Source organism: Vigna umbellata, chromosome 5 (genome assembly GCF_029865625.1).
Source record: "Vigna umbellata cultivar VRB3 chromosome 5, Vumbellata_1.0, whole genome shotgun sequence".
NCBI classification, from domain to species: Eukaryota; Viridiplantae; Streptophyta; class Magnoliopsida; order Fabales; family Fabaceae; genus Vigna; species Vigna umbellata.
The window spans coordinates 32579332-32717334 of record NC_142169.1 but is presented as its reverse complement, the minus strand read 5'-3'; the positions used below and the strand labels follow the sequence as shown (position 1 = coordinate 32717334).

The 138003-nt window shown below is 30.1% G+C and overlaps 15 protein-coding genes and 2 pseudogenes across 21 annotated transcripts; 10 read left to right on the top strand and 7 right to left on the bottom strand.

Moving 5' to 3' along the window:
• The first annotated feature begins 3869 nt into the window (after positions 1 to 3869).
• On the top strand, positions 3870 to 6714 carry LOC124838956 (importin subunit alpha-4-like). Its single transcript, XM_088115721.1, has 10 exons — positions 3870 to 4058; positions 4142 to 4244; positions 4322 to 4413; positions 4494 to 4625; positions 4816 to 5001; positions 5311 to 5474; positions 5555 to 5636; positions 5788 to 5916; positions 6188 to 6315; positions 6384 to 6714. The coding sequence occupies exons 1-10, from the start codon at positions 3870 to 3872 to the stop codon at positions 6712 to 6714; spliced, it is 1536 nt and encodes a 511-aa protein (XP_087971847.1).
• Positions 6715 to 9721: 3007 nt separating this feature from the next.
• LOC124838948 (importin subunit alpha-like) lies at positions 9722 to 12884 on the top strand (annotated as a pseudogene). The gene is made up of 10 exons (XR_015786758.1): positions 9722 to 9929; positions 10078 to 10180; positions 10259 to 10350; positions 10459 to 10590; positions 10820 to 11005; positions 11354 to 11517; positions 11601 to 11682; positions 11883 to 12011; positions 12270 to 12397; positions 12542 to 12884. The product of XR_015786758.1 is annotated as an importin subunit alpha-like (transcript).
• Positions 12885 to 16136: 3252 nt separating this feature from the next.
• LOC124838975 (uncharacterized) lies at positions 16137 to 16868 on the top strand. The gene has a single exon (XM_047314709.2). The coding sequence runs from the start codon at positions 16231 to 16233 to the stop codon at positions 16714 to 16716; it is 486 nt and encodes a 161-aa protein (XP_047170665.1). The 5' UTR covers positions 16137 to 16230; the 3' UTR covers positions 16717 to 16868.
• A 17528-nt stretch (positions 16869 to 34396) lies between these two features.
• Positions 34397 to 36404, top strand: LOC124827404 (protein RTF1 homolog pseudogene; annotated as a pseudogene).
• A 518-nt stretch (positions 36405 to 36922) lies between these two features.
• On the bottom strand, positions 36923 to 40179 carry LOC124827406 (alkaline/neutral invertase A, mitochondrial-like). Its single transcript, XM_047300455.2, has 6 exons — positions 39409 to 40179; positions 38795 to 38951; positions 38430 to 38641; positions 37686 to 38179; positions 37467 to 37515; positions 36923 to 37360 (listed from the first exon to the last, which is right to left on the bottom strand). The coding sequence occupies exons 1-6, from the start codon at positions 40177 to 40179 to the stop codon at positions 37034 to 37036; spliced, it is 2010 nt and encodes a 669-aa protein (XP_047156411.2). The 3' UTR covers positions 36923 to 37033.
• A 2241-nt stretch (positions 40180 to 42420) lies between these two features.
• On the bottom strand, positions 42421 to 44837 carry LOC124827403 (Golgi apparatus membrane protein-like protein ECHIDNA). Its single transcript, XM_047300451.2, has 6 exons — positions 44704 to 44837; positions 44359 to 44415; positions 44047 to 44250; positions 43820 to 43879; positions 43381 to 43507; positions 42421 to 42844 (listed from the first exon to the last, which is right to left on the bottom strand). Exons 1-6 carry the CDS (start codon positions 44716 to 44718, stop codon positions 42756 to 42758), a joined length of 552 nt encoding a protein of 183 aa, XP_047156407.1. The 5' UTR covers positions 44719 to 44837; the 3' UTR covers positions 42421 to 42755.
• Positions 44838 to 46027: 1190 nt separating this feature from the next.
• On the top strand, positions 46028 to 50062 carry PPD1 (Photosystem II reaction center PsbP family protein). 5 transcript variants are annotated; one of them, XM_047300463.2, is made up of 9 exons: positions 46028 to 46133; positions 46863 to 47026; positions 47385 to 47519; positions 47664 to 47750; positions 47856 to 47943; positions 48087 to 48141; positions 48727 to 48787; positions 48959 to 49384; positions 49645 to 50062. In XM_047300463.2, exons 2-9 carry the CDS (start codon positions 46925 to 46927, stop codon positions 49864 to 49866), a joined length of 1176 nt encoding a protein of 391 aa, XP_047156419.1. In that variant the 5' UTR covers positions 46028 to 46133; positions 46863 to 46924; the 3' UTR covers positions 49867 to 50062. The 5 variants fall into 5 exon arrangements, with proteins under 5 accessions (XP_047156419.1, XP_087971027.1, XP_047156421.1 ...); XM_088114901.1 differs by having other exon boundaries at positions 46041 to 46133; positions 46887 to 47026; XM_088114900.1 differs by lacking the exon at positions 46028 to 46133 and adding an exon at positions 46150 to 46303.
• Positions 50063 to 50715: 653 nt separating this feature from the next.
• On the bottom strand, positions 50716 to 53960 carry LOC124827414 (AP-3 complex subunit mu-like). Of its 2 annotated transcripts, XM_047300462.2 has the most exons (8): positions 53684 to 53960; positions 53461 to 53560; positions 53271 to 53381; positions 53105 to 53194; positions 52774 to 53021; positions 51572 to 51781; positions 51202 to 51409; positions 50716 to 51083 (listed from the first exon to the last, which is right to left on the bottom strand). In XM_047300462.2, exons 1-8 carry the CDS (start codon positions 53716 to 53718, stop codon positions 50838 to 50840), a joined length of 1248 nt encoding a protein of 415 aa, XP_047156418.1. In that variant the 5' UTR covers positions 53719 to 53960; the 3' UTR covers positions 50716 to 50837. The 2 variants fall into 2 exon arrangements, with proteins under 2 accessions (XP_047156418.1, XP_087971025.1); XM_088114899.1 differs by lacking the exon at positions 53684 to 53960 and having other exon boundaries at positions 53271 to 53371.
• A 1215-nt stretch (positions 53961 to 55175) lies between these two features.
• On the top strand, positions 55176 to 58970 carry CRB (chloroplast RNA binding protein). The gene is made up of 10 exons (XM_047300467.2): positions 55176 to 55373; positions 55627 to 55761; positions 55953 to 56039; positions 56126 to 56216; positions 56363 to 56417; positions 56998 to 57058; positions 57427 to 57648; positions 58071 to 58187; positions 58330 to 58419; positions 58674 to 58970. The coding sequence occupies exons 1-10, from the start codon at positions 55272 to 55274 to the stop codon at positions 58848 to 58850; spliced, it is 1137 nt and encodes a 378-aa protein (XP_047156423.1). The 5' UTR covers positions 55176 to 55271; the 3' UTR covers positions 58851 to 58970.
• Positions 58971 to 64240: 5270 nt separating this feature from the next.
• On the top strand, positions 64241 to 66801 carry LOC124827413 (galactinol synthase 2-like). The gene is made up of 4 exons (XM_047300461.2): positions 64241 to 64670; positions 65708 to 66028; positions 66108 to 66242; positions 66324 to 66801. Exons 1-4 carry the CDS (start codon positions 64344 to 64346, stop codon positions 66525 to 66527), a joined length of 987 nt encoding a protein of 328 aa, XP_047156417.1. The 5' UTR covers positions 64241 to 64343; the 3' UTR covers positions 66528 to 66801.
• A 5189-nt stretch (positions 66802 to 71990) lies between these two features.
• UMAMIT25 (nodulin MtN21 /EamA-like transporter family protein) lies at positions 71991 to 74914 on the bottom strand. Its single transcript, XM_047300460.2, has 7 exons — positions 74707 to 74914; positions 73632 to 73694; positions 73331 to 73447; positions 72998 to 73247; positions 72759 to 72917; positions 72510 to 72661; positions 71991 to 72428 (listed from the first exon to the last, which is right to left on the bottom strand). The coding sequence occupies exons 1-7, from the start codon at positions 74880 to 74882 to the stop codon at positions 72263 to 72265; spliced, it is 1083 nt and encodes a 360-aa protein (XP_047156416.1). The 5' UTR covers positions 74883 to 74914; the 3' UTR covers positions 71991 to 72262.
• Positions 74915 to 82584: 7670 nt separating this feature from the next.
• Positions 82585 to 86740, top strand: LOC148198155 (GDSL-like Lipase/Acylhydrolase superfamily protein). The gene is made up of 5 exons (XM_088115285.1): positions 82585 to 82901; positions 84347 to 84535; positions 85003 to 85163; positions 85553 to 85817; positions 86489 to 86740. Exons 1-5 carry the CDS (start codon positions 82664 to 82666, stop codon positions 86716 to 86718), a joined length of 1083 nt encoding a protein of 360 aa, XP_087971411.1. The 5' UTR covers positions 82585 to 82663; the 3' UTR covers positions 86719 to 86740.
• Positions 86741 to 92769: 6029 nt separating this feature from the next.
• On the bottom strand, positions 92770 to 93744 carry LOC124827402 (uncharacterized). The gene has a single exon (XM_047300450.2). The coding sequence runs from the start codon at positions 93350 to 93352 to the stop codon at positions 92960 to 92962; it is 393 nt and encodes a 130-aa protein (XP_047156406.1). The 5' UTR covers positions 93353 to 93744; the 3' UTR covers positions 92770 to 92959.
• Positions 93745 to 100798: 7054 nt separating this feature from the next.
• Positions 100799 to 106544, bottom strand: LOC148198154 (inactive glucose-6-phosphate 1-dehydrogenase 4, chloroplastic-like). The gene is made up of 12 exons (XM_088091522.1): positions 106316 to 106544; positions 105989 to 106235; positions 105699 to 105877; positions 105189 to 105283; positions 104696 to 104810; positions 104361 to 104566; positions 104153 to 104261; positions 103994 to 104031; positions 103734 to 103854; positions 102074 to 102276; positions 101394 to 101594; positions 100799 to 101291 (listed from the first exon to the last, which is right to left on the bottom strand). Exons 1-12 carry the CDS (start codon positions 106406 to 106408, stop codon positions 101054 to 101056), a joined length of 1845 nt encoding a protein of 614 aa, XP_087947648.1. The 5' UTR covers positions 106409 to 106544; the 3' UTR covers positions 100799 to 101053.
• Positions 106545 to 113232: 6688 nt separating this feature from the next.
• Positions 113233 to 118954, top strand: LOC124827408 (inactive glucose-6-phosphate 1-dehydrogenase 4, chloroplastic-like). The gene is given in 17 exon segments (XM_047300458.2): positions 113233 to 113449; positions 113528 to 113576; positions 113579 to 113773; positions 113885 to 113950; positions 113953 to 113985; positions 113988 to 114035; positions 114038 to 114060; positions 114474 to 114568; positions 114944 to 114966; positions 114969 to 115057; positions 115187 to 115392; positions 115492 to 115600; positions 115722 to 115759; positions 115899 to 116019; positions 117477 to 117679; positions 118159 to 118359; positions 118462 to 118954. Coding segments are annotated over 17 exon segments (1830 nt in total). The 5' UTR covers positions 113233 to 113356; the 3' UTR covers positions 118700 to 118954.
• Positions 118955 to 126007: 7053 nt separating this feature from the next.
• LOC148198153 (uncharacterized) lies at positions 126008 to 126981 on the top strand. Its single transcript, XM_088091798.1, has one exon. It carries the CDS (start codon positions 126399 to 126401, stop codon positions 126789 to 126791), a length of 393 nt encoding a protein of 130 aa, XP_087947924.1. The 5' UTR covers positions 126008 to 126398; the 3' UTR covers positions 126792 to 126981.
• A 5815-nt stretch (positions 126982 to 132796) lies between these two features.
• Positions 132797 to 137171, bottom strand: LOC124827409 (GDSL esterase/lipase At1g09390). Its single transcript, XM_047300459.2, has 5 exons — positions 136857 to 137171; positions 135222 to 135410; positions 134594 to 134754; positions 133940 to 134204; positions 132797 to 133266 (listed from the first exon to the last, which is right to left on the bottom strand). The coding sequence occupies exons 1-5, from the start codon at positions 137092 to 137094 to the stop codon at positions 133037 to 133039; spliced, it is 1083 nt and encodes a 360-aa protein (XP_047156415.1). The 5' UTR covers positions 137095 to 137171; the 3' UTR covers positions 132797 to 133036.
• Positions 137172 to 138003: the final 832 nt, after the last annotated feature.

The window sequence follows — 138003 nt, the reverse complement described above, 5'->3', positions numbered from 1 at the left end:
AATATAATTGAAATTGAAATATAATAAAATTAATTTATAAGTTAATTGATTGAATTAGACAAATTTCATAAAATGTAACTAATTTTTATCCCTGATTACTACCACACAAAGTAAAAATATTCTTTTTTTTTTGACAAACTTTCATCTCATTTTGTAGAAATAGTCTTTTAATTTGATTGTTGTGACAAAAGTAGTGTTCCTTTAGATTACAAACAAGCTCATGTTTGGAATTAGATTCTTTTTGTTGAAGACATATATAAAAAGGACAATTATACTTTGATAATATTTTTTTGACAACATTTTAACATCATTTACGTGTCATTCTGTGATTGGTCCAAAATTACTCGACAATCAATAATAATAATCATAAACACCAATATAGACCAATCACAGAATGACACGTAAATGATGTTAAAAAGTTGTCAAAAAAATGTTGTCAAAATATCATTATCTATATAAAAATTATGAGTTTTCAACTCATAATTTTCATTGGAACAAATTATTATAACAATACGAATATCTTGATAAACTACATTTTCTTTTGGTCGTTGGTAGACTCTCATTATAAAATTCATAAACACTTTTTTCATGCATTATTTTGAATGATGAAAATCAAGTTAGAACACAAAAACCATAAATAAATAATTAATATAAATTTTACATTTTTCTTCACTCTCATTTACTCAAATTAATAAAAATAACACCTTTTATTTTTGTTCCTAAATGTGACTAAATACATAAATAAAAATTAGGAGGAAAAATATAATTATTTTCTTTATGATTAAAGTGAGCTTGTTTGTTAAAAAAATACTTTTAATATATAGATAAATCAATTTTGGAACTACTTATATCCAGTGACGGATTTTAATGGTAAGCCTTCTCCATCCAAATTTTGTTTTATATTTAAGTAGTTTCTTATTTTTGAAACTAATATAGCTAATAAATCTTTCATTTTTAATAATTAATTTAATTTTTTCCCTCAATTCTTTACTGTTGAAAATCAATTGTTTTCTAGAATTTTATACCTAAATTAGATTTTATAACATTAAAAAGTTAAATATGATTTGAAGTATATTAGATAAAATTAGTAAGATAAACATTATATAACAGAAAATATATCTAAAAAACATTGTAGTTACATTTTAAGTGGAATATCTTTATATGTATATATTATTTTAATATAGCACATATTATTTAATATAGCCATATCGATATTAGGATAGTGCATAAAATGTTTTAAGTAGTTATGAAGATTATTTATTCTTTATAAGAAGTTTTTGTTGTACTATAGTAATTCAATTTTAATTTATAAGATCAGATTAACATATTATATAATGTCTAAAAAATCTTATTTTCTTGATTCTATTTTTCAATTGTTGGACAATTTGGATAATTAAATTAAAATGTTTTTTTACATCAAGTACCCTACTACTCATAATCCACTTTTAAGAATAATTAAGTTATTAAAAAATGAAATTTTGTAAATATAAAGAGAAAACTATATTAAAAAACTAAAATAATAAATATAAAATGAGTGTAAGACCTCCTACCACTCTCACTACATGACTCATCTCTTTAATTAAGCATGAATGATCATTAGAGTGTCAGGATAACCCCCAAAATTAAGCTTCTTACATTCATACCTATAACACTTGATATAATACTTAGAATTTCACCTCAGAAACTCTTAATTCATCAAACTTTGGAACATGCATCAACTTCATTCAAACCACTGATAACGTTCCACAAAACATATCAAATCATGTCATAAGATACATATCAATGTTCAGAAGAAACCACAAAGCCAAAGGAATAAAAAACCATACAAGAAAACCATGCAGACTAGAGTTGAGCGACATCTCCTCGCTGTTAAATGTCATTCTTCTCGCATTTCTAGTGCTTGAGTGACACCTTACAGCTGGACATTAGACTCTCGCATTTCTGGTGCTTAGACCTTGCTGAGCGCCACAACATAACTTAAAACACCTATAATTTGACTTTGGTTACCCTTTACCCATACTTAACTGATTGCTATGACCTCCTAGGCACTGTGAATGATCCAAAAACTCGTTTCTAACTCAAAGTAGCCATCTCAAACCAACTTGACAACTCTAGACTATCTAATCTCACTTATACTCTTTCTAATATATAAATTAACAACCTAGGGATCCAAGCCAATCAAAAATTATCCAACTATAGACCCTTAAACCTCTACTTCAACCCAAACTTACTACATTGAAACTTCACTAGTTAAAACCTCTTTAATTGAACCAAACTATACAAATACCCAATTTAATTGCAACAACTCAATTCTACTTCAGATTTCTCCTATTTCAAAGTACAAGTAAGTTATATGTGACCCTAGAATAGACCAAAAAAAACCATTTCAACCCATACAACCTTTACTTCATAATCCCACCCATCAACACCCTTATTTAGACCAAAGCAATCCATAAGTCAACTTACTTCTTATTTCTCCCCACCATACCAAATGTATACCATAAACATTCATAACAGCAAAACAAATGACACATGCAAGAAAACTCTTATGCATGGCCTTAAACTAAGAATTAAAGAAAAATGAAGCTGAAATTTACTTATTTTAGAGTAGAAACTGATGGGTAAGAAATGAAGGATTCATCGTCGTGCTCGTTTAGGCACTTCTTGATCATCAAATAGATGATTTAGAAATTAGAAATTGTAAAGAAAAGGAAAAAAGAACTCAAAGAAAGAGTTCTACAGATATAACAAATGTTTTTTTTATAATGAGACGAGTTTATGAAAATATATTTTTATTATTAATTTTTTTTAACTTTAAAATATTGTGTGTGATTATTTTAAAACACTTACCAACTCTAATACTTTATTTTCTAAGTTTTTACATATGGTTTATCAATCCTTAAGAAAATAAAATAAATTTACATATAATATAATACAAAGAGAAATATTGCTTAAAGTTTAAGAAAATTATAAAATGTGATGAAAACTTAGTGTACGATGAAAGCCCTTAATTGATAGAGGGAATATTTATGCAGGGTTGAGAAAACTAGAGGATGGGATGACATTGCATATGCTCTCAAACCCAGTCCTCCTGCCTTCACGAGACTTGCAATATTTTAGGTCAAATAGAAAACAAGTGCGGTGCGAAAATAAGGAGGGAAACAAAACAAAAATTTCTTTAATAATATTATTTTTAATTTGTCTGCGGCTTCCTTCAAAACCGCTGAAACTTTATAGGGTTTTCAGAACTGCTAAAAAAAAACCCCTATTATAATGTTATTTTTTTGTAGTGTTAGAATAAAATTTAATATAAAATAAAGAAATAATTAGTTATATATATATATATATATGAATAAAATTATTAATATATTATTATAGTTGTAATACAAGTGAAAAATTAAATAAAGAAGATGTGTAAATGGTACTTTACTTCAAATACAATAGAAATCTTTATTTTTAAATGAGAATTTGAAGTTGAAAATTTAAAAGTTCCTTATAAAATTTCATAATTTCCATTTTATAATTGGATTTCTAATAAATGAAAAAAAAAAGAGAAATGAAAGATGTTTGGAGGGGTGGAAAGAAACAAGAGAGAAGGTAAATAAACAAATAAATAAAAAGTGTGGTATCTCACTTCTTTGATCATAATTCGTTTTTTATAATATCATCTAAATTAAGATCTAATAAAAAATAGAGTAATATTTATTTTAAAAAATCATAATTTAATCGAAAGACAGGTAGGTAGTGGCGCGCCTTAGTGTTGGTTTGAATAAACAGGTAGGTATTCTGTTTACAGTTTACAGTTTACAGTTGGGTTGAACTCACACAGACACACAAAGAAAGTCACAAAGAAAAGGCAAGACTGAAGAATGTCTCTGCGGCCCAGTTCGAGTTCTGGTTCTCCTTCGAAGACAAGGAGAAAAATGTATAAGGGTGGAATTGACGCAGAAGACAGTCGGAGAAGGAGGGAAAAAGACCTTGTCGCCATTAGAAAAATCAAACGTCAAACCACTCTTCTCAAGAAACGACAAGAACCAGAAGAACACAAATTTGATAAGGTATCTTTACGATCTCTTTTATTTAATTAGTTCTTCTAATAATTTTTTTAATTTTTTTTTTCTGACTTTGAATTAATCCTTAGCTGCTGGATGCTGTTCCTGAGATAGTGAAACGTATATGTGATGAGTATCCTCACAAACAATTGGAAGCAACTGCTCACTTAAGAACTATTTTAACACTTGGTGGTATATATCAATTCATTTTTCATTATCATATCATGCTAATTTTATAGCATTTATTCATTGGGGATATCTGTGTTCAGACCCGGCCCCTCCAGTTGATGAGCTAGTTAAGCATGCTATCCTCCCTCGCTTTCTGGAGTTATTATCAAGGGACGATGCACCCTATTTGCAGGTATACTTGTGCAGCATTGCATTTCCATTTTCTTGTTGAGATTTTCAATGTTTCATTCCATGTTTCAATGTGCTGTGCAGGTAGAAGTTCTGTGGGTTATATCCGATTTTGTTTTCGCATCATCCCAACACAAAAGTGCTGTGGTTGAAGTTGGTGTTGTTCCTCTCTTGGTCAATCTTTTCTCTAGTAGCCATGATGATATAAGAGAAGAGGTCAGATCTTCTGTTTGCTTTTTAAAGTCTTCAATTTTTTGTGTTTATAACTCAGTTTTATTATCTCTTTAAAATAACCGTTTTCTTAGAGTATTTATAAATACTTTTATTTGCTTTGTCTTGATTATTTGTACCCAAAAGGAAAATAATAATAATAATAATAGAGTTTGGTTTCCCATGTCTTGTACAGGCAATATGGATTTTAGGAAACATTGTTGGTGACTCCCCAGACTTTAGGGATCTTGTTCTTAGCCATGGTGCTCTCATGCCATTATTATGTCAGTTGCAACCACATTCATCATTGCATATAGTAAGGGCTGTTACGTGGTCTTTATCTGTTTTGCTCCGTGGAATGCCTCCAGTAGATTTTGAACAGGTAAAATCTCACTCGAGATTTATTTGAATTTCATGCATTGACACATTCAATAATTTGAAAATGTCATGTAATATGGAAATAGGATGATTGGTGTACTCTTCATGGTTACAAATATAGTGATCATATGAGTGTAAGCATGCAAACTTTACCACTGAATCCAGTTCCGTTGTTAGTCTGAGAATTGTGTAATATCTTGTATAAATAGTTAAAATATAACAACTATTAATGTTTACATTCATCTTTATGGTAACATGCATACTGTTGTATATTAGTAAGTATGTTAGTGAGAAATGGCTTGATCCTTGTCAGGTAAAGATTGCCTTACCTGCTCTTCAGCGACTCATCCATGCGACCGATGAAGATGTTTTAGCAGATACATGCTGGACTTTGGCTTACATTTCGGAAGGTCGTATGGACATTGTTCAAGCTATTATTGAATTAGGAGTTTGCCCAAAACTTGTGCAACTTCTTCAGTACGTTCTTTTATATATCCTCTCTTCCCTTTTGTGTCTCTATTCATTTCCTAGAAAAAAAACATTTAAATTTCATTTATCAGGTATCCATTAGATGGAGTTATTCTACCTGCACTTGAGGCTTTAGGAAATATTGCTGCTGGTGGTGAGGCTCATACACAGGTAGAAAGAATATGTTTCACATTTAAATACTGAGACAAAATCATTTTATGGTCCCTTCATCTTTTCATCTTCTGTGTTCTGAATAAATAATCGTTGTAGATACTACCGTCTTCTAATTCCATTGCTACTAAAAAAACTCATCTATTTTCAGTTTCTGATCGATAACCAATTGCTCCCGTGTCTTCGCCAACTCCTTGAGCGTGAATACACAAAAACCATATTTAAAGAAGCTAGTTGGACAATCGCAGTTATCACATCTGTGACTTCAGCTCAAGTACAGGTAAGAAAGGCTAATGGATCACTGAGTCCATATTTTTTTTTTTTTCTAGAAAGAATCAATGTCCAGTGATAGACATTAGGTATCCGTTTAGGAATACGCCTACCTGAGAGAGGTGGAGAGAAAGTGATTCTGTTTATCTGAGAGAGGTGGAGAGAAAGTGATTCTGTTTTATGTATTGATAGATAACAAGTCATCATGAGGATCATGGAAATGTGTTTACATAAAAAATAGTGAAACCTTTGAAAAAATGGTTATTATATTATCTGTGCAGGCTGTGGTCGATGCCGACATTATTCCTGCTCTTGTTAAAGTTGTCCATAATGCGGAGTTTGAGGTGAAGAAGGAGGCTGCCTGCGCGATCTTCAATGTCACTTGTATAGGATCTGATGACAATATCAGGTATAAAGACATTTTTCATAAAGGCATTTTTATAATTTTTACTGCTGTGATGAACATTATTATGGTAGGGTCCTTGCGGCTGAGGGTTGCATTGAGGCACTATGTGAACTCTTGACCTGTCCAGACCCAAAGCTGGTGAAAGTTTGTCTGGAGGGGCTGGTGAACATGTTGGCAGTTGGAGAAGCTGACAAGGATGAGAAAGGCAATGTTTTTGCTCGAAGGGTTGAGGAATGTGGAGGATTGGACAAGATTGAAACATTGCAACTTCATGAGAACATTGACATTCATACGAGAGCTCTGTGGATTTCCGATTGCTTTCGAGCAGAGAATGAGTTGGAAGATACGAATATGAGCTTCAGCCTGCTTGATTTTTCACTCATACAACACTTACAAGAGTAAAATCTCATAAAAAAAGTCATTTTTTCTACTTTTAAAACAAAAGGATGAATAGAAAAGTAAAAAAATTACTGTCAAATTGAATTAAAAAATTTCTGTATGACAAAATATCATTTCTTTAGTAGAATATGTCTTGCATTATGTTCTATCACTTTCTTGTTTCAGCTAAAAACAATATAGTTTAAATCTAACATATCTATCTAGTTAAATAGATATAGTATTAGATTAGATTAAGAAACTCAAATAAAATATAGCTGTTATAATATCTAGTCTGCATAATATTTTGCTATAAACGAGAAATAAAAATAAACCAGAATCTCTTCTATTGCGGTTCAAATTTTCTATTAGCCTTTTTCATCGTTCAAAATGAAATGAAGAATATAAGCCGAAGAAATAATACATAGCATTATTTAATACCTTTTTTACTTTTAGATTCACTAACATGGATAAGGGAAATTTAAATAATATCTACAAAATTATAAGTTTTGATATGATCGACTTGTGTGAACAAAAACTATTTTTTCTCTAATATAAATGGGGGCAAAATCAAACGTCTATTTTTATTTTTATTTTATTATATTTTATATTATTCCATTTTATTCTATCTTATGTTGCTTTGATTCTTACATATTCAACCACTCAAACTCAGGTCGTTGATAAAATCGATATGATAAAATGTTAAATATTATATATATGACTTTTTAATAGGAAACATAAGGTTTGGCTACATTTTATTGGTGAAGAAATTTATGATATATAAATATATATATATATATATATATATATATATATATTAGTTTTTAAATTAAATCAACGTATTCGATCTATTATGTTTTTAGTGTCTAACATCATGCTACACTAAAGCAAGTGATAGAAATGGTCAGTATTTAAAATGTTGTCTATGACACCAACATAATTAATAGGAAGGATAATATTGACTAAATCTTAAATTAGAGGAAAGATTGAATGTTTTATAAATAGAATTACCCAATTAAATAGTTTTTACAAAATATTTTTTAATAACTAACCCCTAATTTTGTTTAAGTAAATATAAATGTAAAAAGCAAAAAGAATAATGTGAGGTGTGTATGTGAACACATTTTGGCACATTTCTATCAAAGCGCTATTATTCTATTTGTATGTGGCAACATATAAGGTGATGGTTGAATTTCATTTATGTCATCTAGTGTTGATAATGTGTTGTGCCAATATATTTTTGTTGCCATTTGTTTAGAAAGTTTAAACTTGTCTTGTTGAGATTTAGAAGATTTTGGGTATTTTAGTTGGATGTGGATTCAAATTATCATGAACGTGGATTTGAGATATTTTTCTCTTCAAGAATTCCATATATCTCTTTAAGAAATTGTAATATGAAAAAAAAATGTTTATATTATATTTTTGTTAAATCTTATCCCATAACAAATACATAAAGAATTCCATATATCTATTTAAGAAATTGCAATATGAAAACAAATGTTTATATTATATTTTTGTTAAATCTTATTTCATAATAATATTGATAGTACCTAGTATTGTCATAATATCGACCAATTTATTTTTTTTAACTAATTGAAGAAGAATTTGTAAATTTATAAAACAAAGGGGATGGATTTTTCATCTCTAAGAAAAACCATTTTGATCCCCTATTAGAAAAATCCCTAATTTTTCTTTGAAACTTCAATTCTTACATAAAATTCTTGTTTTGACAATTCTAAATTCGAAAATGATTTTTTACTAATAAATCGATACTCAAACTCTTTTCATTTTGACTCTTATTTTCTATCAAAGCAACAAAATTCCAAATTTTCATACGATAGGAAGTGCTTCCAAAACTTGTTAAATAATTTTTATGGATTCTATCATTTCACTAATTCGAACTAAACAAGGAGCTCATAAATCTCCTTCTATTATCATTGAACTCCCTAATGAAATTCTTCTTAACATTTATAATTATCCATTTTACATAGATTTCATTTTATTCTAGAAACCCCAAACATCAGTCTTAATAAACCCAAATTAATAATTATTTTTACATCAACTACACGGACATTCTCAACCCGTTCTAAAATAATAGGATTTATTATTTTACATAATAATTTTTTCTAATAGTCAAGAATTACGAATCTAGATGAATATAGATACTCACATATTTTATTTATATTTGAGAAAATTTCACTTATTCTTATACCTTTTATTATATATATATATATATATATATATATATATTTAAGTAACATTTAAATATTTGTAATTTTAAATAGATAATAATTTATTTTATATATTTAATTAAGTATACTTTCCTTATTTTATTTAATAATTAACATATTAATTAGACTAAAACTTAAACAAAATGAATTGTAAAGAAGATTAACAATTAAGTTAGAAGAAAAAAAATTGTAATATATTAAAATTTTAAAAATATATTGTGAGTCAACTATATTTATTCACATAAAAACATACAAGTGATATCCTTAGAATAAAACTTAATATAAGACAAAGAAATAAATAGTTATATACGAATAAAATTATTAATATATTATTATAATTGTAATACTAGTGAAAAATTACCTAAAGAAGATATCTAAACGGTACTTTACTTCAAATACAATAGAAACCTTTATTTTAAAATGAGAATTTGAAGTTGAAAGTTTAAAAGTTCCTTATAAAATTTCATAATTTCTATTTTATAATTGAATTTCTAATAATGCATAAATTATGAGGAATGAAAGATGTTTGGAGGGTGGAAAGAAACAGGAGAGCAGGTAAATAAATAAATAATGTGGGTGCCTCATTTCTTTCATCATAATTCATTTTTTATAACATCATTTAAATTAAGATCTAATAAAAAAAATACTTATTTAAAAAAATCATAATTTAATGAAAAGACAGGTAGGTATTGGCGCGCTTAGTGTTGGTTTGAATAAAGAAGAACAAGGCTATTCTGTTTCCAGTTTACGGTTTTCAGTTGGGTTGAACTCACACAGACACACCGCTCCCTCAGATAGTTTCTTGGAGGAAAGAAAAGGCAAGACTGAAGAATGTCTCTGCGACCCAGTTCGAGTTCTGGTTCTCCTTCGAATACAAGAAGAAAGATTTATAAGACTGGAATTGACGCAGAAGACAGTCGGAGAAGGAGGGAAAAGGACCTCGTCGCCATCAGAAAAATCAAACGTCAAACCGCTCTTGTCAAGAAACGAGAACAACGCATCTTCCGTAAGGTACAAAATCTTTTATCTTCTACAACAATTTTTACTGCTTTTTTTGTTTAATTAGTTCTTCTGCAACAATTTTTTGAGGTATTTTATTTAAGTAGTTCTTCCACATTAATTTTTTTAACTTTCTTTCTGACTTTGAACCAATGATTAGCTGCTGGATGCTATTCCTGAGATGGTGAAACGTGTATCTGATGAATACCCTGACAAACAATTGGAGACATATGCTCACTTCAGAACTTTTGTAACACCTGGTGGTATATATCAATTCATATTTCATTATCATGTAATGCTTAATTTTATAGCATTTATTATTTGGGGATATTTGTGTTCAGAACCAGCCGTTCCAGTTGATAACCTCGTTAAGAAAGGTATTCTCCCTCTCTTTCTGGAGTTATTATCAAGGGACGATGCACCCTATTTGCAGGTATACTTATGCAAGCATTGCATTTCTCTTCTCTTGTTAAGATTTTCAGTTTTGACCTCACTCACGCCATAGTTATTGTTCCATTGCATGGTTCCATGTGCTGTACAGACAGAAATTCTGTGGGTTATATCCGATTTTGTTTCCACATCATTCCAACACAAAAGTGCTGTTGTTGAAATTGGCTTTGTTCCTCACTTGATCAATCTTTTCTCTAGTACCCACGATGATACAAAAGAAGAGGTCAAATCTTCTGTTTGCTTTTTAAAGTCTTCAATTTCTTGTGTTTATAACTCAGTTTTATTATGCCTTAAAACATACTGTAGTTTCTAATTTCCTCATGCAAGAAGATTTTTTGTTTCAAAATAACCGTTTTCTTAGAGTATTTATAAATACTTTTATTTGTTATGTCTTGATTATTTGTACGCAAAAGGAAAAAAAAAATCGAGTTTGGTTCCCATGTCTTGTACAGGCAATATGGATTTTAGGAGGCATTGCTAATGGCTGCCCAGACTTTAGGGATCTTATTCTTAGCCATGGTGCTCTCATTATATTATTAAGTCAGTTGGAACCACAGTCATCAATGTCTATAGTAAGAGCTGCTACGTGGTCTTTATCTGTTTTGCTCCGTGGAATGCCTCCAGTAGATTTTGAACTGGTAAAATCTCACTTCAGAGATTTATTTGAATTTCATGCATTGACACATTCAATAACTTGAAAATGTCATGTAATATGGAAATAGGATGATTCTTGGTTTATTTAAGTAAACCGGCACACATTTAAAATTTGTTTGGTGTACTATTCATGGTTACAAATATAGTGATCATATGAGTGTAAGCATGCAAACTTTACCACTGAATCCAGTTTCGTTTTTTGTCTACGAATTGTGTAATATCTTGTATAAATAGTTAAATATAACTATTATTAATGTTTACATTCATTTTGATGGTAAATGCGTTTTGTATATTAGTAGTATGTTAGTGAGAAATGGCTTGATCCTTGTCAGGTAAAGATTGCCTTACCTGCTCTTCAGCGACTCATCCATGCAACCGATGAAGATGTTTTAACAGATACATGCTGGACTTTGGCTTACCTTTCGGAAGGTCATATGGACAATATTCAAGCTATTATTGAATTAGGAGTTTGCCCAAAACTTGTGCAACTTCTTCAGTACGTGCTTTTATATATCCTCTCTTCCCTTTTGTGTTTCTATTCATTTCCTAGAAAAAAAAAAACATTTAAATTTTATTTACCAGGTATCCATCAGATGGAGTTATTCTACCTGCACTTTTGGCTTTAGGAAATATTGCTGTTTGTGGTGGGGCTCATACACAGGTAGAAAGAATGTTTCACATAATTGTTATATTGTGGGGGCGAGGTATATCAGTGTGCAGAGCCTAATTACATATAATCATTTAAATACAGAGACAATATCATTTTTATGGTCCCTTCATCTTTTCATCTTCTGTGTTCTGAATAAATAACCGTTGTAGATACTACCGTCTTCTAATTCCATTGCTACTAAAAAAACTCAGTTGCTGATCGATAACCAATTGCTCCCGTGTCTTCGCCAACTCCTTGAGCGTGAATACACAAGATTCATATTTAAAGAAGCTAGTTGGATAATCGCATTTATCACATCTGGGACTCCAGCTCACGTACAGGTAAGAAAGGCTAATGGATCACCGAGTCCATATGTTTTTTCTAGAAAGAATCAATGTCCAGTGAAGAAGGTTGATAGAAGAGTTTAAGGAGGATGAATGTGATAGACATTAGATATCCGTTTACCTGAGAGAGGTGGAGAGAAAGTGATTCTGTTTTATGTATTGATAGATAACAAGTCATCATGAGGATTATGGAAATGTGTTTACATAAAAAATAGTGGAACCTTTGAAAAAATGGCTATTTTATTATCTGTGCAGGCTGTGATCGATGCCAACATTATTCCTGCTCTTGTTAAAGTTGTCCATAATGCTGAGTTTGAGGTGAAGAAGGAGGCTGCCTGCGCGATCTTCAATGTCACTTGTATAGGATCTGATGACAATATCAGGTATAAAGACAATACCTGACGTCATTCTGCTGTTTTTGGTGCTGCAAAATCTATGCTCTTGTGCATATTATTATAAGGATCAATTCATATTTCATAGAGCCATTTTTATAATTTTTACTGCTGTGATGAACATTATTATGGTAGGTTCCTTGCGGCTGAGGGTTGCATTGAGGCACTGTGTGAACTCTTGACCTGTCCAGAACCAAAGCTTTTGGCAATTTGTCTGGGGGGGCTGCTGATCATTTTGAATGTTGGAGAAGCTGACAAGGATGAGAAAGGCAATGTTTTTGCTCAAAGGCTTGAGGAATGTGGAGGATTGGAAAAGATTGACACATTGCAACTTCATGAGAACATTGACATTCATACGAGAGCTCTGTGGATTTCGGATATCTTTCGACCAGAGGATGAGTTGGAAGATACGAATGTGAGCGTTAGCTAGATTGATTTTTCATCATCATCATCATCATCATCGCATAACATGCGCTGAGAAAACACAACTGTAGAATATGTTTTGCATTGTGGTTTATCACTTTCTTGATTCAGCTAAAAACATTATAATTGAAATCTAACTGATCTATCTGGTTCACTAGATAGTATTAGATTAGATTAAGAAACTCAAATAAAATAGATGTTATAATATCTAGTCTGTATAATATGTTACTATATCTCTTTTGTTTTCTGTAGTTCAAAAATTCTATCAGCCTTTTTCATCGTTGAAAATGAAATGAAATAGAATATAAGCCGAAGAAATAATACATGGCATTATTTTTTAATAACTAACCCCTGATTTTGTTTAAGTAAGTATAAAATGTAAAAAGCAAAAACATAACGTGAAGTGTATGTGAAAACAATAGATTTATTAACTATGTTGGCACATTTCTATCAAAGCGCTGTTATTCTATTTGTATGTGGCAACATACGGTGATGGTTGAATTTCATTTATGTCGTCTAGTGTTGATAATGTGTTGTGCCAATATATTTTTGTGGCCATTTGTTTAGAAAGTTCAAACTTGACTTGTTCAGATTTAGAAGATTTTGGGTATTAATTAATTGGATGTAGGTTCACATTATCATTAACGTGGATTTGGGATATTTTTCTGCACCTATCTTCGTGCTCTCAATCTTGTCATTTTAATTGTCAACACGTTTATGCTGCAAACATATATTTCAATTTAGTTATATTTTAAAATACTTAATTTGAAATTCTAATTTGTTTTTCCTCCGTTTCATTTCATTAACCCCATTAGCATGAATTTTTCAGTTAAAAGAAAAAAAATTGAATATATTAAATTTGATAATAAAATTAAAAAAAAAAAGGAGTTTTAGAAAAATTTTACTATTGAAGTGGGTCTGGTGTAAATAAGTGGGTCCGAAATGAGTGAGAATTAGATGAAGCCCAAAACAGGCAGAAGAAGAGAGAAGGTGATAAGCAAATATTTTCGGTTAATAATCTAAACAGTCCTTTATTACGGTTAATTAGTCTATTTTGTACACCAAGAACAAGTTATAATAGTTGTTTTAGAATTTAATAGAAGCAATAATTAATTTATTTACTTGAAGCGTGTGTTGGTTGTTTCTTAGTTGGAAAGAAAAAAAAAGAGAATAAGGAAAGTTGTTGAAGACGTCGGTGAAAGCGATTAAGTAGAGGTTGCGTGGGTGCGGCAGCCTCTCATCAAACTTAAACCGGTGACCTTCCCAACTACATTTATTCCAAAACCATTCACAGCCTTATCTCTCTCAACCTCAGTGCTACCCTCTTTATTATGCCATAAATTTTCAACCGTACCAATCACCAACAACATCCAACAATTACAAAAGAAAATCTTAATTAATTCTCTTCCCTACCTCTACCTAGCAAGCTTAACAATCCAACACTTTTTCATTAATAATAACATATTTTATTTAGTAATTAGGACCGACCACCATGGCAACTACTCTTATATTTAAAAAAAAAAAACTTATGTATCCATGTAAAAAGAAGCATAGAATATTGGATAAAGAGAGAAAAAAAAAGGAAAGAAGATGGAAGAAAAGTAGAAAACGGTTTCGCCATCCAATTTATAAGCTCAATTTTTCGTGCATGCATGTTGCACCTTATTCAAACTATATATATTGGTGTCTGTTAAATGTGCACTAAACTAAAATATAACGAGGGTGAAGTAAGTTTTTAATGTAAACTCTTTCGAAAAATAGCCCTGGTCAGTTTTGATTGATTATATACAAAATTAAATGATTTAATAAGTTATGTATTTATGCGTTTCTTTGAATACGTTACTCTTTAAAACTCTCAAAATATCATTGAAACCCTCCATTATTGTTTGCTAATATTGTGCTTATTGAATTCTCTACTTTATTTTTCATTTAGACACTCAACAATGACTATGAAGCTATTGTGAGTAATCAAGTGTTACCTCGTCTTATATTATTATTAACCCTTTATCACGGATTCATATTGCTATTAAACAATAAAATATCCTCCGAATAGGTCAAAGTATACATAATCAGAAACATCCTAAGAGGAGTCTATTACAAATGCAGGAAAAAGATTTAGAAATACTCCAATGAACTCCATTAACGATGTTCGTGCTTTTCTGATTTAGAAAAATTCTTAGGCTTTAAAACAAAACATGGTCATTCATTGGCAACAATCTCTAGGTTTCCTGATCTTATAATCTTCCCATGTTGCTGATAAAAAAAATGTCTGACGGCCTTCTACTACAAGGAAACAATAATGTTAGTTAGTTTACATAACATTTATTTTTTAACAACAAATATTTAATCTTTGAAACAGATGTCGCAAGGAAACTTTGCGGTGGCCTGTGGTGGCCTGCGGTGGCACTGCGGCGACTGACACCACCACCTACTCATTGCCCTTTTCTCCTATATCGTCTCTCCCCATCTCCTTCTTCACCAAGTTGTTGCAAAACATTTGTTTCCACCCAACAAATACAGTGCTTAGATTGATGAACTAAGAAGTTTAACACAGCATACCGCTTATTCATCCAAAACGGTTAATTATTAGATTAATATTTTTAAGGGTGGTGATTTTTTTTGTCCACTATAAACCACCCAAGTCACTTCCTCACTCCAGTACTACATTTTTATTTAGGATGTGATTATTTGTTGTTTTTTTTCAATGAACTGAAATTAATCTCTATCCAAAAATATATAAAAGTAGTTTTTCTTTTTTATGTAACGGTAAGATATCAATGGAGAAAGACAGCATATTTCTGTTATGTTTTTCATTATTCTCTAAATTTTAAATACAGTGAAAGTTATTTGATATTTTTTAGACTGAAAGGGAAAGAGTTTTTACTGATCGATATATTTTCTAAAGAGGAAACCAATCAAATCTTAAAAACACAAGTTATGATTAAAATTTGGAAAAAGGTAAAAAATTACGTTAAAATAGAAAAAACAGATTTTTATATTCTCTATATATGTTGGAGTGTCTAGTTTTAATATTTTATAACAGAATTACATTTGTTGATATTCTTAAATTGCAATGACACATAAGTTATTTTTAATTTGTTGCTAAATTAATTAATTTTTATCTTTTTAATAAAATTAATGTTATTTTAAGAAAATTAGTTAGTGTTCCAAATAATAGTGATTCAGAAGAGGTTTATAGAAAGAATTATTAAATGAGGCATTAAAGTGAGAGAGGGGCAGAATTGAAATTTTGAGGAGATGAAAGGTTAAACTGAGAGGTGGAGAGCTATATATGAGAGAAGTGACCCTCTCTCCTTCCTCAGCAGGTGAAGAACACTACCTCTTTCCGTGCGTTCGATAACCCAAAAGAGCTTAAAGCAATCATCATCACCGTCGTGACCATGGCACTGGTAGCAGAGGATGTCAAGAGCAGATCGGAGGTGTACCACGGGGACGAAATCTGCCAAGTGAAGTCGAAAGAGCTACTCAAGGAAATCGCTCTCCCCAATGGTCTCTTGCCCCTCAAAGACATAGAAGAGTGCGGGTACGACCGAGAAACCGGCTTCGTCTGGCTCAAACAGAAGAAGAGTTACACTCACAAGTTCGAAAAAATCGGTAAACTTGTGTCCTACGCGCCCGAGGTCACTGCTCGTGTAGAAAAGGGAAAGATCTCCAAGCTCACCGGTGTGAAGACGAAGGAGCTCTTGCTCTGGATCACGCTCAGTGACATCTACGTCGATGACCCTCCCACCGGCAAAATCACCTTCAAAACCCCCGCTGGGCTATTTCGGTCTTTTCCCGTCTCCGCCTTCGAGATTGAGGAGGAGGCTCAGGCGAGTAAGCGCGTGGAGGAGCCAGCTGCGGCTGTGCAAGTCAAAGAGGTCTGATTCATTATCGACAAGCTTCTGTCTTGGTGGTTACGGTGAATGAATCCAAAATTATATTTACTGTCAAATTAAGTTTTATTTATGTCAATCTTTTTATTATTAATGTTATTATTATTATGATGAAATGAATATGATACTGGTTTCTTAGGCAATTAACGCTCCTCTTTGCTATTTGACATTTGGAATTTTGTTTTGACAGCGAATAGTTTTAGCTTATATTTGACGCGGTAGGATATTGACAGGCATTAATTTACTTCTGCCTAACCTACTGAAATTAGGACACGAAAAGGAAATCTTAGGTCACTCTGTTTTCATGATGGGGTTTTGAAGTAAGAATGGGTTAAGGAGAATTTTAATTGAAAAAAAAAGTGATAATTTCAGGAAAAAAAAGAAGAAAAACTTTATAGTAATATTTAGATTTATGACATGGTGTAAAATGTGAACCACCCAAACTCATAGATAGTTTTGTTAGGTGATGAAAGGCATGTGGGATAAGATAAAGTGTGGTTTTTTACTCTCAGGAAGAAAGAGTCATAGAAAGAACGTGAGCACCATACCGGAAAAATGAAAAAGTGTAACATGGGGGCCTAGTAAGCGTACATTGCGGGTTAAGATATAGTATACGCCACTGTAACACTAACACTAACACCCATCCTTCATTATTTACTTTTTTTAACTAATTAATTTTTTTTATGGTAGTATTATTTTGTTAACATGGGTGTTTTCAACCACTTACATTTAATTGGTGACTAATCTTTCAAGTATTCAAATAGCCAATTTCTCATTACATATGTCTTGACATGTATTAAATTCGTTTTATTTATATAAAAATTAATATTGTTTATCAAAATACATATTGATGATATTTATTTAAAGTTGACTATTCCTCACTTATAAATTAGAAGGGAGGACCAACTAAAAGGAAAGGAAATATCAAATAACTATACTACACAATATTTAAGGAAAGGAAATATCTGATAACTTTACTGTATTAAAGCAATTTCGAAACGTATTTGAAAACTAAGATTTCGGGGCTCTTGCAAACCTTATGGGTTTGAACTTCCAAAAGTTATACCATCCGGTTACTTTAGTTTTGTTATAATAACTAGGAATTATAACGGGCTTATTTTAATAAATTCATTTCATGTTAATTATTTTGTTTGATATTGTATTTTATTAGTTGTAACATCCTATCCTAGATTATATAGAAGTATATAATATAGTAAGTTTATATTTTAAAAAAAGAGAACAGTTAAGAGTAGACTCTAAATAAAGTAGTTAAGAGAATCTTTAATAACTAAATAGTAATTCAAAATACAAGAAATACTAAGAGAATCCTAAGGAGACTAAGCAGCAGCATCGTCTACACACACATGACTTGTTGCACTTAAACTTGACTCGTCCGGACTTAGAATGATTGTCGAGCTATGGCGGGTTATGCACTCGTGGTGGCCTCTATTGCTTTGCAAAGCCATTGCCAATGGGTTTCACCCTACCATACTCACGAGGTTAGTCCGTTATCACTCACCTTAAGCCATACTGGAAGCACCCAAGACTAGGACCTCCTACTACTCCTCACCACATGGATCAATCCTCTCTACTTGAGAATGAAAGACCATTGGAGCGTCAGGAAAACCCCCAAGACTGAGCTACCATGCAAATCATTCTAAACACTAAGGGCATCACCATGAATCTTCTCCTTGAAGATCATGGAATTACGTCCAACACTATAGGGCACCACCATGTAACCTCCCTTTGAGATCCATGGGATTACGTCCATCAACCATACTGTCACTTTGAAACTTAACTCAAGATATGAACAACCAAATACCATAATATTATCACATTGAATCCAAACATATAACCTCATTGATCATACAATATCATAGATACTTTTACACCATTCTAATAATCAAAACATAGTTTAAGGTTATCATAAAACAGGAATAAAAAGAATAAAAACAGGTTCTGGGCAAGTCGCTCAGCTCACCAAACTCGTTGTGCGAATAACAAAAATAGTGGGTTTTACTCACTCACATTCGCTCAGCGCACCAAGCCTGTGCGCTATGTTAAACTCCATTCGCATAGCGCACCAAGTTTGTGCGCTATGCTAAACTGAAAATTCTGCTACACATTATTATACCCTAAACCCTCGCATAACGCCTCAAATTCGCTATTCGAATTAAACTAGCATTTTCCCAGGCAACCACCAGTCGCACTGCGCCTAGATTCGCTATGTGAATCACCAAACAAAGAGCAACACCCTCTAGTCATTCGCATAGCGCACCAGCTCGCACAACGAATGACTCAAACAGAGAGCACCCTCTATAGGGACTCGCTATGCGAGACAATTGCATAGCGACTCTGCATCATTTGCAGAACGCAAATTCTGCATAATTATGCACTCAACCACCCCCTTACCATTTCTAGGCCTTTTGTTCAATTTCTAACACCCCTAATTCATGTTTTATACCTAATTAAACTTGTCTAGATGTTCCTAAACTCTCGTAATACAATTTTAAGGTGATTACAACTCAACTTTTACTCCTCAACATCAATTATCACCTCTTGAGGATCCCAAACCCAATTTGAACACTTTGTACCTATTTGGACCACTTTAGTGACTCAAACAAGTCACAATACATCTGCTGAAATTGCCCCAATAGCCCAAATACACTCTGGACATCCAAAGCTCAAAATCACTATCTCACTTTCTTTCAACAGTTTCAAAACACTAGTATTTCATTATGCTTATGCCAAAACCAGGTTACAACAACCTTCTACTCGAAATACTTCTAACATGAACCATTCTAACAATCAAACACATCCAATACAGTTTATTAACATCACCTCACAGATTCAACACTTCAACACATGCAATACATATCATTCCATCTACTCAAAACTTAACATGCAAACCAAGCAGTAGAAATAATACATAACACAGCATGTACACATACATGCAACTAATTATAAAGAAGTATTTTTAGCTCCCCTTACCTGGAAAACTTAACAGCACAGCTTACAGTACCGTTCTCTACAGCACCTCACACAGCAAGGGAACAACCCACTCTACAAATCACCCAAGTGAAGATAGAAACAACTCTTAGAGCTAGAACGAACAGAGGAAAAATGTAAAGGGTACACTAGGCACATGCAACTTGCCCTAAGTCCCAAACAGGGAAGAACAGTGAAGAGCTACTTACCCGCTGAAGAATGAAAATCTATTTGAATGGTTGCGAAGGTCTCAACACCACGGTCACCTGAGCACCACCTAATCAACAATGCAACGGTTGAAATTGGTGAAGGAGTAGAGAGAAGGCAGAGAAAAATTTGAAACTGATTTGTAGAGAGAGAAGGGAAAGTTGGCTAATTGAACTCAGATTTTGAAAGGTCCCTTCTAAAGTCATGATGTACTTAGTTTTTACAGGTCTGACTGCCTCAACCTAAGGCCCAATAACCCTACATTTTGAGACCCCTACATTAGTCAATGTGAAAAAGGAGTTTATTATATTATTAATAAATAATTATCATTTATTAATTTATTAATAAATTATTTATTAACTGTTTCGATATGTGAATCGTCTTTTTTAACATTTATTCCTATTTTCAAAATCGATGGGAGGGGTATCTTTCACTATTATCTTATTTTGGATTTTTATTTATATTTTTTATGATAGACTTTTAGTTAGTATGATAGAGTTTTTATTAGTATCGATCTAATTATAATTTAAAAATACTAATTGCAATTAAATGATTAGGCAAAATGATTTTCTGAGTCAATGTAACTACTAGTTGATTGAACAAGATATACTTGATTGAACAAGATATACTGTACATCAATAAAAAAAATTTATAAATTAATTATGTATCATATTAATTTTAAATGATTTAAATTAATTGAATATTTTATTTATATTAGGTAATAAGTCATTAAATAAAAAGAAGAATAAATTGAATTTTGAAATGTATTTTAAAAGAATAAAATTGTAGGTGGGGAATTAAATATATTCGAATAAAGTAATTTGAATTAAAAGAATTTTATTTATTTATTTGTTTTGGTAATATTGAAGCGACTTTATGAGAAAAAAAAAAGGTTTTTGAAACGAAAGAATTTTGAGAAAATATTAATAGTACCGTTGGGAAATAGAGAAGCTTAATGAATTGTTTTATAATTATTTATCAGTTTGATTTGAAATTCTAATTTAGCTTATTTCAATTTAGATTGAATTTGTTTCTAACTTTTCGAAAGTGTTGACATCGGTTAAACATTAAATATACCATTCCTTGCATAACTACGTAGATTAAATTTTAAATAAAAATTATAATAATCCTACAATTACCAAAAAAGAAATGAGTGTGGATAATAAATTTGTAATTTCTGTTAAATAATCTCGAATACATAATATAGCCAGATCAGTTCAATTCGAATTACATCCTTTTTCAATATCGAAACCAAAATTTATGTTAAATGCAAAACTGTATCAGTGACCGATTTCATTTACAATCACATCCTCTTTTTCTTAATTAAGATAATTTCACCTTATTTCTTTTTTTCTTCTCAAATCCACTTTCATAAATTCTCCTTTAAATCCAAACACATCCTAAATTTAGCCTGTAACCCAACTCATCGTTTAGATTTACACCTTTTGTAAGAAAAGTATATCTAACATTCCATATCCATCATCTAAAAATTTGTTAGAGCAATAAGGTAAACACGTAATTTCAATCAAATTATCATTAGGCAAAAATAGTATGGTTCAATTGATCAATATTTTGATAGATATGAAACATTCTCATTCATTTAGTGGAAATAATTCTGCTTCAAATGAATTTAATTCTAATAGAGCAACGAAATATTAAATGAATATATGATACCGTGTTATTCTGTTAATATTTGTAAGATCCATAGTCCTTTTTATAAGAAACAATATTCTATAATAATGTATCATAGAAAGAATTTTACTCTAAATTGAGATACCATAAGCTACTCTAAGTTTGATTTATACCATAAGCTATATATAATTGTTGGTTTTGTTAATATTATAATTTCATTGATGTTTGGTATGAATTTTCCACCGCCACCCCTCGTGTCCAGGAAACGCAATTTAATGTGTGAAGGCACGTGGCATAAATATGTTCATTTTAAAGGTTGACAACTTAAGGTTAACACGTGTATCTCAACATTTAATTTCAATACCAATAGTGTAGTCGTTGAGTTTAAAATAACTAACATGGAAAATATACGACAAAAAAAAAACATATAATTAAAAAAAATTACAGTAGTTCTTAGGAGAAAAAGGGGAAGGATCCTTATACTATAGTTTAGTTGCATGTTACCGGAACTTTATCCACTCGTGGACCACTATTGCATTACTGTCATAATATAAAATATCATTAGTACAAAAACAATATATAATATCACACACGTTCAATGTTCAACTACTGAATAATCAATATTAGTGATATTTTTATAAATAAATGTAATTATTAAATGTCGTTTAGAATTATAATTTGAAGTAAAAAAATATAAAACGTCGAATGACTTTTAAATTCGACGTCAAAATGTCAGTGAATTCAATAAAAATTTGAATGTAAAATTGAAAATTCATTCACTTTATCTTAGCGCGCGATACCTTATTCTCTTCTTAAACTTTTTTCGAATGAAGTTTGACGAGCATAACATGTAATCTTTTATTTTTCATTTGATACAAATGCATGTTAATTAATTACTTTATCCAATATTTTTCATGCTCTTGTTGTAAGACCCATAAAAAAAAATCTATATATATATATATATATATATATATATATATATTTATAGTAGTAAATTTTAGTATTTTATTAGTAATAATAATTTTAATGGATATAAAATTGTAAATTTTGGATATAAAATTATAGTAATTTTAGAAGGAGAGGTTCAAATTTTTGGTAACTTATTTAGTAAAATTTTTTTAAATGGAATAGTAAAAAGTAAATAGTAAATAGTAAAAAGTAAATAGTAAAAATAAATTTTCAGCATTAAGATTCCTTAGCATGGAAGAAAGTAGTAGGTAGAAATTAGGATCAGATTTGGTGAGAAAATGATTGAAATATTATTTTTAAATAATATTAAGATAATAAATAATATTAAAATATTAATGAATAGTAAATTTTTTTTTACTATAAATAGCCATGGGAGGGAAGGGTATTTTGCACCAAGAAAAGAGGAATCAAGTGAGAGCTTGAGAAATAGAGAAGAAAGAGTTAGGGAGAAATTTTTAGTTGCAAGAAGAGTAGAGGTTCTGAAGGGTTTCGGAGAAACAAATTCGGAGCAGGAGATTAAGTCTGGAATAGAGGTAGGGGAGCTAATCCTTCTTGTATATGATTTTTTTTATCCATGTTATGATAATGAATATGAGTTATGAGTATGTTAAAATTTTGGTAATGGTAGTTATCTATTCACTTATATAAATTTAGTTTTCATTATTATAATTTCTTATTTTCGAGTTACTGTTGTGAAAATTTTCTATTAATTGTTTTCACCGTTGGATTTAGCTAAAATTTTAGTATGTGAATCCTAAGACCTATTACTAAACTTTGACCGTTCGGATTTGAAAATAGAAGTCTGTACTTGGAGAAATAAATACTGCAAGTTTGAGTAAATTAGTCACCCTGTAGTTCTGTTACTAAGTTGTCTCGGTAAAAATATAGATTTTGACCTATTTAACCGTTAGATCAACCTCAAAATTTGATATATGATTCTTAGGACATATTAATACAATTTGACCGATCGGATTTGTAATTGAAGGTCTATGTTTAGAGAAAGAAATTTCGAAAGTGTGAAACAATCGGATGAACACTGTATTGTTGTTCTTAAGCTATCATGGTACAAATTTCATATATATTTCATCTACCGTTAGATTGAGCCCAAAATTTAGTATGTAATTCATAAGACATATTAAGTCATTTTGACCGTTCAGATTTGTAATTAAATGTCTGTGATTAGGGAAATTAGTTCCGCATTTTGAGTATAACCGAAAACCACTTAAAATTCTGCACCTGAGTTACCTCGGTAAAAACCTCAATATCTATCTAGTTAACCGTTGGATCAACCTGAAATTTTAATATGTAGTTTATAACAAATAGTGAATTTTTGTGACCATTCAGATTTGAAATCGGAGTTACCGATTTAGAGATATTAATTTCGTATCTTCTCAGGGATCTCAATATTGCTAAATTTCTATTTTTTTGATATCTATAATAAATTTCGGTGTTAATATTATATGCTGTTGTTTAAAATCTGTAAATAAGAAATTTGTTAAAAACTAGTTGAGGAACACTTTGGCTAAGGAAAGACTTGGTACTTAAGTTGTCCATTGTGACGCACCTCTCTTTCCTGGAAGTCTACTCGACAAGTTTTTGACTTAAATCCTATTGAACAGATTTTGTACTGTTAAATTTTTATGCAATATATGTTGTTGGAATGGAAATGTATGATTAATTCATGTTATTATGGTAGATATGAAATTATGAATTATAATTGTGATTATTGCATTTTATTATATTGCAATTGAGTTTATGCGTCTGAACATGATATGAGTATTATGGGGAGATTTTGTAAGGATATAATGTGAGTTGAGGAATATGAGTATGGTATGAGTCTTGTGGAGAGATTCAATAATGTTATGGTATTTGTGTATATGTTGATGTTGAGAGTCCCGTAGTTGGGGGTTATCCTGATACTCTAATAATTATCTAGTCTCAAGTAGAGAGGGATGAATTATGTGGTGAGAGGAGCAGGAGGTCCTGGTCTATGTGCCTGTTTTGGACATAGTGAGGGGACTATCCTTGTGGGTGGTATGGAGGGCAGGATGTCCTGGTCTATGTGCCGGTTTTGGACATAGTGAGGGGACTAACATTGTGGATGGTATGAAGGGCAGGATGTCCTGGTCTATGTGCCGGTTTTGGACATAGTGAGGGGACTAAGAATGGCATCACAAGTGGGGAAGCTTTCGTTGAATTACTCAACAACATATCGTCGGGGATAAGTGTATATTGGGTATTGTGAAATGAGTGTCTATTGGGTACTGTGGTGTCTATTGGGTATTGTGAGACGAGTGTCTAATAGGAACTGTGGTATGAGGGTGTCGAACATAATTATTATATGATGTTTATATCAAGGTAATTATACATGTTTTATAAATGATTTGTTGCATGTTAGCTCACCCTACTTGTTTGTTTTGTTTGGGTATGTGCGATGATCGTATAATTCGTTATACGGGAGCAGATGAAGGAATGTCGTCTGAAACAATACCAAGGAAGAAAGAGATCGAAGAATAAGTTAGAAGAATTCAAGTTATATTTAGGAGTTTATAGTTGAAATCTGAGTTTAAGATATATCAACTGTGAATTTTTAAGTGTGAGATTACGGGATGTTACCGTAAATGTAATGTTACAATATATAAATTATGAATTATCCAATGTGGGATATTGGGATGTTACATTAATGGTATCAGAGCAGTTCGTCCTTAGGATGACCTCTGTGTTGTGGGTCTTCCGTGTCTTCTCTGTGAAGAATTGAGTCTAAATGGTATAATTTACCATTTCCTCCAAATCTAGATAGTAGAGTATTATGTCTAACTACTCATGACTTTTACCATAGATGATTTTCCTTTCTTAATTCTGAGGGTTTAAGGAAAGATATTAGAATTAGTTAAAGCCTTGATAGGAGATATAATATTAGAGTTTAAGTTTCAAAGGATGAGTGAAGATGTTGGTGTTTAGAAGTAAAATTTTTAGAAGTTTCTAGAACAAATTAATAGATGAGATATCTTAAGTTTCACAAAAAGGAGTTGAGTTCAAAGGCTAGATTAAGAGAAGCTTTGGATAAGCATGAATGTAGCAAGGTTTGAGAAATCAGTTTGGTTTAGTATATCAGTAACGTTAGAAGTCAGAAGAGAAGGAAGTATTGATGAGAAACAGAGTGGCATTGTGTGAGATTGGTAACATGGATTGATGTATCAGCGATGATTGGAATCTGAAGAAAGAAAATGGTGGAAGATTTGAAGATAAAGTTTAAAATAAAAAGGGATAGGAATACTGAAGTAGATTAAGAATAAATCAAATATTAGACAAAGAAGAGTAGATGAGAAGTTGTATAAGGCATAAAGAGGATTGAGAGAAAGTTTAATAGGAGGAGAAATTTATAAGTTAAGAGAACACGAGGTCTTTAGAGAAGAATGAAGTATTGGAAGGATTCTAAGCTAAATGGATGATTAAAAGGAGATGGTTAGATTTTTTTCAGTAAATGTATTAGAGATAAGATTTGAGAATATGTGATTTTTGTATGAGGAGTAGTGGAGAAAATCCAGGTACGAAAATTTTGGCTTTCGACTTATGCAAATATTTGGTATTTTTGATAGGATTAAAATGTCATGATTTACGGTTGTAAATTTTATTGATTTTGGGATGTTAAAGTTAGTAGAGGTAGTGTAGGTTGAATTGATATTATTATGAACATGGCAAGATAAGGAAGAAGAAGAGTTTGGAAATAGATAAAAAGGAGGGTTGCAATACTAATGTGATTAGGGAATTAGGAATAATTAAGAAGTTGTAGGTTGTGATTGGAGCAATTTCATCAGGCATAGTTATATGGTAGTATTCAAACCTCAATGGTGATGTAAAGGATAGGTAAAGATTTATATGTCGCACCTTGATCTCTATCAAGTGATGTGTGTGAGTGAACTTGTTGATACTTACTTTTAGTTCGCATAAGATAAAAATTTTAGATTTAGTTAACACTAAATATCCTGGGGTATGGTTTTGATCTCGGGAAGCACGTTATAATTGAGGTGGGTTGTGGTTGATTGCCCTGATAATCTCTCTAGATCGTTTAACTTATGTGGCATAAGTGGTTTATTTAAATGAGTAGGTGCAGTATTGATAAGGAATCTAGTTAGTTTTAAATTCGGCCTTATTGAGATTAAAATAAGTGGTTTCAGAATTTATAACATTGTTGATTGAGTGATCTGTTGAGTCTTATCAGAGATATGCAATTGTTAGGTACTGGATTAGAGACAACATTAAGTTTGTGAATTCATATTAGCTTAGGATGTGGGAAGGTATTTTGAGGACAAGGTTTATATTCCTAAAATTTGGAGTTTATAAGTTAATTCTTGAAGAATGTTTTAACTTAGACTAGAAATGTTTGCTAGGAAAATAATTACATGAAGGTTGAAGTAATTTGGAGTATAATCTTGAAATAAGCTTGATTATTCTAGTTTTGTTAAATATTTCAGAAGTGTTTATCAGGGAAAGAAAATAGTGGTTCAACATTTAGTGTGGGTTAAATAAAAGATGAGGATCAATATTTTAGGGATATCTGACCAATGCAAGTGAAGGATAGACATTATAGTCTAGGGTATGATCGAAAGGATGGTTTGGTTCAAATATGTTTTTAGAAGTTTATGGTCTTCAAGAATTGTGAGTTGACTGTTGTAGTTAAGGGTGAAGGCAGTATTACCGAGAATCAGATAAGTTCATCAAGGACGAGTGAAGGAAATGATGCATGATCTTAAGTGTGGAAGGGTTTATATGGATGTTATAAAGCATACTCAATATAGGTATTACTTTTGGACAAGTTCTTGATAAATGAGTATAGAAAAGAAAACATAAGGATGAATTATTTAGTAATAGTGTTTTGGACTCCGTGTAATCATTAGAGTAATTAGAAATTTTACGAAAAATAGAAGTATAGGGTAAGGTGGAGCAATCTAGTATAAAATTTTGGTAAACATAAGTGGCTTTTGGAGGCGTACGATTTCTAGGAGTGGAAACTGTGTTGAGAAAATATAATGGAAAGTTGTTACGGAAAAAGAATGATTCTTAGAGTTTTAGAGCGTCATGGAAGTCTTAAATAAGGATCTCTAAGGAGAATCACTTTCTGATTATAGTAGGAATGAAAAGTTTTCTCTAATCTTGTGATTTATAGTTTATGAGTGATGAGTTCTTTTAAAACATTAATAGATTATTTTGAGACTAGTGAGGAAGGTTTAATGATGGTTGTGATAGGGCTAAAGTAAGAGTGTTTGGAAGGTTTATGATTTTAATTTTTGTGAGTACATTTCAATTTGAGATGCTAGAAATTTTATGCACAAAATAAGTAGAGAAATGATTCAGGTTATGAGTGTGAGACTTTTCTAGTTGAATGCGTTCAGATGAGTATTAAATTAAAAATTTTTATTTTCGAATTTTCGAGGACGAAAATTTTTGTTGTTGGGGAGAATGTAAGACCCATAAAAAAAAAAAATATATATATATATATATATATATATATTTATAGTAGTAAATTTTAGTATTTTATTAGTAATAATAATTTTAATGGATATAAAATTGTAAATTTTGGATATAAAATTATAGTAATTTTAGAAGGAGAGGTTCAAATTTTTGGTAACTTATTTAGTAAAATTTTTTTAAATGGAATAGTAAAAAGTAAATAGTAAATAGTAAAAAGTAAATAGTAAAAATAAATTTTCAGCATTAAGATTCCTTAGCATGGAAGAAAGTAGTAGGTAGAAATTAGGATCAGATTTGGTGAGAAAATGATTGAAATATTATTTTTAAATAATATTAAGATAATAAATAATATTAAAATATTAATGAATAGTAAATTTTTTTTTTACTATAAATAGCCATGGGAGGGAAGGGTATTTTGCACCAAGAAAAGAGGAATCAAGTGAGAGCTTGAGAAATAGAGAAGAAAGAGTTAGGGAGAAATTTTTAGTTGCAAGAAGAGTAGAGGTTCTGAAGGGTTTCGGGGAAACAAATTCGGAGCAGGAGATTAAGTCTGGAATAGAGGTAGGGGAGCTAATCCTTCTTGTATATGATTTTTTTTATCCATGTTATGATAATGAATATGAGTTATGAGTATGTTAAAATTTTGGTAATGGTAGTTATCTATTCACTTATATAAATTTAGTTTTCATTATTATAATTTCTTATTTTCGAGTTACTGTTGTGAAAATTTTCTATTAATTGTTTTCACCGTTGGATTTAGCTAAAATTTTAGTATGTGAATCCTAAGACCTATTACTAAACTTTGACCGTTCGGATTTGAAAATAGAAGTCTGTACTTGGAGAAATAAATACTGCAAGTTTGAGTAAATTAGTCACCCTGTAGTTCTGTTACTAAGTTGTCTCGGTAAAAATATAGATTTTGACCTATTTAACCGTTAGATCAACCTCAAAATTTGATATATGATTCTTAGGACATATTAATACAATTTGACCGATCGGATTTGTAATTGAAGGTCTATGTTTAGAGAAAGAAATTTCGAAAGTGTGAAACAATCGGATGAACACTGTATTGTTGTTCTTAAGCTATCATGGTACAAATTTCATATATATTTCATCTACCGTTAGATTGAGCCCAAAATTTAGTATGTAATTCATAAGACATATTAAGTCATTTTGACCGTTCAGATTTGTAATTAAATGTCTGTGATTAGGGAAATTAGTTCCGCATTTTGAGTATAACCGAAAACCACTTAAAATTCTGCACCTGAGTTACCTCGGTAAAAACCTCAATATCTATCTAGTTAACCGTTGGATCAACCTGAAATTTTAATATGTAGTTTATAACAAATAGTGAATTTTTGTGACCATTCAGATTTGAAATCGGAGTTACCGATTTAGAGATATTAATTTCGTATCTTCTCAGGGATCTCAATATTGCTAAATTTCTATTTTTTTGATATCTATAATAAATTTCGGTGTTAATATTATATGCTGTTGTTTAAAATCTGTAAATAAGAAATTTGTTAAAAACTAGTTGAGGAACACTTTGGCTAAGGAAAGACTTGGTACTTAAGTTGTCCATTGTGACGCACCTCTCTTTCCTGGAAGTCTACTCGACAAGTTTTTGACTTAAATCCTATTGAACAGATTTTGTACTGTTAAATTTTTATGCAATATATGTTGTTGGAATGGAAATGTATGATTAATTCATGTTATTATGGTAGATATGAAATTATGAATTATAATTGTGATTATTGCATTTTATTATATTGCAATTGAGTTTATGCGTCTGAACATGATATGAGTATTATGGGGAGATTTTGTAAGGATATAATGTGAGTTGAGGAATATGAGTATGGTATGAGTCTTGTGGAGAGATTCAATAATGTTATGGTATTTGTGTATATGTTGATGTTGAGAGTCCCGTAGTTGGGGGTTATCCTGATACTCTAATAATTATCTAGTCTCAAGTAGAGAGGGATGAATTATGTGGTGAGAGGAGCAGGAGGTCCTGGTCTATGTGCCTGTTTTGGACATAGTGAGGGGACTATCCTTGTGGGTGGTATGGAGGGCAGGATGTCCTGGTCTATGTGCCGGTTTTGGACATAGTGAGGGGACTAACATTGTGGATGGTATGAAGGGCAGGATGTCCTGGTCTATGTGCCGGTTTTGGACATAGTGAGGGGACTAAGAATGGCATCACAAGTGGGGAAGCTTTCGTTGAATTACTCAACAACATATCGTCGGGGATAAGTGTATATTGGGTATTGTGAAATGAGTGTCTATTGGGTACTGTGGTGTCTATTGGGTATTGTGAGACGAGTGTCTAATAGGAACTGTGGTATGAGGGTGTCGAACATAATTATTATATGATGTTTATATCAAGGTAATTATACATGTTTTATAAATGATTTGTTGCATGTTAGCTCACCCTACTTGTTTGTTTTGTTTGGGTATGTGCGATGATCGTATAATTCGTTATACGGGAGCAGATGAAGGAATGTCGTCTGAAACAATACCAAGGAAGAAAGAGATCGAAGAATAAGTTAGAAGAATTCAAGTTATATTTAGGAGTTTATAGTTGAAATCTGAGTTTAAGATATATCAACTGTGAATTTTTAAGTGTGAGATTACGGGATGTTACCGTAAATGTAATGTTACAATATATAAATTATGAATTATCCAATGTGGGATATTGGGATGTTACACTTGTCCTTCATGCGCATTCTGTTTTCTCTCTCACGAAATAAATTGATTTTATGAATATTGTTCGAACATGTTTTTATTTTGCAAAATATCTTCGATTGAGTGTGAATATTGGTATGAGTATTTTTTTTTAGTTAAATACATAAAAATAGTATGTACATATGACTTTTTTTTTATCTCTAAAACTCATTTCATCTCATTTAAATTATTAAAATAACCATGTATTTAAAGTATGTATTTTTATGAATAGAAATTTTTTTTCTCAACTAAATTTGATACACTTATATATATATATATATATATTATCTTAATCTTTATTTTTATATATTTTTTTCACTATACAATTTTTTCTTTCTTATAATTACTTAACATATTTTATATCCACGAAATCTACACACATCACAAAAGTACTTTTCCTCTTTATCTTAATTTTGATGTGGTTATGTTATATTATCAATAATAAATCAAATAGTTTTATATTTTATATTTGAATATTTTTATTTTTATTTAATATTTTTATTTATTATTTATCTTTTCGCATAAAAGTAGGGTTAAATATGTTTTTAGTCCCTAAACTATTGGCCATTTCTGGTTTTCGTCCCTCTTCCAAAGTAAGGTACACTTTAGTCCTCATACTTTTCGAAACTTTGGTTTTAGTCCTCCAAAACTAACACCGTGAAAAATATGCTGACGTGGCTAACGGACTGACACAGTTCTTTTTTTTTTTCAGAGTTTATCAGCTTTTCTTCCTTTCTCTCTCCCTGCTTTTCTCTCGCATCTCCCATCACCGGTCACCTTCCATGAACAATAATGCCCTTTTTTGTGAAATGAAGCATCCCGTGTTATATCCTTTTCACGTTCTTACAATTCAATGTTTGTTGAAAGTACATGTTTCATTAGCTAGGAACTATTATTTATTAGCATATAAGTAACAGTGTATAAAAATGAAATGTGTGGTACCTGAAGTATTCCTGCATGATCACCTTTAGAGTGTTCACTAGAAGGATTTGCCCAAGTACCAGGCCAGTGGGTGCCATCAGCCATCCATGTGGCTTTTAACACTTTGACAGTGTCAGTAGGGTCAGCCCCACTCTCCTTCATATGTTTCATCATCTTCATCTCCTCTCTCGCATTAAAGGCATCAGATCTTCTCCTGATGGAATCTGGAAGGCCATTTATGCGTACCTTGAACTCGTCATACTCCCTCTTTACTCTTCTTCTGTCTTTCACAAAATCTGTTCTACTTTTGTTTTTGGTGGGGTCAACTTTCAAGTTGAAGTAACTATCTGGATTTCTCGGCTCAATTTTGTGTTTTCGACAAAAGGGAACCCATAAATTGGCAAAACTAGCAGCCTCAGCCATGGCTTCAAAAGTCAACAGAGCACCTCCATCATCAGAAATGTAACATGCAAGCTTCTCGACAGGATAATCAACCGCTAAAATGGTTCATGGAAGGTGACCGGTGATGGGAGATGCGAGAGAAAAGCTTGACCGGAAGATTTTATTGTTTTGAAATTGAAGGAAGAGAGGAGGGAGAGAGAAAGGAAGAAAAGCTGATAAACTCTGAAAAAAAAAAAAGAACTGTGTCAGTCCGTTAGCCACGTCAGCATATTTTTCACGGTGTTAGTTTTGGAGGACTAAAACCAAAGTTTCGAAAAGTATGAGGACTAAAGTGTACCTTACTTTGGAAGAGGGACGAAAACCAGAAATGGCCAATAGTTTAGGGACTAAAAACATATTTAACCCCATAAAAGTATTTAATTTTCAATTTCAATTGTTCAATCACATAAACTCTTCCTCTAATAAGTAACATAACCAAACTTATCTTCTTTATTCTTTTTTATCCTTAATTTTTTTTTCATTTGAAGAATTTTTGTTTTTCTAAAATAATTTTTATTATCTCTCATTAGTTTGACTAGTTTGATGTGTGAAAAGTTTTTTTTAGATCTAATACTTTTCATCATGTCCTTTATTATATATTTGTTCTTTTTTATGTGATTTCTAGTTGAATGATGTATCAAATTATTTTTAAGACACACATATGATCATTTTAATTTCTCTTTAATAATTTCATTTATTGTTCATTTTTATATGTAGATTATTGTTTCGATAATTCTTTTATATAATTATTTTTGTTTCTCAACTCTTTATCATAAGTGTAATTTTATCATTGTAATTGTATAAAGACGTTTTATTTATTATAATATAATAATTTGATGTCATTATCATGAATCTTGTTTAAGTTCAAAAAGATGAAATATTTATACTAAATTTCAATTATTTTTTAGTTTAATTTTTTTGTATAATTTCGTTCAAATGTATAATAATTTTAATTAGTGTATAAAAGAGAAATTTCATTAGACTTTAGTATAAAAACATTTAAAAATATTTTTAAATTTGGATACTTGTTTTTTTTAATAAGTTTTTAAAATTATATTTTAATTTTGTTAATTTTGTTTCGTTTGTAAACTTAATAAATTTTTTGGTTTTAACGAAATTTTATTTGGTCCTAATTTAAAAAATATATAATTATAATATTTTTCTAAATATTTAGTATTCAACAAATTATGTGTCATTTTAATACTGATTATTTGATAATATTACTTTTCTTTTGTCATGATTTTTCTTATAAAAATTAATTAATTGATAGTGGTAATAGGAACGAGTATACTCACATTTGTATTTTTTGTAGTGAAATAAAAATATTACACCTATTGAGTATGAATATAGACGTGGATGATTTTTTTTTTTTCAAAGATAATCTCAGTTGTATTTCTCTACATTGATACAGTAAAAGCATGTATACAGTAACCCTTTCTTATATTATTGTTGTTATTTTTATCACAATAGTCTAAGTCGATTATCCAGGCAAACTAACTATACTAGATGAAATTTTAGTAGTTTTTAAAATACAAGAGATATGTTATATAGATAAATTTGTTATTTATTTTATTTTTGTATTTTATACATAAACTAAAATGTGAAAAAATATTAAATATTTACAATATATATAAAAGATATTTCTAAGATTAAAAAATTTCGAAAAAATTAATTTGAATAAAAAATATACTGAGTAAATATTTTTAATAAATACCAATGACAACAATAATACCTGTTCGATAATAGAAAAAAAGTACCAGTTTGATAATAGTCATATAACGAAAATTGTTTATATTGAATCAGTCAAGCATCATATACGCAAGTCATACATATATAGGAGTTAGTTTCTATAAATTGGGAGTCGTAAAATTTAGAATAATTTTTGTTAATATAATTTGTGAGTAGAGGACTAAAACACAGCAAAAGGCACACAGTGATCCCCGGAGGACCTCTCAAACTCTCGCTGAATTACGTAATTTCTACAAACAGAACCACTTCGTACTGGAATCATTCCTCGTTTTGTTGTTCCCTCGCACGATTGCCTCTGATCAGGTGTTTATTTGTTGCTTATCTTTTCTGACTTATTATTATTATTATTTTAATTTTGTAACTTTGAACTGCATTACATATTGTGAACTAAGATGAGTCAGTTCAGTACTATCACCCAGAAAGTCGAAGTTCATCACATTCGTCTGTATTTTTCATTCTGCTTATTTATATGCATTTTTGATAATTATGTTAACTACTGCATATGATCTTATCGTAAAATTTCCATTTACGTGGGTTGTAGTGGTTGTTGGGGTCTGACTCATATAGCTCAAGACTGCATACATATAAACACAGAAGAGACGATGGCAGACTTGGAAAATATGCTTCTTGAGGCAGCTGGAAGGACGAGTTCTCCGGTGAGAAAGCGGCACAAGTCTCGGAACTCGAAATCAAAACGTGAGGGTGGTGCGGCATTCTCCGATGGTGGAAGTCATTCTAGAGAAGAAGACTCTGATGAGGGTGCAAACAAGAAACCACAGAGGTATTCATCCCATGTTCCACTGAAGAAGAGATTAGACGTCAGCAGAAGAAGTAGTAATAATAGTAATCGTAATGAGCATGGTGGGGCTGACTTGGAGGATGGAGTTCCCGTTAGAGATGGTGGCAGCAGTGAAGAATCTGATGTTGGAAGTGATCTCTACAAGAACGAAGACGACAAACAGAAGCTCGCAAATATGACAGAACTTGAAAGGGAGATGATTTTGTCTGATAGAGCAACCAAAAAATGTGAAAAGGAATTCAAAGAGAAAATGAGATCGAAGAGGGAAAACAAAAATGCAAGTGCAAAGACTGGTTCTGCAGCAAATTCATCTTATCATCCATCATCTGCCAAGGTTCGTTCATCGGCTAGAAATGCTGAGAGGACGGCCTCCAAGGGAGATGTTCTAAGTGAATTGCGCGCGAAAAGGATGAAGCAACAAATCTTGGACCCTCATGATAAATTGGGAAAGGCTTCAGGATCAGGCTCAAATAGCAAGCAGAAACCTGGGGTCACGGCAAGTCCAAGTAGCTCTAGTCAGAGTGAGAGTGTTATTCGGTCTGACAGTGAAAGAGACTCGTCTGATGATGGTGGATTGGGTGACAGTGATGATGACAAGAACATTCATGAATCAAGGATGCCAACTTTTGAGAACATAAGGGAAATCACCATTAGGAGGTCAAAGCTCGTGAAGTGGTTGAATGAACCATTTTTTGAGGAGTTAATTGTTGGATGTTTTGTGAGAATTGGCATAGGAAAGTCAGAAAGGGGACCTGTTTACAGGCTCTGCACAGTGCAGAGAGTTGATGGAGGTGACCCAAATAAGCATTACAAGGTAGAGAATAGAGTCACTCACAAGTATCTAGTCTGTGTGTGGGGAAGTGAGAACTCTGCTAAAAAGTTTCAGGTGGCTGTAGTTTCAGATTCTGCACCCTTGGAGAGAGAGTTCAGACAGTGGGTTAGAGAAGTTGAAAGAACTTGCAGCCAAATGCCGAGTAAGATGAGTGTGTTGGAGAAGAAGGAGGCCATAAGAAGAACAAGCGCTTATGTTTATTCAGCCGCTACTGTGAAGCAGATGCTAGAGGAGAAAAAATCAGCCCCATCTAGGCCACTGAACATTGCAGTGGAGAAGGATCGTTTGAAGAATCTGTTGGAGGTTGCAAAGTGTAAGAATGATGAAGCAGAGATGGATAGGATCTTGAGAAAGCTCGCGGATTTGGAAGCATCTCGTAAATCCCGGGAGAATGATGCCAAGGCTTTGAGGCTGGCTGAGATGAACAGGAAGAACAAGGTTGAGAACTTCAAGAACTTGTCTGAGCATAAACAGTTGAATGCCAATTTGAAAGCTGGTGAGGAAGGCTATGATCCCTTTTCGAGAAGGTGGACAAGGTCGAGGAATTACTACGGTAAAGATACTGAAAAGAGTGAAGATAAAGGAGAAAAGGATGGTGAAGTTAGTAAGGGGGAAGAGAAAGAAGAAACAGCTGTTACAACAAAGATTGGTGTTGAAGTCACAGAATTGGCATTGCAAGCAGCTGCTAATGAAGGGAAGTTGATTGATACCAATGCTCCTGTGGATGGTGGAACAGAATCATACATGCTCCATGATTTCGACTTGCCTATCTCTTTGGCTGAACTCAAGAATTTTGGTGGACCACAGGGACTCAAAAATGGATTTCTGGCAAGGAAACAAAAAATAGAAGAAACAGTTGGGTGCCGGGTTTCTGAGAATGATGGGAGTAGGCATGCACTTACATTAACTATCAGTGACTACAAGAGAAGAAGAGGACTTCTGTGAAGTTCCGAGGTTTAGTTTTACAGTGTCTACTATCGAGATCATTTTCTAAAGGTTATACTTTTAACATGTAGATAGCAAATAAGAGGTGACCAAATTTATTTATTAATTTAACATAAATGATGCCTTTTCGTTGGCTACTCGGCAGGTTTCTAATGTTTTCATGCTTTTGTTTCCATCATTTGCTTACATGTGTTGTGTGGTTGGGATGTACATTATGTATTGAAAATGTATTAGCTGCTAAAGGTTGAAGTCCACTTGTTTGATATCATTCTGGGAGAGTTTACTACCGCTAGTAATCGCATTTAGATTCCAAATCGATTAAACGTAATCAGTTGTACCACTTATTGCGAATTAGTCATAACCGTTGAAAGGAAACTGGGGAACACCCTTTTACACTGTAAAGATCAGTTGACATAACTGGCAAAGTTTCGTATCTTTGAAATCAGAAACACATGTTAATAAAAGAAAATTCAGTATGTACATGTTTGCATATATATAGATGAGTGAGAATCTCCATCTCTCATAAAAGGAAAGCCATATTTATCATATTCACAACCACCATAATTTTTACTATTTCCTATAAAACTCATACCATACCCTAGACCTTTTATTGTATAGAAGGCCTCTCATCACACGAGAATCTGAGATTTGTCAGGGACACGAGAGGATTTGACTCTGCCACTCTTGTGAAGCAAACAAATACAATTCTCAAGGATCTCAAAATCCTCATCCCACCATAACAAGGAAGCCAAATTAGGATTCTTCAAAAGCATCTTAGATGCAAGGAACCCAGCTAAAGTCCAAGTTTGATAAAGCCGGGCTTGTTTGCCAATAAATTTTGCATTGGGTGTGTCATAATATTCTGGCCAAGAATCACGGGGCAGTCTTTTCTCAGCCAAAGCAACTGCTTTCTCTGCCAGTTCAGTTCTATTCATTTTCATGCATGCAAGTGTGAACTGAAGACATGTATTGAAGCAAAGTTTAGTTGTGAAGATGAACAACGACATTTTCTCAACTTTCCTTAATTAAAACAAACATGTTTTCAAATGCAAAGAAATTTACCTGCCACAGAAGGGTTGGCCAGGACCCACCATTATGATATGACCAAGGGCTGCACAAGTTAAGCATGGTGTTTTTAGTTAAGACTTGAGATGTACACCATAGAGACAATAATACAAACACTATACATTCTTTAATGTACTTTCTTTTATCCGAAAAGAGAAAAGAAAGAACTCGGGTCTGCTAAACAACTGAAAGAAATATGAAGGGAAAAGTTTATACGTATTCTTGGGGTCAGAGCCTGTAATTATTCGCCACTCATGATGCTCCAAGGCAGGATAACATATCTTAAGAGGCATTTCCCCCACGAGATCATCCCAATTTGCTTCTATCAGATTCAAAATAGAATTATTTTGTTCTGGGGTGCCCAAAGAGGAAACGATTGACCAAAGATTTCCAAGCATGAAAAACCTGAAATCCATATGAGCTGGCTGCAGATTCCCTAACAGATATCCTCCGTTGGTTGGAACCCAATCAATTAGCCACAAAGGGATTTGATCTGGATAGATGTTGAACTTGTTTGTGGCATCCAATGAGTACTCTTCTGTTTTGTACCTGTATATCTCATTCATCTTTTTCACATCCAACCAATAGTATTCTCTAATGTGAAATGATAGTGCACTGAGTCTGTTGTTAATTTCTCCAACCAGATTCTTGGAATTTTCATCTGAAGCAACCATCTCACGGGCCGAGCGAAGAGCTGAGTAAAACAAGGCCTGCAAATCAAAAACTTACCACAAGTTCAACCAAAATGAGAGATTCTAAGAGTAGAGACAGAAATCTGAATCCAGAGTTTCTCATCTCAAGTTCAACCCCGATACATTAATGTTGAGTGTATAACAAAAGTAGGAGTAGCTATAACCGACTAGGACTATTGCAGCTGAAACAAAAATTCGAGAATTCCAAATCCTTACAACACCTAATATAGAACACAAGAATGCAAAAACGTTGCTTATTTTCACTCACCTGAATCTCAAGGGGGTGGCCATGAATACCCATCCTCCTGTCTATCATGCAAGATCCATCAGTTACTAACAGAGAAGGAAACATATCAAAGCCATCCGTTAAGCACAGATTAAGGATCATTTTTAGGCCTGTTTGAACATCCAACCTTTCTTGCAAGCTGCAGTCCCCAGTAATCTTACCATAAGCCTGCAGCAGGATGATCCACCACAATCCTATCAGAAAACCAAACAAAGAAACAAGTCATTTTGTGATGTTACTCAAATAATATTCTGAGAAATGCTGTTTTTTAAAATGCTCGTACAAGCAATCTCCCAAAGAATTACCCTTTTGCAGCAGGCACATCCTAAAGAACAGAAAAATCTAACCTGAATCTACAGGAGCAACACGACCTATAGCTGATTCCCCAAAATCAGGATCTAAAACTTCTTCACTTTTTCCTTCAACTTTCATAGTTTTAACTTTGAAACTAGCAGGCATCAGGCCCTGCCCTGGGCTATGGCAGTCCACTGTTTTCTCCCAACTCTTGCAATTGAATAGGGAGAAGGATGCAGCGTATTAAACATCAATACACAGAAATCAATCATGACATGATGACAAACAACAGTATCACATTTATTTACGGCTTAATTAAGAACAAACCACCAATTTTATACATATTCTCTCTTAAGTGCTCTCTTAATTAAAAAAAATATCACTAATTCCTCATGTTTTACTAAATAGTTTTCTTCAAGTAAAAAGACGTACAAGTTTGCTTTAAAGCATGAATTATCCATTTGACTAATTTCCTCAAAATTTACCTATATCGATAGTTTTGGCTAAAAATGTGTTTCCCCTTCATCCAGGTCTGTTTATTTATTTTTTCTCACTGTAACTTTTGGCACCAAAAGTAACAAACAACTTTATACTGTGTTATCCATTACTTCTAACGAAAACCCTTGATAATAACGACAAACTGTATGTATGCATGTATATATATTACCTGGAGTTGCAAGGTGTAAAGGAGAAAGTTCCTGACAATCTCCTTTTCTCCCTTGAGCAAGAAAGCAAGAGCCGAAGGGATAAAATCCCTTATAAAAACCTGATCATAATTCAAAGGTTGTTGATCTTCCGAATCATTCGCTGCCACGGTCCCCACAGGGTTATCACAGTATGTCACGAGTGCCTCTTGCAATAAACTCCATGCCTCTTTCTCCACTTCTGTCTCCTCCTCCTCTACCTTCCCACCCTCTTGTTCATTCTCACTCTTGTTATTTTTCTCATCAGCTTCTAAACCAGACACTTCCTCTCCTCCAACACTATCCTCGTCATTGTCAACCCTTTCCTCCGCTATTGGCTTCACATTCATGCCATCCTTTAGGTAAACCATTTTACCATTAATGTTCTCACATGTCTCCACGGAGCTTGAGAAGTCACGAGACTTGAATTTGAAGTCTATCCCGGCAATGGCAGACACACCCCGTTTTGTGGTTCTCGTTGCGCTTAAACCGATGGAACTTGATTGGCCAAAACTCGAAGAGAGCAGCCCGAAAACTTGTTGACTTCCATGCATTATGCGTCCAAATTCCCGCACGTGAAAAGGGCACTGCATGGTGTTGAGATGGAGATTGAGGCCACAGGCGGTGGAGTTATTGGACATAGACATGATCAGAGTATGGTGGCATCTTGCAAGAAACGATGAATTCTTGTGACCAATTAGGATCTTAGGGGATGGTTTCATGGTGCAGTTGCAAACAAGGTTGATCGTGATCATAACAAAAGAATACAAACGAAGCACGTGGAAGTAGTTGATATAGATGATTTTGAATGTTTTATCAATTAATATAACGTTAATGGAAATGATAAATTGGTAATGAGAAGGATGTTTTAAACTTGTGAAAAGAAACAAGCATGGAGAAAACCATGTATGAACGTGAATGTGACCTTTTTCTTATGTATAGGAAGTGAAATGCTACCTTGGGAAACGAAGATTGAGATTCTGATTTCTCACCACAGAATCCCATGGTTACCTATTTCTTTTGTTTCCCCTTTTAGCAAACTATTTATTTTAGATTTTTATGGTTGAATATCTACGAGTAGATCCATTAGCTGCTTACAAAATTTAGGTTACTCTCTATTTCTAACTTGAACGTGGGGTTTGAAGTTTGAAGTAGTAAGTCTCAACCGTGATATTTGTATTCTGTGATCAGAGTATAGTGATGCATTTTTTGCTAAGTTTGGGGGGAGTTGCGTTATCTTCGGCCAAGCATATAGCAAGGGATAGGGTTTTCTTCTTTCGTGGAAAATTCTTTCCACCAAAATGATTGTTGAACAATTTCTTAAAAGTTCTTTCGAATTAGCCTATTATAGTTTACTACAATCAAAAGTTTATTTTAAGATTCTTTCTATTTATTCTGAACAAAAGTTAAGCATATTAGAGTATTATCTAACAAGAAAATTCAAGAAAATACATTAAATATTTATTACTCCACCAAAATAAGCTTTTTCTAAAATAAAAAAAAATCGTGTGCATAGTACTTCTTTTTGCATAAACTTTAATTTTTTCTAAAAAAATAATAATATGTGACATGCTTGTAATTAGAAGTGCAAACATAAAACATTTTCATGTACTATATACAATTAGGCTAAAGGTTTTGCGGTTCCAAGAAGGAAAGCAGTGCCCTTGATCTTACCAACCAACATACATTCTCTCAGAGATCGGTGTAGCACTACTGGCTCAGCAGTCTCTTGTGTTCTGCAAATACATATATGCGTTTGATGGTTATTCATTGCAGTACCTAGGGTGCTGGGGTTGGCATATTCTTCAGGAACCCTTATGTTCTTGACCAAAATCTCTCTAAATTTCTTCACCTTCGTCCTCCCAATACAAGAAGCTGGAAAGAAAGTGCTCAAACAGTATCTGACTGAGTTTATGTCTACTAGACTCGGTGTTAGACGTGAATCAAATATTCTTTCAACTGCTTTAAGAGTAGCCGATGATGGAAAGTTATACTATCAAGTTGAGGTTGGTTAACAATTAAATTCAAATAATCAGTTGCATGAGTTTTTCTTTAGTCACAATACACCTCACAATAATCAGCATAACATGTATTGTCAGATAAAACTAGTCGATACAATTATAAATGAAGCGCATAAGAAATTGGTAATAAAATCACTCTCTTAAAAAGATATATGAATTAATTTATGTATTTGTTTCTATCAAAATGTTTGTTCGTGGAAAGGAACATCTTGAACTCCAAAGATCACAGGAAATAATCTTACAAACTTTTTTTTCTGTAAATTCAATTGGGAAGCAATTAGACGAACCAATCATGTGTAGAAAATGAAATTAATAGTTTCTCCGAAGCGCTCTCCAAATATTGGTTACGCACATAAAGGAAAACTATGTGCTTTGAAGCTTTGCACTTCCTTGATTCCCCATATTCCTTTTCTTGATTCCGAGTTAAAGAATTTTAGATAATGAACACGGGTGCATGTTTTAATGAATTTTGTACATACAAGATTCTCTAGGCTCGAATGTCAATAACTGTTGTGAGTGTTTACGCACTTTTGGGAGATATGATTGCTGAAGATTTTGAGACTCCGCTTAATCTTGCAATTGAATCGAGTACCATTAATAACTACAAGTTACGTCCAAATTGGCAAAAAAGAGAATTTGTTACAAAATGAAGTATTTGAGTTTATTCTCTGTATATGAGGTGGTTCATAAAAATGTTTGTTTGGTGTATTTTTTTGGCTGGGTTTCATTAAATATGTCTTTTTAGAAACAGGGTTGATTTACCTATTTTTATGTTCGTTTTGTATTTCTTTGTTCACATGAGTATTGGCTTAACTGAGATATCGTAGCACCATAAAATCGTAATAGTACTTAATGATCATAGCTTTTATAACATAAATGGTAGAATGGATACAGAAATAGAGTAATAAAAAACGTTATTCTTAAAACTTGAATGCAAAAAAGTAACCAAGAAAAAACATGATTTGCAGTTGAAAAAGTAATTATTTTGGCTTGTCATTTGACAATAATAGTCATAGCCACTACAGTGGAAGCTACAAAATTTTGCATGTGCTGGCACACAGTCAATGCAATTTACCTAATACTGTAGCCATTGAGTCATCTAGCGGGTTGCAGGACTGGGCGAGGGCTACCTCTCCTCTTTCAGACTCTTTATTACTCTAAGTATTCTATACTTTTCCTTGGAGAACAGGGAGTTCACTAAATCCATACATTCTATATAAAGTCATCCTCGAGTCATCATATGTGATTTTGAGATAAGAATTTCCTCTGCAGAGTTTTCTTCTGCAACTGACGTAGGGGTAAAAGATTCCTCAAACAACACTGAATGCTGATTGTAATGTAGATGTGACCCGTGAAGCAATTGTTTGGGTGGCAAATTGTTGAATCCGTTTCTTAGCATCTGAAAATAACCAATCAGCGGTATCCATTGCAAATTGTTTCTCCATTTGATAAATATAAAGGATTGCCAAACAAAAAGGAACATTTATGTAGAAAGAAATCCTTCCAGTTAGGAAGAACACAAGTCTCATTTTTGTGTCCTCTTTTTCTTCCCTTAATAGAAAAATGATCTCAGAGATAATAAAGAAAGAAAATGTATTCTTTCATTTAACCAAGTGTCATTGTTTATTGGGATGACAAGGTGGACAACTTTGTGCACTGTTGATTTAAATTCAGGGCAGAAATTACCATTTGACATGTAAACAATGAACTCTTAACATGTTTTCATAGAACCCCACAAGAGAAACAGATGCAATCAAATAATATGTCTCAATTTCAACTCTTGAAGATGGCTTTATTTATATGTTAGTAGTATAATGAATTAATTTATGTTGGAAGTATGGAGGTAAATTAGAGTGAGCAAGTGACCCCACCTTAAACCAATAAATATTACTGGAAATATAAGATACAATTTGAATAACACACAAATCAGCATACCTTTTTGGCATTTGGTAAAACCAATAATATTTGCAACACTAAGGGTTAAACAAACTCCAACAACTAGGAGGTAATCAGCTTGCAGCTTTATTAGTGAGAATATTGCCATCAGGGTCCACGCAACTGCCTGTAGAGGAATACACAAGAAAATGATGTAATGGATAACAATGTTTTGGATGAGGGTGATAAGAAAAAATGTAAGCAGTGGAAAAACCCAAATGTCAGTTATACTTTCCATTCAGATCCAACATTTAAGAGAATCGGTCACTCTGTTTACCTTATTCAGTACTTATATCAAAACAACACATGAATGAACCATCTAAATAAGCTTATCTGTGCACAACCCCTTCAATTTTTCTGACAAATTACCATAAATAGCAAAAGGATATAAGAAAAACTAGAATGTCATCACAATCTCTTATCAATTGATGTTTCTTACTGTAAGGTAAAGTGTCCACCAGAAAAGCCATGAATCTTTCTTGTTGATCCGGGCCAGTGACTGGAGAAAAAACAAACAAAATACGTAATGTATCTCCATAGCATTTGGATGGCAATCATATGCAACTCAGCAGAGACATTATAGATAGACAGAGTCACAGAGAGATATCATTTTAAAAAAAGGATAACAACATGCAAGTTGCAACTGAGTAAACAAGCAATTCGCACCTCTTGATCAAGACACTCAAATCTCCAAACACTCTCACCCAGATCATTTATTTCATTCCACCACCGTAAACCAACTAAAATTCTCCCACTCACATTCTTGACTACCCAAAAATCAAGAGCGGCTAGAAGGACAGTAATCACGAAAATGATGACAAAGTTATCAATAAAGAGGGTAGAGAGAATGTAAAATGCCAAAGCCGCAGCCTGCCAGACACAAAAAACGAAAAACGTTATACTTTTTAGAACTAACAACAGCCATTGGCGAATAGAGAAAAATGTTGAAATAATGCAAATACATTAAATAAAGTGAACCTTGAAGAGAACATGAAATAAGCAAGTGTTTGGATTAGCGTAGTTTTCCTCTACAGGCTGCACGCATAGTACAATGTGATGAATTGAACAATAATATAATCATTCCAACCAAATCAATGGACAGACAACGAACTTGAGTTGAATTTATAAGAAATTTAAAACATGCTAATTAGGTGTACATAATTTCGTTATTTTTCTTCAACGTAGAAGAGAAAAATTAAAAATGTCTCTAAGAAAGAAGAGGGAAATGGAAATGAAATTGAAAGAAAGAAAGCAGATCGTATTCAATTATCCTAATAGAACGAAATGCAGAAAACATACATTATTGATTGAAATTTTACATACCTGTCCAAGATCCATAGTTGTGACTGAGATCAAGCTTGGGAAAGATTTATTGACAATAACAACGCATTAGTAACTTCTGAAAGGGCGCGCTATAACTAATATATCTTATTCATATACAACTCTCTCTCTCTCTCTCTCTCTCTCTCTCTCTCTCTCTCTCTCTCTATATATATATATATATATATATATATATATATATATATATATATATATTGTTGCATCACATGCCTTTTAAGGTTAGTCTCTTTTGAAGGACCATATTTTCTTTCCAATGGCCCTTATAGATTTTGAGTTCCTAAATTTTCATGATCATAGCCAATAGTACACATTCATCCCGATTCATAATATTATTCATTTTTTAATACATTAATGGGGATTATTTGGATAAACTTTTAAACCTAAGAATTTATTCTTTGTAGTAAGTACAGAATGCTTAGATTCTTTTTATACAAATTTTTACCTTCAATCCACCAAAATATAATAGTTTTAGAAACAATTTTTATATTACTTTTTAATTCTAAGTTTTAGTATTATTTAAATTAGACAGTTTTATTTTACTCCAAAATGGACCATATTAATTAAGTTTATTATAATTTATATATGTGTTAAAATAATTTTAAAAGATTTATATATCAAAAGTTCAACCTAAATATTAAAATTAATTTTATTATTTTAATTTAAGTAAAAAAAATACATATTTTAAGCTTATACTTATTTTAAAATTCTAATTAAGACTATCAAATTAAGTGTTGATTAGAAGAACCAACTCATTCAAGAAAAACAAAAAAAAAATATGAATATAAAGTTTTTATTGTAAATTTTAGATTTTTAACTTAATTTGTCTACTTAAATAAATTTTTTATAATAAATAATATTTAATACAAATTTTCATAAAATATAATTTTTGGCTTTTATTTTTATTAGTAAATAAATTAAATTAAATTTTAAGTAAGTTAGTATCCATAAATAAATTGGAAAAATCTTATATTTTTAAGGAAAACGTTGTAAACAAGGAAAAAATAAATATAAAAACTCAGCTAAATACTACGTTACACTAATCTGGCAAGTTAAAAAAACTTAAAAGTAAATAAAAATTAAAATAAATAAAAAAGCGAAAATATTACAATATGACACGTGATATTTATAAATACGTTAATTAAAAAAAAACTAACTTGAATCGATTTAAACGTGACTTAATTAAATAAAAAAATCAGAATCAAAATTAATCAGAAAACAACAAAAATTATGAACAAAATATTAATTAATCCGCGGAATAAATTGTTTAACTCTGTATTTTTGTTTCTTTTAATTTAGGGGATAAGAAGGGAAGATGAGACGAGGAAATAAATTTCAGATAACCCATTGCTTTTACATTTTCGTTTTCATTTATTCCTTCGCAGACTTCCATACCTTCACTCTCCTCTATTCAGGTTCTCTCTTCTTCCTCTCTTTACCATTATACATTGTTGATGAAGTTTACCACCTTTGATTTAGACTACGGGATTCGCAAGGTACCTCGTGTTTAGAGAAGCACAAACTATGGTTCAAGGGATTGAAGAGGAATGCAATTGCAATTTAGCATATTAAGGTCATAGATTAGGTATTGAAAGTAAAAACCAGAATGCTTGTGTAAGTTTGACTTCAATTTCCAAGTGGGAAAATAAATTCTAGCAGTTGTGTGATTGCTGAGTATGTATTACCCGTGGGAGGATAATTGTATTACCGCTGTGCTAGGACTTACCCTTTTATGACTATGTATGATAAGGTGGCTGAGAATGTGAGAGGTTGGTTTAATACTTTTTCACTGTTTTCTATTATAGGAAACTATTTTACTTAAAAAAATAGTTAAATTCAAATAAATAGTCCCTTAAAAGAGTAAAATGGTAAGAAATAGCGCCCTATAGAGAGAAAACACTATAGACAGAGGCACGGCCAGTTAGGTTGTATTATGTTTTGGAGATGTTTGACTCTGGTTTGATGCTGGAGCAATGGTATGCCAACACGGATTGGGATGTGAAATTGTTGAAATTTGGTTGAAGGTGGTATGATGAGTGTTGTAAAAATGTTAATCTCCTTAATGTTAGCAAAAATTGTTGAATGAAATCAGTGTCATAGATGCTTTGAAACTATTTCGAGTTTATAAACTTACCTCTTTTCAGCCTCATATTAACACTTTGGACTAGGCTCTACACACTCATAGCAACCCTGCGTGGAGGGAAGCATGGCAAGACTGGCGGCACTCCAACAGCACCTACTATCTTGCTCTCCCTTGACCACCTCTCTTTCTGACTTAAGTGGAACCAGACTTCATACTCAACATCAGGTCCTCGTCTCTCTAATTCTTTCTTCCTCATATTCTCTATATCATCCATCAATATCATTTCATCCAATACCTGTCTCCTTTAATTCAATGTTCAACCCTTTGGTGTTTCTACACTAATTGCTGTGTGTGCATTTAGCAGCAGATGGTGAACAGCATTGTATTATTCTATTGTATGTTTATATACTAGTATTACTAGGTAAACTCAGCTACACAATTCCTATATTTGTCCTGTTGAGTTGAATTGAGTTAACGTTTTCCACAAACTTTAAGTTAATAACTTGAAGAATTTATGCATCCAAGTGATAAATAAAGCACATATACTCCTTCCTAACTCCCAGCATACTTTTCTTGGGTACAGTTGAAGAGAAAATTATGGCAGCCAAAAGGGACTCTCTATGTCTCCGCATCAAGCACCAAGAAAATCTTCAATATGGCAGGCACCAGATTTATTGGAGTGTTTTTGTCTAGGCTCCTTGTCAAAGAGGGTCACCGAGTATGACTTACCCATTTCACGTTAACTCTACTATGCCTGTGTCTGTTTTGAGGAATGAATTTTCATTCTTCTGTGAATGCAATTCTAAGGAATCAAAATTACATTCCAAGGAATATTTGATGATAGAACATATGAATTTGGCAGGTGACTTTATTTTCAAGAGGTAAAGCGCCTGTCACTCAACAATTGCCAGGTGAATCAGATGGTGATTATGCTGTTTTTTCTTCCAAGGTATCTAATTGAAAATTATATATTGAATTCACCTTCTTGTAAGGCATGATGAGAATGTGTGTCTTTCCTGAGCATTTACATTTTGTAGCATTGTTAATTTCCCAGATCTTGCATTCAAAAGGTGACAGAAAGGACTTTGAATTTGTAAAATCCAGTCTCTCAGGAGAGGAGTTTGATGTTATTTGCATAAATGGTATGCAAATTCCTACTTGTTCATACCTTCTGTGCCTAATGTTTTCCTACAATTTCATTATATATTTTTACTCTTTAGGTTCTAGTCGTGATTTTTCATAACTTTTCTCTCATGAGACTCATAAATTTTTCGGCATGTTTCAGGACGTGAGGCAGACGAAGTTGAGCCTGTATTGGATGCTCTGCCGAATCTGGAACAGTAAGCTGCGTAATGTGTCTTTCATTTCATATAACATAAAAGCAGATTGCCATTGTTCAACTTATCAATGAGTTACCTAGGCAACTGAATTTTAAGAAGAAATTTTATTGCACTTCCAGAGAATCATCACACTGCTCTCTTCATTATATGACATTCAATATAGAAAATCATTTGTAACAGGGATAATTTATGGAGTTCTCCAACTCTTGGCTCAGCAAGATAGTTCTTGAAATCTAGAAGAAGCTATGTCAACTGTCATGCCATGCTCTTCTTTTGCTTTGATATGTAGAAATTGGAATTTGCACCAATTAGATGGCTTAGACTTTAGGTGTACAGATTGAGATCAATGTGAAACTGAATTGGCTTTTTTTTTCCAAAGTAAAAGAGGAATAATAGTCAACGTAGCAAGGGTAAGATTATTAAGACGTATTTAAACATGAAATACTTTTGTAAGCTTAAATGTTAAACATCATAGCTTTACAAATAATTAAATTATAAAATTCAAATTGCATACTAAAAATTGTCTAGTAATATTTTGTAATATGCCTCTAATCTCCATTTTGTTTATAATTTTCCCGTTGTCAGGTTTCTTTACAGTTCTTCCGCTGGTGTCTATCTCAATTCTGACCTATTACCTCATGCAGAGGTCAGTTACGTTTTAACGTGCTGGTAAATTTTGTCTGCTATATCCATAGAATGGGTGTGAACCAGATATTAGAACCTTAGTCCAACCTGGGTGAACATTTTTTCCTTTACTGTTCTTGCATGGTCCATCTACAACTTGGCTTTGATTTTATCCCTGCTAATATATAATCAGGCTAAAGGTTTTGCAGTTTCTAGAAGGAAAGCAGCGTCTTTGATCTTATCAACCTACATTCTCTCAAAGGTCGGCATAGCACTAGCTCAGCAGTCTCCTGTGTTCCGCGAATACATAGATGCATTTGATGGTTATTCATTCCAGTACCCAAGGAGTTGGATTCAAGTCCGTGGTGCTGGGGCTGACATATTCTTTAGGGACCCTTATGTTCTTGATGAAAATCTCTCTCTTGAAATTTCTTCACCTTCATCCTCCCAATACAAGAGTGTTGAAGACTTGGGTCCACCCCAAGAAGCTGGAAAGAAAGTGCTCAAACAATATCTGACTGAGTTTATGTCTACTAGACTCGGTGTTAGACGTGAATCAAATATTCTTTCAACTTCTTCAAGAGTAGCTGATGATGGCAAGTTGTACTATGAAGTTGAGGTTGGTTAACAATTACATTCAAATAATCAGTTGCATGAGTGTTTCTTTAGTCACAACAAACCTAACAATGATGATCATAGCATGTATTGCCAGATAAAACTAGTTGATACAATTATAAGTGAAGTGCATAAGAAATTGGTAATAAAATCACTTTGGGTAAGTAATGCATCTCGAAGGCGTTCGTAAATCATATGCCTTCTCACTTCTGATTGGAAAATCACATAATTGACTAGTTGAATTTATTGTCTTTATGTTGCTAGGTAAACATAAAGTCATATGCAAACAACAATGAACTTGCTGTTATGCCACAAGACCGGGTGGCTCGTCTGGAATGGGACCGGAGGTACCTATCTGTTCTTGGAGTTGAAAACAACCAACTGTATGAGTTGAGATTGCAGGTGCCGGAAAATGTGTTTGCAGAGGAGGAAAGTGATCTTCGTAGAGTCATGGATTCGTTTCGAGTCAGCAAGATTGCTGCTTAGAACTAGAATGTTGGATACATGAATATGCTCGTTGTTCTTGAAACATAATCTTATTTTTTTTTATTTCTTATCAATTCTAAAAATCATTTTTCTCTAACTCTTGCTATAATTTGGGCTCTGTTGATTGTTTTGTTACACTCTTATCTTCATTTTCGTATCTATTTAAGTCTGTTTGAGAACACGACATTTAACTTGATCTATTGTGGTGTATCTCGATTACTCAAACCATCAGACTTATAAAAATTGTCTCACTAATCTTTAAGCCTCATCTAAAATAAGAATGTTAAACCAGTGTTGTGCTGAAAGTGACCTGATGTTATTTATTTTGGTTGATGAAGGGACTGAATTATTATATCAATAATACGAAATCTATATAGTTGGAAAAGCGGAAGAAAACCAAATCAAGCTTTAGTTTAAGTAAACAAAAAAAAACAATAACCAAGCTTAGGGTGTAATTAGGATAAGTTCATATTATAAGATTGGCATACGATGATAATGTTTGTTCAACTTCTCTCCGTTAGTCAAGTTCTTGCATGCGACAAATAATTACACTGTGTTCACCATTACTTATTCATCTGATCTTTCATCCACATTGAACTGAAAGTTTTATGTACCATAAATTCCATTTTATTTCAAGATACTCGAATGAGAGGGATTCATGTCTAAAATTTATCCCAAATTCAAAGAAAATTGATGGATAAAATTAAGCAGAGGGGATCAGTCGTTCATCTAAGATCTTAAACCACACAATTCATTGTCAATGCTGCCAATCTTCGACGCGAGAAATAGATTCGTGATACAAGTCGCAAGATTCTTTCATAAACCCCGGCGATAAATCCACCACTGAAATAATTTGAAACCAGAAGAGAACACTATCCAACTCTTTACAAATGAAACCGGTCGTGTAAATGAACAAAATTTCATGTCCAGAATCATTACAAGTCTTAGACAACTCAATGGTAAATACACAATTATGACCTCACTTCAAATTCTCCTGCTCGAGTAAGTGCTCGAAACCCTTTATAAAAGCGGTAGGGTACAGTCTTCAGATCCAGTTTATCTATTTGCAGACCAGAGAAGGCAACACCCATTATCCTAAAACCCACTTGAAATGTGGGAAAGACGTGAAGGCACTCCAATCCAGTCTCCAGCACCAATGTTCCTGACATTGAAGGAGCTTTATCTTTTGGGATCCTACCAATGGACCAAGAGCATGTCTGTAGAAACAAAGAAAGCTCCATTACAAAAAGAAGGACAAAGAAGTTATATCTTACTATTATGACTTCCTGGAATCTACAGTAGATAACAAAAGAAAGATTGGTGCTTAATAGGTACCTTGTCAGACAGTATGTTTACTATTCCATAATTTGAAGTCAGATCAGCTGATAAGATGCAAGAAGGAAGCTGAAACTGAACAGTTACGGAATCGATTGCCTTTCCAGGATCATTTCTTGTTCCAACCAATACACTAAGACGGCATGTTCCACCATCTGAAGTCAACTGTGGCTTTACATATATCGGGGTGTTCTTCAATTTTCTAACTCTGAAAAATAAAGGTGACAAGCAAACTTTTAGATAAATAGAAATTTGGGGATACCGTCGAATAAAATTTAACATTTATAATTATATCTTTATTCATACCCACTTCGCAAATTAACGTTCCAAATCCTAATTCAGACATCAACAAAAAGGCTGGAGACCATACCTGTAATTCATGAGCTTAAACTGCCCATCAGGAGGCACGAATGAAAGAAATTGATGGGATTCCCAGGGCCGATATCTAACACAGGGATGGAACCTCACATCATCAAGGATTGAAGGATTTGAAAACGAAAGAGTCAAATCAGGAAGCCCAGTGATATGGGAATTCACTTGAACCTCACCGTTGATCTCACATTTCACCAGAACTCCGTCCCTGAACCAACAGAACTTTAGCAACGAGTATAACAGAAGCTGAAGGAACAGTGCATAAGATACTAACTACAAAGGAGGAGTGTGAAGACAATCATTGAAAATTCGGCCCTAGCCACATAAAGTTCCACAAGTTCAAGCTTCCACGCATCAGAAAGAAAGTCTATGGAGGAAAATGGAAAGGAATAAACGAAATTAAAGAGGAATCCAAAGATCACCGGTTCTTCAACTCTTTGCTAGAAACGGAAGATATGTTAAATATAAAAAGTATAGGAATTTGTGTTATCCACTATCCTTTGATTGTTACATCTCTTTCACATACCTAGTTATTTATTAAACATAACGAATGACCCATATTTGAATGATTTGAAATTGATCTAGCATCTTTGCCTAAAATGACCCATATGTGAGTATATACACAAGACTTAAAGCTTTGCAGACCTACATCCCCAATTGCTTAGTCATTATGTCATTGTACTATTTCAAGAAATATTCAGTTTGCAATATAAGGAGTGAAAAAAGGACTTCAATCCAGTAAAAGAAGATTGAGTGAGTGTCAAAGCAGACGAGGGAAGAAAAGGAAAATTACACTACTAAGTTGTACAGTGACCTAACAGCAACAGCAAGGCCTTATCTCCTTAAGGGAGATTGGCTACATGGATCGCACATCATTTGCCCCGGTTAAGGACTACAGTTTCAGAAGTTATACAGTAACCTATCCCACAAATAAGCTTTCGCTGTTAATGTATTATAGTGAAATTTTATTCTTGTAAAGGCAGACAAGTTTCTTCTGCTTGTGGCCTCAGATTCAAAATTTCAAATTTCCTATGAAAAGCAATGTCCAAAGAAACCTACCCAAAATAGATTCAATGTGAAATTTTTAATTTCCATGTTTAGCCAAAATAACAAACAAATAATACCATAAGTAAAAAATATCAAAACACCAAAAAGTTATCTCTGTTTGGAAGTGAAAGACAACAATTCGAGAAGATAGACCTGTTTATTGTTGCATCCATTTCTTCTACAAGATCTACATAAATTTCATTGCTGGCATACTTTGTGTCCGCTGTTCTCCAGGGAACAAGAGATGCAGTAGCACCTGGGAGGGTGTCACTCACATTGGAGCTGCTGCCAGTCACAACACTCAGGACTTTGCTAACAATATTTGGTGGGGCTATCATCTCTCGCAGGATATTAGGCTCTGTAGTTAGCGGGAAGCCATTGTCTATCATCTCATCCAGAAGCTACAATAGCATAACAACTTTACATCTAAACAACAAATCGATAGGGGTAAAATGCAAAACAACACTTTGGCAACTGTTAATACCTCGTACACAATGACAAAGTTGTCTTTGATCAAGTCTTCATTCAATCCCCCAAGATATTCACTGAGAACATCAGCTACCCTACAAAGGAACTAAAAATCAGATGGTTAAAAAAACAAATGCAGAAGCATTGGCTCATGAGTTGCAAATAACTGGGAAGATACATACCTCAGTGGCCATCAATGGGGGCATTTCGGCTTGAGCGCAGGCCAAAAAAGTGATTCCCTCGCGAAAAACTTGGAATAGATAATGCGTGGGGGAAGCAATAACTGGTTGTTGCTTCAGAGAGAAGAAAAGAGAAGGTAAATAAAAATAAAAGGTAGAGAAAAATGAAATAGTAAGGAACGAAAATGAAAACCTTGAAAGAACCAGGTTGAGAAATGGCTTGGTCCCAGAACCAGGCACATATTGAGCGATCTACGCGGTGCCCACTGAGCTGTTTCTCTAGCATTACCTCTCTAAGGAAACCAATTTTCAGAATCATCAAATTAAAGTGGAAATTTAAATTCGAAATCGGAAATTGAGAAAATTGAAATTAACTTGTTCTGAAAATCCTAGAACAGGGAATGCGTGAATCTTACCCAGAATCGGACAGAAGAAATATGCACTGCAACATCTCTCTTTCTCGCTCAAAATCAGAGCGGAGAAAGAAAGGAAGGGATGGGAGAAAAAAGGAGAAGGATTGTAGTAATTAAATCGAAAAGTTAATAAGGTCTGCGAAAGGAAAAGTTTGTGATCAAGGGAGTTTCAAGCTACGCTAGTTTCGTCGTCCTTCACTTCGCACACCATTCATCGCTGCCAATTCGCAACATTTTTCAACTAAAATTAATACTTCGATTTCAACTGATAAAAAAAAATATGTCTCAAGTTTCATCATTAATACACACAAACATAGTGTATACACAGACATAACAAAAAAAAGAGCGTAATTTTCCCCAGTCAGCTTGTGTAAAAGTAATTACAATATTAGCTAATTAAAAATTACTTTACATGTAATTTAAAAGTAATTATTATAAAAATCAGCCTTTGATTAACTTACATGACGATTTATAATTTAACAGTAATAAAAAAATATTTATATTGTCAGTGTATTTAAATTATATTCGATAATAAAAACAAAAAAAAGGTAAGCAAACCACATTGTAATTACAGTGTTAGCATTAACTCATTATTGACTAATCGAAGTCGCTAAGCATAATTAAGATGTGAACCCAAATTAATCTCAACAGAAATTTGCCTAAATGTATACTCTCTTTTTTATTAAAAATGTATAAGAATTAATTCATCTATTAAAATGTACTAAGAAATTATGTTTGTTTGTGAAAAAGAACATCTTCAACTCTACAGGAAATAATCTTATAATTTTTTTTTGTGGTAAATTTAGTTGTTGAGCAATCAGGCAACCAAATCGTGGAAAAAAAAAATAATTTTTTGAAATGAGATTTAAGAAGCGTTCTCCAAATATTGCTCGTGCACATTTGAAGCTCCGCATTCCCTGAATTGACCTTGTTTATGTTGATTCCGAAAGGACTTTCCGTAGATAATGAACACGGCTGCATGTTTTAATGAATCCTGTACACACAAGATTCTCCAGGCTCGTCAGTAACTGTTGTGCAGGATCTTAAAGTGCTTAAGCACTTAATGTCGCTTAATCGTCGAATGCAAATAATAATAATAACAATAAGAAAATGCATGATTATTTTACGATGTCGCTACAGTGGAAGGTACAGAAGTGTATTGGGCCGAACATGTATAGCCCAATTCTTATGGGTCAGGCCCATCTAAAAATGTTTAGTCTTTTTTTTTTCACTTTCTGGCACACGAAAGCTATCGATGTAATTCATCATGTGTGTTGTTGTTCTTAGCTTGGAATATCGATCAGGAATTTTTCTTGCATAGGAACAAGACATATGTGTCTAGGTACATTCAATTCACATAAGAAATGGATTAAGATTTGATAAATATGGTTTTAGAAAAAACGAATGAATGTGAAAGAGTAGGGGAATGAGGGGCTGTGGATGCAGATGGAGTAGGGTCGTTGTCTTATCATAAGCAAAGAAGAGGTGGGGAGTTAGTTGGTTGGGTGAAGGAAACGAAAAGCACTTCAAATTTCAGCCCCATATCATTACGCTACACTCTGGACTACACTCTACACACACATACCAAAGCATGGCAAGAATGGTGGCACTCCAACAGAACCAACTATCTTTCTCTCCCTTGGCCTCCTCTCTTTCTGACTTCAGTGGAACCAGACTTCATACTCAACTTCAGGTCTCCTTTTTCTCTTTCTACACTCATTGCTGTGTCTGCATTTACCAGCAGATGCTGAACACCATTGTATTTTTGTGTATTACTTTTACTAAGTAAACTCAGTTGCACGATTCCTGTTTTGTCCTGTTCAGTTTAATTGAGTTAACGTTTTCCACGAAGTTTGAGTTATTAACTTGAAGAATCTATGCATCCAAGTGATAGATAAAACACATATTCTCCTCCCTAACTCCCAGCATGCTTGTTTTGGGTACAGTTGAAGAGAAAATTATGGCAGCCAAAAGGGTCTTTCTCTGTCTCTGCATCAAGCACCAAGAAAATTCTCATCATGGGAGGCACAAGATTTATTGGAGTATTTTTGTCTAGGCTCCTTGTCAAAGAGGGACACCAGGTATGACTTACCCATTTCGTGTTAACTCTGGTACGCCTGTTTTTGTATTGAGAAATGATTTCATTCCTCCGTGAATGCAGTTCTAAGGAATCATATCTTTGAAAAGCTTTTATACCTGTGTTTGGTAATGTCGTATAGTTCGAAGTTACATTCCAAGGAATATTTAACGATAGAACGTGTGAATTTGGCAGGTGACTTTATTTACGAGAGGTAAAGCGCCTGTGACTCAACAATTGCCAGGTGAATCAGACGGTGATTATGCTGATTTTTCTTCCAAGGTATCTCATTGCAAATTAAATATTGAATTCACCTTCTTGCAAGGCATGATTAGCATTTACAATTTGTAGCATTTTTAATTTCCCAGATCTTGCATTTGAAAGGAGACAGGAAGGACTTTGAATTTGTAAAATCCAGTCTGTCAGCGGAGGGGTATGATGTTGTTTATGACATAAATGGTATGCAAATTCCTACTTGTTCTCACCTTCTGTGAATATTGTTTTCCCACAATTTCATTATTTATTTTTCTCTTTAGGTTCAAGTCGTGAATTTTTTTAACTTTTCTCTCATGAGAGACTCAAATAAAATTTTCGACATGTTTCAGGACGAGAGGCAGATGAAGTTGAGCCCATACTGGATGCTCTGCCTAATCTGGAACAGTAAGCTGCCTAAGCTGTCTTTCATATAACATAAAAGCAGATTGTCATTGTTCAACTTATAAATGATTACCTTGTCAACTGAATTTTAAGAATAAATTTGATTGCACTTCAAGAGAATCATCACAGTGTTCTCTTTCATTATATGACATTCAATACAGAAAATCGTTTGTAACGGATAATTTATGGAGTTCTCCAACTCTTGACCCAACAAGATACTTCTTGAAATCTAGAAGAAGCTATATCAACTATTTGCTTCGATATGTAGAAATAGAAATTTACACCAATTAGATGGCTTAGACTTTAGATCTACAGATTGGGATCGATGTGAAATTGAATTGGCTTTTTTTCTAAAATCAAAGAGAGGGTAAGATTAGTCAGACGGTTGGTTTTTAATAAACTGATTATATTAATTATTTCATTTTAAAATGATATAGTTTTGTAAGGTAAAATGTAAGAAAAGTCATAGCTTCACAAATAATTCAATCATAAAAATTTAAATTGCATACTAAGAAAATGTCTCTGATAATAATTTGTACTATGCCTCTAATCTCCATTTTGCTTATAATCTTCCCATTGTCAGGTTTATTTACTGTTCTTCTGCTGGTGTCTATCTCAAATCTGACCTATTACCTCATGCAGAGGTCAGTTACGTTTTAACATGTATATCTTCCTGTAATTTCAGAAATTTGCAGTGACGTGCCTTTAACATTCATATCATTTAGTTTTTTCCGAGTTATGCTGCCACTTTTTTTATTTATTCACAAGATTACTGAGATGTGCTATGAGAAAGATTTTTCTTTCCTGTGGAGCTCTTTCGTTGCAACCGTGTATGATTTAAGTCACTAAACATAATAGGAGTGTCATATTTAAAGTTTCAGTTAGTTCCACTGAAGGGAAGAGCGCATGGTTCAAATTTATTTTATGCACACGAAAGTACTTTATAAAAAGTTTCTCACTTTCCAGTATTATTAATTTCAGTTTTGTTTTAACTCCCTGCTTCCTGTGATAGACTGATGCAGTTGATCCTAAGAGTAGGCACAAGGGAAAGCTTGAGACAGAAAGTTTGCTACAATCAAAGGGTGTTAATTGGACTTCAATAAGGCCAGTTTACATCTATGGACCCTTGAACTACAACCCTGTTGAAGAGTGGTTCTTCCATAGATTGAAAGCTGGTCGCCCAATTCCTATCCCTAGCTCAGGAATACAAATAACACAACTTGGTCATGTTAAGGTATGGAATTCTGTTATGTTACTGTTCTTAGCTGATCATATTCATTTTTCTACAAGAGTTTTACGATGTCTACTATGTTCCATGTTGCAATTTGGTTCAACATACGTTATCTGCAGTGCCTTCTTTGAATGCCTTTGAAGATTATAATAAATGGTCTCGTGTAAATCAAACTAACTTGTCAGTTATATCTCAGGTAACACGAGAATAGTTCAACACACTATTTCAGACCGTCTCTTATATTATCTTAAAACGTTCATTTAGACCTGACTGGTGTAACTAATCTATCGCTAAAGTTTTATATTCCCTGATAGCATCTGATTTAACTAATCTATAGCTAACTTTTTATACTCCTAATAGTATGATACTTTCCAAATTTATGACATTTTTGTGATTTTGGCTGAAATATGGTTCAATCATGACAGGATTTGGCAACAGCTTTTGTTCAGGTTCTTGGTAATGACAAGGCCAGCAAGGAAGTATTCAACATCTCGGGAGAGAAATATGTCACATTTGATGGATTAGCAAGAGCGTGTGCTAAGGTAAGTTATTCATTCCTTGTCATTTAATCATATTTAAGGTGACCAACAGAGAGCTGTGTAAAAATTCTTTTATAATGTCAAGCATTCACATTTGAGACATATTTTACTGATATATTTTTTGTTTGTTTTTGTCATTTTTCAGGCTGGTGGATTCCCAGAGCCAGAGCTCGTTCACTACAACCCTAAAGATTTTGATTTTGGGAAAAAGAAGTCATTTCCATTCCGTGACCAGGTGAAACAACGACACATATCAGATAGAATGAGAAAAAAGTGTCTATAACTTGTATAGTTTATTAGAAAAACGACATCATTATATAGTCTAATGATATTTAAAAGTTTTTTAACTCATGATGTTTGAAAGCTGAAACATAGTTGGGACATCCCTTTGCCGACATAAAATTAACAAAAGAAAATGAATGCGTGCAGTTTTTCCATTGGTGAAATTATGATGAATAACATTGTTGTTTTATTTTCTTTATTGTGCAGCATTTCTTTGCATCGATCGAGAAAGCAAAGAGAGTACTTGGGTGGGAACCTGAATTTGACCTTGTAGAAGGTCTTGCAGACTCATATAACCTGGACTTTGGTAGAGGAACATTCCGGAAAGAGGCTGATTTCTCAACAGATGACATTATTCTTGGCAAGAGTCTTGTTAGTGTATAAACTTTTCTATCGATTTTCGGTATTTCATGTATATTTAGAAAATCTGTTCCGATTTGCTACAATATGAAGTTCTGAAATATTCACGAGCCTTTCAATGTTAATTTTGTATTAATTTTATTATGCTGATGGGAAATGGATGAAATTATGTATCCGTCATTATAATTTATAAGATTTTATGTGTGAAGTGTTAACGGAATTTATAAAGTTGTCACATTTTTACACATATGTCAAGTGACCAAAAGCAAGAAATATTTAGTAAAAGCATTTATGTGATAGATGAAACTTTTAATATTATCATGTACTCTTTTAAATTTTAAAATATAAATAAGCAGTTAAAAAATATATAATTAAAACTAACATAAAGATTAAATTTTAAATAATTAAAATAAAATAGTGTAGTGTCATTTGCTAGTTTTATATAAAATATTGACACTTTCGAATAAACCGTTCAAATAGACACTCATAAAAAAATCCGTAGATAGTTACTATTGGCGCATATTAGTTATCCGTGAATAATAAATATCAAGTATTTTAATATTTGCTTCTGGCGCATATTAGTTATTCGTGAATAATAAATATCAAGTATTTTAATATTTGCTTCTAAATGGTTAGGTGTGATATTAAAAATAATAAAAAAATATTAAATTTTATTTTTTAAATTAAATTTAATTAAAAGGAAATTAATTTATATTTTATTAGATTAAATTTAATTAAAATTAAATTATAATCTATATTTAATTTACTTTATATTATATTTTATATATTTTTTATAATTATTTAAATTTTATTTAAAAAATATATAAAATATATTTTATTAATTTTTTGTACTGTAAGTATACATAGACTTTAAGATATTTGTGAATATTTTTTAAGTAGGTATCCGTACAAATAGCAAACCGATTACAGGTGGAATTTTTTTGCGGGTAGCACTATCAATGCCTGACCCGAACCTATTATCATCCTTAATTATGATGTTCTAAAATGGATTCTTCTTACCATAACAAGCTTTCTCACCACAAATCTCTATTTTTAAATAAGAGTGAAAATTAATAATAAATTTGAATATATTTAATGTATACAATAAGTTATTGAAAGTATTAACTTCCCAATCACACAATTATTTGGATGAACCAATTATTTTCTTAATGATACTGATATGAACTGATTCATTTGCTCATGAATCTTCTAACATAAAAATCTTGAATTTTTTTACCATGACTGTGTGGATTGAATCTAAATTTCCATACATTTTTTTTTCTTAAATAAACTGTATTGGGTTTTGGTGAATGTTTACGTACAGAAAGCAATTATCATAGTGAAAATTTATTGAAATGATTTTCAGTTTTTGTACATATATTTAATTTGCGTCATTACATCAGGACTGTAACCAAAACAAAGTAATCACGATTTAAGGAGGACAAAGAAAATCTTGCTTTAATCTCCGAAAATCACTCTTGTATCATAGAAATAAGTAGGGTCACAAATCTCCTAGAAAAAGGAAAATAAAAGAAGAAAATCCCAGAAACTTCTGGGACATTATTGACTGCTTTATTTATCGGAGAAGATAAAGAAATTAATAAGGAAAAAGAATAAAGTAGTAATTAAAATTAAAAGTCACAAAGACAACAGAATATTCTCTTGCTTTCTTACAGGTGAATTTGTTGAAGTCAATTATAGTTATTCCGTTAGTCCAACCTAATTAACCATAGAATCTAAACTAGCAAGGGAAAACCCAAAAATTGAGACTTTTCATTTTAGCACAAAAACCAAACCATTCAGATATCCAATATTTTAATGGTCGGTTGGGGCGAAAAGTTCAGAAACATTATCCTCAAAAGAAATATAGAAAAAATTAATGTTTTATGTCATTTCATTACCCTAAAATCTTAGTTAAGTGTACAATGATGACCTAATTATGTTTGAGTTGGTCATGCTTTTAGACCAACTAACCAAACCAGAAAAAACGTCCATGCGCCCAACCATTGTTGATCCAACGAGGTACATAATCACCACGTGGCGCTACCATGGCTCCCCTACCACATGCTGCCGACACATATTGCACCGTAGAGAAAGACACTCGGGGCTAGACACGCAATGGATTTTATGGACCCCACCAAAAAATACATAAATATTATTATTTAATTAAAAGGGAAATAGTGTTGGTAAAATGCGTTGCCACGTGGAATCAACGTTGACGTGGCAGCAGCAGGAAATATGAACGCACCTCACCTAAGAGGTGTTGTTTAAGAACAGTCGTTTTGGTGGGAAGCCACGTGTATTGTGACTGTCCACGTGGCTCACTGTGAGGTGACTTTGATGGGAGAAAAATAGGTTAATTACGTAGGGGTAGTAGGGCCCAGTCGGTGATGATATCCTATTGTTTGGGCGGTGGAAGTTAACTGGAAAAATTATATGATATTCTATTTTGTCTTTCCACTTTACAAATTCTTAATAATAAAATGTTCAATTTTGTATGCCTTTAATCTCTTGCTTGAAAAGTTAACATAAAATAAAAATATGTGAGAGAAAAGAAACCACTACACTGAAAAAACTTTTATGGAACAAAATAGTTTGAGAAATGTTGGTAAATTATATTTTATTGAACAAAAGATAAAATATTATAATCAAGGAATTTTGGTTCGATTTTAGCCACTTCGTAATTTTTCTTTTATGAAAATCAAACACTAATAACTTAAAAGAAAACCTGCCATATAAATAATCTTAAAAAGAGGGGAAAAGAAATATTACAACAATAGCAAAAAAAGAAATGTAAAGCCTCAAGTAACTTTTGTTTCACTTCATAGTAACCAAATATGTTATTTTACCCACATATATATTCAAAAGTTGAGAAATTTTTTACATGATGTCGGTTCTTTCTTGCACAATTAAATCTCCATAATGTAAAAAAACAAAAAGTAAAGAAAAGATAAATGTTATAGATAATAAAATACATACCCTCGTCAGCAATATTGTTGTCGTAGTATTTGTTGAATAAACTGTTTATGCATGAAATATGTGAATGAAGTGTGATAAGGAGAAGAAAAACTCCAAACTGCTCCAATGTACAGATACTTATAAACATTAAGACAAACATGTCATTTGTATATTATCAAAAGTTGAAGTATTATATACTGTTTTAAGTTGCTTGTTTGGAAAGTTAATCTAGAAAAATAAAAGGAAGGGATGTGAAAAAAATAACAAAAAAGTTATAACAATATGACTGATATAATATCATTGATTATATATGGTATCCTTGTTGAACACAAACTTAATCCTAATTTGTTTGAAAAATAGTGGAAACTTTTATATCAATACCGTAAGAGTCAAGTAATCTTCGTACGTCAACAGTATAGAAAACTTTATAATTATTATTTATCATTGTTCTATTTAACATAATGAAATAGTTAGACCAACCTTAACTTTTAGTAAAACTTAATTCGTAATAGGAAAGAATTCGTTATGTTCCTATTAATAGATTTGACTGGGTCAAACGAATGAATGTTTGATCTGACTATGATGAATACATTTCATATAACGAGCTATGACAAGTATTACATAAGTTTTAACAAAAAAAAAAATCAATATCACTTTGAGGCTAAGAAATTAGAGAAACTTGCTTAATCATAAATACTAGTATTTGTATTCTTACCTTATGATATCACTCATTTAGCAAAATTGTTCGTATATGTTTTACTATTAGAAAATTCAAGATTAGTGATAGTATCATTTATATATAATTTAAATATATTTTTAACTCCTGTCGAGTCTTATTATCAATTTATTAAAAATAAATCTTTTCCTTTTTCTTTTGAAATTGAAAGGAAAAATATTTCAGCTCTTGTTCGTGATGCCTTGTGAACAGTCTCCATTATATATATATAAAATCGAAATTCACATATATATATATATATATATATATATATATATATATATATATATATATATATATATATGTATGTATGTATGTATGTATAGAACATCTTCTCATACCGAGACTGAGAAAGTCATGAGACAAAAAAGACTAAAAAAAGCGATACTCTCCGCAATAAATACAAGGAAATGATAGTCGAGAAGGTAATTACAAACTTTAAAATTCTAGTTTTAATTTTTTTTTTAATGTTTGTATCTATTTTTAATCCTTTAAAAATTTGTAGTGGCTATATTTAGTCCTAACATATATTTTAGTAGGTATTACTTATAACGATAATTTGACTTTTTAGGTTAATATTAGAAATAAAAAAACAATAACATTAGATTTTAAAAAATTTAAGAAAATATATAAATTTGTAAAAGTTGTTTCACTCAAATGTTTAGAAGATCTATTACTTTATAATATTTGTACATTTTATGTAATTAATATTTAATGGGTATAATCACAATTTATTTGATCATGAAACAATTACATAATCAGATTCATTATGTAATTAATATTTAATAAGTAATAACAATTTATTTGATCGTGAAACAATTACGGAAATTTTACGTTATTGTTTCTTAAAAAGCTTATATTTCTTTTAATGATTTTTCAACTCGTTAGCATATCAATACAATAATCAAAATAAAAACGTATTCATTTTAAGGTGACTAAAAATATATTTAAGAAACTTTTATCAAAATTTTGTGACTGCAAAATGAAAAAAAAAAAATCATCACTACACTCCATCGGCAATTTAATGGTTTCTAATATCTTTTTAATACAAATTATTAATATATTTGTAAAGAAAAATTTGATTGACACTAACGAAGTGAAAATAAATTTTAATGTTTATAAATAATTATGTGTATTAATACAAAGACTAATAAAAATAATTAGTATTAACTGTTGGTTTCAATTAGACTAGACGAGGCGAAAAGAAGAAACTGATTAATTATAGAAAAGTAATTGATAGAAATTTTGATTTTGTTTACATTTATTATACATTTTTTTTCTATTTCACTTTCTTATGTTTCACTTAATCTATAAACCATATTTTTATTTTCTCTAAATATATACTATTTGTTAATAGACCTGATGAATGTTGTTTTAGCGAAATAATATACTCCTTAAATAACGTGTGCATGTGATGAGATCCCACGACAGGGACATTTATGTAGTGATATTAGGTAAAATGTATTTTTGCCCATTATTTTGAGATTTGATCACAGGGCTACAGAACAAACTCCAACTCCAACTCTAACAATGAATAAATCGATATGTAGAAAAAGTTAAACTTAGACTAAAGTGATAATATAATTAAGTAAATGTTTGATTATTCAACGATAACCATTTGGCACCGTTGGATCAGAGACCATCTATCTAACGGTTGGATCAAGCAATATCAGAAACACCCTTCCAGAGGCCAAAACTTCTATATAAGTCACTCTCCACCATCATTTCCCACACTGCAATTCAAAACAACCTCTTCAGTGATCTTTGCTTAGTAAACCAAACCAGGCTTGTTCCTAACTCTTGGAACCTTCTATCTTCTCTTTTCCTTTCCTCTTACAGAAATCATGACACCCAACATCACCACCGTCACTGTCAATGGCACCACTGAGCAAACCAAAAGTGGTAGTAGCCGTGCCTTTGTGACCTTCCTTGCTGGGAATGGTGATTACGTAAAAGGTGTTGTGGGTTTGGCCAAAGGGTTGAGAAAGGCCAAAAGCATGTACCCTTTGGTGGTGGCTGTGTTACCTGATGTTCCTGAGGAACATCGTGAGATTTTGAAATCCCAAGGTTGCACTGTCAGGGAGATTGAACCTGTGTATCCACCTGAGAATCAGACACAGTTCGCCATGGCTTATTATGTCATCAATTATTCCAAGCTACGTATCTGGGAGGTATATGTATTAACTTCTTTTGTTTTGAGTTAACTGGTGCATATATCTGTAGTTTTTTTGTATTTTTAATTACTGATTGAAAATTATTATTTTCACTTCAAAAAAATTTACCTAAATCAGGTTTGTGCATGGGTTACACACGTAGTACATATTAGTCTCTCAACTTTGAGGAGTTTCGGATGCTGTCACCTCCTGTATTCTGTTAATTATGTTGTCTGGTACTGGGAAACCATTCCATGATATATATTCCTCCATATCTTTTATATTAGATTATATTTTATTAGCCCTCTATTTTTTTACTACAATTTTTTTTCATCAAAAGAAAGGTTAGTACATGTTTGTAGCCCATGATAATTTTTTTCTTATCTAAAAGTCAAAGGTCCAAAAATTCTTGGGGTTTCATTTTATTTTTCTTAGCTTTTTGTTTTCCGTATTAAAAAAAATGTTATTTTGGGTTTTTACTTGCATCTTTTTCCCTTTTTGTATTCTTTCATGTGTTTTGTTTTTTTTAAGAAAAACGTTATTTGAAATTATTTTTTTAAATATGTTATTAAATAATTAAAGGTTTTTTAAAACTTAAATTTTAGAATTTTAGTATTAAAATTGGAAGATAGGGTCTTGAAACACTTTTGAAACATAATTTCTGGAAGTATTAAAAGGTTTAATATATATTCGAGAAACTATCATTGTCGGAAACATAAACAGAAAAAAATCAACACGTGCAAGCTTTTGCAACACGTTATCAATACCTTGTTGATAACGATAACACATGTTGGCAATAGCATGCTTCCATTCAACCTTTCCAACTAGTAATCTTATTTTCATTCAAGTGTCAATAAATTGTTTAAACTTGTAGAATTCAGCTTTCCCCATTTATAGAAAAGTGAAAATTTAGACTCTCATGAAATTTAACTTACGGAACATACACATAATAATGTTCTGAAAACTAGTTTTAATTTACTCATTTTAATTTTTGTTTCAAATATGGAAGATTCATTCTTACGTGGTTTGTTTGTTGTGACTGAAAACATGAGCAGTTTGTGGAGTACAGAAAGATGATATACCTAGATGGTGACATCCAGGTTTTTGAAAACATTGACCACTTGTTTGATCTTCCTGATAACTATTTCTATGCGGTCATGGATTGTTTCTGCGAGAAGACTTGGAGCCACAGCCCTCAGTACAAGATTGGTTACTGCCAACAGTGCCCTGATAAAGTTCAGTGGCCCTCTCATTTGGGTCCTAAACCTCCTCTATATTTCAACGCTGGCATGTTTGTCTATGAGCCTAATCTTGTCACTTACAGTGATCTTCTTCAAACTCTTCAAATCACCAAGCCCACTTCTTTTGCCGAGCAGGTATGTGTGTGCATAATTGGTATTGGACATGTTTAGATAAATCAACAACTTGAAAGTGTGAATGGGAATTTTTTCACAGGACTTTCTGAATATGTACTTCAAGGACAAGTACAAGCCTATACCAAACTTGTACAACCTTGTACTGGCCATGTTGTGGCGTCACCCCGAGAATGTTGAACTCGACAAAGTTCAAGTGGTTCATTATTGTGCTGCTGTGAGTGTTCTGTTTAGATTCGTTCATTAGTTATTAATTTGTTTGACTATTAGGTTGTAATGTTTGTTGATTACATCATAGGGGTCTAAGCCTTGGAGATTCACTGGAAAGGAGCAGAACATGGAGAGGGAAGATATCAAGATCCTTGTGAAGAAGTGGTGGGAGATATACGAAGATGAGACACTAGATTACAATAACGACAACTCTGTCAATGTGAAACCTTTCTCTTCAGCACTGTCGGAGCCTGATGTTGTTCCACTCGTTTCGGCACCTTCTGCTGCATAATGTGCTTGCTTTGTGTGCTTATTACCATTTACATCTATAAATTAGAGTCTAATGACTAAGTATATGCATATTTATTTGCTTTATAGTTTTGGGTTTTTATGAAGGGAACAACGTCTATGGCTTTTGGACACTGGACGATGACCTTCACCTACACAAAGTTACAAGTTATACAACTTTTTATTTTAAGGTTTTAGAGGGCCTTTTATTACCGGTCCTACTTTGTTTTCATTGATCATGAGCTGTGAATGATATCCTTTGCTTTATTAAATTTTAATTTTCAAGGTTCGTTTTTTCATTTTTCATAAAATAAAAAATGTAGCTAAAAGGTGGCTAATAGATCGTTAAATAAAATACAAGCTTTTAACCGTATTTATGTCCTCTTATGACTAAAGATTTTTCCTTTTGTAGTCTATGTTTTTGTGTTCGTGATAGCACAATTTCTTTCTCGAATGATAAAGTTAAAATAAACGACCACGAGATAGCGCTACATTACATTCTATCGCAACTTAAAGTTGTGCTTCATCCGACTCTATTATAAACAAGGGTATTTTTTATTAATTTAGAAAATCAATTTTCTCTTGTTTAATTGTATTTGCCCCAATTAAAATAATTTAAAGTTGTTATAATGTATAATAAACTAGGTATATACATTTATATTTAACGGTCACACATGATAATTTCTTTTGGATTTAATTTAGATCTAGAGCTGTAGAATTAATATGCTGCTCTTACCACATCAAAAAAAGTTTGGTTAAAGACACAAGTAGATCAATAGTATGACTGAATCCGTGAAAGAAAGCACTCTTTTTTGTCCTTATGGTTATGGGTTGATAGTGTTGTCAAATTGTTTGATTTTGGGCTATTACTAGAAGTGGGCCTGATTTTGGGCTATTAGATGTTGAGTGTTTCATCCTACTCTTCTAACAGGTTGATGAATTCAATGATATATTAATTGAAGCAGCATAGAATATATGTTTCTTCTTCATTCTCGTGCTTTCACTCTTTGTCTGCATTTCCATTTCATTTTTTCTCTTTTCGTTTAGTGCTTCTTCAGAGAGATTGAGATAATTTTTTGGTGAACTTGTTTGTGTTTTAAGTAGTTGGAGGTGATGGTTCAAGGTGGGTAATTAGCATTTGAAAAGAGAAAGTGTTTTTTCTAAGATTCTAAAAAAAAAACATATATATATATATATATATATATATATATATATATATACTCTTAAATTCGTATACTGTATTGGGATATAAAAATCATCGGATATCAAAAATCAAAATCTGATCGAATAATTTTTATCGAAGGTTGAAATCCGATGAAGAAAAAACGAATTTCAAAATCCGGGCATGCTTTCCTGTCGCATTTCGGAAACATAATTTTTTTTCGTCGCATTTCAATGTCAGAGACAAATCTCGCATTTTCATATCCAATAGGATATATTTTTGCTTAATGTTTCTTTATTTATAATTGTATTATATTATTTTAAAATCTAAAAGTTTATTAAATTATTTTAAATGTTTTAATTATATTATTTACAAAATTTTTAATTAGATAATTTTAAAACGTTTAATTATATTATTTATAATGTAAAAGTTTGTTTTTTTAGAATGTTATATTATATTGATTTAAAATTTAAAAGTTTGTTTATTTTGAATGTAAAAGTTTATTAGATTATTTAAAATGTTTTATTATATTATTTTTATATGTTTAATTAGATAGTTTGCATAAATTTATTTAATTCATTAAAAAATAATTATTTTTTAAAATTAGTAAATTTATTTAAAATATATATGAAAAATTTTAAATATTTTTTAGGTAGTGTTAAGTATTATTATTTTGGTGTTTTTATTGTATTTATATATTTTTAATTTATTGTATTAGTTTATGATTTTATAATTTAATTATAAATAAATAATTTATTCTATAATATATTATTTGTAAATGTTTGTTAGATTATTTTAAAATTTTTATTATATTTTCCCAAAGTTTAGGTATGGGACTATACAGTTGAAGGATAGCTTAAAGGGATTGATTTGACTACTCATATCACCCCAAAGTTTAGGTATGGGACTATACAGTTGAAGGATAGCTTAAAGGGATTGATTTGGCTACTCATATCACCAAATGCATTTGCTTTTTCGGTAGCCTGACTCATAAGAACTCCATGGTTAAGCATTCTGGGATGGGTGACCTTCTGGGAAGTTTTCCGGAAAGTGTGCGAGTGAGGACAAAGCACACTGGAAAGCATGGTGGTGGTCTGTGGGGGCAGTCAACGGTCCCTGTGAGTTGCCGGGATCTAAATGTTTAATTAGATAACTTTTATGAATTTATTTAATTTATTAAAAAAATAAATTTATTTAAAAATGATATGACAAATTTAAAATTTGTTTTAGGTAATCTTAAGTATTTTTATTTTGGTGTTTTTTTAAGTATATTTGATTATTTATAAATGTTTAATTTATTGTATTATTTTATGATTTTATAATTTAATTATAAATGATTAATTTATTGTATTAGTTTTTAATTTTTTAAATTTTTTTATAAAATATATTGTATGACGTCTTTTAATTTATTAAAATTAAATTAGTATTTAAAATTGATATGAAAAATTTAAGTAATATTTTATGTAGTTTTAAGTTTATTAAAAAACTATAAAAAGTTAAACTATAAAACCAGAAGAAGATGGTACGTGGATTTATCTAAAGAAAGATGGAGAAAGTGAAGAAGAGGGGAGAAAATTGGAAGAAGAGGGTTGAAAATTGGAGAAAGCAAGGAGAGACTTCCATCCTTAAGATCAGAAACAGAAAGATGAATACAAGAAATAATTTATAAGGAGAAAATTGTTTCAGAATCTGGTGAAAGATTTTCTTCACTTTATTAAAAATTAATGATATTTTAATAGAGGACATTATAAGGCATTTAAGAAAACTTTGGAGGTGCAGGATGAAGCTCCTGAAGTGAAGGATGAAAATGTTAGCCTAAAGTGTTTTTCATTAACCCAGACAACTTCATTTTTATTTTTAAATTAAAATTAAAATAATTTAAAATATTTAATTTTTATATTATATTTTTTAGAAAATAAATATACAATAATATTAAAATTTAAATTATTAACAATTATAAGTTAAGTTATAATTATTATAATAGAATAACTTAACATTTAAATGTAATAATTATTTTAATTTGTTTCATTAAAAACATTAATTAATTAATTTAAATATTTAAAAATATTTATATGATTAAATATATTTTAATATTTATTTATATATTTATACAAATAAATTTTTAAAATTAAAAATAAAAAATAAAAAATTTAATAAAAAATGGACTGCCAGCCTGCTTGTCCGTCCTATGATTGGATAAATTACAATTCTATACTGTTGATTAGTAGCCTGCTAATCTAACCTGAACCATTTTGGATAGGTCAAAAACAGATTGCAACCAAACAGGTCAGATGAACCTATTTTACTATCCACTAACACAACACAGTTAGATATGATAAAGATTTTTTTAATTTGTTACTAAGTTTATTTTAACTTTAAAAAACCTATTTTGTTTTCTTCTATTAAAATAGAATATGTCTTACCTATGCTAAGAATGCGTGAAAATATTAACTATTGATTCATTTATATTTAAATTATTTCTTTTGGTTAGCTCAATGATTTATACGTTTGAAATAATTGTACGATGGTGTGCATTTTATTAAAAAAAATGAATAATTTAAATACAGTTTCATGATAAAAAATAATAAAACATTACTCCGTACAACTATAATATATAATGATTTTATCAAAATAATTTACTTATTCAACATGTTTAAAATCAACATATTGTATATATTAAATCATTCTAAAGAATATTCAATAATAATTCACATTATTATATATGTATTTTTTATCCTAATTATTTTTATTAATATTGTTATTGTTATAATTTAAATATAATTAATCAAAATTTTATATACTTTAACATTTATTATTATAATTAAATATTAAATAGTGATACAATAAAATTCACGGCTACAAACTCTATTATAGCACAAAAACATGCAGTGAGTGTGAAATAACAACATTCTGAACATCATGGTATTCAAATTTCAAAGGTTCTACATTAGAATCGACAGAGGAGGAACTGAAATTACTACTGTATCCTTATTTGATGTGATACCTTCATCCATTTAAATTTCTTTCATAGCCATCACCACTAAATGCTCTGAAACTTGTCCCCAATAAATTGTACTCCCAAATCTATATATATATATATATATATATATATATATATATATATATATATATATATATATATATATATATATATATATTCAAATTGATGAAAGCAGACATCCCAAAGAGAATTCCGAAGCTGAAAAAGTGGAAATGAAGAGTCTAAATTAATTTTTTTTTTATTTTATAATAAAAAAGAGGACAAATATAAGGCAAAACATAATTAGCAGAAACACAATTATATGTTAATAATTTTTTTAACAAACTTTTGATAATTAATTATGTGTCATTATTTTATTATCCGTATTTTGAAACAAAACAACAAATTATCATCTTGTTATAAAAAGGTTATAAAAAAAATTGTTAAAAGAAAACATTTTCCTTAAAAACTGAATTAATACAGAAGGTGACAACATGGGACCTCCAAGTTGATGACCAATATGTACCACGTGTAACACATGCAACAATGCAACAATAGAAAGAAAAACAAATCCCACTTCATAAAATCACAAACTTTATTTAGGGTATATTTATTTGAAATGAAACCAATAAAATTTTCAATAAAAATAATATATATATATATATATATATATATATATATATATATATAAAACAAAAAAGTTAATACTTATACCTCTCGAATATTCTCTCGTCGTATTAAAGAAATTCGGTGTCCAATTTTTAAAGTTAAACTCAAACATGTTAAGCATTTATCTTTTTCCACCACGAAAGATACGTTCTTTTACTATAAAAACACTTTTAATAAATATAAATAAATTGTGTTGCTTAATTTTGAAGTTTTTCACTAAAATATTCAAAATATTGTATTTTCTAAAATTAAGAAAGAAAAATTACATTCGCTAATGTGTTTGAGTTTTGTAGTTTTATGAATTTTGGAGACTCGTCCTATTCAGAGGATTAAAACAAAAAGAAAGAGATATTCTCTTTTACATCCTATCTTTACCTTTGGAAACTAGCTACAAGCGAATGACATGGGTGGAATTTGCCAATAACATTCAATATACTAGAAATACAACAATTAGCATACACCATCTCTGCTGCTAGGCATCGCATTGGCAAATATACAATATAGCATAATTCAAGTCTTTTCATAATTACTTTCGCGTATATTATTAAAAATAGATGTATTTAAATTCTAACATACACGATTATATCAATTCTGCAAATTTTATATTCTTATAAAGACTTATGAGATTGAAAATTTGAAAATGGCATCACTGTAGATTCGGGTAAAATCATAATCTATTATTTCTGATTTACTAAAGAGACAACCGATTCTAGGTAATTAAATATATAAAATAAAAATGATAGTCTTGAAGCCAAAAGGTTCCTAATTGCAAGCTTGAGAATGGTGAATGTGACGCAAGATTACTACTACACAGACATAGGATTTGAAATGACTAGGCGAACAAAAATAAAATAAAAGAAAATAATTGAAACTTCTGAGTCTTAGCCAGTGCCATCTTTTTCAGTCTGCCTCATCACTCTTTTCATCTTCAAGTACTGACACGATTACCATTGGATGGCACGTAATATTGCATTTCCGTGTCATTCTTCGGATCCTTCACTCCTTCTTTCACACCGTCTTCCGTGCTCACTTCTTCACTCTTCCCCCAAAGAACACTGTAGAGCCCCAAGACTATCAACAGAGACCCTATGGCACTAAACCAAATCCAAAAAATGTGAGCCAAAACCAGTTATTATTTTGCTTGGTGAAAAATAAAAATGCATGTCATTTCTTACGTTCCAACATATAGTTTCTCCCGCAGCAAAGCCCAGCTTAAAATTGCTGTGAGAACAAGCTGCAAAGGCGTAAATACTGAGACATAAAGTGGACCTTTTCTCTCAATGGCCCACGACATGAGGGAATACGCCAACCCGGTCGCCATTACTCCCTGCAACCAACGTTAACATATAGTTACTTTCTATGAAACAAAGCATAGTGTATATGAATTATTTTTTAAGGTTGCATTATATATGTATGTGCTGTACCGCATAAAGAGCGGCGGAAAGTCTCATGGCATCGCGGAGTGACCAAGCTGAGACACTGTGGTCGAAACATAATGCAATGATGATGCATTGAAAGCTTGCCAAGAAACACATTAAGCCTGTGCTTGTGTAAGGAGCCGGGAACCTCTTGCTTATGTCTGTCTGAAACACGAAAATGAATAAGAATAAGATATAAAACAGTGGCCAGTTATGTAAGTTGTACTAAGTTAGGATATGCTTACTTGAATTACGAACCACAGCGCCCAAACAAGAGTGCTAGCAATTAAGAGTAAAGGGCCTACAAACATGTTTCCTGAGCCAGAAGCGGTAGTTCCTTCCATTTTCTCTGCATATCTCCAGTGAATACTAGATTGCCCTAGACCGATGGTTTTTCCATGGTAGAATGACAAAAGCAACGCTCCACTCACACACAATACTGTCCCGAATACCTTTGCTAGGCCAGACCTCTGCTTGATTCCTAGATTCTCTTGTCTATCCATACAACAAAACAAAACAAAAATTAAAACATGGTGGCCGTATTACTATTGTGGGAATAAAAGGTATTTGGTACCAACCTGAAGATAACTGCCAGGATAAAAGTGAAAGCTGGGAGCAAATTCGACAGTGCACATGCAATTGTAGCGGTTGAAAATTTTAGCCCCACAAAGTATAGAATCTGATTTCCTGTAACTCTGCAATCAAACTCAGTGTGATTAAGATCATCTTGTTATCTATTTTATTTTCTTTTAATTCAAAAACTCTGGTTTTCTAAATAAAAAAGTATGCATAACTAGTGTCTCCACTTTTCATCTTGGTTCACCTCTGTTAATGTTATGTTTGGAAAAAAAATTTAACACGGTAGATAAAATACATTACCCTGTCAAGGACGATAGTAATATCCGAAACATAAGCTGCTTATTCAACCTGGGAAGTGTCTTCCTGAAAAAAGAAGAGATGGAGAAAACTGAAGTTAACATTTATTAAAACTTAATAAAGGAACGCAAATTTATGCATGCAAGATGCCTTTACTGATGGGGCCAAATTGGAATAGTAAATAAGGTTAACGACAGCAAGAAGGACCTGACAATTTCCACCGATCAAGATTTCTCGTAGAAGTACGAGACAAACATAAATGAATCTCTTTAGTATTCCCCAAAAAAATAAAAACAAAAACTTAAGTGAATGCCATATTTAAGTCACGGGTTATACTGCTGCAACTCTACGGCAACATTTTCCTTTTAGAAACTACGTGAAACGTGTAGCAATACTTCTTTCAAGTTGCTGGCACGTAACATGCAGAGAGACTCAAAACGCGTCTTACATGCATGCCATTTAGCATCTTCGTTTTTTGGTATCCACAGTACTCTGCAAAAATGTGGAGAAGACACAGTAAAGCAGTTCTTGAATCAAGCTTGGAGTTTCCCCATTAACTGAGTGACTATACGTTGTGTTGGTGATAACATTTTTCTTATACCTTCCCCCACTTCATGCATGTTCTCCGCTTTAAGTTTCCCAGAAAGCCAAGAAGCATCATTCATGAATTTTTGTTTATTTTCCAGTTTCATTAACCGTTTGAAAACGTTTGAGATTGATTGAGTTCATCAGATAATCAGGAAGAACATCAATTTTATTAAGAAAAAAAAAAACAAAAAAAAAACACAAAAAAAAAAAACTGTTTGTTGTTATTTATTTGTGTAATAAATGGAAAGGCGTTACTTAATTATAAGAACAACTAGCACTTTCATTTCACAGTACCTCGACTCCATTAATAAACAACATGCACACAGACACATGAATAGATATATAAACAGCACAATCAACCAAAACATCAGGATCGACGGTGACACTCTGCCAGAAAAGTTAGCACATCAAACCCTTTCATGCATGCATATAGTGATATGAAATGAACAAAAACAGAGACTTAAGGGTATATGTATATTTAATAAGGTACCATTCGAGCCAATATGCAAAGGGAGCAATGGAAACGGTGGCAAAGAGTTGTCGATACGCAACAAGGACTAGAGGGCTCATGCCAGATTGTATTGCGAGCTTCGAAGTGATATTCATCCCGGCATAGACTAGCTGCACAACAATCATTAAGATGAGGGGAACGAGACCGCTAGCCATGTTTCTCTCTTTCACTCTGCCTGTGAAGTTTGAAGAGAGAGTTTTACATGAAAGAGTAATGTGTTTGTTTGTGAATGAAATGCATGAGAGGTGTTACGTGTATATATAATAGAATAGACTCGGGCAAGTTGCGTGAAGTAAGAGTCAAAGAAACGGTGACACTCTGCCAGGACTAATTACCTTTTTTTGCATAAAAGAACGGTTTCATTGATATTTCTTGCAGCAGTTTGGGCTTTTTCGCGGGGTTTGGTAGCTTTCAATGCATTCAGATTGGTGAAGTAACTTTCAATAACTCGTTGGCTCCACATTTTGGCATGTCAAAAAAACAATAAATAAAAGGGACCCATCACACTATGCCAGCCTTTTTCCACGTTGGCAACAGATTGCATGCACTACCTCGTGCTTCTCTCTTCCTTGAATTAAGCAGCGTTTCAAAATATGCATAAAATAGAGAGAGAGAGAGAGAGAGGGGGAAGTTTCACTTTCAGGCACCATTTCAAGGCCTAATTAGTTACAATTTATTATCACATTTACTATCTCATTGCCTTGGGAAATGTAAGTGGAGTAAATTTCTGCTGCTTACAGTTAAGACTGTGCGAGTCTCTTTTATTCATGTAGCCAAATGCAGGGATGGCTTTAAAGTTGAACTAGGAAATTTTTCAAATGTAAGGTTTTCCTAGATTTTACTCCACCCCTAAATCATCATTATCTTCTCCTTCACTTACCCTCACGAGAAGTTTCTTTCTAATTTTGAATAAACGTTTCTGATAAAGCTATCTTAATACAAATGTATATAGACATTGCTTTAATCATCCATATGTCAAACTCTTCTATATATATGGTTCAGTCATCATATACATTTTGTCGTCGCCTCCAATACGTGGCGAAAAGATTGTTATCAAAGAGAATGTTAATTAAGTTGCTGGTTGGAAGGCTGATTAAGAAAAGGGTGGAAAGTTTTCTGACGGAAAATATTTACTCCTATCAATTTAAAGCCACGAAATGTATTTAATGATTACTAATTTATAAGTAAAAGCATTTAATAAATGTGTTAAGTTTAACACTTAGTTTAATGTTGCTTATGTAATCATAACAATATGTGGCATATATTCATTTATTACGGCATTAATCCGGGTCTTAAATCACACGTAAGTATTTCAGCTTAAAACTCAAACAAGTGTCGGACTTTCTTTCAGGAAAAGTATTGCAGCCAAAGCTAAAGAATATTATTAGTGAGAAACAAAATTAACACATATAAGTAGAGTACAAGAAATAATAAAAAGTTAAGTGTTACCGATATGAGTTCTTTTGTGTGCGCACGTGAATCTCTTTTAAAATTACAGCTAATATCTTTTTTATTTATAATAGTAATTTTTGTTTCGTCTTAATCAATACTAAATTATGTTTTATTTCAAACGAAGACAATAATTTTTGTCTAAACTACTCAAAACTTCATTAAACTAATAATAGTTAAATATTATATTACATTTAGATCATTATACTTATAGAAAAAGCATAACAATTAATAATTAACTCCTCCACAAATTAAACCTTCAACAATACTTGTAGCATATACTTGAATATATGGGTAAATATTTTATTCACTACAATAGTTATTCACATAATTTGTTTTTAATACAATAAGACAAAATTATAATTTTAATCTAAATTTTTTTATTTCACTGCTTTTATTTAAACAGCATTAATGTTATATGTATTTATTAAAAAATAAAATTAATGTTAATTAAATAAGTTTTAAAGCTTAAGGGAATCTTAGCTCTTTTTTTTAGTTTTTAATTTAAAATTTTTAGTGGTTCATTCAATGTTAACTCAATATTAATCTTAATTTTCATTTTACAAACACAGCACACGTGACAATTATACCAAAAATTGGATAGATGTTAAATCTTATTAGCCTTCCACAAAGTTAAAATAAAATTAACACAACTAAATTTATTATAATAAGATGGGAATTTTTTTCTTATCATACTCGTAATGAAATATGTTTGTTATACTGATTCGACTATTGCCGAACTTGAATAGTGAATATTTTTAAAAGAAAATAAAGAAACATTTTATCTTCCTATTTTCCTTTTTTATGTGTTTATATATGTAAAAGTTATCCAAACTAAACCTTAACCAGTAGCAATTGCAATAACATGTATTACATTATTTTTTAAATTAATTAGAAAATGTAAATAGCTTTGATTCTCTTTTGTTGCATAAAGATAGAAGTCAAAGTAGATTAAAATAAAAAATAAAATATAATATATAGTTAATATTTGGAATAAATTTAAGTTTTGTAGCATAAAAGTTTGTAATTTTCATATATATATACACACCACACACACATTATCGTTTCAGTTTTTCAGTCCCAAATTAAATATGATGTTTGGTTCTTTCTGTAAGAATCCATCTAAATTATTCTTTCTATATTGAGTTTTTTTTTTTTTTTTTGCAAAAATATTAGTTAATTAAACCTGTGATATGTATTGAGAGATTGTGTTTGGGAACAATTACAAGAACATCCATGAATGTTTTTAAATGATTTTTTTATGCGTATAAATTAATATATAGCAGTGCCATCAGCCGAGTTAGACCTATTGTACAATTCATTACTGTTATATATGTGATTTTAATGAGTATTCACGATCATTATCTACTAAAACAATTTTTAGTTTCGATTAATCACTTGACCTTATAAAAAAAAGACTACAAAGAATAATGAAAACATCAAGATGATATAATTTTAATTTCAAATAAATGTTTCTAATATATACTGATATTTGATTTATAACCGATACCTTAATATGAGGCCCAAGAGGAATAATAAATAAGACCAAAATGATATACTTGTCATATAAAATAAACGTTTCTAATAATATGTTCATATTTGATTTGTTTGATCAAAAGCGTAATAACATAGAAAACAAGGAAAACTATAGAAACCTACTTGGATCAATCTAGTGATAGGATACATTGAGTATCATGCAATTGTAAAAACAAAATTATAACAATAATAATATTCCAATCATATGTTTCTAAATAAGTTGGATTTGTGAAGTCTCACGATACATCAAAAATTAATTTAACTCTTCCAAAATTCATACCTTGTTCAACTAAACCTCTATATTTAAACTTGCATGCATATTCTTTTTTATCCTTCTTCCTATCATTGCTTCAACCCTACTGAAAGATATCGTGTTTGTTTTAGATGAAGATGGATTATACTTCAATTATATTATTTATTTTCTTAACATTACATATTATTATTTTTAATAAAAATTTACTTATTTTTATTTGAAAGTAACCTATAGATATGAGTCCATTGAATTGGGAAACACAATCCTCTTACGTGATTTTTTGTTCATGGGACTAAATTCGTGAAAAATAAATAGAAATGAAGATTTGTACGTACTTGACAAATTTGGAATTTAGTTTTCGTGAGTATGTTTTTACGTCATACGAAAATGTTCAAACAAAATATCTATTTCCGTTAATGTGAAAATAATAATAATGATGATAATAAGATGACATTTATAAGATTGGAAAGCTTGTCATCAACGAGGACAGTGACGTGCTTACGTAGGGTGACGAGTATGGGAATTATAACGTGTTGTGCGTTTGGTTTTTTCGTTAAAATATCATTTTTATACTAAAAAAGTATGAAAAAATATACGCGCCTCATAGAAAATTTAAAATGGAAAACGGAAATGGATATAGTTCACCCTTGCACTTAACTTCAATCATCGTCCACTTTTTATGCGTTTTATTTTCCTAAATTTTATTTATCTTGTTTTTTTAACTTATTATTATAAATTTTTATGTTTCACGGAACGTGTAAATTAAATTATGTAATTGATGAAAAATTATAAGATTTTTACACAATTCTTTATGAAAAATTCACAATAATCCCACGGAATATATCTAACTCATCCTCTCACCTATAATTTAATTAGGATGCATTGTTATAAAAATAACACATTTTTCTATAATATTTTCTTTTTCTTCTAAATTATAAACTAGACTTTTAATCAATCAAATCTTCAATGGGATGAAAAATAAATTTTTGTCTGTTTAAAGTCATCTTTATTTAATAGAAAAATTTATATTAGGGTGATATAAATAGATATCGATAATACTTTTTTTTTAAATTACTTACGAAAACGATCATAAATATAAATATATTTATCTTCTCAAACATGTCCATGTTTTTGTATTTATTTTCGATTTAAATTACTAAAACATTGAGTAAACTAAAATATTTATCTTTAGTAGCATTTTTCTTCTTAGTCTCGTTTTCATTTCAGAAATCTTTATTTCTTTATTTTTTTACTATATAGTCTTTCATTGTCGTACGCAACTTTTTCACATGTTTATTAAACAAAGTCCACTTACATTTATTTAATATTTTTCTTTTCCTCACAACTTTACTACACACATTCTTTATATGTTAATGAATTTCGTTTAAAAATCACAAACCTTGATTTATTGAATCAAATTATAAAAATAAATTTAATCCTTTTTACTGCTTAATTTTTTGCTCATAAAAAATATATACTCTCGATTTCAAGTCATATAAACCATTAACTCATTGGTAACATAAAAAAAAATATTTTGTTTCTTTAATTTTAGTTTTAATTAGAAGAGCTAAGATATACCGTTAAAACATGCATTGCGAACCTTGGAATCACTGCGTGCAAAATGATTGGACAGATAATCACTTTCGGGTGTTCTAGCCTTAAATAATAAATTATTAAATTAAATGTTGTAAGAAAATCTGTGGTTATAAGTAGTTGACTATTTTAGATGATTAATCAATAATTAACTAGAAGTCAATTACATAGGAACTATGATAGAATGTGAAAAACAAGATAACTTTTATTTAAAAAATGAGAATAATCACACTAAAGCATAAACTGAGAATCTTGTGGTAATTGCATGCATAACGATTGGACAGATAATCACTTCCATGCGTTATAGTCTTACATAATAAAATAGGCTTATTTTTTGAGTCCCTCGAAACTTTTAAATTGATTCCTTGTTAAGTTTGTTTGGTTTATTGACTATTGAAAATTTAAAAAATTTTCTTCTGCAGTTACGATTTTATGTTAAATATGTAACGTGGAATTTATCTTTGACTGTGACTCTCTTTAAATGCCTCTAAAACCCTTCAGCATCATCCATCATTTGGGCATATATTGCTCACGGTGTTCTCAGCTTCTCCTACCTTCAAGATGTTTTCAAGACCTTCCAAACAAACTGTCACAATCCTAGGATTAGGACATACGACAACATTAATACATCCTTGACTTACACGGAACCTGTCAACCGTGGAAAAAGATTCATAACCTTGTCATACCAATAAATCTCAAAGGAACATTCCATAATCTAAACAAATAAATAGGAGGAGGATGTATAGGTATGGGACAAGACATTCATCTTTTATGATTTGAGGGTCGAGTTTGGTCTTTCTCAAAGGACTAATCCTTTGTGGTGGGAAACGTTGGAGGACAGATACCTCTCCTATTTTCTGTAACATTTAATTCAATTAAAATATTTCTCTTCTTGTTTATTAGTTTGCTTCCTGTTACTATTAGGATTAACATAAAATAGTCAGTGACATATTGTGATCTGTATGTACTACTAAAATAGTTATGGTTGGTCACTATTTAAAGCTTCTATGAAGATTTTTGTTACAAGTCAGTTTTGCTTATCCTCCTCTGTATAAAGTATAAGCATGCTATTCCAATCAAATTGTCAGCAAAGATCATTTCCTCAAATTCATGCATCTTGTGTGATAGTATCAGAGCATGTTGCTCTGCTTCAGCATTGTAATCTTTGACCTCTTCCTTAACTTCATCTCAGTTATTTTCTGCTCATCCTTTCAGCTATGGCAAATCTAAATCACTCTAGCCTAGTAAGTATCCTGGACAAAACCCAAGGACGGTCCTCTTTCCTCCACCGATGAATATTGGTAACTATCATTCATGGGACGGACTGTGCAATGAAAAGAGCTTTTGTAGGATGGAGTGTTGTAAAGATGCTGACAATATAATAAAAATAAAAAAGAATGATGATATTTTAACAATAAATTTTAATAACTTTTTTACAATGGGACACGTGACATTGCTTGGTTTGTTTGAATTTGTTTTTAAAAAAATATTTGAAAACAACCAATCATAAACCGCTACCCGTTGTCAAAAAGTTGTTAAAAAAGAGTTAAAGAAACATTTTCCAAAAAAAATAATAGTAAATGAGAAACTTGTACATTCTTTTGACACAAAATAATCATAAAAAGATAAATTTTTGTATTATTTGAAGAAATAAGAGAATGAAAGGTAAGTAATTATACAAAATGAATATAAAAATTTAAGGGTGTCAAATAATTTTTAATGTAAAAAAATAGAAACTATCACCTTAATTTCCGACCATAAATTTATTATTTTAAAGACTTATTTACAGTATTACACAAGTCCTTCAAAAATAATAAAATTTTCTTCGAAAATTTCGGATATTAACATAAAACTATAGGAGAAGTTAGAAATTAAACTCAATATAATATAAAAAAGAAAAATAAGAAAATGAGAGAAAATGATGTATTTTGGAAAAAACACTGCACTTTATTTATAAAGTTTGAAGAAACTTTCATTATATTATGTTTTACTTTCTATAATTTTGTGAGTTATTGAATAGAAAAAGAACACAGAGAAGATGATAAAAAATATTGTTTAGATTCAAGAAAATAGCATAAAAATAAGATTTTTTTTATGTAATGAAAAAAGATATTAATTATGTGGTATAATTAATTTTTATAAAAATAATTAATTAAATTTAAATAAAATAAATATGAATAAAAAATTGAAAATGATTGGTAGTGAAATAAAAATAATATTACAAATTTGTTTAATTTTTTAAATTGAGTATATATATATAAGCAGTTTCAATTTTTTCTCTTATACGAATTTAAGAATGTATAAGTGTAATAAAAAAAATCACAATTAAAATAGATATTTACATATTAAATTCAAACATATAAAATAAAATAAAATGTACCAACGAAATTACTACTTCACAACACAGTGAAATAAATTACAGGCATACTAAATATTTCCCGTTAATAAGTTTGTGAGATTATTTTTGTTAAAAATATAATTTTAAGAATGAACTTGACAATAAATTATAAATTATTTTGTTATGAAGGTACTAAATATGAATGTACGCAAAACTTCAAATAGGTGATGAAAAAATAATTTGCTAATAAGAATTAGGTTGATTGAGTTGAAATTAGAAATAAATGACAAGAAAACCCATGTACCTTACAGGACTGATTTAATAGAAGAGATAAACAAAATAGATTAAATTGAAAAATACAAAGAATAAATATGTGTAAACAGTTTACTGTATTATCCCGTCATGATGTGATTCATGGCCATGGTAGAACAAACTACGGATAATAACATGAAGAGCACCCTCTCATAAATCATTATATAGTCCTCTTTTTATTTAATTATAATTTATAAATTAATCATAAAATGTTAAATATATCTTAAAATCATCTTATCCGTCTATTTTTTTTCTTCTGTTGATGTGTTTTTTTTTCCCTCGCATAAAGTGAATAGTGTATCTTAATTTTGGCTCTCCTTTTAACCGTACACAGTAAATTAGTGTCATCATAGAAGCAAGAAGCAAGTAGTGTTAGTATAATAATACAAGAGTAGAAGTAGAACTGTAGAAGAAGTGGTCACCGACACCACACAACACAGCTCAGTGACAGTAGCATGGGTTGTGGCGGTGCATTCTCGCATCTCATTCTCACTGCAATCGCACTAGCAATAGCGATTCCATTGGCTGCCTGCGATACGCCTCCTGTGGTGTTTGTCTTCGGCGATTCCAACTCAGACACGGGTGGACTCGCTTCCGGACTCGGTTTCATTATCAATCTTCCCAATGGCCGCACTTTCTTCCGAAGATCCACAGGTCGCTTGTCTGATGGACGCCTGGTCATCGACCTTCTCTGTCAGTCAACTTTCCCCTTTCCTTCTTCGCATTTTAATTTTCATTTTCTTTACCAACTTCCATGGTTAAAGATATTATTCATATTTCAATCACCAAATGTCTCAGATTCAATGATTAATAATCCCAATTACTGGTGTATTATACTCCAAAAGAGGTGTAGATCGCAATGAACAATCATAAAACCATCCTCCTTCTGTTCATTGTTCAGTGTAATTAATGTAAGGATAGTGGAAATGGAGCCGTATCCAGCCAGCTAAGGGGTTTGCTGAATGTGATGTCAATACGGCGTCGTTTATTTGACAGTCTGTATGTTTTTTTATAATTGGGCCTGGATTTTGGATTCCAGCAGTCCAATACGCACCATAAAGGGCCCAACTGTCTGCACACTTTAAATTTCTTGAATCATCCTTCTCCATTCTCAAATAGGTATTCATTCGTTACATTCCCTAATGAAGGAGATCTTAGGAGATAGAAGATCGTTAAAGAGATTTAAAGGGTGTGAGAAGAAATATTCTTCTATCACCCTGGATTCATTTTAATCTGAAACTGATAATGTAAAACCCATGTGTACCTTCACCATGAGAAGATCCCCAGTCCCTACTTTCTTTCTTATGCCATTTCTTTTTTCAATTTCGAAATGTTACTTTTACCTGATTCGTCTTTTTAATACTGATAAACAGGCTCGGTATTTGGATTTTTTTTACTTAAATTTCAAATATCAAAGTGTGGCATTTCACTGAATAAATTAGAGATAACAGTCGTTATACTAATTTCAAAGGTACGGGTCGTTATATATACATTCTCTAATTTGCATTCTCACTCTTTAAAATCTTTGCATCGAACAAAATGAGAAAGGGAAATAAAGAAAGAAGAAGAATGACTACAATTTAGTGATGGTTCTCGTTGATGACCATCGAAGTAAGGCATTTTCAAATCTACAACCTTGATCTTTGGTGATTCATAGAATTTTTTTTATCGATATTACAAGTACTTTAATGTATTTTTGAATAATTATATTTAATTTTCAACACTTTTTGTCGTTTTGTTTTAATCAATATAGTAAGATAAACTGAAAGGATAGGGAAGATACATATTTTGTCCACAATTTGTACGAAAGAAGTATTTTTAACGAGTAATAAGAATGCATATTCAGCTAAAAAAAATTATACTATTTAGCAACAAAAAATATCTTTCTATATTTTAAAAATAGTTATTATAAAATTTTATAAATTTCACTTTGCAATTTTAAACATTAGTGCAAAATCTATTTATTCTACTAGAACACGTGTTATGTATTCTTTTGACAAATTATGTAATTTTTACTGCCAGTGGCAATTGAAAAATGGTCCTGACAAATGAAAGCTGAGGGTTTAGGAATTAGGATGCTAGTTTCATGTATCGAAATATTCTTCAGTCTGAAAATACATTCCTTCCAACATTTGCAGGCCAAAGTTTGAATGCAAGTTTGTTGGTACCATACTTGGACGCCTTGTCCGGAACCTCATTCACAAATGGAGCAAACTTTGCTGTGGTGGGGTCCTCTACTCTCCCTAAGTATGTTCCTTTCTCCTTAAATATACAGCTCATGCAATTCCGGCGTTTCAAAGCTCGTTCTCTTGAACTTGTTACGGCAGGTAGATTTCCTTTGCGCTATCTTATATCTCCTTGACTTAAAAAATTGAAAATTAAATTTTCTGAACTGTCTTTTGTGGCCTTTGTTTTAAGTATTTGACTGCTATATTTGTTTTCCTCTGAATATCATGCATGCTAAACAGTCAACGCTAGTGAAGCTTTAAGCTGTCATTTTTCTCAGTACTCTGATTCTTTTCTGAGTTCTAACCCCTATTAATGTACCAAAATTAGTCTTGTTCAAAGAATGGAGTCTGATTCAATGGAGTTCAGATTTTTCCTGTGCTATGATGCTTTCGCTGTTCAGATTTTAACACTACTTTTGTTAGGCTGCCTGCATATTTTTTAAATGAATTGGCTTTCGCTCTTAAAAAGAAGTAGTACTCAATTATTGGGGCAAAATATATTCAATATACATTTGAGTTTGAGTTTGTATTTAAGAATGAACTGATTGGACTGCAAACTTACACAGGTGCAAGAAATTTCATCAGTGACGAAGGCTTCCGCAATGCACTCTACTTGATTGATATTGGGCAAAACGACCTTGCTGATTCATTTGCCAAAAATCTGTCATACGCACAAGTGATTAAGAAGATCCCATCATTTATAACTGAGATCGAGAATGCTGTTAAGGTAGTTCAATGTTCTTCATAATTGTTTAGTAAACTTATTATCTATGCAGCTGACTAATTTTCCTTGTTCAGTACTGGTGATTTAGGTTGGTAGAAGGGGATGAGTGTAATCACAAAATTAATACTAATGTTCTAGCCTATCCTTTACGACTAGATAATATATCCCTTTCCTTCTATTTCTTTTCCTTTTTATTGAGTGCTTTCTCTGTTTCTCAGTAGGTTATAGGTAAGAGGGCAAAGAATTTTGTTCGTAACTGCTAAATTTCCTTTTATTGAAATAAGCTGCAGCAATGATCTTGGCTGGGAGGTGTACGTTAATTTTATTACTATTTCTTCGTTGATTTTTTATATCTCCTTCTAAGAATGTGATGTTTTCCTATCTGTATCCAGAATTTACATAACGAAGGGGCCAGGAAGTTTTGGGTTCACAATACTGGGCCATTGGGCTGTCTTCCTAAAATACTTGCACTGGCTCAGAAGAAGGATCTAGATTCATTGGGATGTCTTTCTAGTTATAACTCGGCAGCACGATTGTTTAATGAAGCGCTGCTTCATTTGAGTCAGAAACTAAGATCTGAACTGAAGGATTCTACTTTAGTCTATGTTGATATTTATGGCATTAAGCATGACCTCATTACAAATGCCGCAAAATATGGTAATCCAAGCAAGCACTTTCTTCTCGTTTAAGTATCGATAATTATTTGACTATCTATTTTGTTACTAATCTGAATCAAGTTTTCCTTCGTTTCACTCCATTCACTCTTTTGTTACTAAACCGAATCAAGTTTTCCAGGATTTCGCTCCATATGTTATGATGACATATAAATGGCACAAATAACTACATATATTTGGATAGAGGAACACCAACAACATATTATTTTACGAGTCCATGTTCTTTCCTGTATTTTGTTTTGTTTTTTTTTTTTGCTCTCCTTTGCTGAACCTTCCAAATACATTGATGTATAGTGATTTTAATGTTTTAAAAAATTTTTTTTTTAATATACCAACATCAATGCTTTTTGAAGACTCAACAAAGAGAAAATAGAGAATTCAAATTCTTATTTTACACACTCCTTTGAAGACACTCTTTCCCATTTGATGAAACTTTGTTTAATGCCACGAATTTTTGTTGGTTACATTTTTTTATTTTGCAAATTTCACTAATAATTTTGTAATTTCTAATAAATTTTAATAAATACTATAGAATATGTTTAAAAGATGCACTGCTAGCACTCCTTAGTTGGCTTAACATGGTAGTGGTTCAAATATTGCATTAATTATTATCATAATCAATTTGATGGTGTTTGTAAATGCCTAATTGGTTAGGTTTCTCAAATCCGTTGATGGTATGTTGCGGCTTTGGAGGGCCTCCTTACAACTTTGACGTAAGGGTAACATGTGGTCAACCTGGTTATCAGGTTTGTGACGAAGGGGCTCGATATGTAAGCTGGGATGGAATTCATCATACTGAAGCTGCAAACACGTGGATAGCTTCTAAGATACTTTCCATGGCTTATTCCACACCACGAACACCTTTTGATTTCTTTCGCCACTGATTATGCACTGAGTGTGCAAAGCAATCAATAAAAGGTTAGTTCATTGGTTGTTGGTTACCAAATCTATGTAGTTTCCAAGAACAGAGTCTGTCATGAAGCAATGCACGTTCTGAAGCTCTATGAAGTTGGAGTAACCAGACTATGATATCATAATTTGGTTTTTATTTGACAATATGGATGTATGTTTACTATGTAAAACAATTGATGACTCACATGAATGCATTTTTGGCCTGTATTAGAGATGGGACATGTAATTGAATCAGTGAAGACTACCAGCCTAAAAAATCGTTGTCAAAATAACTAAATTTATATTCCTAACGTTATACTATTTTAAACTGTTATGAAAACGGATACTGTAGAAGTTTTCTGATAAAGGAACTCAAAATAGAATGAAAAAAGAAGTAGAGAGAAAGAGTTTTCTGAAAATAAGAGATATTTCTGATATGGTATCTGAAACCATTTACAAGTCTCGTACTGAATAGTTACCACTCAGAGTTAAATAGCATAGAATTAATTTCCAAGAATCATAAAGTTTCAAGCTCCAAATAACACAATTAATACAATGATGCAAAATTAAGGCATATAATAATTTTACTTACTGTAGCCCATTAAATAAAATGTTTTCTTTGATCAAATTAATGATAAGTGATAAAATAATGTGTACTTGCAAGTCTTAAATGAGTTTTATTCATTTTAAACGTATTTCAGATTAAATCAAAAATAGAACGTAGAACATTTTTAAAAATACTCGAACAAATTAATTTTCCTCATCAATGTTCTACTGTCTTTTAATGGTTTTTTATAACCAAATTGATTGGGTTTTTTAACTCAGAATTGAGTGGGTTTCGGAGACCATAGATTGGTTGGACTTTCTGGGTTTTACAACGATGTTTTTGGGAGTGTTTCATCTTACACCTCCAAGATCTATTTTGCATCTCTATAAATTTCACTTTTAACTTTCTGACATCTCATCATTATTTCACACCTTTAACTTTATAAATTTTTTTTTTAATTTTAATAAATATATTTTTATTTTATTTTCTTTTTCTTGTTAAAAAACTCTACACCACCTTAATAATAATTAAATTTAAAATTCTAATATTATTTAATATAATTTTATATTTTAATAATTATTAAAATATAATTTATATTATAATAATAGTTATATTAAAAATATAAAAATAAAATAATTAAAATAAAAATAATAACAAAAAAATAGAATTATATTAAATAAAATATTTCATATATTCAAATATATTAAATTATATTAAAATATTAAATTAAATTAAATAATTATTAAAATTTAAATAATAAATAAAATTTTAAAACAATTATTTATCAAATAACAAATAAAATTATATTAAATAAAATATTTAAATATATTAAATTATATTAAAATATTAAATTAAATTAAATAATTATTAAACTTTATATATAAAATAAAATTTTAAAAACCATCGGATATGATATCCGACTAAAAAAATTTTCAAAATTTTGTTTTTTTTAAATTTTAATAATTATTAAATTTAATTTAATATTTTAATATAATTTAATATATTTAAATATATTAAATATAATTTTAAGTATTATTTTTATTTTCATTTTTATTCTTTTCAATTTTCTTAATAAAACTATTTTAAAAATATAAATTATATTTTATTAATATTAAAATATAAAAATATAATAAGTGATATTATAATTTTTATTTAAGTTTAATATTTATTAAATTTTAAATAAAAAACAAAAGTATTAACATATTTTATAGATTTTAATATATAAATAAGTTTTTTAAAATTTTCATTTTTATTTAAAATTTAATAATTATTTAATTTATTTTAATATTTTATTATAATTTAATATATTTGAATATATTAAATCAAATTTATTATTATTATTATTATTATTATTTTATTTTTATGTTTTTAATATAACTATTATTATAATATAAATTATATTTTAATAATTATTAAAATATAAAATTATTTTAAATAATATTTAAATTTTAAATTAAATTAAATTAAAGTTAAAAATATTTATTAAAGTTAAAAATAAAATTTTGAAAAAGTTGGAGATGCAGAATGAGATGTCAGAAGATTAAAAATAAAATTTTTAAAAATACAGGTTAAGATCTTGAAGGTGTAAGACAAAACACTCTTTTTTGTTGTGGAATATTGTTGTATCACGAACTATGCAAATAATTGATAACACAAATTATTGTACTTTTTGCTATGACACGATTATGAATAATAAATTAGTGCCACATACTTCAAAATATGTATATATAAATAATATATATTATGGAACATCTTGTTTGAAAAGATAAATTTCACTTCGATAAAGAACCTCTTGCGTTCAAAAGATATTTTTCTGGAATCTCAATTGAAACATTATAATAATAATAATAATAATAATAATAATAATAATAATAATAATAATAATAATAATAATAATAATAATAATAATAATAGTAATAATAATAAGTGATTATAATAATTTATGGATAATAAAATGAAAAACGGATTTCAACAATTAAAAAGATTTTGGTGAGTTTTTAACTTTTAACGTTGTCTATAAATTCTTTAAAGACATTTGTAACATACATTAGAATAATTGCATTAAGTGAAACTTGAAATTCCTAAATAGTCATCATTCTTATTATATCTTGTTCCAAATTATTCTTTTGTTTGATAGTAAAAAGCATACCGCAACTGACCACATAAAAAGTTGATTTGGCAAAATATTTTATTTTTCTTTTAAGCTTTCTTTTAGTACATACATATGCTTCTTTTTCCCTGAAAATAACATCATAAGGCTATTAAAAAAAAGAGAAGAATGAGAATAAGCCCTTAGGATCTGTTTAGTTTGAACAAATTGACAGTAAAAAGGAAAAGCATAAAGATCAACTTGCTTTTGAAGTAAGTTTTTTTACATTTTTCACATTTATTCTCCTCCATAACTTTTATAAAGCACACATTTTGTACCGTTAAATCATATAATATACTGTCTACCATCCATGTCAAATTTTATATAAATAAAATATAAAATATCTATGTATGTATAATTTTATAATCAACAATTTCTTATATTATATATAAAAACCATATCATACGTCAAAATAAAGCTGATTGATAAAATATCAATTTAAATTGTAAAATGTGTATATTTGATTTATTTCTCATGAATTCTTAGTACAATTATTGGACTGATGAAATTTAATGTCTGTAAAATATTATCAGGGGGAGTAAGTAGAGCATACCTCTCCATTCAAAAAATAAAACAAAACTTACACTGAAGTAAGTTTAACAGAATTTAAAATTAAACAATACAATTATGAAACTACTTGAAACTAAATATACCATACTTTAGAGGTTTTCCCTCCCTTCCCAATAAGAAATAATCTATAAAATATAATAAGTATTCTAAAAAGTAATTTCCAAACTATTTGGGATGATAAAAAATAATTAATCACTTTAAACTAATTGTAATTAATTACCTATTTGAAAGCACCACTAGTTTGACACCTAAAACAAATTACTCAGTGAAAAGAATAAATATCTTGAAAACAATATTAGATGCCCTGATTTTTATTTTTTTAATTTGTGGAAACAGTAAAGTCACTTGCAAATTTTTTTTCTGATTATATAGATTTTTATGTTCGGTCAAACGATAATTATGACAATTTATAAATAGTGATAAAAGAGGATAATAAGGACCACATATATTTGAGTGCATGAGTTGGATTATTAGTGATGGAATCTCTTAGCAGCCATGGCAGGCACCTGTTAGTGGGGACATAGTTCGGAAGCCTTCGAAATACTTAGGTCACATTGTAAGCATTACTTTCCATTCTTAATGACTTTTTTTTTTCTGTAATTAATTTTTCATACTCACTTTCCTATTATCATTGTGTTTATGTATGTTTGCTTAGGTCTTGTCATGTGTGAAGATTATTCTAAGTAAATAGTATTATTATAAAAGTTAGCAAATTATTTTAAATTGAAAAAATAAAACTAAAATCTTTATTCTATTAGTAACCACTGTTTTTCTCAAAAACAATTAATTCAACTATTAGTTTTAAACCAATTAATCATGTCATGCAAGATGTACCTTATTCATGAAATAAAAAAAAGGAAACAAAAACAAGACATATTGTTGTGTTTTGATTTAAATATATTTGTAATCTTCTTAAAATTAGAATGTATTTGTTTTGATAGTTGGATATTTCATAATGACTAGATGAATATTTCAGAGTGACTAGAAATAAAGTTAAATTAAACAATTTTTATTTTATAAGTTAATTTTGTTAAATAATTTAATCTAAACTTAGTTTCTAATATGATATTGAAACTTATCCTAACAATATTAGTTGAATTTAGTGTGTAATTATTCCTGACAATATTAATTGGATTTAGTGTGTAATTTTTTTCTCATATGTTAAATCACTCACAAATATCTAACTTTTAATACAATATATATCTTGACTTTATAGTCAGAGATCTTATTTTATAAGGGATCATGATATTTTAACAACTTTTTTTAACAATTTTTTATAACAAACTATGTGTCACTATTTTATTGGTCCGTATATTTAAAATGGACGAATCACATGTAGGGTTATTGTAAAAAAATTATCAAAAAAAATTGTTAAAAAGACATTTTCTTTTTATAAGTTAGTTTTACAAGGATGAATTATTTTTAAACTTACTTTTTAATTTTAATACATGTAAAAAATAATTTTTATTTTCACTAACTCTAAAATAAATAAAAAATTATTATTATTTGTTTAATATTATATGAAACACATAAACTATTTATGTATGGAAAAAATTTTAAATGATTATTTATGTTTAAAAAGTAAAATTATTTTTTCTAATAACAAACTGAAAAACGGTATGAGCTTAAACAAATTTAATCTCTTCACAAATAAGTTTAATTTCATAATTTTAATCGAAAAATATGAATTGATAAAATCAAATTGTAAATATTTTTTAATCATTAAATTTTATCTTATTAATAATTTTATTTTAATTAAATAATTTAAAAAATATTAAATCAAAATTATTAATAATAAGTAGTGGGTATCTACAAATACAATACCATAATATTTATATCGTCCCTCTATCAAATATCAAATAAGTAATTAAAATGTTTGGGCTTATCATTAGCATATATCTATTAAAAAAAATTAAACTCAATATACTTATAAATTTTATTCACGAATACAGTCATTGTGGAGTTTTTTTTTTGTTTTTTTTGTCAGTAGTAACTATTTTAGAGTTCAATAAATATTGAATTGGATGATGGTTATTTTAAAAAACAAAATCTCTAGGATGAAATTTGATTCGACCTATGCAGTATAATAAGACGTGAATTAACACATTTAGTGATTCAACAAGTTTATCAAGATTTGTGTACAATGAATCTAATTCTAAGGCATAACGGAAAGTAATATTAATTACATCTCTATTTAACTAAACTATCCAACTTTACCCTTTAAAATGTCCACACACACGACTAGAGTTTTCCTAATTATTTTACAGAATGATTTTTAAAAAATATAAAATTCAAAACAATATCAAATAGACATAGTTATTTATTTTGCTGATAAAAAGAAGGACACAGTTACTTATCTAAGTAGTATGAAATATCATTTCTCTCTTTTCTCGAGTTAACGTTAATCTTCATTATTATTATTTTGACAATTAGCATAAAGTTAGTTATTTCTTATTTATGAAAATACAAATATTTAAGAATCGAACAAAAAAAAAAATAACAATTAATGTGCAGTCAACTTTTGAAAAAGATAAATGAGTACAACAAAACTTTGGCTGATTAGACAGATGAAGAAATTGAATTCATGGTTCCAAACGATGGCAAAGATATATTAACACTGATATTTTTATATAATATTTTCATAATATATATATTATTTTTGTTCTCCGAATTAATTATACGCAGTTCAGTCCGCACAAGAGATACGACGAAAATCTGTGTTCGCATAATTTACCAAGCACGATAACTTTAGATGTTCAACTCTTGTGAAAAAAGATATTAATAAAGATGGTAGCTTCTTCCTTCTTTTCAATTCAATTCAATGCATAACAAGTACAGGGTCAAAATCATCATCATGTAGCCACCAAAAACTGGGTTAAATACAGTGTTTAAGGTTGTCAGAATATCATAGTCATTGGATCATACTCCATAACCAGTTCATCAGATATATATGCATATAATTATAATTTTATAACGAAAGATTTAAGTCTAAATGCTCACTTCTTTTGTCTTTCTCTTCACCATTATCTTCCTCAGCCTGAACCAATCGTGTTGCATCTTGCAAATCTTCTTTCTTTTCGAGTACGAGCTCTTTGTGTGAAGGACCTGCAAGATCATGATGATGAGAACCTGAAACTTTACCAGTCTCCGGCATTTTTTCTCCAGAATCAATGAAGTCTTCAACTTCAAACTTTGGGTTCCAGATACTCCTTTCCCTTTCTCCATCCATTTGCTTAGTCTCCTTGTACAATCGATCCCGAACATCTTTTGTCCTCTTTATCAAGGCAAAGAACCTTTCGATCTTCTGCTCCTCGTTTTCTTCTTCATTTTCTATTTTTCTCTTCCTTCTTTCTCCCTCCATGCTCCTTAAATCAACGTATAACAAATTGACGCAAAAGCTGTTTTAGATGTTAAAGGGGAAATTAAAAAACAAGAGCAACTGGTACGGAGAAAACTACGGTGCTTGTTCCCTGTACAGACATGCATTAACAGAAAAAGAAACACGAGAGAAACGGAAAAAGAAGTTTGAGAACGTCATGTCATATATTGGAAGGTGATGATGATGATGAACAATAGCAGAAGAAAGAGCCAAAGTGAAGAAGAGCTTGAATAAGAATTGGACCCAAAATAATTATAATATGCCTCACTGTAAGCTGAGATCTGACAAGAACTTGCTATAGTCAACAAGAACCATGGAAATTGCTCAATGAATTCAATGAACTCAAACCGTGTTAATTGACTCACAAGAGAGGTCAATACTAGCGTGTTATTTTATTTACTACCCACATTATTGGATTGACACTAATGCCCTCCGATATCTATTTTCATTCGTCTAATATATCTATCTATTTTCTTTATCATTACTGTTTGTCAGAAAATTGACTGACCAACCTCCAAAGATCTTAAGCTTCAAGTTAGCTAATTAAATTGGTTTAAAATTCTCCATCGTGTACTTTAGGAACAAGACCAACAACGCTCTTAAGATTAGTTTAATGATAAAGTTAAAAGAAAAAAGTAAAAAAGATTGTTAATTCAATTTTTTCATTGACGGTCAAAAGTTATAAAATTGCATTGATGAATTTAAAAGAAAAGATACAAAAATAAAATTGAAAGTTTTTCTCTGACTAAAACAACGTAAAAGAGTATTCTTGGTTTAATCTTACCAATCTTGTGAAAATATTCAGTGTTACTGTCTCCTCAACATGCCTAGAACGCAGGTTTTCTCCTTCCAAAACTCATTTAATAAAGCCAACTCTATGTTTTTCAAGGCTTGTTGTTCCCGATTGACATGATAATTTACCATAATCGATGGAAGACTGAATCTCCTTCGCATCAAAGAATTAACTCAATCTTCAACCTTCCCAAAAATCTCGCAATTCAAAATTGTGAATTTCTTCTTAATCTCCGTTAATGTTCAGGATAAGATCAATATACACAAGACAATTGGTATCCTGAATTACAAAATTTACAAATTTACAATCTAGACACTTAAATGTGAAAATTGATTTAGTAAAAATCTTTCATCAATTCAGGATTAAATATATTTTTGATCTTTTATTTTTTTTAGTGAAAATTAAAGTTAGTTTATATTTTAAAATTTTGATTCAATTTAGTTTCTTAAGTTAAGTAGTGTTTTTAGTTTAGTTCTTTTAATTAAATTTTACTAGGTTTATTTGATGTTTCAAACATGTTTTTCAGCTAATATCAAGATAAAAATAGGTCAAATGATAAAAACGACTCAAATATTATTATAAAATACATTAGAAACGTTAAATAATTTTAACAAAATTTAGTTAAAAGAACTAAATTCATACATTTTTAAAGTTGTAGAATTAAATTGTATCAAAATTTTGAACAATGACTAATTTCAATTTTGATTAAAAGTTAAACAATCAAAAACACATTTAACTCATTTTTATAATTAGTCTAAATTATTTGATGGTTTGAGACCATGTTGATAAGGTTGATTCGGTGAGTCTAGATTATTTGCTAGTATAAACCAAAACTCAGATAAAATATTTAAATAATAAAAATGATAGTTTTGAAAATTTGTTCAATTTTATGGCTTTGGGTATGAAAAAACTAAAACCATAAAATATGTGACCTTTGTTCTCTAATAATCGATGTTACATCTCCTTTCTCATATAAATTATTTATTCTCTCATATAAATTATTTAAATAATGAGAGTGACAATTTTAAAAAATTGTTTAGTTTTATAACAATATTGAGTCTGGAAAACTGAAGCTATAGGAGTATATAAGTATATTATCTCGGTTCTCTAACAATTGAAACCATATATGCTTCCTCAGATAAATTATTTAAATAAATAGATTTTTTTTTTTTGATGATTTTGACATACATTTTAACTTTAGTTTTGATATAACTAAAATCATATATAGATATGGTCTTAATTATTCTAAAACTGAGATTGAATCTCTTATTTCAAATAAAATAATTAAAAGCAATTATAATTTTAAAAAATTTGAAATTTTTACACATATTTTTAATCTCGATTTCTTAATAATTGGAGCCAAAAAAATATATGATTTCAATTTCACTACAATCAGAATTTATAAATTTGTCAAATTTTTAAAATTGTCATTTTGTTTTAAAGTTTTTCAAAATTGAAATATATTGGACGAATTAAAAATACAAATATGCATGGATACAGAAACCAAGGTCCAGGATTGTACGAGACCAAGACATATATAACACATTGTATATTGACTGAGTTTATGAGAAAGAATTGAGGTTAACTTTTGTACGCCCAGTCTGGAATTTTTTTGTTAGCTATTCCCCAGACATTCCGATATGTTGTTTCATTTAAAATATTATCGTATTTAACTCAATCAAATCAATTTATTAAGGTACAATACGAATATTGGTATTATGTATATATTTATTTAAAATAATAAAAGAATTATAAAATTTAAATTGGAAATATATATATATATATGTTCATTATATATCTTAAAATAAATAATATCATACTAAAAGATAATCATTGAAAATATATTTATAAAATATGTAACATCTTCAAGTTGTCGTGATAATAAAATATTCTGAAAATATATCAAATTATTATTTTTTAAAGATGAATGTATGAAAAGGGTAGAATAAATGGAGTTGAAGAAGAAGTCATAAAAGGGAGGGCAGGATGGTAAGTATGTGTGGAAAAGAGACTTTGATAGAAAGAATAAGCATGTAGATGCATCTCTCTCTACGTCATCCCATGATGTAATATTTCCACATTTCCACCTCGATAATACTTTGTTTTCTCGTGGCTTCTTTTAAAAAATACGTCTGCTTTTAAGATAATAATAATCAATTTAATTATATATGTCAATATATATTAATTTATAAAGGAAAATTCACAATTTATAGTATAAAAAGTATTAAATAGTTATATATGTTATGAAATTTATTTATGTGGTACAAAAAATGTGATTATTTTTTTATGCACATGAATTTGTTGGATTAGTGAGAAATCACGTATTAAATCAATAATCTAAATTGAAAAAAGAAATGTGATAAAAAAAGTTAATAATTTTGTTTTATTAGAGAGAGAAATATTCCCTGAAGAATATATACTTTAGGTTGGTGAACATATGAAAATGGATATGGACCCCATAAAAAACATATCATATGGAAAACTTATCTGAATTAATGATGCGTGTCTGGACCCAACGATGTATTATTGTTTATAATGAGGTTTGAAATCAGGTTCTTAATAGAGTAAGTCCAACTACTTAATCTTTGTAATCATGTTTAATAAAAAACAATTACATGAAAAGATATGTTAAGAAACATAAACAGTGTTACAGCATGTAATGTTTTCTTTATTTAACTTTATGAGTATCTTCTTACAACAAGATTTGAAATTATTTTTCATAATTTAACATTTCATGCGCACGTTAAAAATGACATTTATTTGAACAATTTTAGATGTAATGTCTTGAGTATTTTTGGTATTATTTCTAATCGAAACAAAAGTTTGACCATAAAAAACTATAATTTGATATTTTTATAATATAAAGGACAAGTAAAGATTGAAGTTTTATTACGTAGTGCTTTTTTTTTTAAATGTTTACCTTTTGTCCTGTTTATTTAAGGAAAATGTTAGCAGTTAATTGAGGGCACTAAGTAAAAAAAGTTGTTTATTAAGGAAAATTACTTTTTAACAAAATAAAATAACAGTTTCGAGGATAAAAACATTTTAATTATAAATTTTTTAATGAACGGCCTTACTACACTAGTTCCTATCAGATGCTTTATTTAGTCATGTTTGCAACTTGGATTTTATTAATTTGTGAATTCTATATGGGGAAAAGCAAAGAACAAATCTTCCTTATTGTTTTCTTTTTTTGTTGAGTGGACCAATTTCAATTCTGCGTGGGAGCAAATTGAACTTATTGCCCATACATTTTTTTTAAGGAAACAAATCACAACTATATACGATAGGCTTATTCTAAGACGACTTGACTCAATAGTTTAAGACTTGTGTCAGTAATTAATTTTTAATATATTTTACTATTGTTTTATTGAAAACTTTAAAAAAAAAAAGTGAAACGAAATTTATAACTTTGAATAAACTTCAGTCGATAAAAAAAATGTTAAAAATATATTATATACTATATAATATATTCATCATTAAGACGAAGACGAAACATGTAAGCATGGTGGATGCATGCAGCCCATACTCATTATGGTTCCATGGAATGGAAGCAAGAATCATCCATGTGCTGTCCTCTGCCATTTTGAGATGAAACTCTCTTAATGTTTAAATTCTATATTTATATTTTTTTCTAGAGTTAGCTCCCTCCACCACCATCAATAGCTCCCTCCATTATCTCATACCTAATTTGTCTTTCTATAAACGCATCTATTTCACCTTACGGATATTGACATCCGTTTACATATTTTATATTTTAGTTTATGACTTTTATTTAAAAAAAAATTCAACGGACGAGGCCACATCCGTTTAATAGATTTTTAAAAGTATTTTATTTATTATTTAAATAATAATATATAAATTAAATTAATAATAATTATTTTATTAAATAAAATAAAATTAATTTATAAATAACTAAGTAATAATTTTTAAAAAAATTAAATAATATTTATATATTAATTTAAAATATAAAAAATTAAAATACTAAAAACTAAACAAAAACCTAATTCAGAGCGGATGTTGCACATCCGTTATCCGTTTAATAGATTTATAACAAAATTTTTAATTATTATTTAATAAAATAAAATTAATTTATAGATAATTAAGTAATAATTTTAAAATAATTAAATAATATTTATATATTAATTTAAAATAAAAAAATAAAAAAACTAAAAACTAAAAAGAACAAAAAAATTCAACGGATATCGCCACATCCGGATGTGGCACATCCGTTTTAATATATTTATAAAAAATATTTTAATTATTATTTAAATATTAATACATAAATTAAATTAATAATAATTATTTTATTACATAAAATAAAATTAATTTATAAATAATTAAGTAATAATTTTAAAATAGTTAAATAATATTTATATATTAATTTAAAATAAAAAAAACTAAAAAAACTAAAAACAAAAAAAAACAAAAGAAAACAAAAAAATTCAATAGATGTCGACATCGATGTGGCACATCCGTTTTAATATATCTATAAAAAATATTTTAATTATTATTTAAATAATAACACATAAATTAAATTAATAATAATTATTTTATTAAATAAAATAAAATTTATCTATAAATAATTAAGTAATAATTTTAAAATAATTAAATAATATTTATATATTAATTTAAAATAAAAAAATAAAAAAACTAAAAACTAAAAAAACAAAAAAAATTCAACGGATCGGATGTGGCAAATCCGTTTTAATATATTTATAAAAAATATTTTAATTATTATTTAAATAATAATACATAAATTAAATTAATAATAATTATTTTATTAAATAAAATAAAAATAATTAAATAATGATTTTAAAAAAATTAAATAATATTTATATATTAATTTAAAATACAATAAATTAAAAAACTAAATTAAAAAAAAAAAGAAACTCAACGAATGTGGGACATCCGTTGAAGAATTTTTTCTTCAACGAATGTTGACATTCATTGAGGAAAAGGGGTAGGGTGTAGGATATTTTAAAATATAAAGGATAGTTTTGGAATTTAAAAAAAATGTGGTGGTGCAGGGAGCAAAGTGGGATGGTGTAGGGAGTAACCTTCTTCTTTCTAGCCACGTTCCTAAATGACCCAATGAGATAACAATGATCAATATGTATAAGGAAAAGGGTGTTGCTCCCTCCACCACCACACCTTTCTCCCTCCACCTCCCATTTACTATTTTGCCCCTAAGTAAAATTTTTTTTAGGGTTATTTTTTAATTTTACCCATTCACAACCTATTCCACTAATAACTTATTCCAGTCCTTCGTATATGAGTAAAATATTTTTCTTTTATTTTAACATTATATTTCTTCCTCTCTTTCTTTTGTCGGTGTGAGATACTACAAGTTGTAAAGGTTGATGGTGGTGGAAAGAATTATCAAGCAGTCTCCCTCTCGTGGTGCAGTGTCGCTCTCGTGGTGCAATGTGTGGAGTGGTGCAGTGCGTGTGTTACTTCCTCAAGGTGCGTATTCGAATAAACCTTCAAATAAAACCCTAAAATAAAAAACGTAACCTTTAAACAGAGGTGACATCCTTCAACGGATGTCAAAATCCTTCAACGGATGTCAACATCCTTCAACGGATGTCAACATCCTTCAACGGATGTCAACATCCTTCAACGGATGTCAACAATCTTCAACGGATGTCAACATCCGTTGAAGGATGTCACCTACGTTTTTAATTTTAGGGTTTGTTTTATTAGTTTATTCTTTATTTTAGAAATATTTTAATAATTTAATTTAAATGTTTTGATTTATTATTTTTGAATATATTTTTAATGTATTTTAATAATGTAAGGAAAATGAAGAAGAAAGAAACAGATGAGGAGAAGTGAAACGAAGAAGACAAATGGAGTTGTAGAGTAAAACTGAAGACAAATTGTTAAACGGAATTGAGAGATGGAAAGATTGAGTGCAGGGAATAAAGTAGGAGAACTAGGTTTGAAATAAATTAAAATAGTATAAGTAAAAAATTTTAATTTGAGGATATAATTGGAATTAAAAAAAATTGGGGAGGTGGAGGGAGAAAGGTGTGGTGGTGGAGGGAGCAACACCCTAAGGAAAAACATAAACACAATTTTCATTATATTAAAATCTTTTGCCGTGATTGAAGGCTAATATAATATGGTTGATTTCGACGGAATTATTAACAAAATTAACTATATTGTTATAAAAGTAAAATCAAGATTTGATTTATGCATGACCATTTAGGGCTTTAGAATGAATAACCATCCAACCAAGTTGTTAAGAATTCTCATTACCCCATTACTTTTCTAATAAAACCAGAAAATCTTGACAGAAAAGAAAGTGCTTTAATGGTTAGAAAAAACAATAATTCAAACAAAGATCATAAATATAGTGGATAATCAACTTTGAACTTCACCAAAAGATGAAATATTTTGTTTTACTTCAAAAATTAATCAGTAAAAGCGGTTCAATGCTGAATATATATAAACATATATGTTTGTTGCTCACTTGTTCTCCTTGCTTTGCTTTCCATCTCATTGTTTTTCTTGGACTCATTTAATTTTTCTCTTTCAAGAACATGTGGAATTGTCAACAAGAAAATGTTCAACAGTTGAAGTTTATTTCAAAATCCTTAACACGGTCTAGATCGTCCTTGTGGGGTAGGTAACAAAATACAAGTACCTGTTATAAGACTAAAAAATATTAACAAACATTTTGGTCCATATAAAAAATTTCGACTCAGTCCCAAGTCTTGTGTTTTCGTCTATCATGTTTTCATTTTGCGACAGTTTTACACTGTCAAAAAGCCAACATAAGTGACTAAAACATTAAAATTTTGTGTGTAGAGAGACATAAAACAGAGTTTTTAAGTATGAAAAAGATTAATTAAATCTAAACAAAACAAGGAGGGAAGTTGTTATTAATCCTCTACCCAACGGACCCCATGTTTTGCCCAAAGGTAGTATGCCCCAACAGGACCTCGACCCCCCATCTCATAAAGCTCCACCGATATGTTTTCTTTGTCTATCTCATTCAGAATTGGAGTTAGAATGTTCCATGCTGCTTCCAGTTCATCACTTCTCATGAACAAATGGTTGTCCCCATCAATGACATCAAGAAGAAGTTGCTCATACGAATCTGGAACCTCCATGTTGTACCTTTAACATTAATAATCAATGTAACATGAAGGAAAGGTTAGCAACTCGCATCACTTTGTCGAAGTTTGACGCACACAAATAGTCCAACATTTAAGTGCTTACTTGTCCTTGTAAAGCAAATTTAGTTCTGAAGAGTCCAGTTGCAAGCCTAGTCCTGGAACCTTGTTGTTAACTCTCACCAAAATAGCTTCATCAGGAACATCACGGAGAATGAGCTCATTCACAGCACGGTCCATGTTATGCCCCATGCACTCACGGTACACATTACCTGGAACATTTCGAAATTGTATCCGTATCTCCATTCTGCATTAGCATATTTTCTAACATGGGTCACAAAGTAATACGTTTCGGGAAATAATTTTCAGACCTATTCTACATAAGCTTATAAATTATACATTTAAAGGATTGGTTAACTTCAAACATAATCATAAGCAACTCTTAGATCTTCAATATTTCCTTTGAGTACAAGTTTAAGACATGGGCCTGGGGAAGAAGTGATCATGTACTATCCATCAGTCTTTCTCAGACTGATCTTGAACTTCCCTTTTTCACTTTATTATTCCTTTTCAGAATTGGAAATTTCATAGTTGTTGCAAGATCAATATTCTCTAACAAGCTAAAATCCAAACTCGGGAATAAGGAGATTTTTTTTTCTTTTTATAAATTGGAATGACGAGAAATGACTGGAAGAAGGATATTCATGTCAAGGAACTAAATATGTAATTTTCGTGCATAAAAAGTATATATCTAAAGAAAATTGACGCAGAAGATGATGATTTTACTGGTGTTTGATGAGTCCCAAGCCTGTTTTAATAAAAAATGGCACACCATCCCATCGTGCATTGTCAATGTATAGTGCAGCAGCAAAATAAGTAGGTGTCAGACCATTTAAGCATGTATCAACTTTGGCTCCACCACTTGCTCTATATTGCCCAAGAATGACATCCTTAGGCTCCAATTTTCGAATTGACCTCAAAACCTTAACCTGAAAAAGAAGGTTGTTACCAAAACACCTAAGCGATAATGAGGAAATAATGCATCTTTCAAGTTGTCATTTGTAACAAACAACAATAATAGCTAGACAAAAAGTTGTCCTTACTCCTTAACAAATATTAATAAAGTATTCGTACATTTTTGTTAGAATATTGTTTTAGACTCACTACTTTGCCCGTGCACAGTGGGAAAATACCCAGTACTCACAGAATACTTGATAGTCAGACGTGTCTTGCACCTGAGTGCTGGTGCACACCTGAGAAAAATGGTCATCTTAGGTGCCTGCATGTTTCAAATTTCTAATCTTCAATTTACAACTAATACAAGATAGAATGAATCCTTTGTCCTCACATCCTGATATTTATTTAACTCATTAACACCCTAACTCACTAATTACTGTCCTAACTGTCTTAACAAACTCCCATTTCCCATAGTTCCCACAAAAGTTCTTACTATTAGAAGAAAGACAGGCCTTCAATTTTAGCAAATGGACTTCACTTAGTTTCCTTCAGTTTTTCTTTCATCATGTTTAGTTGAATTTCTCAACCTAGGATCAAAATGGATCTTAGTTATGAATTAGATGTAATTTAGGTTTGGATTGAATTCAAGCTTCTTCTCTTATTGAATGATCAGTTCTATTTTTAATGCTTTTTTGAACATGCCCTATATGAAGTAATTGGATGATCACCCTTACAATTGGAAATTGTATGACAATGCATCAATCATCATGTCTACCAGAAGCTGTAATCATTTTCGAATCATATCTTACCTATTCTAGCCTTCTTAAATTATGACCAATCTAAGGAAATCAACAATCAAAATTGACAGAAAGATTGGGTAGTAACTTACAACTTGTAGTTCAACCATCCTTTAAATTGAGTTTGAAAGAAATCTAACTACAGTTTATCCAAGCATGAAAACATTGAAATCAAATTCCTTCTCATTTCATTTAGAATTTCATACATATGCTCTGTCAGTGTAAATATGTTTAATGTAAAGTATCAGCTAATTAAAAAAATCGTCTATATGATTGTTAAGGTAGTTATTATAAAAGTCAAGAAAATATATTTTCTAATTTACTTAATTAAACAAACAAGAGAAGTATGTTAACATACCTCTTAATGCAACCTAAATTATTGATTGATTTTAACCGCAAATCGTATGAACCTCATACCCTATTTTTATGAGCCTCACACAATAGTTTGAGTCGCAATAAAATTCAACTTATAATAAGAATCCAAGTTTGAGTGAATATTTTGAGAGTGAATTGTTCATACTCTTTTTAAAATAAGAATTGCAATCAAATTTTCGTATTGATGCCAATAGATGATGACATTAATCTTCTTAACACGATATTTTGGGTACTATTTATTTCTTAATTGACTTGGCCTTGCAGAACGTAAACATAAGGTGTGTTATGGAGCTTATAATCCGTAATCTGTGGAATACCTTTTCATTTCGAATATCTTCTCCATCAAGGCTTACTGGTGGTTCCATTGCAAGCAATGCAATTGTCTGGAGAATGTGACTATGAACAATATCACGGATAATCCCATAGCCACTGAAATATCTGCATAGGTAATAGAGGACCAAGTAGAATTATATAATAAACATCTACTGGTGGAGGAAAAAGTTGTTCATGCATATTCAATAAAGAATGATGCATCGCATTATATTCACCCAAATGACACCATGGTCACTAAGATCACCTTCCTAGATGCTTGGTCAGGTCCTCTGATAAAATGACCTACAGTGATTTAAAAAACCAATTTGATTACAACCATTAAATTAAATAAAAGGCATTTTAATTTACACAGAAAATGCAGAAATCAAGGCATGCTAAATCAGATTAAATGAGGGACACTGACCTGTACATTGTCTATGTAAGTACGACTCCAAAGTGGCTCAAAAACTAGATTTGAAAACCTTAAAACTGTGAGATTTTCAATGAGATTCCTTCCTAGAAGATGATCAATCCTAGAAACAGAGTAACATGAATCATTAATTTATGTAACAGTACTTTAGTCTGTTGCGTGCATGAGCTGATAGGTGAGGAGAGAGGGAAACAACAAATACCTATATATTTGCTTTTCCTCAAAGTTTGAAAGAAGATATTGTGTCATCCTATAGGAAGAAAGTGCATCAAAGCCAAATGGCTTCTCAAATATTATGCGATTCCATCCCTTTTGAGTCTGAGCACTGCTAGAAAGACAAGCCGTAACATCTAAAACTGCTTCTTGTGGCACAGAAAGGTAGAATATCCTGTTGGTTTTGGATCCTCCCTGAGGTAGACAATAAGCTGTAACACAATCAGATACCAAAGGATATACAATTTGTGAAAGAGTTTACAGGAACTCATTTCAGACAAAAAAGAACTCTCTTATATCCCGGTGAAATTTATCCAAAGTTACCTCAATTTGCTCCATTCGGGCATTCAGCATGGACATCCCATATTTATTGTCACAGCCTCCATTAATATGATATGTTCTACGAAGGAAAGCATCTAATTTGTCCGCACAATTCTCTCTGAGTTTTTGCATTTCACATTAGTCAACAAGCTAGAATACCATAGAATAATAGGACAATGGGAAATAAATGCAACTAGACACTATTCTTTTATTCTCAACTCTCAAGCGAGAAAGACGTATAACTTTTAAGGTTCAAGGGAAATTAACCAATGTAATTACATATATGGAATTAGACAACTAGACACAAAATGTTTACGTGAAAAGTAAACTTCCAGGAGATTTTTCTGCTATATAAGTTGGGATTAAGTTTTCGTAAATCATGACTCGGCAAGCAGTTTCCCAAGTTGACGAGTGTAAAATTCAGTGCTAAAGATTTGTCCATGGACAGAAAACAAGACAGAAACTAATAATTTAGGAAGCAATAGGAAAATCATACTGATGATCAACTCGGCATGTTAATGTTGAAGCTATAATAGATCGCAGGTCTTCATCCGTTATATCCTTCCTCGAATACCCAAAAATGCCTACATTCTGCAGATATGGCAATTTGAATTTAATAGTTTTACAATTGGGAAAAAGGTAAGATTCACTAGAAATTAGTAGTTTTGATATGTTCCAATTTCTTCATTGTTGAAAAAAAAAGTGGAATAAAATTTCATACCAAAATCCAATATATAATGTTATTAACAATGGTATTCATTTTCAACAAAAAGGGATTCTGTCGTGGAAAGAAAAAAAAAATTCAAGTATCAGATTGAACGGAAATAATGTGAGATAAGCAAGAGTAAATAAAGTTTTATAAATGCAAGTTAGGCCTAGAATCTAAGACCGTGTTACAGTACTGGTGATTACAGTTTAGCCCACTCACTATCAGGTGCGTCATGGTTATGGACAGCTGAAACAACAATCTTAAAAATTACAAAGGAGGCAATAAAAGATGTTGTACCTCAGGAAGAAAGCCACTGTAGTAGAGGGCAAATAAAGCAGGGAAAATCTTACTCTTTGCCAGCTCACCGGTGGCTCCTATGACAGAAATGCAAAGTGAGGGTTTCCCGCTAACATCCATGGGAGTAGCAGACAAACCTGTCTGCAGCAAAGAAGGATACTCCATGGAAGTGACCATACCTGTGGGAACAAATATCATGAAAAAACATGTTGCAAATTTTAAGACAGTTAATCACACGGGCGCCAAAATAAGAAGAGAAGTGAATAATGGTAAATTAGAAGCCAACACACCATCAGGAGCATGGAGAATCGAGGATGAATCAGAAACTGGTCCCTTTTCATTTGATAAACCCGAATTTTCCAAATTATTTTCGATGCGAATTCTATTCTTAGGTTGCTTTGGTGACTGAAATTGAAAGTTGAGTCTCTCAAGTACCCACAGTTTGAAGCCACGAAATCTTCGACACAAGCTTGTGCCTCCAACATTCAGTGCAAGACGACCACCGGAAGTTACTGAGTGGAAGTTATTTGATGCAACCTGCAACAATATTTAATTTAACCACTCACAGGGCAATTGGAGCATCGAGTTTAGATTTCGAAAGAGAAAAAGAAACGTACTGTGAGTGGATTAGAGCAAAGACGTGGATGTCTTTGGAATGCGAATGAAGATTCGGAGAACGGAAGCGAAGTTGAAGAGAACGACACTGACATTGTTCGTGGGAGTATGTGTCTTCCTTCCTGGTTTTCCGACACACATCAACGTGTCCGAGGTAATGCTTAGTTAGAGAGTGATCAAAGAGAGAACGGAACGGGTGCAATCAGTGTTCGTAGTTTCGGATGCAGCGGAGTGGAGACACTCTGCTGAACAAATGTGACTTTTCGTATAGCATGTATTATTTAGATAGTAAATTACATAAATATATAAATTATATGATATTTTATGAATTTAATAAAAATAAATAAATTATAAATTCAATTCTTAAGAATCACGTATTATATTTACAACTTTTAAAATTTAAAATATTAAAAGTAATACTCAGTGACCGACTTTAAGAATGATAGATTAAGTACTAATATAGTTTAAGTTTAAATATAACGATATTGTTCAATGAGTATCTTGTTTTTTTAAAAAAAAATATATTTTAATATAGTAGTATAGAATTAGATGTTTCGATGGAAATTTGAGTAGAGATATCAATTTAGAGAAAAATGATCTTTCATTCATAGTGTTGTGAATACAGTTTACTTAATAAGTTTTCTTTTTATATGGTAAGAGAAAACTTATTTAAATATTTTAAATAAGTTTTCTTTCTGTTTATTTACGCGACCTAAGCAAGTGGTATCAATTCCAAATGGATAATATTTTAAATATCATGGTTGATTTTAATTATATTATCTTGAACTGATTAAAAGTCCGAATATTCATTCTGAAAACCAAAAAGAGGATTTTAATATTACTTAAAAATGAAATAAAAAGTAAATCATTCTTTCTTAACCCACCAAAACATTCTTAAAGATAAATTATAACACTTTAAACAATACATAAAATACGATGGGAAGATAGTAAATGTAGCAAAAACTTAATACAACCTATAGTGATAAGTCAAACCTAGAGTCTATACTTATTCACTTTTAAAATAGAAGAATAGAGAAAAACATTCTCAATAGGTAAGATCAAATTTGATTACGCCAAGTCACAAGTCTTAAAATTCGTCAAACTTCTGAGCTTACAGTGAATTTTAAGAGTACAGGGAGATTGTTTATGAATAAAAGTAATTGAACCTAATTTTATAGTTGGTCATTAAAGACAGAGTTTTCTCAACGATGGCGTAGGTAGAAGCCCCTTTCCTACTACAACACCATTGTCAATCTATTTTTTTTCAATAAAATTATATCTTTAGCCACCTACCAAACCTTAACGGCACAGCTAAGATTAAGATTAGGTGACTCTAATTTACCGTAAAATATTTTTAATCTCCGTCTAATAAGTTTCAAATGCTTATTTGAGTTTTAAATGCTTTTTTTTTTATTAACCACGTTATTTTAAGTAAGAAAACATGTGATTAACCAATTTGTTACGGTGTGCTAAATGATTAATTTTGGTGTGTGTGATTTGAATTATCAATAGTAAAACATAATTGAATTAAAGATATTGAAGAAAGAAATTTGATGGTGTTTTATTATGTATTATAATGTAATTTGTTACTGAATTTGTTGTGACGGTGGAGTAAAAGTTAATTATCTAGGTTTTATTATGTTGTTTGATTGTACATATAAAAAGTAATCAAAAGACAAAATCATTTTAACATTTGACAAATAGTAATCAATATAATAGTTAATGTATATAACTTGTCTTCTTACTTTAAACTTTTATTTATAAGTTTTATGATAGGTTTTTTTATTAAAGTTTGTCTAATTGCAGCTAAATTGTGAGTAATTATACTTTAATATTGAGTTGATCAATTTAAAGGTTAATCTACTCTACTAACGCTCTAAGGGTGGATGTTCTGTTTGGTGATCATTTAGGCTTGGTAGTTTGCTCTTTGAGTTGATACTTGGCTATCTAAGCTACTGCATGTCTTGTTGAGCTTCATGACTTGCTCTCCATGCTGGTGTATGGTTAGTTAGCCAATTTGGTGACTAGTCAGACTCGTTAGTTTGCTTTTTGAATCGGGGATTGACCATTCAAGCTGGTGCATGTTGATCACCTTGTTTGGTGGTTGGACGAACTCATTGCTTTGTTCTCTGACTAAGTTATGAAAAATCGTGCATGATAAAGTTGAAATGAGTATATTGTGTATATGTGGGACTTAAGATGAAAAGTATATGAAAGGTTTTTTTTTTTTAAATGTATGCTTAAATGGACGAGGATATTTAAATAATAAAAAGGTAAATAAAAATATGAATAATATCTTCAAATTTCTTCATTACGTAAATATAAATTTTATTTTCAAATATTTTATTTTGCTCTATGTTGTAAATATAAGAAGAGGAAATTAGTTATCTTAAGTAGGCACAACACAAGTGATTCCATCGTTATTAAAAATACCAAATCTTATAACCACAAAGCCATAGTGATTACATTGTAATAACATGCTATAGATAATATTTTTTTGTTTACATTTAATTTTGGATTAAATATTTTTTTCCTTAAATTATTATAAAAGACTGTTTCATTTTTAAAGTAAATTGTAAAGTATTTCATCTTACACTTTATATATATTAATTTATTCATTTATATTAAATAAGTTTGAAATTATAGCTTAAAGCATTATTCGAAGTAATAAGTACCAAAATACAACATATTCGTAATTAAAAAAAATACTTTAAATATAAAATTCTTCCACAAGGATAATATCAGATGACACTTTTTTTTAATATTATTAATAATTTTTATTATTAGAAGCATTTACAAATGTGCATTTACTTGCATTTAGATGCCTTAAACAAAGTCTTAATTGTGAATCTTATAAGTAAAATCTTATATATACAAGTCTTATAAATAAAGATAATAATTAAAAAGCTCTAAAATTTTCTTACTATCGTCTTCCACACTGCTTCCCACTGTTCACCTTACTGTTTAACTTTTAAACAGAGTTAACTTTTTGTCACCTTTGAAATCAAATAAACATCATGTTATCCATCATGCTAACAACAATATTCCCACAGCTACTTCTTTCTCACAAGTATAAATTCTTGCAGGAATTTTAATTTTAACTTTAATGTTGGTTTGTGGGGCTGATGCCCAGGAAAAAAAGTATCAAATTAATGCATATAAATAAATAATAGGGCAAGCAATGCATTTATTTTGTATAAAACTTCACTGTACAAATAAATCCTCAGTAAAACTTTAGTCAAATCATATTTAATTTTAACATTTTTAAGTCTTCAGGAATTTAGTACAGAAATTATGAAAACACATGTTGGAGACTTGGTTTCCTTTCTTTTTTAAATCTGTTGGTGTTACTAACTTACAATTGAAGGAAACCTGAATAACTAAGGTATGTTATTCTTATTCCCATTCTTGTCCCCAAAAATATTGTTAAAACGATGATTCCAATTTTTTTTTTCGGCATCCAAAAGAAACTGCTAAAACTCCGCAAATGACGAAATTGTGATGAAAACTGATATATATATATATATATATATATATATATTATATATATATATATATATATATATATATATATATATATATATATATATAATATATATATATATATATAATATTATATATATATATATATTATATATATATATATATATATATATATATATCAGTTTTCATCACAATTTCGTCATTTGCGGAGTTTTAGCAGTTTCTTTTGGATGCCGAAAAAAAAATTGAATCATCGTTTTAACAATATTTTTGGGGACAAGAATGGGAATAAGAATAACATACCTTAGTTATTCAGGTTTCCTTCAATTGTAAGTTAGTAACACAACACGATTTAAAAAAGAAAGGAACCAAGTCTCCAACATGTGTTTTCATAATTTCTGTACTAAATTCCTGAAGACTTAAAAATGTTAAAATTAATATGATTTGACTAAAGTTTTACTGAGGATTTATTTGTACAGTGAAGTTTTATACAAATAAATGCATTGCTTGCCTATTATTTATTTATATGCATTAATTTGATACTTTTTTTCCTGGCATCAGCCCCACAAACCAACATTAAGTTAAAATTAAAATTCCTGCAAGAATTTATACTTGTGAGAAAGAAGTAGCTGTGGGAATATTGTTGTTAGCATGATGGATAACATGATGTTTATTTGATTTCAAAGGTGACAAAAAGTTAACTCTGTTTAAAAGTTAAACAGTAAGGTGAACAGTGGGAAGCAGTGGGAAGACGTAGTAAGAAAATTTTAGAGCTTTTTAATTATTATCTTTATTTATAAGACTTGTATATATAAGATTTTACTTATAAGATTCACAATTAAGACTTTGTTTAAGGCATCTAAATGCAAGTAATGCACATTTGTAAATGCTTCTAATAATAAAAATTATTAATAATATTAAAAAAAAGTGTCATCTGATATTATCCTTGTGAAAATTTTATATTTAAAGTATTTTTTTTAATTACGAATATGTTGTATTTTGGTACTTATTACTTCGAATAATGCTTTAAGCTATAATTTCAAACTTATTTAATATAAATGAATAAATTAATATATATAAAGTGTAGATGAAATACTTTACAATTTACTTTAAAAATGAAACAGTCTTTTATAATAATTTAAGGAAAAAAATATTTAATCCAAAATTAAATGTAAACAAAAAAATATTATCTATAGCATGTTATTACAATGTAATCACTATGGCTTTGTGGTTATAAGATTTGGTATTTTTAATAACGATGGAATCACTTGTGTTGTGCCTACTTAAGATAACTAATTTCCTCTTCTTATATTTACAACATAGAGCAAAATAAAATATTTGAAAATAAAATTTATATTTACGTAATGAAGAAATTTGAAGATATTATTCATATTTTTATTTACCTTTTTATTATTTAATATCCTCGTCCATTTAAGCATACATTTAAAAAAAAAACCTTTCATATACTTTTCATCTTAAGTCCCACATATACACAATATACTCATTTCAACTTTATCATGCACGATTTTTCATAACTTAGTCAGAGAACAAAGCAATGAGTTCGTCCAACCACCAAACAAGGTGATCAACATGCACCAGCTTGAATGGTCAATCCCCGATTCAAAAAGCAAACTAACGAGTCTGACTAGTCACCAAATTGGCTAACTAACCATACACCAGCATGGAGAGCAAGTCATGAAGCTCAACAAGACATGCAGTAGCTTAGATAGCCAAGTATCACTCAAAGAGCAAACTACAAGCCTAAATGATCACCAAACAGAACATCCACCTTAGAGCGTTAGTAGAGTAGATTAACCTTTAAATTGATCAACTCAATATTAAAGTATAATTACTCACAATTTAGCTGCAATTAGACAAACTTTAATAAAAAAACCTATCATAAAACTTATAAATAAAAGTTTAAAGTAAGAAGACAAGTTATATACATTAACTATTATATTGATTACTATTTGTCAAATGTTAAAATGATTTTGTCTTTTGATTACTTTTTATATGTACAATCAAACAACATAATAAAACCTAGATAATAACTTTTACTCCACCGTCACACAAATTCAGTAAAAATTACATTATAATACTATAAAACACCATCAAATTTCTTTCTTCAATATCTTTAATTCAATTATGTTTTACTATTGATAATTCAAATCACACACCCAAAATTAATCATTAGCACACCGTAACAAATTGGTTAATCACATGTTTTCTTACTTAAAATAACGTGGTTAATAAAAAAAAAGCATTTAAAACTCAAATAAGCATTTGAAACTTATTAGACGGAGATTAAAAATATTTTACGGTAAATTAGAGTCACCTAATCTTATCTTAGCTGTGCCGTTAAGGTTTGGTAGGTGGCTAAAGATATAATTTTATTGAAAAAAAATAGATTGACAATGGTGTTGTAGTAGGAAAGGGGCTTCTACCTACGCCATCGTTGAGAAAACTCTGTCTTTAATGACCAACTATAAAATTAGGTTCAATTACTTTTATTCATAAACAATCTCCCTGTACTCTTAAATTCACTGTAAGCTCAGAAGTTTGACGAATTTTAAGACTTGTGACTTGGCGTAATCAAATTTGATCTTACCTATTGAGAATGTTTTTCTCTATTCTTCTATTTTAAAAGTGAATAAGTATAGACTCTAGGTTTGACTTATCACTATAGGTTGTATTAAGTTTTTGCTACATTTACTATCTTCCCATCGTATTTTATGTATTGTTTTAAAGTGTTATAATTTATCTTTAAGAATGTTTTGGTGGGTTAAGAAAGAATGATTTACTTTTTATTTCATTTTTAAGTAATATTAAATCCTCTTTTGGTTTTCAGAATGAATATTCGGACTTTTAATCAGTTCAAGATAATATAATTAAAATCAACCATGATATTTAAAATATTATCCATTTGGAATTGATACCACTTGCTTAGGTCGCGTAAATAACAGAAAGAAAACTTATTTAAAATATTTAAATAAGTTTTCTCTTACCATATAAAAAGAAAACTTATTAAGTAAACTGTATTCACAACACTATGAATGAAAGATCATTTTCTCTAAATTGATATCTCTACTCAAATTTCCATCGAAACATCTAATTCTATACTACTATATTAAAATATATTTTTTTTTAAAAAAACAAGATACTCATTGAACAATATCGTTATATTTAAACTTAAACTATATTAGTACTTAATCTATCATTCTTAAAGTCGGTCACTGAGTATTACTTTTAATATTTTAAATTTTAAAAGTTGTAAATATAATACGTGATTCTTAAGAATTGAATTTATAATTTATTTATTTTTATTAAATTCATAAAATATCATATAATTTATATATTTATGTAATTTACTATCTAATAATACATGCTATACGAAAGTCACATTTGTTCAGCAGAGTGTCTCCACTCCGCTGCATCCGAAACTACGAACACTGATTGCACCCGTTCCGTTCTCTCTTTGATCACTCTCTAACTAAGCATTACCTCGGACACGTTGATGTGTGTCGGAAAACCAGGAAGGAAGACACATACTCCCACGAACAATGTCAGTGTCGTTCTCTTCAACTTCGCTTCCGTTCTCCGAATCTTCATTCGCATTCCAAAGACATCCACGTCTTTGCTCTAATCCACTCACAGTACGTTTCTTTTTCTCTTTCGAAATCTAAACTCGATGCTCCTTGCCCTGTGAGTGGTTAAATTAAATATTGTTGCAGGTTGCATCAAATAACTTCCACTCAGTAACTTCCGGTGGTCGTCTTGCACTGATGTTGGAGGCACAAGCTTGTGTCGAAGATTTCGTGGCTTCAAACTGTGGGTACTTGAGAGACTCAACTTTCAATTTCAGTCACCAAAGCAACCTAAGAATAGAATTCGCATCGAAAATAATTTGGAAAATTCGGGTTTATCAAATGAAAAGGGACCAGTTTCTGATTCATCCTCGATTCTCCATGCTCCTGATGGTGTGTTTGGCTTCTAATTTACCATTATTCACTTCTCTTCTTATTTTGGCGCCCGTGTGATTAACTGTCTTAAAATTTGCAACATGTTTTTTCATGATATTTGTTCCACAGGTATGGTCACTTCCATGGAGTATCCTTCTTTGCTGCAGACAGGTTTGTCTGCTACTCCCATGGATGTTAGCGGAAACCCTCACTTTGCATTTCTGTCATAGGACCACCGGTGAGCTGGCAAAGAGTAAGATTTTCCCTGCTTTATTTGCCCTCACTACAGTGGCTTTCTTCCTGAGGTACAACATCTTTTATTGCCTCCTTTGTAATTTTTAAGATTGTTGTTTCAGCTGTCCATAACCATGACGCACCTGATAGTGAGTGGGCTAAACTGTAATCACCAGTACTGTAACACGGTCTTAGATTCTAGGCCTAACTTGCATTTATAAAACTTTATTTACTCTTGCTTATCTCACATTATTTCCGTTCAATCTGATACTTGAATTTTTTTTTTCTTTCCACGACAGAATCCCTTTTGTTGAAAATGAATACCATTGTTAATAACATTATATATTGGATTTTGGTATGAAATTTTATTCCACTTTTTTTTTCAACAATGAAGAAATTGGAACATATCAAAACTACTAATTTCTAGTGAATCTTACCTTTTTCCCATTGTAAAACTATTAAATTCAAATTGCCATATCTGCAGAATGTAGGCATTTTTGGGTATTCGAGGAAGGATATAACGGATGAAGACCTGCGATCTATTATAGCTTCAACATTAACATGCCGAGTTGATCATCATATGATTTTCCTATTGCTTCCTAAATTATTAGTTTCTGTCTTGTTTTCTGTCCATGGACAAATCTTTAGCACTGAATTTTACACTCGTCAACTTGGGAAACTGCTTGCCGAGTCATGATTTACGAAAACTTAATCCCAACTTATATAGCAAAAAATCTCCTGGAAGTTTACTTTTCACGTAACATTTTGTGTCTAGTTGTCTAATTCCATATATGTAATTACATTGGTTAATTTCCCTTGAACCTTAAAAGTTATACGTCTTTCTCGCTTGAGAGTTGAGAATAAAAGAATAGTGTCTAGTTGCATTTATTTCCCATTGTCCTATTATTCTATGGTATTCTAGCTTGTTGACTAATGTGAAATGCAAAAACTCAGAGAGAATTGTGCGGACAAATTAGATGCTTCCTTCGTAGAACATATCATATTAATGGAGGCTGTGACAATAAATATGGGATGTCCATGCTGAATGCCCGAATGGAGCAAATTGAGGTAACTTTGGATAAATTTCACCGGGATATAAGAGAGTTCTTTTTTGTCTGAAATGAGTTCCTGTAAACTCTTTCACAAATTGTATATCCTTTGGTATCTGATTGTGTTACAGCTTATTGTCTACCTCAGGGAGGATCCAAAACCAACAGGATATTCTACCTTTCTGTGCCACAAGAAGCAGTTTTAGATGTTACGGCTTGTCTTTCTAGCAGTGCTCAGACTCAAAAGGGATGGAATCGCATAATATTTGAGAAGCCATTTGGCTTTGATGCACTTTCTTCCTATAGGATGACACAATATCTTCTTTCAAACTTTGAGGAAAAGCAAATATATAGGTATTTGTTGTTTCCCTCTCTCCTCACCTATCAGCTCATGCACGCAACAGACTAAAGTACTGTTACATAAATTAATGATTCATGTTACTCTGTTTCTAGGATTGATCATCTTCTAGGAAGGAATCTCATTGAAAATCTCACAGTTTTAAGGTTTTCAAATCTAGTTTTTGAGCCACTTTGGAGTCGTACTTACATAGACAATGTACAGGTCAGTGTCCCTCATTTAATCTGATTTAGCATGCCTTGATTTCTGCATTTTCTGTGTAAATTAAAATGCCTTTTATTTAATTTAATGGTTGTAATCAAATTGGTTTTTTAAATCACTGTAGGTCATTTTATCAGAGGACCTGACCAAGCATCTAGGAAGGTGATCTTAGTGACCATGGTGTCATTTGGGTGAATATAATGCGATGCATCATTCTTTATTGAATATGCATGAACAACTTTTTCCTCCACCAGTAGATGTTTATTATATAATTCTACTTGGTCCTCTATTACCTATGCAGATATTTCAGTGGCTATGGGATTATCCGTGATATTGTTCATAGTCACATTCTCCAGACAATTGCATTGCTTGCAATGGAACCACCAGTAAGCCTTGATGGAGAAGATATTCGAAATGAAAAGGTATTCCACAGATTACGGATTATAAGCTCCATAACACACCTTATGTTTACGTTCTGCAAGGCCAAGTCAATTAAGAAATAAATAGTACCCAAAATATCGTGTTAAGAAGATTAATGTCATCATCTATTGGCATCAATACGAAAATTTGATTGCAATTCTTATTTTAAAAAGAGTATGAACAATTCACTCTCAAAATATTCACTCAAACTTGGATTCTTATTATAAGTTGAATTTTATTGCGACTCAAACTATTGTGTGAGGCTCATAAAAATAGGGTATGAGGTTCATACGATTTGCGGTTAAAATCAATCAATAATTTAGGTTGCATTAAGAGGTATGTTAACATACTTCTCTTGTTTGTTTAATTAAGTAAATTAGAAAATATATTTTCTTGACTTTTATAATAACTACCTTAACAATCATATAGACGATTTTTTTAATTAGCTGATACTTTACATTAAACATATTTACACTGACAGAGCATATGTATGAAATTCTAAATGAAATGAGAAGGAATTTGATTTCAATGTTTTCATGCTTGGATAAACTGTAGTTAGATTTCTTTCAAACTCAATTTAAAGGATGGTTGAACTACAAGTTGTAAGTTACTACCCAATCTTTCTGTCAATTTTGATTGTTGATTTCCTTAGATTGGTCATAATTTAAGAAGGCTAGAATAGGTAAGATATGATTCGAAAATGATTACAGCTTCTGGTAGACATGATGATTGATGCATTGTCATACAATTTCCAATTGTAAGGGTGATCATCCAATTACTTCATATAGGGCATGTTCAAAAAAGCATTAAAAATAGAACTGATCATTCAATAAGAGAAGAAGCTTGAATTCAATCCAAACCTAAATTACATCTAATTCATAACTAAGATCCATTTTGATCCTAGGTTGAGAAATTCAACTAAACATGATGAAAGAAAAACTGAAGGAAACTAAGTGAAGTCCATTTGCTAAAATTGAAGGCCTGTCTTTCTTCTAATAGTAAGAACTTTTGTGGGAACTATGGGAAATGGGAGTTTGTTAAGACAGTTAGGACAGTAATTAGTGAGTTAGGGTGTTAATGAGTTAAATAAATATCAGGATGTGAGGACAAAGGATTCATTCTATCTTGTATTAGTTGTAAATTGAAGATTAGAAATTTGAAACATGCAGGCACCTAAGATGACCATTTTTCTCAGGTGTGCACCAGCACTCAGGTGCAAGACACGTCTGACTATCAAGTATTCTGTGAGTACTGGGTATTTTCCCACTGTGCACGGGCAAAGTAGTGAGTCTAAAACAATATTCTAACAAAAATGTACGAATACTTTATTAATATTTGTTAAGGAGTAAGGACAACTTTTTGTCTAGCTATTATTGTTGTTTGTTACAAATGACAACTTGAAAGATGCATTATTTCCTCATTATCGCTTAGGTGTTTTGGTAACAACCTTCTTTTTCAGGTTAAGGTTTTGAGGTCAATTCGAAAATTGGAGCCTAAGGATGTCATTCTTGGGCAATATAGAGCAAGTGGTGGAGCCAAAGTTGATACATGCTTAAATGGTCTGACACCTACTTATTTTGCTGCTGCACTATACATTGACAATGCACGATGGGATGGTGTGCCATTTTTTATTAAAACAGGCTTGGGACTCATCAAACACCAGTAAAATCATCATCTTCTGCGTCAATTTTCTTTAGATATATACTTTTTATGCACGAAAATTACATATTTAGTTCCTTGACATGAATATCCTTCTTCCAGTCATTTCTCGTCATTCCAATTTATAAAAAGAAAAAAAAATCTCCTTATTCCCGAGTTTGGATTTTAGCTTGTTAGAGAATATTGATCTTGCAACAACTATGAAATTTCCAATTCTGAAAAGGAATAATAAAGTGAAAAAGGGAAGTTCAAGATCAGTCTGAGAAAGACTGATGGATAGTACATGATCACTTCTTCCCCAGGCCCATGTCTTAAACTTGTACTCAAAGGAAATATTGAAGATCTAAGAGTTGCTTATGATTATGTTTGAAGTTAACCAATCCTTTAAATGTATAATTTATAAGCTTATGTAGAATAGGTCTGAAAATTATTTCCCGAAACGTATTACTTTGTGACCCATGTTAGAAAATATGCTAATGCAGAATGGAGATACGGATACAATTTCGAAATGTTCCAGGTAATGTGTACCGTGAGTGCATGGGGCATAACATGGACCGTGCTGTGAATGAGCTCATTCTCCGTGATGTTCCTGATGAAGCTATTTTGGTGAGAGTTAACAACAAGGTTCCAGGACTAGGCTTGCAACTGGACTCTTCAGAACTAAATTTGCTTTACAAGGACAAGTAAGCACTTAAATGTTGGACTATTTGTGTGCGTCAAACTTCGACAAAGTGATGCGAGTTGCTAACCTTTCCTTCATGTTACATTGATTATTAATGTTAAAGGTACAACATGGAGGTTCCAGATTCGTATGAGCAACTTCTTCTTGATGTCATTGATGGGGACAACCATTTGTTCATGAGAAGTGATGAACTGGAAGCAGCATGGAACATTCTAACTCCAATTCTGAATGAGATAGACAAAGAAAACATATCGGTGGAGCTTTATGAGATGGGGGGTCGAGGTCCTGTTGGGGCATACTACCTTTGGGCAAAACATGGGGTCCGTTGGGTAGAGGATTAATAACAACTTCCCTCCTTATTTTGTTTAGATTTAATTAATCTTTTTCATACTTAAAAACTCTGTTTTATGTCTCTCTACACACAAAATTTTAATGTTTTAGTCACTTATGTTGGCTTTTTGACAGTGTAAAACTGTCGCAAAATGAAAACATGATAGACGAAAACACAAGACTTGGGACTGAGTCGAAATTTTTTATATGGACCAAAATGTTTGTTAATATTTTTTAGTCTTATAACAGGTACTTGTATTTTGTTACCTACCCCACAAGGACGATCTAGACCGTGTTAAGGATTTTGAAATAAACTTCAACTGTTGAACATTTTCTTGTTGACAATTCCACATGTTCTTGAAAGAGAAAAATTAAATGAGTCCAAGAAAAACAATGAGATGGAAAGCAAAGCAAGGAGAACAAGTGAGCAACAAACATATATGTTTATATATATTCAGCATTGAACCGCTTTTACTGATTAATTTTTGAAGTAAAACAAAATATTTCATCTTTTGGTGAAGTTCAAAGTTGATTATCCACTATATTTATGATCTTTGTTTGAATTATTGTTTTTTCTAACCATTAAAGCACTTTCTTTTCTGTCAAGATTTTCTGGTTTTATTAGAAAAGTAATGGGGTAATGAGAATTCTTAACAACTTGGTTGGATGGTTATTCATTCTAAAGCCCTAAATGGTCATGCATAAATCAAATCTTGATTTTACTTTTATAACAATATAGTTAATTTTGTTAATAATTCCGTCGAAATCAACCATATTATATTAGCCTTCAATCACGGCAAAAGATTTTAATATAATGAAAATTGTGTTTATGTTTTTCCTTAGGGTGTTGCTCCCTCCACCACCACACCTTTCTCCCTCCACCTCCCCAATTTTTTTTAATTCCAATTATATCCTCAAATTAAAATTTTTTACTTATACTATTTTAATTTATTTCAAACCTAGTTCTCCTACTTTATTCCCTGCACTCAATCTTTCCATCTCTCAATTCCGTTTAACAATTTGTCTTCAGTTTTACTCTACAACTCCATTTGTCTTCTTCGTTTCACTTCTCCTCATCTGTTTCTTTCTTCTTCATTTTCCTTACATTATTAAAATACATTAAAAATATATTCAAAAATAATAAATCAAAACATTTAAATTAAATTATTAAAATATTTCTAAAATAAAGAATAAACTAATAAAACAAACCCTAAAATTAAAAACGTAGGTGACATCCTTCAACGGATGTTGACATCCGTTGAAGATTGTTGACATCCGTTGAAGGATGTTGACATCCGTTGAAGGATGTTGACATCCGTTGAAGGATGTTGACATCCGTTGAAGGATTTTGACATCCGTTGAAGGATGTCACCTCTGTTTAAAGGTTACGTTTTTTATTTTAGGGTTTTATTTGAAGGTTTATTCGAATACGCACCTTGAGGAAGTAACACACGCACTGCACCACTCCACACATTGCACCACGAGAGCGACACTGCACCACGAGAGGGAGACTGCTTGATAATTCTTTCCACCACCATCAACCTTTACAACTTGTAGTATCTCACACCGACAAAAGAAAGAGAGGAAGAAATATAATGTTAAAATAAAAGAAAAATATTTTACTCATATACGAAGGACTGGAATAAGTTATTAGTGGAATAGGTTGTGAATGGGTAAAATTAAAAAATAACCCTAAAAAAAATTTTACTTAGGGGCAAAATAGTAAATGGGAGGTGGAGGGAGAAAGGTGTGGTGGTGGAGGGAGCAACACCCTTTTCCTTATACATATTGATCATTGTTATCTCATTGGGTCATTTAGGAACGTGGCTCATTTAACATTTAGAAAGAAGAAGGTTACTCCCTACACCATCCCACTTTGCTCCCTGCACCACCACATTTTTTTTAAATTCCAAAACTATCCTTTATATTTTAAAATATCCTACACCCTACCCCTTTTCCTCAATGAATGTCAACATTCGTTGAAGAAAAAATTCTTCAACGGATGTCCCACATTCGTTGAGTTTCTTTTTTTTTTTAATTTAGTTTTTTAATTTATTGTATTTTAAATTAATATATAAATATTATTTAATTTTTTTAAAATCATTATTTAATTATTTTTATTTTATTTAATAAAATAATTATTATTAATTTAATTTATGTATTATTATTTAAATAATAATTAAAATATTTTTTATAAATATATTAAAACGGATGTGCCACATCCGATCCGTTGAATTTTTTTTGTTTTTTTAGTTTTTAGTTTTTTTATTTTTTTATTTTAAATTAATATATAAATATTATTTAATTATTTTAAAATTATTACTTAATTATTTATAGATAAATTTTATTTTATTTAATAAAATAATTATTATTAATTTAATTTATGTGTTATTATTTAAATAATAATTAAAATATTTTTTATAGATATATTAAAACGGATGTGCCACATCGATGTCGACATCTATTGAATTTTTTTGTTTTCTTTTGTTTTTTTTGTTTTTAGTTTTTTTAGTTTTTTTTATTTTAAATTAATATATAAATATTATTTAACTATTTTAAAATTATTACTTAATTATTTATAAATTAATTTTATTTTATGTAATAAAATAATTATTATTAATTTAATTTATGTATTAATATTTAAATAATAATTAAAATATTTTTTATAAATATATTAAAACGGATGTGCCACATCCGGATGTGGCGATATCCGTTGAATTTTTTTGTTCTTTTTAGTTTTTAGTTTTTTTATTTTTTTTTTTAAATTAATATATAAATATTATTTAATTATTTTAAAATTATTACTTAATTATCTATAAATTAATTTTATTTTATTAAATAATAATTAAAAATTTTGTTATAAATCTATTAAACGGATAACGGATGTGCAACATCCGCTCTGAATTAGGTTTTTGTTTAGTTTTTAGTATTTTAATTTTTTATATTTTAAATTAATATATAAATATTATTTAATTTTTTTAAAAATTATTACTTAGTTATTTATAAATTAATTTTATTTTATTTAATAAAATAATTATTATTAATTTAATTTATATATTATTATTTAAATAATAAATAAAATACTTTTAAAAATCTATTAAACGGATGTGGCCTCGTCCGTTGAATTTTTTTTTAAATAAAAGTCATAAACTAAAATATAAAATATGTAAACGGATGTCAATATCCGTAAGGTGAAATAGATGCGTTTATAGAAAGACAAATTAGGTATGAGATAATGGAGGGAGCTATTGATGGTGGTGGAGGGAGCTAACTCTAGAAAAAAATATAAATATAGAATTTAAACATTAAGAGAGTTTCATCTCAAAATGGCAGAGGACAGCACATGGATGATTCTTGCTTCCATTCCATGGAACCATAATGAGTATGGGCTGCATGCATCCACCATGCTTACATGTTTCGTCTTCGTCTTAATGATGAATATATTATATAGTATATAATATATTTTTAACATTTTTTTTATCGACTGAAGTTTATTCAAAGTTATAAATTTCGTTTCACTTTTTTTTTTAAAGTTTTCAATAAAACAATAGTAAAATATATTAAAAATTAATTACTGACACAAGTCTTAAACTATTGAGTCAAGTCGTCTTAGAATAAGCCTATCGTATATAGTTGTGATTTGTTTCCTTAAAAAAAATGTATGGGCAATAAGTTCAATTTGCTCCCACGCAGAATTGAAATTGGTCCACTCAACAAAAAAAGAAAACAATAAGGAAGATTTGTTCTTTGCTTTTCCCCATATAGAATTCACAAATTAATAAAATCCAAGTTGCAAACATGACTAAATAAAGCATCTGATAGGAACTAGTGTAGTAAGGCCGTTCATTAAAAAATTTATAATTAAAATGTTTTTATCCTCGAAACTGTTATTTTATTTTGTTAAAAAGTAATTTTCCTTAATAAACAACTTTTTTTACTTAGTGCCCTCAATTAACTGCTAACATTTTCCTTAAATAAACAGGACAAAAGGTAAACATTTAAAAAAAAAAGCACTACGTAATAAAACTTCAATCTTTACTTGTCCTTTATATTATAAAAATATCAAATTATAGTTTTTTTGGTCAAACTTTTGTTTCGATTAGAAATAATACCAAAAATACTCAAGACATTACATCTAAAATTGTTCAAATAAATGTCATTTTTAACGTGCGCATGAAATGTTAAATTATGAAAAATAATTTCAAATCTTGTTGTAAGAAGATACTCATAAAGTTAAATAAAGAAAATTACATGCTGTAACACTGTTTATGTTTCTTAACATATCTTTTCATGTAATTGTTTTTTATTAAACATGATTACAAAGATTAAGTAGTTGGACTTACTCTATTAAGAACCTGATTTCAAACCTCATTATAAACAATAATACATCGTTGGGTCCAGACACGCATCATTAATTCAGATAAGTTTTCCATATGATATGTTTTTTATGGGGTCCATATCCATTTTCATATGTTCACCAACCTAAAGTATATATTCTTCAGGGAATATTTCTCTCTCTAATAAAACAAAATTATTAACTTTTTTTATCACATTTCTTTTTTCAATTTAGATTATTGATTTAATACGTGATTTCTCACTAATCCAACAAATTCATGTGCATAAAAAAATAATCACATTTTTTGTACCACATAAATAAATTTCATAACATATATAACTATTTAATACTTTTTATACTATAAATTGTGAATTTTCCTTTATAAATTAATATATATTGACATATATAATTAAATTGATTATTATTATCTTAAAAGCAGACGTATTTTTTAAAAGACGAGAAAACAAAGTATTATCGAGGTGGAAATGTGGAAATATTACATCATGGGATGACGTAGAGAGAGATGCATCTACATGCTTATTCTTTCTATCAAAGTCTCTTTTCCACACATACTTACCATCCTGCCCTCCCTTTTATGACTTCTTCTTCAACTCCATTTATTCTACCCTTTTCATACATTCATCTTTAAAAAATAATAATTTGATATATTTTCAGAATATTTTATTATCACGACAACTTGAAGATGTTACATATTTTATAAATATATTTTCAATGATTATCTTTTAGTATGATATTATTTATTTTAAGATATATAATGAACATATATATATATATATTTCCAATTTAAATTTTATAATTCTTTTATTATTTTAAATAAATATATACATAATACCAATATTCGTATTGTACCTTAATAAATTGATTTGATTGAGTTAAATACGATAATATTTTAAATGAAACAACATATCGGAATGTCTGGGGAATAGCTAACAAAAAAATTCCAGACTGGGCGTACAAAAGTTAACCTCAATTCTTTCTCATAAACTCGGTCAATATACAATGTGTTATATATGTCTTGGTCTCGTACAATCCTGGACCTTGGTTTCTGTATCCATGCATATTTGTATTTTTAATTCGTCCAATATATTTCAATTTTGAAAAACTTTAAAACAAAATGACAATTTTAAAAATTTGACAAATTTATAAATTCTGATTGTAGTGAAATTGAAATCATATATTTTTTTGGCTCCAATTATTAAAAAATCGAGATTAAAAATATGTGTAAAAATTTCAATTTTTTTTAAAATTATAATTGCTTTTAATTATTTTATTTGAAATAAGAGATTCAATCTCAGTTTTAGAATAATTAAGACCATATCTATATATGATTTTAGTTATATCAAAACTAAAGTTAAAATGTATGTCAAAATCATCAAAAAAAAAAATCTATTTATTTAAATAATTTATCTGAGGAAGCATATATGGTTTCAATTGTTAGAGAACCGACATAATATACTTATATACTCCTATAGCTTCAGTTTTCCAGACTCAATATTGTTATAAAACTAAACAATTTTTTAAAATTGTCACTCTCATTATTTAAATAATTTATATGAGAGAATAATAATTTATATGAGAAAGGAGATGTAACATCGATTATTAGAGAACAAAGGTCACATATTTTATGGTTTTAGTTTTTTCATACCCAAAGCCATAAAATTGAACAAATTTTCAAAACTATCATTTTTATTATTTAAATATTTTATCTGAGTTTTGGTTTATACTAGCAAATAATCTAGACTCACCGAATCAACCTTATCAACATGGTCTCAAACCATCAAATAATTTAGACTAATTATAAAAATGAGTTAAATGTGTTTTTGATTGTTTAACTTTTAATCAAAATTGAAATTAGTCATTGTTCAAAATTTTGATACAATTTAATTCTACAACTTTAAAAATGTATGAATTTAGTTCTTTTAACTAAATTTTGTTAAAATTATTTAATTTTCTAATGTATTTTATAATAATATTTGAGTCGTTTTTATCATTTGACCTATTTTTATCTTGATATTAGCTGAAAAACATGTTTGAAACATCAAATAAACCTAGTAAAATTTAATTAAAGAACTAAACTAAAAACACTACTTAACTTAAGAAACTAAATTGAATCAAAATTTTAAAATATAAACTAACTTTAATTTTCACTAAAAAAAATAAAAGATCAAAAATATATTTAATCCTGAATTGATGAAAGATTTTTACTAAATCAATTTTCACATTTAAGTGTCTAGATTGTAAATTTGTAAATTTTGTAATTCAGGATACCAATTGTCTTGTGTATATTGATCTTATCCTGAACATTAACGGAGATTAAGAAGAAATTCACAATTTTGAATTGCGAGATTTTTGGGAAGGTTGAAGATTGAGTTAATTCTTTGATGCGAAGGAGATTCAGTCTTCCATCGATTATGGTAAATTATCATGTCAATCGGGAACAACAAGCCTTGAAAAACATAGAGTTGGCTTTATTAAATGAGTTTTGGAAGGAGAAAACCTGCGTTCTAGGCATGTTGAGGAGACAGTAACACTGAATATTTTCACAAGATTGGTAAGATTAAACCAAGAATACTCTTTTACGTTGTTTTAGTCAGAGAAAAACTTTCAATTTTATTTTTGTATCTTTTCTTTTAAATTCATCAATGCAATTTTATAACTTTTGACCGTCAATGAAAAAATTGAATTAACAATCTTTTTTACTTTTTTCTTTTAACTTTATCATTAAACTAATCTTAAGAGCGTTGTTGGTCTTGTTCCTAAAGTACACGATGGAGAATTTTAAACCAATTTAATTAGCTAACTTGAAGCTTAAGATCTTTGGAGGTTGGTCAGTCAATTTTCTGACAAACAGTAATGATAAAGAAAATAGATAGATATATTAGACGAATGAAAATAGATATCGGAGGGCATTAGTGTCAATCCAATAATGTGGGTAGTAAATAAAATAACACGCTAGTATTGACCTCTCTTGTGAGTCAATTAACACGGTTTGAGTTCATTGAATTCATTGAGCAATTTCCATGGTTCTTGTTGACTATAGCAAGTTCTTGTCAGATCTCAGCTTACAGTGAGGCATATTATAATTATTTTGGGTCCAATTCTTATTCAAGCTCTTCTTCACTTTGGCTCTTTCTTCTGCTATTGTTCATCATCATCATCACCTTCCAATATATGACATGACGTTCTCAAACTTCTTTTTCCGTTTCTCTCGTGTTTCTTTTTCTGTTAATGCATGTCTGTACAGGGAACAAGCACCGTAGTTTTCTCCGTACCAGTTGCTCTTGTTTTTTAATTTCCCCTTTAACATCTAAAACAGCTTTTGCGTCAATTTGTTATACGTTGATTTAAGGAGCATGGAGGGAGAAAGAAGGAAGAGAAAAATAGAAAATGAAGAAGAAAACGAGGAGCAGAAGATCGAAAGGTTCTTTGCCTTGATAAAGAGGACAAAAGATGTTCGGGATCGATTGTACAAGGAGACTAAGCAAATGGATGGAGAAAGGGAAAGGAGTATCTGGAACCCAAAGTTTGAAGTTGAAGACTTCATTGATTCTGGAGAAAAAATGCCGGAGACTGGTAAAGTTTCAGGTTCTCATCATCATGATCTTGCAGGTCCTTCACACAAAGAGCTCGTACTCGAAAAGAAAGAAGATTTGCAAGATGCAACACGATTGGTTCAGGCTGAGGAAGATAATGGTGAAGAGAAAGACAAAAGAAGTGAGCATTTAGACTTAAATCTTTCGTTATAAAATTATAATTATATGCATATATATCTGATGAACTGGTTATGGAGTATGATCCAATGACTATGATATTCTGACAACCTTAAACACTGTATTTAACCCAGTTTTTGGTGGCTACATGATGATGATTTTGACCCTGTACTTGTTATGCATTGAATTGAATTGAAAAGAAGGAAGAAGCTACCATCTTTATTAATATCTTTTTTCACAAGAGTTGAACATCTAAAGTTATCGTGCTTGGTAAATTATGCGAACACAGATTTTCGTCGTATCTCTTGTGCGGACTGAACTGCGTATAATTAATTCGGAGAACAAAAATAATATATATATTATGAAAATATTATATAAAAATATCAGTGTTAATATATCTTTGCCATCGTTTGGAACCATGAATTCAATTTCTTCATCTGTCTAATCAGCCAAAGTTTTGTTGTACTCATTTATCTTTTTCAAAAGTTGACTGCACATTAATTGTTATTTTTTTTTTTGTTCGATTCTTAAATATTTGTATTTTCATAAATAAGAAATAACTAACTTTATGCTAATTGTCAAAATAATAATAATGAAGATTAACGTTAACTCGAGAAAAGAGAGAAATGATATTTCATACTACTTAGATAAGTAACTGTGTCCTTCTTTTTATCAGCAAAATAAATAACTATGTCTATTTGATATTGTTTTGAATTTTATATTTTTTAAAAATCATTCTGTAAAATAATTAGGAAAACTCTAGTCGTGTGTGTGGACATTTTAAAGGGTAAAGTTGGATAGTTTAGTTAAATAGAGATGTAATTAATATTACTTTCCGTTATGCCTTAGAATTAGATTCATTGTACACAAATCTTGATAAACTTGTTGAATCACTAAATGTGTTAATTCACGTCTTATTATACTGCATAGGTCGAATCAAATTTCATCCTAGAGATTTTGTTTTTTAAAATAACCATCATCCAATTCAATATTTATTGAACTCTAAAATAGTTACTACTGACAAAAAAAACAAAAAAAAAACTCCACATGACTGTATTCGTGAATAAAATTTATAAGTATATTGAGTTTAATTTTTTTTAATAGATATATGCTAATGATAAGCCCAAACATTTTAATTACTTATTTGATATTTGATAGAGGGACGATATAAATATTATGGTATTGTATTTGTAGATACCCACTACTTATTATTAATAATTTTGATTTAATATTTTTTAAATTATTTAATTAAAATAAAATTATTAATAAGATAAAATTTAATGATTAAAAAATATTTACAATTTGATTTTATCAATTCATATTTTTCGATTAAAATTATGAAATTAAACTTATTTGTGAAGAGATTAAATTTGTTTAAGCTCATACCGTTTTTCAGTTTGTTATTAGAAAAAATAATTTTACTTTTTAAACATAAATAATCATTTAAAATTTTTTCCATACATAAATAGTTTATGTGTTTCATATAATATTAAACAAATAATAATAATTTTTTATTTATTTTAGAGTTAGTGAAAATAAAAATTATTTTTTACATGTATTAAAATTAAAAAGTAAGTTTAAAAATAATTCATCCTTGTAAAACTAACTTATAAAAAGAAAATGTCTTTTTAACAATTTTTTTTGATAATTTTTTTACAATAACCCTACATGTGATTCGTCCATTTTAAATATACGGACCAATAAAATAGTGACACATAGTTTGTTATAAAAAATTGTTAAAAAAAGTTGTTAAAATATCATGATCCCTTATAAAATAAGATCTCTGACTATAAAGTCAAGATATATATTGTATTAAAAGTTAGATATTTGTGAGTGATTTAACATATGAGAAAAAAATTACACACTAAATCCAATTAATATTGTCAGGAATAATTACACACTAAATTCAACTAATATTGTTAGGATAAGTTTCAATATCATATTAGAAACTAAGTTTAGATTAAATTATTTAACAAAATTAACTTATAAAATAAAAATTGTTTAATTTAACTTTATTTCTAGTCACTCTGAAATATTCATCTAGTCATTATGAAATATCCAACTATCAAAACAAATACATTCTAATTTTAAGAAGATTACAAATATATTTAAATCAAAACACAACAATATGTCTTGTTTTTGTTTCCTTTTTTATTTATTTCATGAATAAGGTACATCTTGCATGACATGATTAATTGGTTTAAAACTAATAGTTGGATTAACTGTTTTTGAGAAAAACAGTGGTTACTAATAGAATAAAGATTTTAGTTTTATTTTTTCAATTTAAAATAATTTGCTAACTTTTATAATAATACTATTTACTTAGAATAATCTTCACACATGACAAGACCTAAGCAAACATACATAAACACAATGATAATAGGAAAGTGAGTATGAAAAATTAATTACAGAAAAAAAAAAAGTCATTAAGAATGGAAAGTAATGCTTACAATGTGACCTAAGTATTTCGATGGCTTCCGAACTATGTCCCCACTAACAGGTGCCTGCCATGGCTGCTAAGAGATTCCATCACTAATAATCCAACTCATGCACTCAAATATATGTGGTCCTTATTATCCTCTTTTATCACTATTTATAAATTGTCATAATTATCGTTTGACCGAACATAAAAATCTATATAATCAGAAAAAAAATTTGCAAGTGACTTTACTGTTTCCACAAATTAAAAAAATAAAAATCAGGGCATCTAATATTGTTTTCAAGATATTTATTCTTTTCACTGAGTAATTTGTTTTAGGTGTCAAACTAGTGGTGCTTTCAAATAGGTAATTAATTACAATTAGTTTAAAGTGATTAATTATTTTTTATCATCCCAAATAGTTTGGAAATTACTTTTTAGAATACTTATTATATTTTATAGATTATTTCTTATTGGGAAGGGAGGGAAAACCTCTAAAGTATGGTATATTTAGTTTCAAGTAGTTTCATAATTGTATTGTTTAATTTTAAATTCTGTTAAACTTACTTCAGTGTAAGTTTTGTTTTATTTTTTGAATGGAGAGGTATGCTCTACTTACTCCCCCTGATAATATTTTACAGACATTAAATTTCATCAGTCCAATAATTGTACTAAGAATTCATGAGAAATAAATCAAATATACACATTTTACAATTTAAATTGATATTTTATCAATCAGCTTTATTTTGACGTATGATATGGTTTTTATATATAATATAAGAAATTGTTGATTATAAAATTATACATACATAGATATTTTATATTTTATTTATATAAAATTTGACATGGATGGTAGACAGTATATTATATGATTTAACGGTACAAAATGTGTGCTTTATAAAAAGTTATGGAGGAGAATAAATGTGAAAAATGTAAAAAAACTTACTTCAAAAGCAAGTTGATCTTTATGCTTTTCCTTTTTACTGTCAATTTGTTCAAACTAAACAGATCCTAAGGGCTTATTCTCATTCTTCTCTTTTTTTTAATAGCCTTATGATGTTATTTTCAGGGAAAAAGAAGCATATGTATGTACTAAAAGAAAGCTTAAAAGAAAAATAAAATATTTTGCCAAATCAACTTTTTATGTGGTCAGTTGCGGTATGCTTTTTACTATCAAACAAAAGAATAATTTGGAACAAGATATAATAAGAATGATGACTATTTAGGAATTTCAAGTTTCACTTAATGCAATTATTCTAATGTATGTTACAAATGTCTTTAAAGAATTTATAGACAACGTTAAAAGTTAAAAACTCACCAAAATCTTTTTAATTGTTGAAATCCGTTTTTCATTTTATTATCCATAAATTATTATAATCACTTATTATTATTACTATTATTATTATTATTATTATTATTATTATTATTATTATTATTATTATTATTATTATTATTATTATTATTATTATTATTATTATAATGTTTCAATTGAGATTCCAGAAAAATATCTTTTGAACGCAAGAGGTTCTTTATCGAAGTGAAATTTATCTTTTCAAACAAGATGTTCCATAATATATATTATTTATATACATATTTTGAAGTATGTGGCACTAATTTATTATTCATAATCGTGTCATAGCAAAAAGTACAATAATTTGTGTTATCAATTATTTGCATAGTTCGTGATACAACAATATTCCACAACAAAAAAGAGTGTTTTGTCTTACACCTTCAAGATCTTAACCTGTATTTTTAAAAATTTTATTTTTAATCTTCTGACATCTCATTCTGCATCTCCAACTTTTTCAAAATTTTATTTTTAACTTTAATAAATATTTTTAACTTTAATTTAATTTAATTTAAAATTTAAATATTATTTAAAATAATTTTATATTTTAATAATTATTAAAATATAATTTATATTATAATAATAGTTATATTAAAAACATAAAAATAAAATAATAATAATAATAATAATAATAAATTTGATTTAATATATTCAAATATATTAAATTATAATAAAATATTAAAATAAATTAAATAATTATTAAATTTTAAATAAAAATGAAAATTTTAAAAAACTTATTTATATATTAAAATCTATAAAATATGTTAATACTTTTGTTTTTTATTTAAAATTTAATAAATATTAAACTTAAATAAAAATTATAATATCACTTATTATATTTTTATATTTTAATATTAATAAAATATAATTTATATTTTTAAAATAGTTTTATTAAGAAAATTGAAAAGAATAAAAATGAAAATAAAAATAATACTTAAAATTATATTTAATATATTTAAATATATTAAATTATATTAAAATATTAAATTAAATTTAATAATTATTAAAATTTAAAAAAAACAAAATTTTGAAAATTTTTTTAGTCGGATATCATATCCGATGGTTTTTAAAATTTTATTTTATATATAAAGTTTAATAATTATTTAATTTAATTTAATATTTTAATATAATTTAATATATTTAAATATTTTATTTAATATAATTTTATTTGTTATTTGATAAATAATTGTTTTAAAATTTTATTTATTATTTAAATTTTAATAATTATTTAATTTAATTTAATATTTTAATATAATTTAATATATTTGAATATATGAAATATTTTATTTAATATAATTCTATTTTTTTGTTATTATTTTTATTTTAATTATTTTATTTTTATATTTTTAATATAACTATTATTATAATATAAATTATATTTTAATAATTATTAAAATATAAAATTATATTAAATAATATTAGAATTTTAAATTTAATTATTATTAAGGTGGTGTAGAGTTTTTTAACAAGAAAAAGAAAATAAAATAAAAATATATTTATTAAAATTAAAAAAAAATTTATAAAGTTAAAGGTGTGAAATAATGATGAGATGTCAGAAAGTTAAAAGTGAAATTTATAGAGATGCAAAATAGATCTTGGAGGTGTAAGATGAAACACTCCCAAAAACATCGTTGTAAAACCCAGAAAGTCCAACCAATCTATGGTCTCCGAAACCCACTCAATTCTGAGTTAAAAAACCCAATCAATTTGGTTATAAAAAACCATTAAAAGACAGTAGAACATTGATGAGGAAAATTAATTTGTTCGAGTATTTTTAAAAATGTTCTACGTTCTATTTTTGATTTAATCTGAAATACGTTTAAAATGAATAAAACTCATTTAAGACTTGCAAGTACACATTATTTTATCACTTATCATTAATTTGATCAAAGAAAACATTTTATTTAATGGGCTACAGTAAGTAAAATTATTATATGCCTTAATTTTGCATCATTGTATTAATTGTGTTATTTGGAGCTTGAAACTTTATGATTCTTGGAAATTAATTCTATGCTATTTAACTCTGAGTGGTAACTATTCAGTACGAGACTTGTAAATGGTTTCAGATACCATATCAGAAAGATCTTATTTTCAGAAAACTCTTTCTCTCTACTTCTTTTTTCATTCTATTTTGAGTTCCTTTATCAGAAAACTTCTACAGTATCCGTTTTCATAACAGTTTAAAATAGTATAACGTTAGGAATATAAATTTAGTTATTTTGACAACGATTTTTTAGGCTGGTAGTCTTCACTGATTCAATTACATGTCCCATCTCTAATACAGGCCAAAAATGCATTCATGTGAGTCATCAATTGTTTACATAGTAAACATACATCCATATTGTCAAATAAAAACCAAATTATGATATCATAGTCTGGTTACTCCAACTTCATAGAGCTTCAGAACGTGCATTGCTTCATGACAGACTCTGTTCTTGGAAACTACATAGATTTGGTAAACCAACAACCAATGAACTAACCTTTTATTGATTGCTTTGCACACTCAGTGCATAATCAGTGGCGAAAGAAATCAAAAGGTGTTCGTGGTGTGGAATAAGCCATGGAAAGTATCTTAGAAGCTATCCACGTGTTTGCAGCTTCAGTATGATGAATTCCATCCCAGCTTACATATCGAGCCCCTTCGTCACAAACCTGATAACCAGGTTGACCACATGTTACCCTTACGTCAAAGTTGTAAGGAGGCCCTCCAAAGCCGCAACATACCATCAACGGATTTGAGAAACCTAACCAATTAGGCATTTACAAACACCATCAAATTGATTATGATAATAATTAATGCAATATTTGAACCACTACCATGTTAAGCCAACTAAGGAGTGCTAGCAGTGCATCTTTTAAACATATTCTATAGTATTTATTAAAATTTATTAGAAATTACAAAATTATTAGTGAAATTTGCAAAATAAAAAAATGTAACCAACAAAAATTCGTGGCATTAAACAAAGTTTCATCAAATGGGAAAGAGTGTCTTCAAAGGAGTGTGTAAAATAAGAATTTGAATTCTCTATTTTCTCTTTGTTGAGTCTTCAAAAAGCATTGATGTTGGTATATTAAAAAAAAAAATTTTTTAAAACATTAAAATCACTATACATCAATGTATTTGGAAGGTTCAGCAAAGGAGAGCAAAAAAAAAAAAAACAAACAAAATACAGGAAAGAACATGGACTCGTAAAATAATATGTTGTTGGTGTTCCTCTATCCAAATATATGTAGTTATTTGTGCCATTTATATGTCATCATAACATATGGAGCGAAATCCTGGAAAACTTGATTCGGTTTAGTAACAAAAGAGTGAATGGAGTGAAACGAAGGAAAACTTGATTCAGATTAGTAACAAAATAGATAGTCAAATAATTATCGATACTTAAACGAGAAGAAAGTGCTTGCTTGGATTACCATATTTTGCGGCATTTGTAATGAGGTCATGCTTAATGCCATAAATATCAACATAGACTAAAGTAGAATCCTTCAGTTCAGATCTTAGTTTCTGACTCAAATGAAGCAGCGCTTCATTAAACAATCGTGCTGCCGAGTTATAACTAGAAAGACATCCCAATGAATCTAGATCCTTCTTCTGAGCCAGTGCAAGTATTTTAGGAAGACAGCCCAATGGCCCAGTATTGTGAACCCAAAACTTCCTGGCCCCTTCGTTATGTAAATTCTGGATACAGATAGGAAAACATCACATTCTTAGAAGGAGATATAAAAAATCAACGAAGAAATAGTAATAAAATTAACGTACACCTCCCAGCCAAGATCATTGCTGCAGCTTATTTCAATAAAAGGAAATTTAGCAGTTACGAACAAAATTCTTTGCCCTCTTACCTATAACCTACTGAGAAACAGAGAAAGCACTCAATAAAAAGGAAAAGAAATAGAAGGAAAGGGATATATTATCTAGTCGTAAAGGATAGGCTAGAACATTAGTATTAATTTTGTGATTACACTCATCCCCTTCTACCAACCTAAATCACCAGTACTGAACAAGGAAAATTAGTCAGCTGCATAGATAATAAGTTTACTAAACAATTATGAAGAACATTGAACTACCTTAACAGCATTCTCGATCTCAGTTATAAATGATGGGATCTTCTTAATCACTTGTGCGTATGACAGATTTTTGGCAAATGAATCAGCAAGGTCGTTTTGCCCAATATCAATCAAGTAGAGTGCATTGCGGAAGCCTTCGTCACTGATGAAATTTCTTGCACCTGTGTAAGTTTGCAGTCCAATCAGTTCATTCTTAAATACAAACTCAAACTCAAATGTATATTGAATATATTTTGCCCCAATAATTGAGTACTACTTCTTTTTAAGAGCGAAAGCCAATTCATTTAAAAAATATGCAGGCAGCCTAACAAAAGTAGTGTTAAAATCTGAACAGCGAAAGCATCATAGCACAGGAAAAATCTGAACTCCATTGAATCAGACTCCATTCTTTGAACAAGACTAATTTTGGTACATTAATAGGGGTTAGAACTCAGAAAAGAATCAGAGTACTGAGAAAAATGACAGCTTAAAGCTTCACTAGCGTTGACTGTTTAGCATGCATGATATTCAGAGGAAAACAAATATAGCAGTCAAATACTTAAAACAAAGGCCACAAAAGACAGTTCAGAAAATTTAATTTTCAATTTTTTAAGTCAAGGAGATATAAGATAGCGCAAAGGAAATCTACCTGCCGTAACAAGTTCAAGAGAACGAGCTTTGAAACGCCGGAATTGCATGAGCTGTATATTTAAGGAGAAAGGAACATACTTAGGGAGAGTAGAGGACCCCACCACAGCAAAGTTTGCTCCATTTGTGAATGAGGTTCCGGACAAGGCGTCCAAGTATGGTACCAACAAACTTGCATTCAAACTTTGGCCTGCAAATGTTGGAAGGAATGTATTTTCAGACTGAAGAATATTTCGATACATGAAACTAGCATCCTAATTCCTAAACCCTCAGCTTTCATTTGTCAGGACCATTTTTCAATTGCCACTGGCAGTAAAAATTACATAATTTGTCAAAAGAATACATAACACGTGTTCTAGTAGAATAAATAGATTTTGCACTAATGTTTAAAATTGCAAAGTGAAATTTATAAAATTTTATAATAACTATTTTTAAAATATAGAAAGATATTTTTTGTTGCTAAATAGTATAATTTTTTTTAGCTGAATATGCATTCTTATTACTCGTTAAAAATACTTCTTTCGTACAAATTGTGGACAAAATATGTATCTTCCCTATCCTTTCAGTTTATCTTACTATATTGATTAAAACAAAACGACAAAAAGTGTTGAAAATTAAATATAATTATTCAAAAATACATTAAAGTACTTGTAATATCGATAAAAAAAATTCTATGAATCACCAAAGATCAAGGTTGTAGATTTGAAAATGCCTTACTTCGATGGTCATCAACGAGAACCATCACTAAATTGTAGTCATTCTTCTTCTTTCTTTATTTCCCTTTCTCATTTTGTTCGATGCAAAGATTTTAAAGAGTGAGAATGCAAATTAGAGAATGTATAATATAACGACCCGTACCTTTGAAATTAGTATAACGACTGTTATCTCTAATTTATTCAGTGAAATGCCACACTTTGATATTTGAAATTTAAGTAAAAAAAATCCAAATACCGAGCCTGTTTATCAGTATTAAAAAGACGAATCAGGTAAAAGTAACATTTCGAAATTGAAAAAAGAAATGGCATAAGAAAGAAAGTAGGGACTGGGGATCTTCTCATGGTGAAGGTACACATGGGTTTTACATTATCAGTTTCAGATTAAAATGAATCCAGGGTGATAGAAGAATATTTCTTCTCACACCCTTTAAATCTCTTTAACGATCTTCTATCTCCTAAGATCTCCTTCATTAGGGAATGTAACGAATGAATACCTATTTGAGAATGGAGAAGGATGATTCAAGAAATTTAAAGTGTGCAGACAGTTGGGCCCTTTATGGTGCGTATTGGACTGCTGGAATCCAAAATCCAGGCCCAATTATAAAAAAACATACAGACTGTCAAATAAACGACGCCGTATTGACATCACATTCAGCAAACCCCTTAGCTGGCTGGATACGGCTCCATTTCCACTATCCTTACATTAATTACACTGAACAATGAACAGAAGGAGGATGGTTTTATGATTGTTCATTGCGATCTACACCTCTTTTGGAGTATAATACACCAGTAATTGGGATTATTAATCATTGAATCTGAGACATTTGGTGATTGAAATATGAATAATATCTTTAACCATGGAAGTTGGTAAAGAAAATGAAAATTAAAATGCGAAGAAGGAAAGGGGAAAGTTGACTGACAGAGAAGGTCGATGACCAGGCGTCCATCAGACAAGCGACCTGTGGATCTTCGGAAGAAAGTGCGGCCATTGGGAAGATTGATAATGAAACCGAGTCCGGAAGCGAGTCCACCCGTGTCTGAGTTGGAATCGCCGAAGACAAACACCACAGGAGGCGTATCGCAGGCAGCCAATGGAATCGCTATTGCTAGTGCGATTGCAGTGAGAATGAGATGCGAGAATGCACCGCCACAACCCATGCTACTGTCACTGAGCTGTGTTGTGTGGTGTCGGTGACCACTTCTTCTACAGTTCTACTTCTACTCTTGTATTATTATACTAACACTACTTGCTTCTTGCTTCTATGATGACACTAATTTACTGTGTACGGTTAAAAGGAGAGCCAAAATTAAGATACACTATTCACTTTATGCGAGGGAAAAAAAAACACATCAACAGAAGAAAAAAAATAGACGGATAAGATGATTTTAAGATATATTTAACATTTTATGATTAATTTATAAATTATAATTAAATAAAAAGAGGACTATATAATGATTTATGAGAGGGTGCTCTTCATGTTATTATCCGTAGTTTGTTCTACCATGGCCATGAATCACATCATGACGGGATAATACAGTAAACTGTTTACACATATTTATTCTTTGTATTTTTCAATTTAATCTATTTTGTTTATCTCTTCTATTAAATCAGTCCTGTAAGGTACATGGGTTTTCTTGTCATTTATTTCTAATTTCAACTCAATCAACCTAATTCTTATTAGCAAATTATTTTTTCATCACCTATTTGAAGTTTTGCGTACATTCATATTTAGTACCTTCATAACAAAATAATTTATAATTTATTGTCAAGTTCATTCTTAAAATTATATTTTTAACAAAAATAATCTCACAAACTTATTAACGGGAAATATTTAGTATGCCTGTAATTTATTTCACTGTGTTGTGAAGTAGTAATTTCGTTGGTACATTTTATTTTATTTTATATGTTTGAATTTAATATGTAAATATCTATTTTAATTGTGATTTTTTTATTACACTTATACATTCTTAAATTCGTATAAGAGAAAAAATTGAAACTGCTTATATATATATACTCAATTTAAAAAATTAAACAAATTTGTAATATTATTTTTATTTCACTACCAA

Bases quoted from the DNA above. Each gene is read 5' to 3' on its own strand.
- PPD1 (XM_047300463.2), top strand. From the start codon at position 46,925: ATGGCAAGACTGGCGGCACTCCAACAGCACCTACTATCTTGCTCTCCC. The intron at 48,788-48,958 runs GTCAGTTACGTT...ATATATAATCAG, and splicing joins ACCTATTACCTCATGCAGAG to GCTAAAGGTTTTGCAGTTTC. The intron at 49,385-49,644 runs GTTGGTTAACAA...TTATGTTGCTAG, and splicing joins AGTTGTACTATGAAGTTGAG to GTAAACATAAAGTCATATGC.
- CRB (XM_047300467.2), top strand. From the start codon at position 55,272: ATGGCAAGAATGGTGGCACTCCAACAGAACCAACTATCTTTCTCTCCC. The intron at 55,374-55,626 runs GTCTCCTTTTTC...TTTTGGGTACAG, and splicing joins GACTTCATACTCAACTTCAG to TTGAAGAGAAAATTATGGCA. The intron at 58,188-58,329 runs GTAAGTTATTCA...GTCATTTTTCAG, and splicing joins TAGCAAGAGCGTGTGCTAAG to GCTGGTGGATTCCCAGAGCC.
- LOC124827414 (XM_047300462.2), bottom strand. From the start codon at position 53,718: ATGTTGCAGTGCATATTTCTTCTGTCCGATTCTGG. The intron at 53,561-53,683 runs GTAAGATTCACG...TGGTTTCCTTAG, and splicing joins TTTCTTCTGTCCGATTCTGG to AGAGGTAATGCTAGAGAAAC. The intron at 51,782-52,773 runs GTCTATCTTCTC...CTGTTGGTTCAG, and splicing joins ATGGATGCAACAATAAACAG to GGACGGAGTTCTGGTGAAAT.
- LOC124827413 (XM_047300461.2), top strand. From the start codon at position 64,344: ATGACACCCAACATCACCACCGTCACTGTCAATGGCACCACTGAGCAA. The intron at 66,029-66,107 runs GTATGTGTGTGC...ATTTTTTCACAG, and splicing joins CCACTTCTTTTGCCGAGCAG to GACTTTCTGAATATGTACTT. The intron at 66,243-66,323 runs GTGAGTGTTCTG...ATTACATCATAG, and splicing joins TGGTTCATTATTGTGCTGCT to GGGTCTAAGCCTTGGAGATT.
- UMAMIT25 (XM_047300460.2), bottom strand. From the start codon at position 74,882: ATGGCTAGCGGTCTCGTTCCCCTCATCTTAATGATTGTTGTGCAGCTA. The intron at 72,918-72,997 runs GTAAGCATATCC...TTCGTGTTTCAG, and splicing joins CGCTGTGGTTCGTAATTCAA to ACAGACATAAGCAAGAGGTT. The intron at 72,662-72,758 runs GTACAGCACATA...CGTTGGTTGCAG, and splicing joins TTTCCGCCGCTCTTTATGCG to GGAGTAATGGCGACCGGGTT.
- LOC124827403 (XM_047300451.2), bottom strand. The intron at 43,880-44,046 runs GTGCGAATTGCT...TTTTTTCTCCAG, and splicing joins TTGAGTGTCTTGATCAAGAG to TCACTGGCCCGGATCAACAA. The intron at 43,508-43,819 runs GTAAGAAACATC...ATTCCTCTACAG, and splicing joins GGTGGACACTTTACCTTACA to GCAGTTGCGTGGACCCTGAT.
- LOC124838975 (XM_047314709.2), top strand. From the start codon at position 16,231: ATGGCACTGGTAGCAGAGGATGTCAAGAGCAGATCGGAGGTGTACCAC.
- LOC148198154 (XM_088091522.1), bottom strand. From the start codon at position 106,408: ATGTCAGTGTCGTTCTCTTCAACTTCGCTTCCGTTCTCCGAATCTTCA. The intron at 104,811-105,188 runs GTATGATTTTCC...GCAAAAACTCAG, and splicing joins ACATGCCGAGTTGATCATCA to AGAGAATTGTGCGGACAAAT. The intron at 101,292-101,393 runs GTAAGCACTTAA...TTAATGTTAAAG, and splicing joins AATTTGCTTTACAAGGACAA to GTACAACATGGAGGTTCCAG.
- LOC148198153 (XM_088091798.1), top strand. From the start codon at position 126,399: ATGGAGGGAGAAAGAAGGAAGAGAAAAATAGAAAATGAAGAAGAAAAC.
- LOC124827406 (XM_047300455.2), bottom strand. From the start codon at position 40,179: ATGATCACGATCAACCTTGTTTGCAACTGCACCATGAAACCATCCCCT. The intron at 38,180-38,429 runs GTGAGTGAAAAT...TTTGATTTGCAG, and splicing joins GCCACCCCCTTGAGATTCAG to GCCTTGTTTTACTCAGCTCT. The intron at 37,361-37,466 runs GTAAATTTCTTT...ACATGTCTTCAG, and splicing joins GGCCAACCCTTCTGTGGCAG to TTCACACTTGCATGCATGAA.
- LOC124838956 (XM_088115721.1), top strand. From the start codon at position 3,870: ATGTCTCTGCGGCCCAGTTCGAGTTCTGGTTCTCCTTCGAAGACAAGG. The intron at 5,475-5,554 runs GTACGTTCTTTT...AATTTCATTTAT, and splicing joins AAACTTGTGCAACTTCTTCA to CAGGTATCCATTAGATGGAG. The intron at 6,316-6,383 runs GTATAAAGACAT...TTATTATGGTAG, and splicing joins GGATCTGATGACAATATCAG to GGTCCTTGCGGCTGAGGGTT.
- LOC124827402 (XM_047300450.2), bottom strand. From the start codon at position 93,352: ATGGAGGGAGAAAGAAGGAAGAGAAAAATAGAAAATGAAGAAGAAAAC.
- LOC148198155 (XM_088115285.1), top strand. From the start codon at position 82,664: ATGGGTTGTGGCGGTGCATTCTCGCATCTCATTCTCACTGCAATCGCA. The intron at 84,536-85,002 runs GTAGATTTCCTT...AAACTTACACAG, and splicing joins TCTTGAACTTGTTACGGCAG to GTGCAAGAAATTTCATCAGT. The intron at 85,164-85,552 runs GTAGTTCAATGT...ATCTGTATCCAG, and splicing joins AGATCGAGAATGCTGTTAAG to AATTTACATAACGAAGGGGC.
- LOC124827409 (XM_047300459.2), bottom strand. From the start codon at position 137,094: ATGGGTTGTGGCGGTGCATTCTCGCATCTCATTCTCACTGCAATCGCA. The intron at 134,755-135,221 runs GTAGATTTCCTT...AAACTTACACAG, and splicing joins TCTTGAACTTGTTACGGCAG to GTGCAAGAAATTTCATCAGT. The intron at 133,267-133,939 runs GTAATCCAAGCA...CTAATTGGTTAG, and splicing joins TACAAATGCCGCAAAATATG to GTTTCTCAAATCCGTTGATG.